Source organism: Natrix helvetica (assembly GCF_964273705.1).
Source record: "Natrix helvetica genome assembly, chromosome: Z".
NCBI classification, from domain to species: Eukaryota; Metazoa; Chordata; class Lepidosauria; order Squamata; family Natricidae; genus Natrix; species Natrix helvetica.
Window position 1 is genome coordinate 51,607,927 of NC_138554.1, and position 144,179 is coordinate 51,752,105.

At 38.9% G+C, this 144,179-nt stretch overlaps 1 protein-coding gene and 1 long non-coding RNA gene across 2 annotated transcripts; both read right to left on the reverse strand.

Moving 5' to 3' along the window:
- Nucleotides 1–2,100: 2,100 nt before the first annotated feature.
- EFCAB13 (EF-hand calcium binding domain 13) lies at nucleotides 2,101–58,975 on the reverse strand (the record flags this gene model as incomplete). Its single annotated transcript, XM_081970637.1, has 29 exons — nucleotides 2,101–2,508; nucleotides 3,613–3,711; nucleotides 3,863–4,050; nucleotides 5,644–5,831; nucleotides 11,399–11,516; nucleotides 13,526–13,597; nucleotides 16,323–16,466; nucleotides 18,168–18,244; nucleotides 18,668–18,752; nucleotides 22,267–22,344; nucleotides 26,635–26,709; nucleotides 27,397–27,459; nucleotides 29,229–29,333; nucleotides 33,600–33,668; nucleotides 34,942–35,046; nucleotides 36,123–36,203; nucleotides 37,060–37,128; nucleotides 38,605–39,315; nucleotides 39,779–39,847; nucleotides 42,017–42,121; nucleotides 47,208–47,279; nucleotides 48,789–48,893; nucleotides 51,096–51,167; nucleotides 54,258–54,362; nucleotides 54,998–55,063; nucleotides 55,482–55,595; nucleotides 57,229–57,297; nucleotides 58,072–58,176; nucleotides 58,921–58,975. 29 exons carry the CDS (start codon nucleotides 58,973–58,975, stop codon nucleotides 2,218–2,220), a joined length of 3,555 nt encoding a protein of 1,184 aa, XP_081826763.1. The 3' UTR covers nucleotides 2,101–2,217.
- Nucleotides 58,976–96,892: 37,917 nt separating this feature from the next.
- LOC309381333 lies at nucleotides 96,893–100,820 on the reverse strand. Its single transcript, XR_014173539.1, has 3 exons — nucleotides 100,688–100,820; nucleotides 99,380–99,451; nucleotides 96,893–96,911 (listed from the first exon to the last, which is right to left on the reverse strand). It is a non-coding gene; the product is annotated as an uncharacterized lncRNA (long non-coding RNA).
- Nucleotides 100,821–144,179: the final 43,359 nt, after the last annotated feature.

Consider the following 144,179-nt stretch of genomic DNA (forward strand, 5'->3'; position numbering starts at 1 on the left):
TGGTTGAATTACTGCTCTATCTCCTCCTTGTTTTAAATTAGTGGTTTTTTTCCCTAAAAGTCACAGCTATTCTGTTTCTCTTTCTCCAATTTCAGGGATGCTGTTCTATTCTGATTATAAAAGTATTTTATCAGAGAAATTAGTCCCTGGTATAAATGTCAATTTGTCCTTCAGAATTGCATCATAACTTGGATAAACTCACTCTTCATTTTATATGGATATTTCTGGAATGAAGTTTAAATATATATATCCAACTATTGAATGCTTTTTATTTACATCTTCTGTTTTGTTAAATCACCTAGATGTCCTAGAATGGAATGATGTGCCCTAATTATGCTGTTCAATAACACACTGTATTTTCAAATATGATATTCTCTATCTAGCCATAGTTAGTTCCTTGTCAGATATAATTGCATCATTACAATAGCTTTTCTCCTTATCAAAAATGGAACCTTCTTCCACTTGAACCCGTCGTCTTATTGACATCATTAATTTCTTTTTTGAGTCCTACTTCTGCCCTTCAACTTTGAAATATGAATTGTATTTTGAGGGCATAGATGCTCCATGTCTTCTTCAATATTTCTCCAGTCTGTTCCACTGTTTTTGCTATGGCCCTGTTTAATTAGCATATTGTATCCCCCCCACCCCCTTGAGGTTGAAAAACAGCCTATACATGCTTTATAGCAAAGCCTTAGATATGAACAAGTTCACACAGGCAACTACAAAAGTACTTCAGATTAAAGGTAAAGATAAAGGTTCCCTTCACACATATATGCTAGTTGCTCCAACTCTAGGGGGCAGTGCTCATCTCCGTTTCAAAGCCAAAGAGCCAGCGCTGTCTGAAGATGTCTCCGTGGTCATGTGGCAGGAATGACTAAATGCCAAAGGTGCATGGGGCGCTATTACCTTCCCACCAAAGGTGGTTCCTATTTTTCTATTTGCATTTTTACATGCTTTCGAACTACTAGGTTGGCAGAAGCTGGGACAAGTATCGGAAACTTACTCTATTATGCAGCACTAGGGATTCGAATCTTCTGATCGACAAGCTCAGCGTCTTAGCCACTGAGCCACTGTGTCCCCAGATCAGAGATGTGCAAAATATTTGTGCACAATTAGATACATAGGACAGTTGATTTGGAAGGGTGGGGGGTCCTTCTGAGACAGAAATGTGTGTTCCAGCTATTTTGATCTATGCACAGGATGAAGTAGGGCTGTTTTGTTATAGATATGGTCTGAAATGGTTTAGGGAAACCAAACATTAACAGCCCTGGTAATTGAGGGGAAGGAGGGAAGGATAGAAAAGATCTGGGAAGTCAGGATGGAGAGAGTATAATGGAACATGCCAGTTTGGGAGTCCAAACTCCCAAACATTATGATGTAGAGAACATTGAGATGTAAGACCCATTGCTGTGAGAACTAAGAATGAAGTGGTAGGAAGATAAGTGAATGAGAAAATGGACTATTGGACCTATGTCATACTGCTTTTTTGGCAGTGATGGCAGAATTGGCTGAGAAAAGACAGGGAAAAAAACTGCTGGGAAGGCTGAGGGGACCACAGCATATTTGCTTAGCCTTGCCATACTTACTTAATGAAATCCCTCCCACTGGGTTTTAACTAAAACATGGAATAATAAAAAGGTTGAGAGTTTAAAACAAATCACATTTCTCCTTTACGCCCTCCCTTGAAGGACATATTAATACATTGTTGGTTTTGCACATTGAATAAAGCCATAATACAGTTAACTTTGTAGAACTTTTTTTTTTTGTAGAACTAGTTAAATGCTTTCATGCAATGTGTAAACTGCAGTTTACCTCCCGATGGAACTCATTCCTGGAGAAACATGGTTATTGCTGTAAGTTAATTGTTAAAGTTTGAAAAAGAAAGAAAAGGATTGTCAGGGGACTAGAATGTCTTTAAATGTAGATGTTAAAGAGTTGACTGCTATCCCCAAATCTTTCTTGATTTTCAAGACTGAATATTTTTCTACCGTTTTACTGTCCTTGTGCCTATTAGTGGCACTCAGTAAAAATAAGAATACAAAGATGACAAGAGAGATGGTTTGCCTCTTGAAGCTTAATTTTTCATTGTATTAGCCAGGGTACAAAGTTGAAACCTTGCACTATGTCTCATAGAAAGTGTGACCTGCATACCAGCGTGAGACTGATAGAGGGAATGCATTCACATAAAAGGAGGAGCACTGGTTGCATCATCTGGTGTTACTTCTGACTTCTTTTTGATTTCCCACTAGTACGGATTATTTTATCTACAGGAGTGGCTGCCCGGCCAACACGGTACTGTTTTTTATCATAGGCATGAAGTTCTCGGGGTGACACCAGGTCCTGCAAAACATTCCATGACCAGCTGTATGTGGAGAAGATCTGGTAGAAGCTGGGGTTGTTTGTCTCCAGCCCAATCTCTCCACCACGTAGTCTCTTCCACAGCTTCAGCGTTTTGTTGCGTTCACGGAGAGCCATTACTTTCCGATAGGAGCCTGTCACTTTCTTGACCTGAATAGGAAAGCCAGAGAGTATGGATGGGAGATAAATCATCAGAGTAATCATGCCAAAACTTTAAAAATGATTAATTGGGAAGTGTGATTAATTAGTAAAGGTATAACTCCCAGAATAAATCAGGACATTGGCTGGTGTTATGAGAAGGAGCTTTGAGGAATTTGAGGTTGGCAAATTTCCTCCCACAGCCCTTTATTCTTTGTTTTATATTCTTATAATTAATATCTGATGCCTTTAAGAAAGATATACTGTATATTCCAAACAAAGTAAGATACAGTAAAAAATGGGCATACAAAGTAATATAGAAATGTCTTCTCAATAGTCAGTCAAAGTTAAAAATGCCTACATAGCCATTCTTAAAAGTCTGGAAAATAAAATAGCTGAAAAGAGACTACTTGAAAGTATCAAACAATAAATATCAGACAAACAAAGGCATACAGAAAAAGAAATCAAATGATTACGCCAATGGATGGATTTATTGCTGGATTTTTCCCCCATCCAGGCCCATTAATATTTTTCACCCATATTCCATTAGCACTTCAGCTGCAGGATTATATTTTACATCAGTGATTCTCAATATTGAGATTTTAAGATGGATGAACCAATTTTCAGGATTCCCCAGCCAGCATGAGCTAGTTTCTGAACTTCCCATAAAGATAGTATTATACTGCACACATGCATTATAGTAATTTAATTTAGAAGTTTCCAGGTTACTCTAGGCAACTTACAATAATAACATGGAAGAAAATGAAAGGAGTGCAAACAGAACAGAAGTAAAATAATAAAACAATGAAATAAACAACGAAAAAGAAACAAGAATGCATCAATATGATAACCAGAAAGATAGATGGGTGGAGAGAAAACAGCAAGCAATGGTTAAGTGAACTATGCTATATGTGAGTTTGATATACAAGACCAGCACAGATGGATGTGAAACTCAGAAAGAAAAACTCATACTATATTCCCATTCATATTGTCATTATAGAAAGCAATTACCCATTCCTTAAATCAAAGGTCGCTAACTGATTTTAATTTTAAAATAAGTCAAACTAATTTAATTTGGTCCAGTCCAATAAATAGAACTTGTCTCAAAGAGCTTACTTCTTGTCGGATTGCATTCACGTCGTTTATAGTCAAACGCTTCTGACTTAGCTCTGGAGAGAGAATGAGGGGTGGTGTGGAAGTCTTCATATGTTTGGGCTATGTATAAAAGAAAACAACAAAACAAAATGTATAATGAAGGTTTGTCAAATACTGAGCAGATCAGTATTATATAAATAAACATACGGAAAGGCTACCAGAAGGATTTAATCACTAGATGAAAATAGGCAGAATGGAATTGTATACTCACTATCTGCTTTATCCACCTCTTTTTATGGAGTAAATGGTCTTCAAAGGAGGAGAGGGGCTGCATTTTTCTTTCCACGTCCAGCTTCTGGACATCCTTCATTGGCTTCCCTTTCACCAAGACATCCCGATTAGGGATCAAGGGAAAGATAGGCACTTGATTATAGGGACTCTCTGAAGGGCTAACTTTTGCTAGATAAAGCAAAACACAGTCAAATGTCAGGATGCTCTTAGTGGTAGATCATCAGTACTCATCAATATCCAAACCCCACCCTAGTGAAAAGCAAAGGGAAATGAAGCAGAACACAGCAAAACACAAGAGAAGCAGATGGCCATTGCAAAAAGCCTGGAAGGAAGCAGGACAGCAAATTAGCCTTCCTCACCCACCTCGGCTAAATAGAAATGAATGCATTTCTTTTTCTTTGTGCTGTGCACACAGAATGGTAATGATATAACATATAATGGATGTGGGGTTTTTAAAATGCTTTTCTTCTATACCACGGCTCTGAAATCTTACCCAGCTCTTGTTAGCTATTGGAGGAAAAGCTTTGTAAACACAAGCACAGACATCCAGTATAAACTATGATAAGGCAAAAATGACCAAAAGTGCATTTACAATGCAAACTCAACTTTTATATTTGTGTTCAACATTGCATACAAGAAGTATATTGTTTCTGCAGATATTCTTAATTATTTTCTTTTACTAGATAGCTGAAGTCCTAGGAATTTGGAAAAACCATAGCAAATATCCCTCCAACCAGCAATGGGTGGTGGAACAAAGATGGTATTCAGCAGGTTTTGACCAGTTCTGGAGAACCGGTAGCAGAAATTTTGAGTAGTTTGGAGAACTGGTAAATGCCACCTCTGACTGGTACAAATCAGTGCAAAAGAATAAATAAATTAAATATATTTCCCACCTCCTTACTGTACACTGCAGCTGTTTACAAAAGTAGGAATTCTTTTTAGCACCGAAATAATTTTTAAGAAGTGTGCCTAAAACCTTATCCAATATCAGAATGGTTATTTTGTACTGGAATTAATTTCTTTTGTGGAAGCAGAAAATAAGAGTCTAATCAAATGCTGTGCACTTTCCTCATCCCCATTCCTTATCTGGAAAAATTTTTTCTCAGGGAATGTGGTCACCAATTGTAATATTCTGGGCAACAAAGCATTGTTTGCTTCCTTGCCACCATATGAGCAAAAATCCAACAAATTGATCTTTTACTGCTTTCCTGCTTCTGTTACACAAATGCTCACTCATTAGGATAAAAAAAGGAGAGTAGACAATCCCAGTGTGGGACTAATGCAATGCAAAATCTGTATTTAGCACAGACTGTGCTCTCAAAAGAGTCTTGAAAAGGAAAATTCTTACTCCCTTGCAATGCTATTCCATATGATGCTCAATGTGCCTAGAACTACTTAGCAAAATAGCTTCATAATACCATCTCTGCATCTTCTTTAAAAAAAATCTCTCCCACCCCCTAGTTGTCACTTTTTTCTAGAGTGCTTTTTCACTCATACATACATACATACATACATACATACATACATACATACATACATAATGGTAATAAATCAGCAAGGCATGTTTTTTGTGCAAAAACTCTGAGTTCACTAAATATGTTTAATGCATTTTCTCAATTCCATTACAAAGAAAAACCAGGGAAATTCCATGGTTTAGCTTAGAGATTTAAGGTTATCAGTTCCATTTTTCCAGTGTATGATCCACCAGGTTCTTAACAAATATAGTTCAGCTCTGAAGTTTGCTGCAGTGTGAGTGCTTACCTTGGAGATTTGCCACATATGATTCCAGTTCCTTTTCATTCATGATGCAGATGCGGGCAGCACCAGCAAAGGCAGCAATAGGGGAAGAATGGCTTCTGGGCAACCTTTCTTTATCAGATTGGTGTTGATCCTGTTTGGCCTGCGAAGCTTTCTTGCCCGTAAAGTCCAGGAACTTTTGGCGATAATAGCTAGAAAATAAGACAAGGAAAAATTAAAGTGAGCATTAAATAAACCTGAGGAAGACTTATAAGTATAAGATGGTTAAACCATTTGCTTTTTTCCTTGTTGGCAGAGTTTTCCCTGTCTTTTTAAATCTTAGCCCATCCATCATTCTCTGTAATGATATTCTGTGCAACTAACCTTTTCTCTCTTTTGAGAGAGAAAAAAACAATATTTTCCGCTCGCCATCTTTTGCAGCATTTTTAAAAATCCAGTGCCTTCATCCTGCAACCATCCTTTTTATATATCATATCAGCATGATTGCATGCATTTTACGGATAGTCCTCAACTTATGACCACAACTGAGAACAGGATTTTTATTGTTAATCAAGGAAATTGTTAAATGAGTTAGATCTAATTTATGACTTTTTTGCCATGTTGTTTTAAGCCAGGGGTGTCCAAACCTGGAAACTTTAAGACTTGTGGACTTCAATTCCCAGAATTCCCCAGCCAGCCATGCTGGCTGGGGAATTCTGGGTGTTGAAGTCCACAAGTCTTGAAGTTCCCAAGTTTGGACACCCCTGTTTTAAGCAAATCACTTGCAGTTATTAATAACATGATTGTTAAGTGAATCTGGCTTCCCCACATTGACTGCTTGTTGGAGGCCATCTGGAAAGGCTGCAAATGGCAATCACGTGATCCTGGGACATTGCAACTATTGTAAATATATATTGGTTGCCGATGTGTATGTGAATTTTGATTTGACCATGAAGATGTTGCAACGGTTGTAAGTGCAAGTACCAATTGTACGTCACTTTTTCCAGTGTTGTTGTATCTTCAAATGATTACCAAATGAATGGTTGTAAGTCAAGGGCTACCTGAATAACATAATGCCGTTCATCAGATTCATTGCTATTGTAGCATAACTTTCTTTACTTGTAAGACAAATGTTTTGCCTTGTGCTTTCTCATTAAGCTGCGGATTTAACTTATTTTATTTCATGCTTGGGAAACTTCCTTTAATAGCTATGTTTTGTTCTGCTGCCACAGAAATAAAGCAGAAGGTGGTACAGAAATAACTTTATTTATTTATTTATTTTGCTTTCAATTTCTTTGCATTAACATTTTGTAGAATATTGCTAAAATACGACCCCAAAACATGGTCCCACTAAAACCTGAGAGTCCCTTGACTTTTGCTGCTGCTCTTTTGCTCAATAGTAGGCTGGCCTGTAATAAAGCTCACTTCATCTAGGGTCAGATTGTGAATGATAAGGCTGACATAGTATACATTATCAAGACCTGGATAGGTATGTGATGAGGGTATACCCTCTCTCTCAGAAATATGCTCCCCTCCGGGTGTTGAATATGGAGTGGGAGTGGTGGTGTGGCTGCTTTTATTCAAAAGTCTCTAGTGGCCTACTACGTACATGCATAGCTGGATGTAAAGCTTTTTGTGAAGCAGGGTCATAGGGATCTTGCTGCCTATCTACTTTTCTCCCTGTGGGCCAGCTAAGCCCTGCCTGAGCTCCTAGATTCATGGAGTTGATTGTGATATTCCCCAGACTGGTGGTGCTTCAAACAGTCTTGTGAGCCCAGAAACAGAGGTGGCCTGGAAATTCATAGCTGTCATGGTGGCCCTGGATCTGGACCAACTTATTGACAGTCCAACTCATACAGGGTACAACACATTGGATCTGATGTTTGTTGCAGGCCAATGGCAAGGTGCCCATAATCCTCCTGCAGGGTGTCCGAATCAGTCGTCAAATCCACTGACACTCTGCAGTGTCAATGCACTCCACAAGACGCGCGAAAGAATACACGCGTACATCACGAGGCTGCAGAGGCCGCGAGCTCAGAAGGCGAGTAAGATGACAGTTGCCGCATGTGCAGTAGCTGCGCCCAGCCGGTGCGCAAATTCAAACCGCATCTTCCATCTTGCGCTAGCTGTGGAGAAGACCATGCAAGATTGGCTTGCCATTTCCATGACACTACCTGCCAGCGCTGCAAGTGAAAGGGGCACATCGCCAAGGTATGCCGGAGCGAACTCCATGCTATTACCTGGTAGCCAAGAAGTGCACTAAACTGCCAGGAAAGGTCCAACCAAGGGGCCTGGCAGAAGCCACCATGACACTCAGAGGGCAACACTAGAGTCACCTACCACACCTTAATCGGTCAAGACCACACCAAGAGGCCAAAAAAGCTGAAGGTCACAGTCCTCATCGAGGACTCTCAATATGAAATGGAGATCGACACCGGGTCATCACTGACCATCATGCCGTGGTTGACCCTCAAGCAGGCTATCCCTAGCCTGAAGAAACAGTATCTACGCACTCCTGACATACGCCTTCGCGATTACCAGGGGAACCGGGTCCCCATTGTGGGCCAAGGCACCTTCCGGGTGAAATTCAAGCATTTCAGCAACCAACTCCCGGTGGCGGTGGTCAGCGGCAATCTGCAAAGCTGCCTGGGGCTTGACTGGTTTGAAGCCCTAAGCTTAGAAGGGACCGGTTTCAACACCTTGAAAAACGAAGGCACCAAAGCCATCTTTAAGGAGTTCGAGGACGTCTTCAGAACCGGTTTGGGTAAGTATGTGGGGACTCCAGTCTCCTTTAATTTGGACCCCAATATAGCCCCCATAAGGCTAAAACCCAGGAGAGTACCTTTTGCTCTCGTCCCAAAAATTGATAGGGAAATTGACAAGCTCGTAGGTCAGGGAATCCTAGAGCCAGTTGATCACGCACGCTGGAAGACCCTTATAGTGACACCTGTCAAATCTGACGGGTCTGTCCGCATCTGCATGGACTACAAATGCACAATCAATAAAGCATTGCAACAAAGTGCTTACCCTGTACCCATTGTACAGCATCTACTACATTCTTTAGGCCCAGGAAATTTTTTTTGCTAAATTGGACATCGTGCAGGCATACCAACAATTGCCTGTAGATGGCGCTATGGTGGAGGCCCAAACCATTGTGACACACAGGGGTGCATTCAAATGTCACCGCCTGCAATTCAGTGTTAGTATCGCCCCAGGATTGTTCCAAAGCATCATGGAACAGCTTTTGCAGGGGATTCCAGGAGTCGTCCCCTATTTCGATGACATCTTGATATTGGCTGCAAATGAGGCACAACTTTTCAAATGTTTGTGAACAGTTTTGACTAGAATTCGAGACAAAGGCCTCCATCTCAAAAAAGAAAAATGCCAAATTAATGTGCCAAGGGTTGAATTCTTACAGTACCTAATCGACGGTTCTGGGATTCACCCAACCACCCCAAAAATTCAAGCAATCAAACCGAGTTGCAGGCATTCCTCGGGCTCCTTAATTTCTACAGTGCCACCATTGCTGAGCCTTTACACCGTCTCCTGGCAAAGAACACGAAGTGGTCCTGGGGCAGAGCTGAAGCTGCAGCATTTGCTGCAGTAAAAAGACTCCTGTCAGCAGACACTTTTCTAGTACAATACAGCCAGACCCTGCCATTGGTGCTGACCTGCGACGCTTCTCCGTTCAGCATCGGTGCCATCCTTAGCCATTGCATGCCTAGTGGAACTGAGGGTCCCATAGCCTTTTACTTTAGGACCTTGTCCGCTGCTGAGCGGAACTACAGCCAGCTGGACCATGAGTTTTTCCACCCAAACTGCACATTGCAGTATTAGAGGCTTTACACGTAGGGCATCCTGGAATTGTCAGGATCAAGTCTTTGGCTAGGAGTTACGTGTGGTGGCCCAGCATGGACAGGGAGATTGAAGAATGGGTGGCTACCTGCACAACATGTCAGGAGTCCAGACCAGCTCCCCCAGAGGCACCCGCTAAGGAGTGGGAGCGTCCTCAAGCACCGTGGTCTAGGATGCACATTGACTTTGCTGGCCCAGTTCATGGCCAGACAGTCCATAGTTGTGGACGCCTACTCGAAATGGCTAGAGGTAGTCCTGATGACCTCCACTACGGCAGAAGCGGTCATCAAGGTACTACAGAGACTTTTCTCCACGCACGGCCTGCCTGACGTCTTGGTCTCTGACAATGGGCCCTAATTCACGGCCATGCAATTTGAGACCTTCCTAGCAGCTCAGGACATCAGGCATGCCCTGTTCGCGCCTTTCCATCCGGCTTCCAATGGTCAGGCAGAGAGAATGGTGAGATCTGCAAAAGAGGCCCTCACTAAGATGGGCCTGAGAGATTGGCAAACACGGGTTGACCACTATTTACTAATTCAGCATATCACACCCAGTGCCACTACAGGGAGAAGCTCCTCCAAGCTTCTCATGGGTCAGCGGCTTAGGTCCCACTTAGACCGGCTACACCCAAACTATTCTGCCGCATCGCCCCCTGACTCCATGAGCAAAATTCAGAACTTTAGTGTAGAGTTTACGCCCACAACTACGCCGGGGGAACTCTGTGGATTCCTACTTTTGTGATGTGTGTTTTTAATGTTGTACACCGCCCTGAGTCCTTTTGGAGAAGGGCGGCATATAAATCCAAATAAACCTAAACCTAAACCTAAACCTGCCACAGTGATAGGCATCACCGGGCCTCACTCTTATCTTGTAGAGCTCGATGACGGTTGGAATTGGAGGAGGCACATTGACCAACTCCGTGGCCACCTTTCCAACTCCACTCTTAGACAACCAGAGGTAACTCCTGCATGAGTTAGCCAAAGCCCTACCCAAATGGAGCAAACACTCACTCCTTCCACAGGCAGCTCAAGCCCAAGGGTACCGGGAAACTTATCTGGTTATGTTGCAGGCCCGCAGCAAACTCTGAGCGAACCGGCTCTAGAAGCTCCAGCCGCGGCCTGTGAAAGGTTCCAAGAGCTTCCACCAAGTGGAGCTGCGGAGCAAACAGGTCCATTTGACCTGTCCAAAGAACACCCTCCGACTGAACTGCGCAGGTCTGGCAGAGCTACCCAAAAGCCCGCCTACCTGTGTGACTACATAACGAGTCAGATTATTCCATCCAAGAGGGGAGGGGTGTTAGATATTTGTTCTAACTACAGTGGTTTCCACCAAGATCCTCTTTTCCGGCGGGAACATAGGTTTAATCCTATTGGTTGAAGGGTCTGACAGCTCCCTATAAAAGGGCTCCTGTCAGACTCAACTTTCCCTGGATTGTTCTTACTTGTTGTACTTTAATAAAGAGCTGTTATTGCCTTTAGCCTTGTGTGCCTTTCCATTACCCGATCTAACAAAATCCTCCTAAATTCTTTTTTTCGTTTTTACAGTTTTTCATTAAACCTTTTCTAATAAAAAGATTGCTAGATAATTTACATTAGCTTTGATTGTAAAAAAAAAAAGATTCCCATTGAAATAGTTTTGTATAATTGAGAAGATTTCCAAATTACTGTAAGAATAAAATATGAACCAGATTCAAATCATTTTTCCATTTTTTGTCTTTGGGAGAACCCCAGTCTAAATTGTTGTTAGTAAAGATATTAATAACTAACGGATTACTCCATACCCTTAAAATTTAACAAATTTCTTTTTGAACCCTTTTGTAAGAACAAATGTGTCTCTGGGTTCATATAAACACGCAAGGAACAATATGTGAATCAGTCTATGTTTTTGTGCACATGCAGTATTCTTAGGATCTCCTCTTGCTCACCTGACAATAGCCGTAGTAGCATTTCTTGGCAATTTAGAAGATTCCACCAGCTTTGACAAGAGCTCAAAGAACAAGATTCCTCGGGCATCAACAGTCTCTTTGTCATCTTTCTTAGGGGCTGATGGGAAATAGAAGATTTATGTCAAGAAATTGCCAGAGTGGAAAAAGAGAAGGCTAAAAACATTGCAGAAGGGCTGGTGGCATAAGACTCCCCTCATCTGGGAACACAAATCTTTTCTTCAGAGAAGCATGGAAAGTCCTAATTCCTGAGTCAACTCACAATTCTTTCTAAAAGCTAAAGGGAATCTTTTTTTTAATTCATCCCTGGATAATTACTGGGAATAAAATTCAACTATGAAGCAGTTTCCGTTCAGTTAGATCTTTTAATAGATTTTTGGGGTATGTTTTTTATTTTATTTTAAAATATTTATCAACATCAATTAATGAACAGTTTGGCATCTGGGTATCATTCATTTTGATACAAATAACAATAATAACAATAATATTTATTGCATTAGTCAACTTTTGTAATCTTAGTGTTAATACATGTTTGTATGAAAATATAATCATTCATTATTCAGTTGTTCAGAATTTCAGTGTGCCATTCTAATGCCAATCACAACATTATTTCATCATACAGGTTATTACTTTTATTCTATTATATAAAAATGTATATACTAATATTCTCTCTACTTTTTATTTCTACCTCTATGCCAGCTTCTGGTTAGGCCATCTTTACTAGTCCTAGTGTTGATACACACATGTTTATATTGAAATATAGAGTTAGAATTTAAATTCTAAATTACCTTCTAAATATAGTCCTTCGTTGTTTAGTTGTTCAATGTTTCAATATGCCATTCTAGTGCCATTCACCATATTATTTAAACATACATAATAATACTATCTTTCAACCTCTAATCTTTCTGTCTAGCTATTGCTTTTATTCTATTATATAAAAATGTGCTTTCAGCTATTTATAAAAAGAAAGGTGGGGTAAAAATCTAATAAATAAATAAATATTAAGTACAAATATTTCTGACCCCCACTCTTCTGTTACTGTATTTTTTGGAGTATAAGATGCACCTTTTTCCCTCAAAAAAGAGGGTGAAAGTCTTATAAAATGAATACAGCATTTTTCGCCTCCTGAAACCCTGCATGCCCCTTTTTTGACAAAAAAAACAGGCCTATTTTTATGGTCTGCAGAGTGCTATTTTTTTTTTTAAAAAAATGCCTCTTCAAAATCTTGGCGCGTGTTATACTCCAGTGCGTCTTATACTCTGAAAAATATGGTATTTCAAGTAGAAATGTACATGTTGCTTTGGGTTGCTTAGTTAACCTCTATTATATTACCTATTTAATAATTTAATCTATTATTTTTCAAATTATCTTCTGTCCTAATACAAAATTCTGTTATTTGGTTAAACCAGTAATCAATTGAAAGCTCTGCATATTTTCCAACAGTTTGTCATGGAATTAACTTTTCTTTTTCTTTTGTAAAGGAAATATTAATTTGGTAGTCAGCAGGGAAAGTAATATTATTTTTCACTTATGCTATTTATTTGTTTTAAATTATATTACATTTCTTTAAAAAACCTGTTCCAAATATTTTTTCGCCCCTTTATATTTTCATTAATATGGACAAATATATCAATTTTGCATCTGCTTTTATTTTTGCTAACTCAAATTTAAATATCCCAATTTATGCAAATTTGTGTGGTTGCTACTGAGTTTTTAATCCGTATTTTTTAAAAATCAGAATTATATATAAAATTATACTGAAGCCTTGTTCATTACATGTATTTTTAGAGTTATTCTCTTTGTTACTCATTATATGATCAATGAATATATTAACTGGACTGAGCACTATTACTGATTCATATCAGGACCACTAAAGCTTAGTTCCTGTAATACATGCTAATGAGAGGGAGAGAGAAAGAAAGAGAGAGGGGGGGGAGTGAGGGGGGGAGAGAGGGAGAGAGATGGTAAGCTTGTCTTGCCATTGCTTAGCAACGTCATCCCGTTGTATGAAATACTACAGGCAATTTCGCATGGGAAACGCAAGATGCATAATCTATATGGGAAATAAGGGATCTGTCCTACTAATAAGAAAGTTGTTTTTCTTCTCACCTACGGCCTGGATGAATCGCTTGGTATCTGTGATGATGTTGAGGAAATCTGTGAAATTTACTTTTCCATCTCCTAAAAAACAGTTCCCACAAATGGCAGGAAAATTAAGAACAATCAGTTAGTAAGCTAGACTGAAAGGAGCTACTTCCAATTATGCCTTATTCTTACTTCAGGTGGAAACGCCACAATCTTGTTTGAACTGTAAAGGTAGCCTTTGACTTGCAATCATCCGTGCAGTGATCATTCAAAGTTACAATGGAACTGAAAATAGTGATGATTGTTGCAGTGTCCTTGAGGCCACATGATTGCTATCAATACAGTGGGCAAACCAGCTTACCCTTATGATAGTTGCAGCATCCCAGGGTCACCATGTCATCACCGATTAAGACCTTCCCAACTGGCTTTTGACAAGCAAAGTCAATGGGGACGCCGACAGGGATTGCAAGTCATGACCACCTGATGTCTTGCTTAGTGATTCATTTCATGACCATGGCAAAACCGGTCACAAAATTGGGTATGGTCACATGATGCCTTGCTTGATAACTGTACCACTTAATGACTAATTTTCCAGGCCACTTTGTGGTTATAAACCAAGGATTATCTATACACTTCTGTTCATTCATTATTCCTGTGTATACTGGAATAAGAGTTCTGATTGTAATCCAAAGATGTGCTGGGTTTGGCTCATACCAGTTTGCAAGAGCTGATTATGATTTTTGGAATTTTGCATGCTGATTAAGAGCAGAACTCGTGTGTGTCAGTCAACTGTTTGGCAGCTAGTGATACAACATGGCAGTGTCAATGAAGACATGGAAATTTTTTGGATTGGGGAGAAAGAATCAATTGTGAAGCATTTATCAATATGCCACTCTTCTAAACTGTTTTATCCACCAGAATATGAAGAGACTGAAAGTGCATTTTATCTAATGCCTTATTTTCAGTTATAGCCAGCCTGTTGCTCCTGAACAATGGTGGGATTCAGCCAGTTTGCACCTATTCGGGAGAACCGGTTGTTAACTTTCTAAGTAGTTTGGAGAACTGGTTGTTGGAAGAAATCTCATTTACAAGGCTAACCTGTAAGTAAGGCAGGAAGGAAACATTCTGGTATTGTTTCTAGCCTAATCTCTATTGCCCTGCTTACAGAAACTGCCTCACTGATTAACCCTTATTACATTGTAACAGTTAAGGCGAAGCACCCATCGACCTGAGTGACATTGAGTTGGCCATGCTTACCTAGTCACATGACCACCAAGCCCCGCCTACCCAGCTGGTCATTTGGACAGAGAACCGGTTGTTAAATTATTTGAATCCTACCACTGCTCCTGAGAAGCCAACATACAGCCTATAAGGGCAAAGAGCTTCATTTGTTATTTGTGTCCAGCAAGAAATGGGAGGTGGGGGCGAAGAGCAACTTAATAGTTGTAAAGTAGAGCAAAAAAACAGGCAGCTTTCTGCAAGGAATGTAGGGAATGATCTGACTGCATCAGCTCTAGAATGTAGTTTGGACTAGGAAATTGGCTCCATAGGAAGAAGTATAGACTTTATAAATTGTTGGAATAGGAAAAACTATAGAACTGTAGGGCTAGACTACAGAGACAGAATCTTGTAAGTCTGCTTGTGTTTCTCCTCTCCAACCTCAAAAAGTCAGGGAAGAGTCAGCCTGAATCTCTTCCTAAAACTATCTTCCTTCCCAGGACTTCAAGGCCACCTTCCTGATTCTCTATAAATAGTGAGTCTAAGGATGAGTAGAGTGGGAATATGCTTCCCAAAACCAAGATGTAAAACTACAGTAGTTGTCGAATTATGACCACAATTGAGCCCAAAATTTCTGTTGCTAAGTGAGAAATTTGCCCCATTTTACAACTTTTCTTGCCATTATTAAGCTAATTACTGTCATTCTTAATTTAGTCACATGGTTGTTAAGTGAATTGGCTTCCACATTGACTTTGCTTGACAGAAGGTTGTAAAAGGTGACTCCGGGGCACTGCGACCATCACAAGTAAGAGTCAGTTGCCAAGATACGAATTTTGATTATGTGAGGCTGCAATGTGAAAAATGGTCATAAGTCACTTTTTTCAGAGCCATTGTAGCTTCGAATGGTCACTAAATGAACTGTTGTAAGTCAAGGACTACTTGTATGTGCAAGGTGTCTGAATTTTAGCTTTGTACAAATTTTGAACTCTTACTGAGAACTGGTATTTCTCCCCAACTCACAGGCACCCGTTGTATATAAGACATTAAGCACATAAGAAAAAGGGAATTGTTACTTGTTTAGTGACTTCCTCATTCACCAACTGTTCAGTTACAATAATGCAGAAAAATGAATTTTACAACCAATGTCAGATCTTTGTAGCAGCTATTAATCACATGACTGCTGTTATAGTCAATATGTGTTATCCTGTGCCTATTTTCTCCTCCATGCAAAGCAAAAAGTTGGAAAGAGAGTGTAAGCAGGTAGATAGTAGAGAATACATTGGGCTGTTTGCATAGTGTGCTCATGCACCTCATATAATGAAATTAAATGCTATCTTCAGTGTACATTATAACTATAAAAATAAAACACACATCCTTCACATTCTATACAATTGAATTGAAAACCCCGATATTACATTAATATTGCACTATACAGTAGATTTATATAGATTTATAAATTTACACTATATAGTAAATTTTATCACTTTCAAGCCAGAAAACAGTTATGGTGATGTAATTTTCCACGTAGTAATTGTTTTGCTAAACAATGGCATTGTTGGTACTAATTATCACCACAAATTAAGGCTTATTGCTATGCACTTACCATCCGTGTCAGCATATATCAGTTCGTCAAGAACTTCCTCATCTGTTAAGTTGATTCCTAAACTATGGGCTGTGGACTCTAGGGCCGCCTGATCAATTATGCCATCAAGATCCTTTTTGAATGTATCATAAGCTGTACGGAAGGCTATGCAGAGATACAGAGTGAGAGAGAGAAAAAGTAGGAGGTGAGACTCAGGAGAAGTGGAAGCAAGAAAGATCAGGTACCTGCTCACCAGCCTTTTACTATGAATGTACCCTCTCCTTGCATTTGATTCCTGGTAAATCCCATTATTGTCTTATACTTTGGGAATTAATAGACTAAAGAGAGGATTGGCCAGCTTGATGTGTTCCCTTCCATCATGCTGGACCAGTTAACTTAATTGTCAGCCATAATTTCTGGGAACGATGGGAAATAATGATTAATGCATTTGGAGGGCATAAAATAGCACTGGATGATTTAAAATAAATATGCTTCCCTGCTTTCCACAGAATTTTAAATGTAGTTATTTTCTATATTTGTATTTCATACAACCAAATTGCATATCCTCTAACTCCAGTCCCTAATTCTGGAAACTGTTTTATGAAAAACTTGGCAGTTTCTTCTCTAAAGCTGCTACCCAATTTGATGCTTGCAACCAAAGATCAGTTCCTGTTGTTGTAAATTGGGAAGATCATTCTACTAGATCAGTGGTTCTCAACCTTTTCTTCACCACATACCCCCCCTTCTTTAAATACTTTTTATAGCCATGGAGCCATGACCATGGACTACCAAGACTTAACTCAACATTTAAATCATACATCTGATTTCAAGACGATCCCTGTGGGAACATTGTAGCCCTCCAGGAGTCGATGGACTGCAGGTTGAGAACCCCTGAATCAGAATATTAATTAATTAATTAATCAGATGTATATTGCTGCCCATCTTATGGAAGGAGACTCTGGGAAGGGTACAACAATCCAATAAAACAGTAAAATAAATAAAACAATTATAATTTTAATTATTATATAATGATTATTAGAAAAACAATAGAAACAAAAAAGTAAAAACAGATTACTTTTTAAAAAGAAGTTGTAATATTATAGCAGGTTACTGAAGGTGCTTTAGAGATCAAGGCACTTTAAAAAGTGCATGGCCAGAAAAAGCAAAAGATTTGTAACAACATAACATCATAGCACAATATGAAATATCATTATTTATATATTTTCTTATTTGGACACTGATTTCTTACAGTAGACATTAAAGTATCATCATGCATTTTTCTGAGGATTATGAAGATTGAACATAATACAATTGCAGTATAAGTTAACCACCAAAACCTTTGATAAAATCTATGAAAAACAGCAGTATTATTTTTACAATAATACAAACCTTAAATGTTTCTATTTTATGCTTGGAACCTCTAAGTAAAAACTCTTCCCCACAAAACAATTCTCATGAAGAAGGCAGATTTAAATTAAGTGTGTAAGTTAAGAGGACAAGATTAATGATAAAATTATTACATCTTTCAGACACATTCTTCACAAACCAGTGGTGGGCTGATAACAGTTCTGACTGGTCCGGGTGAATCGGTAGTTGCGATCCTTAGGTGGCCCCGCCCACCCTCACAGTGCTGTGCTGCCCTAATTAGCCATGTTTTTGAAGTTGCACGCATGCAAGAAAGGCGGTGCGTGAGTGAAATGCATGCGTGGATGGTGTGCAAGCAAAGTAAGCTTGTACATGTACGCGCTCACATTTTTAGTGCTGGGCAAACTGGTTGTTGATTTATGTGCTGCCCACCTCTGTCACAAAGTATATACAGGGCCTTGATAAGATTCAAGTTATATGATTTCTAAGCAAGATAAATACCTTCTAGCTGTTGCTTACTCAGCTTCTTTACTGCTTTGGAATTGACCTGTTCATTGAAAGTCACAGAAGGGAAAACCCTGTCCAAATAAAAAAATAAACAAACAAACAATACTGATTAATTAATAAACAATACTGATTAATTTCCAAGAACTCCACTGTTTTTATGAAAAAGGGAAAAATACTGGATGCAAAATGCAGATGTTTCTGGAAAAAAACTATTGAGTGCAGTCATTATTAGTGATCAGCAATGTAAGAAAAGCATTTGCTCAATTATGATTAAAGTTATTAAAGAAAGACTGATTCATTGAAAGTTCATTTCATAATAAAATATTAGTATGTTATCTGAATATTGATTTGCATATTCCAAAATAATATGGGAGATAAATAATATGATTAAGCAACAAATAACCTTTTTAAATTCACTCCAGCCCTGAAAACCCACTACTTAATCACCAAAGCTTCAGTGACAGAAGAAATCAGATGGATAAATCTTGCTCTACCTGTTTGGTGTTTGGAAAAATGACCTCTCCCCCATTCTGGGTAATTTGAACATCTTTGCATCTGGCATTTTATTTGGATATGTTCCTATGAAGAAAAGAGAATACATCTACTGTCAGGACCAACAATTCTCTTCTTGTTATTGAATCATTGCTAATTTCTTTGGGCTGAGTCAGTTCTTTCTACCACAATGTCATCTTTATAGATTTATTACAATTAGATGATTTTAAAAGCAGAAAAAGGCAAGAATACCAAATAATGCATATGAATTCTTATTTGAGTCTTTCTCTAGGAGACTTGAGAATTGTAATTTTGAGAATGCATCCTTTGTCAGATTACGATATTCACTATAACACCAACAGTGTACGTAAAGTAAGAAAAGTATACAGGGAAAAAGAATCCTCAAATCCAGCATTAATACAGCTATGCTAAAGATAACTATGCACCAACCTCCTACTTAAGACCATCCAGTCAACTTTATACTGAGTGCTGATCTTCATTAGTCCAGCATCATTATAAGGCTAGTTGGCAGTACAATCATCTTAGTAGACTGCTGCTCAGTTTGATATCTGCTCTACATACACTTGTATGCACAAATATAGACTGAATTTTGTCCATATTACTATTAGTGCTTGAACAAAGAAATAGACACCACATGTAACTTCTGCATGTTTTGTATGGACAGTAACTGAGAGTTTTGTTCCCTTTTTATGGGAATCATCAGTGAAGTCAAAAGTACCAAGAGCCCTTGCTTTCTTTCTGAAAAGCACCTGAAAACAGTTCCCGCCCCTAAAAATTTGGTTTCTGAAATATAAATGATAACATATCATTATCCTTAATGATCTTGTATTAAATATATATGAACCAGTTAAATTTCAAGCAGTCATGCTTGGAAATGCATATTTCATTCCCATTTAAGTTTCTCTTATGCAAAAGTGTGATGGACTGCCTTCTGTTCACATAACCATAGAAGTCAAACAATGTTGAATGGGGTAGGACTAATTTTGGAGGTTATCTCAGTCTGATGTCATTAATCACACATCCCATGAGCTTCCTGTTCTGTCCTTCCTGACTTCCCTACTAGAAGAACAACACATTCTTTAAAATTCTGAATGCCCCCTGCAGTCTTCTCCAACTTAGTTACCTCCAGATGTTTTTGAGTAAAACCCATCATACCCATCAGCACAGTAAATGATTGCAGATTAAGGATGATGGTCTCCATATTCTTAAACATCCAGACCATATCAGATTGAAGAAGAGTGTTCTGGAGGAGGCACATGACATAACTCTAAAACATTCTCTTTTCACATCACTTCTTACCTTGGGGCAGTTGTCCTTCAACTTTATAGAGATAAAAGTTGAAAAATTGCTTGTGGGTCAGGACATTATGACCTATAGCTGTCTTTCATGTACCCTGGACAACCAATAACCCTTAGTAATAATGAGGAACTTAAAAAGCATAAAATCACTAGTTGTACAGAGCTATGAACATCCAGGAGGGAGGCTGGTTCCATAAGCTGCTTGGCTTGTGAAAGGATAGCCATGACCAAGTGAGTAGATTTATGTCAATCCATAATCAAAGTTACTGACAATGAGAATAATCTTCATTTATTCCCAAGGATACTGGAGGCCATGAACAATTAAACACACATCTTTTAGAACTTGGAGTTAAGAGCTAAGAGAACCTTCATATTTTCTTTGGCCAAGATTATTCTTACTTCTCACTTCTAGGATAAAGAATGGAGAATCTTAAAGAATTGGCTCTGTATATTCTGTTCCCTCGTCATCAGTTCGTAAACTTTTGATCTGTTTAATTTCTTTATTGCATGAGTTAAGCATGGAATTTATATGGTGCAGAATGCAGTGGCAGCCCCCAGGACTCCACATTTAACACTGCTGTTGTACAAGCTACACTGATTACCAATTTGCTTCTAGGCCAATTCAAGGTGTTAGTTATTACCTTCAAAGCTCTATATAGCAAAGCAATAAGTAATCTTTTATTTGCTTTGGAGTTAAGAAACACACTTGTTTTTGCCACATGAAAGCTGACAATGTAAAGGCTTTCTCCTTGGTAGTGAAAGTAATCTGATTTGATTTACATCTACACAGGGCTACTGCAAGGACTTCAGATTTTACTAGTTTTTAAAAGAGCTTTGCTGCTTTGCTGCTTTGTTTTTGTATTTATTTTTGGTCTCTTTTTTTCCCTAAAGAGATGGGAATTCTCTCTCTTTTCCCATTTATTCTCTATCATGGGAAACATTATCTTAATTTTTCCTGAGGACATTTTGTTATACAACATCTACTTCTTTTGTTCTTGAAAGGAATTGTCTACATTTTGTTGTGAAAGTCCAGCTATAAAAGAATTTTGGACTACATTAAACAGCAATAAACGATTCCATGCAAAGGTTGACTTGAACTTGGGTCTTCTAATTTCTAGACCAATAGTAGCTACTACACACTTTCTATGAAAGTATCCTGTTGAATTTTTCCCTACTAACTTATGCTAGCAATGAATTCAGGGATGAGTTTAGGGATCAGCATCTCTGGGTATTTGTTAAGGTCCATGTTAATTTTGGCATGTTAGGCTGCATCAGAGGAAATATAATTTTGAATGATCCTTCATATAATCCAGATACATAAATGCAACTTGAAAAAGATTGATTTACTGATTGCTAAAGCTTCTTGTACTTGAGGAAAGCAATTCACCATATATCTTTCACACACTCTTTCCTATTATCTCAACAGGCAAAGCAAATTAAATACCCATTTTGGGGGGGAGCTATTCTCATAATTAATCTTGCTGAAAAAGAAAAGTATAATTTCACAAAGAAACATCACTGGAGAGCCATAACATGGCAACATAATTAATACAGAAGAAAAAAAAGACTAAATATCAATTCAAGAATGCTCAATTTTCTTGTCACAGAAGGACATTATGCCACAAGGCAAGAAAACCCCAAAGAGCTAGAAAAATACCTTCCATCAAAAGAATGGTGATAGGAAGTTTTAATACTAAGACAATTCATTTCCTTTGGATGCTGAAAGATAAGATTATTAAAATATCTGAGGAAAAAAAATCAGTGTTAATATACTCTGATATTGCTTCATGGCTCTTGTTTTCCACTAGGCTGGGTATTAGACTAATTGATTAACTTAACTCTTAAATACTAAGGAGTTTTCAATTAAATTCAGTTTAATTGCTAGCAGTATTGGAAGGAAATTCAAAAGGGAAAAAAGGACTTGTACACTAATAGATTCAGGGAAGTGAGGATAATGGCTATTTTTTATTATTTTACTGAATTGTGAACTTTATAGAAATCTAAAAGTGCAAGATATTCAAGAAAATATTTCATTCTTTTGAGATATTTTTGTTAAGGGTTTAGGAAAGTTTTGTAATAGAAGATGTAGCTAAATTTGTATGGATGCTAAATTATTACCCCCATATAGGTAATATTTGTTATTTTCCTGATTATTAGTAGAATTTGGTGGCAATGCTTAGATCACCTGATTAGTAGTAGCAACACTGTTGGGTGAGAAATTGTGCTAAGAACCTCCACTGCAACTGTTCTGCCCTATCTGCACCATCCAAAGACAAACTCACCTTGAGAAGATGAGTTAGAAAAGGTGTTACTGTCACCAGAACTCTTTGTAGAGTCTGTTAAAGTTGCAGTTACATCCTCTGAAAAATAAAAATGGCAAGTAAGAAAAACAAGAATATTCAAATGCTTATTTCAGAGAAACAAAAGAAAGCTAACTTCTAGATGAAACCCAAACATGGCTAGTAATCCATCATGAGAAGACTCTCATAGCTGTTTGTTCACCAATATATTTTTTAACCTACAGGTATGTTTCTTCAGGAAACATCATACTAATAAACAGCAATGAAAAGAAATAAATACCAGAGTATCTAAAATTCAAGTTAAAACTATAGTTTTTAGTCTAACTAGCTTTAGAGTGGATTCTGGGGTAAAGCAGCCTTTGCCAAGGTATGGAAAGAGAGAATATGATGATGATTGATCATTTGGATCTCTCACTGGCTTTGAATACCATTGATCAAGGAAGTCTTCTAGATCACCTGAAGAGTTTAGGGATAGAGGGTACTTGAATTGCAGTGGATCATTCCAAAGTCTTAAAAACTAGTATTGTATGTTTGGTTAGCTGTTGTATGAAGTTTTTCAGAGATTTGTTCTATTACCAGCATTTTCTATGATTGAGATGAAACTGCTGGGTGTGATCATCAGGAAATTTGAGATTTATGTAAATTACCACAACTTAATATTAATTAGTACTGTGTTTCCCCGAAAATAAGACAGGATCTTATTTTCTTTTGATCCCTGAATAAGTGCTTGGCCTTATTTTCGGGGAGATCTTATTATTTTTGAGGTGCAGGAGGCGGCGAGTGTGGTCACATCATGGCTGCTGCTGTGTTGCAATAATTTTGGGGAGGGCTTATTTTTAGGGGAGGGTTTATTTTAGCACATGCGTTCAAAAGCCCGATTGGGCTTATTATCTGAGGAGGTCTTATTTTCAGGGAAACAGGGTATCAAGGTACATTCATTTTTTTTTGTTCTAAGTTTTTATTTTGTTTTATAACATACAAACATTCCAACTTCAATTGAACAGTGTATTGTCTTGATACAAATCATTTTAGGAAATAATAAAGTGTTTACAACAATTAATATTAATATTAAGTGTTAATATTAATATTAACATTAACATCATCATCAACAACAATAATAATAATAGTTTCACCAAGTTAACATATCTTCCTTATTTCACTGATCCTTCCATTTATTTCCCTGTTTCTAACTATTATTTTTGTCAGCTAGCCATTGATAAAATAAGTCCCAAGTCAAAAAATATTCAGTTTGTTTCTTTTCCTTAATTGTGTTAGCTTATCCATTTCTGCACATTTTAATATTTTTCTAATCACATCCTCATCTGTTGGAATCTCTTCACTTTTCCATTGTTGTGCAAATACTATTCTCGCTGCAGTCAATACATGTCCCTTTGTTATAATTGTCTGGTAAAATGCCCAACAAAAATGTTTCTAGTTTCAAATCTATATGTTGTTTTATTATTTTTTCCAGCCACGTATGTATTTTTGTTCAATATTTTTTTGCTTTTTGACATGTCCATCACATATGAACCAGGTGTCTGAAGACATTTCCGAAATTTTGCAGATTTGTCCTTAAACATCTCTGCTAACCTTGAGGGCAGAAAATGCCATCTATAAAACATTTTATAAAGATTTCCTTTACTTACAGTAGACATTGTTAATTTATCATTTCTATTCCATAGTTTCTGCCATTTATCTAACTCAATTGAATAGCCAAAATTTTTAGCCACAACTATCATGTCTCTTTTACTTGTTCATCTTCCATCTCAATACTTCACAAATAGCTATATGTTTTCTTTTTTAATTTTTCATCTGTCCCTGTTAATATATGATCTAATTCTGTTAATTCTTTATATAAACCATACATTTTAACATCCTTCTTGTATCTAGATTGTATCTGCATATATGACCACCATGTTATCTCAATCCCTTGCTCACTCAGTTTCTGTTTAGTTTTGTTCCCCCTTTTTATTTAAAATATCTTTATATCTGGAAACATTCTCTATATCAATAACATTTGGGTAAATCAGTATTTCCATTGTGGCAAACCAGACCAGTATTTTCAAATAATGTTGTTCTTTAATTTTCTCCCATACTAATAATAATGCATTCCTAATGTAATGTCTTTGGAAATAGCTATGTATTTTGTTTCTTCCATACATAAAAAAGAATGCCAACCTAATTCAAGATCATGTCCCTCCAAAATCAATAATATTTTGTTCCTCAAGCCAATCCATTCTTTCACCCAAGTAAGCATCGAAGCCTGGTAGTACAATTCCCACCTCTATTTTTAGAATTTTGCAACATTTTCAAACTTATCCTTGCTTTTTTCAGTAGCCAAATATATTTTAATATTGTTTTATTTAATTCTTCAAAATATTCTTCCAGTTTTATTGGTATTGTTTGAAACAGTAATCTTGGCAAGATATTCATTTTTACAGTGGGTACTCTTCCTATCAATGATAATTGCAGATTTTTCCACTTCTCCAAATCTGTTTTAATTTGTTGTGACAGTTTATAATAATTATCTTCTTTAACTGTTACACACCTTGCCATTAATTAAATTCCTAAATATTTAACTTTTTAAACTATCTGTATACCTATTTTCCTCATTAGTTCTTTTTTCTGTATGTCTGTAATATTTTTAACTAATTTTTTGGGGGGTGGGGTTCTTTTATTTATTTTCAGTCCTGCCACTTCACCATATTCTTCTATTTTCCTAATTAGTTTAAGTCCATTTTCTTGTGGATCTTCCAAGATAAAGATCAAGTCATCTGCAAATACCTATAGTTTATATTGTTCCTTTTTTATTTCCATATCTTTAATTTCTATATCTTGTCTAGTATTTCTATTTAACACTTCTAATGTCAATATAAATAGTAAAATAGATAGTGAATATCCTTGTCTTGTGCCTTTTTTATATTAAAATTCTCTGTCGTATCTCCATTTACTATCACCTTTGGTGTTTGTTTGTTGCATATTGCCGTTATCATGTTAATAAATATCTCACCAAAATCCATAAATTTTAGTGGTGACAGCATAAATTGCCAATTCACATTGTCAAATGCTTTCTGCGCATCTAAAAAGATCAACACCTTTTGTTTTCCAGGATGTGCTTCATAATATTCCAATGTATTTAAAATCATTCTCATATTGCTTTTAATCTGCCTTTTAGGCAAGAAACCATTTTGGTCTGGATGTATAAATTCATTTAGAAATCTTTTTAATCGCTCTGCCATTATTGAAGCATATATTTTATAGGCAGCATTCAGTAAATTTGTTGTTGTTGTTAGTTGTGAAGTCGTGTCCAACCTATCATGACCCCATGGACAACATTCTTCCAGGCCTTCATGTCCTCTACCATCCTCTGCAGTCCAGTTAAGCTTACACTGACTGTTTTGGTTACTCCATCCAGCTACCTCATTCTCTGTTGTCCTCTTCTTTTTTTGCTTTCCTAGCTTTGAAATTTCTTCTCTTTTTAAAACATTCTCTTTTCTCTACTTCCAGTTCTATAAATAGCTTGCCTGTTTGCTTGCCGCTATTGTTGGGGGTAGAAAACAAACAATTCCACCTCCTCTTCTTTGAGTCCCACTTTTTCCCAGATTTATTTTAAAGGGGTATATTCCACAACAGAAGTTGGAAAAATCTCACCCAGGTTGATCACACTGTTCCTCACATTCTATGCTTGCTGCATCAGTCGGCTATCATAGCTTCGGTCAGGCATGCAATGGTTGTCTTTTTCTTCCTGCTGGATTGAGAGCTTCCTCCGCATCAAACAAGGTATATGTGGTCTCCTTCCGATCAGCGGAGTGTCCTCTCTGTCTTCATCACCCCTCCAGGGTGATTTGGGTCCCTCAGAACATTCTGGCAGGTCAAATTTGGCGTGATCCCATGGAGTCCCATGGAGATGCATCGTATCACTGGGATGTCAGCCCTGCCTCTCCTCAAGGCACATTCTTAAAGACTTACACTGATGAAATTAATATTAATTTCTAGAAGCTCACTAACTGTTCCATAAAGCTTCCTGAAGATCTTTTGAAAATGAGAGTCATACTGATTAGAACTTATTTATAATACGTTCACAATATTCTGCTTTGTTCAAGGTTTAGAGCAAGCACCATATTGGACCATAGATGGAATCTGAGAATGATTTGGTCTCTCAATTCCGTAAGAATGGTAAACAAATATGGCATAAAACCAAAAGCTATGAATGATTAAACATCTAGACATTTTATGCAACATATAACATTTTTTTGGAAGATGAATTTTTTAAAAATGGCAATTACATTGTCTAATGAGTTCACAACAACAAGATACTTTTACCATTAAACTTAGTCATCTTCAACATACCCTGTTCTTCTGAGGTTAGGAAGATGTCTGAACTTTCCAAGGTATATTCCGAGCTGCTAACATCCTCTAGTTCTTCTTTAGTTAAAAACAGTAATTAGTATTGATTTTTCCAGAAATAATCTATTACTTCAGAAATAATCCCAGTAGCTGTTCATTTTATCATAGCAATAATTATTATCTCAACTTTGCAGATGGAGAACTGATGTAACAACAATGCAGAAAACTGGGCAATAAGGTTATATTGAGCTAAACTTTTGACCAAGGCACTCTCTGCCTACCTATATCTAGCCAAACCTGATAAATCAGAAAAAAGAAATGTGGTGTGACGTCAACAGAGACAATAAGAAAAATCAAGGGAAATATAAATCATTACCAAGAAAAAAAAGCAAACCACTTCTGTATTTTTGCCCCAAAGCCTACATGGAAATGTTCATGAAGATTCATTCAAGGGAATCTATTTTTTTCCTTTCCTTTTTCTTTACTATCAACAGTAAATGTTGTATCTGCTAAATCAGCAGCTCAGTAGGTTTGTCCCAAGCATGTCTGCATTGTTTTTTTTTTGTCTGACTCACTTTTGGCTATCTTAAGATATCTGCAGTCCCCATAAAGTTGTTATTTCCATGTCCTTTTCTATAGTTGGGTCTTCTATCATAATCAAACAGGCTTTAGTCCTGAAGCATGTTTGATTTACAAGAACTCCAAACTTCATTTCAATATTTATTTATTGCCTTCCCATTATTTCCAGAAAGACTTAAAACTCACCTTGACTACTGAGGAGTTCATCAATAGCCCACGTGAACTCCTTCAAATTCACAGTCATATCATCTGTAATTTTTTTTTAAAAAATAAACAGTATAAATGCTCCCATGAAGATGCTTTTACATTAATAATTGATAATCATTTCAAAATTAATCTCATTTTGCTTACAGCTGCTTTCTTTTTTGGAAACTTTCATTGCTCTCTATCAATATATCAGCAGCATAAAAATACTAGAGACACAACCTTTCAGTATAGATAGTTGAGCAGCAATAAGAGTGTCTGCCGGGGTTGGTAAAATAACTCAAGATGGCAGCCACAATATTCTAATAGAAATTCCACCTGTTTTTTAAAATGTGCATTGAGCTTGTTGCTGGTGAGTGAAGCTTTTTGCCAGTTTGATTAATAGAAATAATCCACAAAAATTCTAAAGAGCTGGTATAGAAATACAGCATTAAGGTTCAAATTATATATCAAATAAAATCCATCATTTCACCCCATGTATTTATAACATTTCAGAACAATCCTGACTAGATAGTGCATCAGAGCTGTGAAAATAGTAGGTTAAAGAGTTGATTAACTTTCCCGTTTTTGTGGGTTTCTTAAAGGTTCAAGATAATTATTTGCATGCTGCTTTTCTACATGGGAGAAAAGCAGTGATGGGATTCAATCCACTTAACAACCAGTTCACTGATAATGTGAGAGTGTGTGTGTGTGCACGCACATAGCTTCTGCCCATGCGCTCATGCTTCCGCTACACGGTGAGGGTTGACCGAGCAGCCTTTTGGGGCCTGCTCCACTCCATCTATGCTCTCCAGGGCAGTGGCTGCTTCTCTCTGCTGCTGTTTCTGCTGAGAGAGAGAGCAACTCTTTGCAATTTAGCAACTGTGAGCCATTGCTTTCCTCTACCTCCCATCCAGAAATCATGCAGCACAGAGAAGCAGCAGCCATGCTGAATACTGGTTCTCTGTGCCAGAGTACTTTCCAATAGGACTTGAAGGAAAGCAGTGTCTCACAGCTGCTAAATTGCACAAGACACACTCTCTCCCAGCAAGAGAAGCAGCTGCCAACCCAGAGAGCACATGGAGTGTCTCTGCAAGCGACTGAGGCTCAGGAAGGGATGGAAAAAGCGGCTGAAAGATCTCCGCTGTGGCGTTTTCTGGGTGGGACCTCTGACAGATAAGAAGAACCATCTGGTCCATTCCCAAACCACTTCGGCCCTCCTGTGCCCATGCCCCCTGGCAGGCCTTCGGCTTAGTGCGGAAGGTCACAGGCCAAATAAATTGCTTCGGCCTGGGGAGGCGGTAGTTTGAGGCTAGAGGGAGGGCATGCAGGTGAAAGCCCAGGGGAAGGCTGGAACCGGGGAATGGTGCATTCCTTGACCCAGTTAAGGTGGGCGGTGAGTAGGTGGTGGCTCCAGGGCAAGGCTGGAGCCGGGGAATGGTGCATTCCCTGACCCAGTCGAGGTGGACGGTGAGTGGGCAGTGGCTTTGGGGCAAGGCTGGAGTTGGGGAATGACATGTCTCTGAACCCCAACTTGAGGTGAATGGTGAATGGGCAGCATGCTAACTTTTGGTGAGCAGAGCAGGTGAGGCACAGAGATTAGCTGGATAGTCTGGACCACATAGCAAAGGAAGATAATATATAGGGTGAGGTGTGTTGGGCATGGCTAGCCGATGGGCGATTTTACTGGTTCTCCAAACTGCTCAAAATCATAACCAGTTTGCCCAAACCGGTCCAAACTGGCTAAATCCCACCCCTGGAGAAAAGATAGGATGATTCTCTGGAAACCTAGATAGGGGATAAACCATTGGTTTCTCTATATGTCTGGCACTCACCGTTAAAGGTTGTCCTTTCTAGAACCTCCTTAATCTGTTCCTCTGTTAGGTAAAGGCCCATATCAGCTAGGATGAAGGCCAATGTATTGACATCTACTCGTTCGTCTGTTAGAAGAGAAATTTTTACTGTATTGACATGTATTGAATCCCAAGTAATGTCATTAATTTAATCAAACATATTCCTATAAATTTTGATTATTGTGCCATTTAAATGCAATTTCCTCTTTCTTTCTTTCTTTCTTTCTTTCTTTCTTTCTTTCTTTCTTTCTTTCTTTCTTTCTTTCTTTTTTCTTTAACTAATTAATTCAATTTAGAGGCCGTCGAAGTGATGTCCCGGTGTGTGGAAGCTGTACGGGTCTGGATGGATGACAACCGACTCAAGCTCAACCCTTCCAAGACGGAGTGGCTGTGGGTTCCGGCCCCCCGGTTCAACCAGTTAATTCCATCTCTGGCCATTGGAGGCATTCAACTCGCCCCCGTGGAGCGGGCGCGCAATTTGGGCGTCCTCCTGGATGCCAGGCTGTCCATGGATAACCATGTGACAGCCGTGGCCAGGGGGGCGTTCCACCAGGTTCGCATGGTGCGCCAATTGCGCCCCCTATTGGACCGGGACGCCCTACGCACAGTCACCCATGCACTGGTGACGTCTCGCCTGGACTACTGTAACGCTCTCTACATGGGGCTTCCCTTGAAATGCACTCGGAGACTGCAGTTGGTCCAGAATGCGGCCGCGCGGGTGATTATGGGGAGTACTAGGTACTCCCATGTGACACCTCTCCTGCGCGAGCTGCACTGGCTTCCTGTGGTCTATCGGGTGCGTTTCAAGGTCTTGATTACGATCTTTAAAGCGCTCCATGGATCAGGACCTAGTTACCTGCGGGATCGTATTCTGCCCCATACATCCCTATGACCCATCCGCTCGCACAGAGAGGGACTTCTCCAGGTGCCGTCCACCAGACAGTGCCGAGGGGCGGCGCCTAGGAGCAGAGCTTTCTCTGTGGCGGGCCCAGCCCTGTGGAATGACCTCCCTCCGGATATTAGGACCACCACTGACCTCCGCTCCTTCCGTGTAAAGCTCAAGACCCACCTATTCCAAATAGCTGGCCTGGCTCAACCATAACTTCATAACGCTCCTGACGGGTTTTTTAATTTGGTAATTTTATTCAATGGGATTTTAAATTGTGTTTTTTAATTGTCTTCACTCATTAGTCTACCTCCTCCATGCACATGTATATGTCTTTGTTTCTTATGTATGTATGTTTGTCTTTATCTGTATTTTATTTGCTTTGATTGTACGCCGCCCCGAGTCCTTCGGGAGAGGGTTGCGGCTAATCAAATAAAATAATAATAATAATAATAATAATAATAATAATAATAATAATAATAATAATAATAATTATTATTATTATTATTATTATTACTATTATTATTATTATTATTATTATTATTATTATTATTATTATTATTATTATTATTATTATTATTATTATTATTATTATTATTATTATACCAATTCTCCTAGTTTATACTGGTTGGGCAGAAACCATGAGAGACAGATAATCTCTCAAACAACTTTGTCATGTGCCATGCAATGCTATATAGATTATGTTACGTCCCAGAACTCAGATTCTGGCAAAGTTGCTCCAGCTAAACCAATGTAAGGTCAATTTCAAAAGACTCCCAAGCCAGTAATCAGGCTGATTGATCAAATAAAAGGACCATTGCTGGAGCAGTTCTTTGGTTTGTATAGTCTCCAAGCCCTTGGACTCAGTGAACTTAGCACAGAGCAGAGCAAAGATACTCAACCTTAATTTAGTTGCCTTAATTTAAGAGGCAGCCCTGATCTGTGCTTCTCAGTTGGAAACAAGTGTCTGATCTCTTGCTCTGGTAGGTCATTCCTGTGCCTTCCGCTCATGAATCTTGAAATGCAAACCTTTGGACTGGCTGACAAACCTGACTTGGCTCTCTGAACTTTGGATTAGATTTTGACTTTTTTTCCACATTAAAAAATGGTTTGTTGAAAGCAAAACTACCCAGGCAAGCTGCCATTCCCAGACACTCTGTTTTGATTTATGTTCCTTTCCTAGTCTGCCAGTTATCTACTCAGCTGTGAGTAAATTCTATTCTCACTTAGCAACTGTTTGTATATGAATCTGAAACCTGAAACAGGGTAGGAATAACCAAGACCTTGAATCACACATGGAAGTCTGCTGGTCACCAGTGGCTGCCATTACTCATGCCCATACATTCTGGTCTACATACATTGAAGCTTTCTAGTGGCCTTAAAGGGTAGATCACATTGCAATAGTGGAACTGTGCAGTGACAAGGGCATGAATGAAGCAATTCAGTCAAATCTTTGGCTTTCTGGATTGAATTGAATTGCATGCTTCCAAATTGATCTGGATAATTTTGATGACTTCCTAATTGATTTACAAACACAAATCAAACTGACCTATTTTAAAAAGTGAGCTTGACTTCCCAAATTGTATCCAATTTATTTTCTAAATCAGACCTGGACTGTTTTTCTAAATCAAATCAACTACTGAAATGAATTTTGCATTATTTGCCCAGGTCCAGATTGACTCCCACAGGAGTACTTGGCCCATATTCTTTCTCCTCTAGGAAGAGCATCAAGAATTTCCTCTTTACCTGAACCAATTCAGTTAGCTGCAATTGCAACAAGATACACACTGAAGAGACTATGATAAAGGGTAAGAAGAATCCTGTGCTTGGTGTTTTCTATCTCTTTCCCCAAAAATCCTACTAGCATGGTGGAGGCAACTTTTTATTTTTTGACTTGGAGAGTTATACATTCTAAAAAAACATACTTTGATTTAGGGGACTTGTTTGGGATGTAATTTAACAACATAGATGGATTGCTTCAATGTATTCTTCACAGAACTGCCTTTGGAGAAGATCCAGAAGCCATAGTTGGTACAAAGCAAAGGGACTGCTGAATTGGCGGCATCAGTGTGATAGCACTCATTTTACATTGGTTACCAGCAGGCTCTTGAGACCAGTTCAAAGTGCTGACCTTTAGTTTTAAAACATATATGTATAAAGGTAAAGGTATATATGTGCTAGTCATTCCCGACTCTAAGGGGTGGTGCTCATCTCTGTTTCAAAGCCGAAGAGCCAACACTGTCTGAAGACATCTCCATGGTCATATGGCCAGCATGACTCAATGCCAAAGGTGCACAGAACACTGTTACTTTCCCACCAAAGGTGGTCCCTATTTTTCTACTTGCATTTTTACATGCTTTTGAACTGCTAGGTTGGCTGGGACAAGTAATGGCAGCTTACTCTGTTATGCGGCACTAGGGATTCGAACCACCAAACTGCCAACCTTTCTGATCAACAAGCTCAGCGTCTTAGCCACTGAGCCATTGTGTCACCCTTTATACATTTATACATGTATAATACACCCACACAAACAAACAAACAAACACACACACACACCTTTATACATGTATAACACCAGGTTATTTCAGACTGGCATGCCAGAATAGAATCTGGCCACTTGATTCAGTGAATTCAAGAGATCAGTTGTGAGTCTAGGCACTCCACTTTATAAATCTCTGCCCCTCCATCTTCCTAGCTTTTCACAAGTAGATTAGAACACTTTGAAGACTTTTGCTTATCTGGACTGAGGGCATCATGATAGGCTTTAAAAGAAAATTGCAGTTTGTTCTAACTGTATTGTTTTGCTTGCAATGTTCTTTGCCCAGAGTTGTCTGGGAGAGGGCTGACTTAGAAATGTTAACAAACACAGTATTTCTGTATAGTCAATGCCAACAACTTAAAGCACCTTTGTATTTGTTGTGGGTTTTTCAGAGCTTATGGGCAAAATTTGATGCCTCTATTGCTTCTCTGAAGCACAAAACAATAATGAAACTAAAAGTTAGCTATTTTTCCAGGGGCATTATGATTGCAAGTATTTGGGAAGTTACAAAATGTAGAGGATTTTCTGATTCTTGCCAATTTCATGTTGCCTATAGTACTGGAACATACAAAGTACAGAAGCCATTCAGACACAAAGTAAACCAGCGTGGGAATACTACCTTCCCCCCTCCTTCTTTTGATTCTAATCTCAACTTCACGTAGGAAAAGAGAAATAGTAACTTTGTGGAAAATTAGAAAGTAAAATATAGTTTGGGCATAGATAACTTGTTTCCTGCTTTCAATCTTCAGCATGATCCCTAAAATTTTACACCCATATTAGCATTTATATATATATTATATATTATAATATAATAAAATATATTATAATTTGTTTTAATTGAAATGGTCACACAAATGTGAACTGTTTCAACAAAAAATCTTAATATATATGTACTGTTATGATTATTCAGTTTAATGCTTCAGCTTACCTTTTTGCTGGTTCTTCAAAATGGCATTTACACTTTCCATAAATGCTTTCTTTTCCACCATCCCATTTTCTGCAAGAAAGAAACCGAAAGAAGGGATAAAACAAAACAATCCTGGATTGAATTCTAAGATCAAAGAATCAAACGGCAAGACAAAAAACAATGGTTGGAAAGTAACCAAGGAGAGAAGCAACCTAGAACTAAGGAAGACTTTGCTGAAGGTGACAGCAATTAACCAATAGAATAAGTTGCCTTCAAAAATCGTGGGTGTTTCATCACTGAACGCTTTCAAAAGGAGACTGGACAACCCTTTATCTGAAACGATATAAGATCTACTTGAGCAGGGGATGGGACTTGAAGATCTCTGAGAGCCTTCTCAACTCTATTATTCTATGTTCTATCAACCAAGTTATCTGCAGTTTCAGGTGAGAACAATAAAATGGAGTGAAGAGGAGGAAAGAGGTGAAAGTAGACCTATGTGTTTGAGATGGAAGAGAATAAAATTTAGTTCAGCTTTAGTACAAATTGTTAAGTGTCTAAGAAGAGGATAGACAGAAACAGAAACAGCTCCTTATAGAAAAGGATCTGTGCTACTTTAGCACACAGTAAACTCTTGAGCTGAACTCAACAATATGGTAATGTAAATTGCATTCATTGTTCCCAAATAGAAATGAACAGTTGGGAATAAGTGTAACACAATAAATGTCTCTGGAGATTCTCAGTCATTCAGATCATGGTTGTCTCAAAGGTGCTTTTTCAAGAGTTTAGGGTTAGGAAGCCGAAGAAGCTTCTTGGATAAGAAGCAAAACGTCTTCAAAAAAACTCCAGAAAGTCCAGTTGCCTCTTGAAAAATGTAAGTCAATAAGTAAAAATAAGGAAACAATAATAAATACTATACCAAAAAGATCAATTCCTGAATTGAATCAATGACTCCTCTGTACTCACCTACCCTTAAATAAAATTCAAATTTAGTATGTAGTAATATTTTCATAATCCTTACTTGGAGTTTGACAGTTGTTATGCAAATAAATGTAAAATAGTCTTTCATCCTGATTTCCCCCTTAGACATAATGGACTATGGATTGATATTTTCATTTTGTCCGTTTCCATACTTCCTTTCAGAAGTCTGCCTTTGGCCCCTAAAGATAGTGGCTGAATTATATGCATTACAAATTCATTTTCTTGCAAGGATTTGGTTGTTTACTTGGGTGAGTTACAGCACAGTAACTCACCCAAGTAGTGCTCTAAAGTATTCTCTTATTGTAAAATTGTAAGAATTATTTTGTGGAATAAAAACCAAAGGTTAGATAGCAACTACTCTGTTTAAATGAACTAAGAAACCAACCATCTTTTGAAGTGTGTTTAAATGCCTCATATAGTTGTCTGTTGGTTAAACGGATTCCCATTTCTTCCAAGACTTCATCCAAGCACTCAATATCAATTTTATCTTCTGCAAAAGAAAAATATATATTAAAAAGGCAATTAAAAACTGTCTTATTATTTTTTCATTCTTTGAGACTCCTGGCCTGTACTTCTGTAAATGAGGATGCTTTTCTTTCTAGGGTGCTTACTGTAAACAAAACGTTTGCGAAGCACTGCATATGATCTATTTCTGAACAGCTTCCTATAAGGGTAGAAGAGCTCATTGTGAATCAAATTCTGATTCTGACACCAGGTTAAATTGTAGCTGCTTAGAAAATAGAATCCCTGTTCCTTAAAAGAAAAATAAACACAGCATTTCCTGATAATTACAGAAGTGAAAATTATTGAAATTCTGAAAACTTTGAACACAATCGTTCGTGTGATAGGAATAAGAATGGAAAAATTTGGAAATGAAAGTTATTTGCTTGTGTGCGCATGTATTTGCATGCAGGAGCATATTCAATCGGTGCATTATTTTAAAAGCATTATTTACTACAGAAAAAGAAATTTTGTGTTTTATTTTCAAATTCTGTTGGAATAGTAGGTCATTTCCACAGGGCTTTTTCTTTTCTTTTCAGAACGACAAGTTTTTGAGAGAAAGGATGATGTAGCTGAGGTTGGGTAATTTGAGTGATTGACAATCTTCAAGAGCAGCCCCATGTAATATAATGTTATAATATCCATGCAGGAGATGATCAGGATATGAATAACTGGGAGCAGAGTCTCATGTTCCAGATATGGGCTCAGCTAGCACACAGCATGAAGAGAATATAGTTGAAAATATCATGGATAGATAGGAAAACAAATCAATTATTGAAACAGATCAGTCCAATCAGAATCCACACAAAAATCTGTGTGGCTCCCACTTGATTATGTTAAAGACTTAAAATGTAGAATTAACGGGTAGAATTCTTGTTCTTGCTTTATTATTTATGTATTATTCTGGTTAAGGAAGCAATACTGTACTGTATGCTCCACTTTTTGATTGAGATTTACCACAAAATGATGGTTTTATATGGGTCTGAATATGTTCAAGAATGTGGAGACTCCGTATTATTTCCCTCTCTGAACTTGCCCCTTTTTAATCAGCCTCATTTTTACTACCTATTGCCGATCCATTTAGGGAGATCATTGGAACTGTTTTCTCTCTCTTTGGCTCTTCTAAGCCTTCATCCTTTTTTGCTACTGTAAGAAAGAAGGGAAACATGAGAACAGGAAAATCCAGGTCATAGAGATAGCAGGGGAGATGGCAAGAGAGAGATAGAGCGGGGGAGGGGAGAGGGAGGGAGGAAATGATTCAATGGAATGAAGATGCAGAACATTTTTTGAAGCATTTAGAATGCTAGGCAAATTTCAGAAGAAAGAAAATCACCTAGAATACATACTACTACATATTAGAAGATTAGAAAATCACATTTGCTCATACATTTATGCATGGAATAAAACATTTACTTTTCATAGCAAAAGAGTCTACAGCAAAGAGGGATGAACTCTTTTCCACCTTACCTCTTTGAGTTTTAACCCCAGGTCTAACTAGAAGTTAATAGAGTTAGGTTCAAGAACCCCAGGAATGTGCAGGAATTATGATATAAAAGGAAAAATTATAGAACTTCCCACGCACATGTCCTGTCAAAATAGTCACAAACACTATACAACATTGCAGGCACATCTATTATTATTGTCTATTGCATAATAGATATCAATCTATTATTATTGTTTTGATTCATTTTTTTCATATTCACAAAATGGCTCACATTTTATCATGCAAGTGCACATTTGGGACAGTTTACATATGCCTGTAGATTTATCCCATACATGAATTGATTTAACTGAAAAACATTGTGTACGCCTGCAATGGCTTGTCTACTTAAGCAAGTATCACTGCAGTCATTGAGCCATAAAATATTCTAGGGAGGAAAGCAATATTTGGAATGAAACGTTTATAGGCAATGTAAACTCCTTTGCTGTTTGGATCAAAGGCAATATAAAGGGTGTCTAGAAAAAAAGCATGTAGTATATTTTATGTTGTCTTTCAGCTTACCATCTGGAGGTGGCCCTTGAATCTCATGAATTGCTTTGAAAAAGTTACAGAGGTTCACTGTCCCATCAACTGTAAGGGGAAAAGAAAGAAAGAAAAGTAACAGCAGCAAAATGTTGTTCTCACAATTCTTGCAGTGATTTATAATGGCCGACAATAAAAACATTGTCTTTTTTTCCTTTCCCACAGTAAGGTAATTTGGGGGATGTTCGTAGTGGCTTCATGTTACATTGGGCATTGGTGAAGCTCTCCTCAAATTAGACAGTTTCTAGGCTACATCTCCAAATTGCTTATGATTTAATGCCTGGTGTCTCCCTTGCCTCCATAATCAGGCTTGACACAATCAGTTTTCTCCAGATTACTTCGTTTTAAAAAAAATTATAGTGATGTTTAACAATTTTATCTTTTGAAGTCTACTTCCTTCTTAAGCACATTTTTTTCATTTACAAAGGATGAGTTGTAATTCAAGGCCACACTTTTATTATATTCATTTCCACCACAATGTGAATGACTTTCAGCAGTTAACATGATATAGAAAAGTAATTCAAAACAGATTCGGTAAATTTAAATATAATCAACATAAAACCACAATAATAATAAAATGAACAACTCAGAAAACAAAAACACTCATAAATACAACTATTCGTAAATTATCCAGTCTAGTTAAAATATCTTCTGAAACAGTTTTGTCTGAATGCAATTAGGAGGTGGCCAAACTGATCTCCATATGAGATTACTATTAGTCTTCTCATCGTTCCTATCACCCATCTCCTTTCACTTATGACTGTAACTTTGTTGCTTGTATCCTTACGATTTATATTGATTGTTTTCTGATTGCTTATTTGTATCCTATGATTATCATTAATAGTTGTACCTTATGATATCTTTTTATGTACGCTGAGTGCATATGCACCAAAGGCAAATTCCTTGTGTGTCCAATCACACTTGGCCAATAAAGAATTCTGTTCTATTCTGTTCTATTTCAGAGATCCAGCACTATTATTAAAAAGTAGCGCTGCCTAGCTTCAATTCTTTTTTCTGCCTGAAAGTGGAACACCTAGGTTACCTAGGTAGAAATGGTTTCTACCTAGGTAATCTAATAAAATAGCCTGATTTTTAGGTGAAGGAAGTGGTCCTGGGTATATTTGTGTGTGTATGTGTACGCAGACAAACATACATAGCCATTTACTTATATTTTTGTGACCCCTAAGTTTCACAAGTGACATGACACTGGTGATCTGACATAATTGGAATAGAAAATTTCAGCTGTTTCCTTTTTTATTGTTTTGGATTTTTGAAGTATAAAAGCAAAAAATGGTATTACTGAAAATCAGAAATTTGCTTGCAAATTGCAATAAAGGTAGCTTTAGGAATGCTAGGATTACAAAACACTTGGGAAGGACTGTTTTTATATTTAAAGTACCCTTCCCCATCACTGAGATGATGGGAGCATAATCCAATACATTTGGGAGATTAAAAAATTGCTTTATAATTTATCTTGCTAGTCATTTGAGTACCTCTGAAACAAGTCAGAATATAAATACCAACCATTTACTTTTGCCTTTATCAAGGCTTCTTCCAGCTCTTTGTCTGTCAGAGAAATGCCCTTATTGGCTAGAATGGCACCCAGTTCTTCAACAGCAACATTTTCTTCCTGGGCAGCAATTTTCTCTTTACCTTCCTCTTCCTGAGAAGAAGCATATTTCTCTTCTTTAATAGATATCTTCTCTTCCTGAGCAGCAGTTTTTTCTTTCTCATTGGAAATCTCCTCTTCCTTAGTGGCAGCAACTTTCTCTTCCTTAACAGGAATCTTCTCTTCCTCTTCCTCAGCAGCAGCAATTTTCTCTTCCTTAACAGAAATCTTCTCTTCCTCTTCCTCAGTGGGAGCAACTTTCTCTCCCTTAACAGGAATCTGCTCTTCCTCTTCCTCAGTGGCAGCAACTTTCTTTTCCTTAACAGGAATTTGCTCTTCTTCTTCCTCAGTGGCAGCAACTTTCTCTTCCTTAATAGGAATGTCCTCTTCCTTTTCCTCAGTAACTTTCTCTTCCTTAACAGGAATCTGCTCTTCCTCCTCCTCAGCAACTTCCTCTTCCTTAACCGGAACCTCCTCTTCCTCTTCCTCAGCAACTTCATCTTCCTTAACAGAAATTTTCTCTTCCTCTTCCTCAGAGGCAGCAACTTTTTCTTCCTCAACCGGAACCTCCTCTTCCTCTTCTTGAACGATATCCTTCTCTTCTAGAAAAGCAATGGTTTCTTCTTCTAGGAAAAATAGAGATGAAATAAAAAGTAAACAATACAGCATTTTAATAACTGTGCTTTCATTTAATAGGAGAGACCCAGAATGGAGAGAATATAGAATAATATAGAATACTAGAAAGGGAGGGAAAGCTAACTATGAAACTGCTAAATTCCCATTTTACTGGCATAATGTATGTAGATACAAAATCTCTGAATTCTATTTTATTTTTAAAAATCTGTATAACTGTATAACATCTACATCTATACCTATCATACATATTAAAGCTTGTTGGACAAGCCCTGCATTCTATTTCCATATAGAAAACGATGGAGGGTTTTCTGCAGCACATTGTTTCATACATGAACCAAAGTCAATTGGATGTATAATTCAAGGTTGTCACATGTATCACCATAGCAACAAAAATACACAATTATTTTTGTGGTCTTTTACCTCGGTTCATTATTAATCAATTTATTAACTTACCAGGATGAGGATATGGCTGGACTTCCCTCACTGACTTGATAAATTCTCCTAAGTTTACTTTCCCTTCAACTAAAAAAAAAGAGGTGTTGCTTAGAGAGTCCATGACGATTTATAGCAATACACAGTTTGGGTCCTATTATTTTTATGACATAGTAGATAAAAAATAGATATATAAAAAGAAATATCTTATATTTTAATATTTTAACGAAGTTTTGAAAGCAGAAAGAATACTACTCCTCAAGTGACTTAAGTAGGCACTAGAAATTAAAAGACACATAATGCTTTTTTTCTACTCAAAAGGAATGTTCAATATAGTGCTGCCTTCTTGACCATATGTCCCATGGGATCTGTTGTGGTCCGCCGGTGGCCTGTGGAGCTGGCAGCAGAGTAGGACAGTGAGGAGGTTGTAGAGGAACAGGAACCAATCCTGAGGGCTGAGGAAAGCTCAGAAAAGGGCTCTGTGTCAGCGGCAGAGAGGGAACTAGACAGCAGAGAGGCAGAGGAACACCTGGAGCCTATTCCCAGTGTGTGCATGCGCAGAGCTGCCAGAAGACAAGAACAACTAAGAAAGCAGGGTTGACTCAAGAGTAAAGCCACATGTTAGAGGTGATTGGCCCCTCCCATAGTAAACAAAAGAGGAACAAATTGGGAGTGGGCTTTTGCAGGAAACAATTTGTTCATCGGTCTGGAAAGCTCTATTTGTGAGAAACTCTGTGCCAAGTTTTGCTTTGCTCTGTGGACACTAGCTATCTGGCAGTGCTCCTAAAGGGATAAGATGCATGTGGACAAACATTCCTCTGAAAGACTGTTTGATAAGCCTTGCTGACTGTGAATGAAAGGAATTCATAGTCATGTAAATAAAATAGGTTTTGTTGGGACTAAGACTTTGCTTTTGCTTTCTGAGGAAGCCTGGGTCAGAACAGGATCCTGATATTTCAAATTAAATCAAATTAAACCTTTATTATAGTCAAAGACCAGAATAGTTTGAAGTACCCCAGCCAACTTATTTCTGGAATGCTAATTGCTATGGGTCATGGGGCTCAAGGGCAGTGTATCCAAAGAAAGTATATCCTGAGGAAGACTTATGTACTATAGTTACAGTACACAGGCACTGGATATAGAAATGTTATGAACATCTGAAAATTGTGCATTTAAAAAAAACTGATTGAAGAATTATTTTACATCACGTTTTAGAAAAACATTCTGAAATTATAAACATTTTTCTGGTTTTCTAATAGCATGCAATACTTGTGCAATAACAAATATGAAGACAATTTGCATATTATGCTTATCATTGCAAAGTCATCACTTGCATGAGAAAAGGCCACAAATGGCAAAAGATAAAAATATTCTTCCACCAACCAATTTTCCCTTTATTCCCAGTTCCTGTTCATATATAGCCTACATGTCTTGAGGTATTCTGGGGAAAGGACCTTATTTAATTTTCATTTTGTCTGTCTTGTCCCGTTCCCCCCCCCCCCACACACACATTCTTTCTACAAGGAATACCACTTCTGTTTTTTTCCATTCCTGCTCCTCTTTGTACTGTCATCATCAACTATGACCATGTGACAAAGGGAAATAGCTTCCTGCTGGTCAGGTGAAATTTGCAGCTATGAATCAGTTTCAAGCAAAGCATTTTTCCATTCTGTCAGTCAGCTAACCGATCAGAGCCTTGCCTTTGGAGTCCACTGCCAATTGATTCACTGTCGGTGCCCCCAAATGATAGTATTGGATAGTTTGATAGTGTCTGATAGGTTCAGTTGGCCTCAAGTGGAACATAGCCACTGAGCTATCTCTACTAGTATTAAGGCAGGACTTAGTAACTGCTTTCTGGCTAAAATTCAATGGTCTCATACTGATATGCTTGAATTAGATGGAATTATAATTTTTGCATGTTCCTTTTTACATAGGGTATGTGTGTGTTGGCAGATAATTAAAATTACTTTGTTAAGTCCAGCAGAAATGTAAATACCCATTTGCTTCTTTCTTTTTTAAAAAAACTTGCACTGCTGTACTTTGATTTCCCCCCCATTATATTTCAGTGGTATAATGTTATCTGTACTAATATTTCTTGAGCTTTCAAATTGAGGGACATGCCACACAGGAGTTGAAAATAGATGCTTTAAACAAACAGAGTGTTTTTTCTCAGTAGCCTACCTACACCATCTATTTCAAATTTATGGTTCTATGATTTTGTAAGTATTTCAGCAAAGTAATGTCAAAGTAAATACTAACTATCTATTTGGGTAGTTGCCAAGGCTTCCTGGAATTCTGCTTCTGTGAGTTGAACTCCTGCAGAGGTCAGAATGTTGTTCAGATCTTGAATATCAATCTTGTCTCCTGTATGTGCAGAAAAAGGAGACCAAAGTTGGATCAGTTCCTACTTATTTCAAGCAATAAACTTGTTTTGTTTAAAATACCTGTACTTAAAGGAAATGAATATAATTTAACTATCATGACCTTGGGCAGAATACTGTTTAGTCTACTTCTATATAGCTAAATGTCTATAGAAATTCTCAGTCATCCAGGTCATGGTTCTCCCAAAAGTGCTTTTTCAAGAGGCAACTGGCCTGAAGAAGCTTCTTGAATGAGAAGCAAAATGTCTTCAAAGAAAACTCAAATAAGCAGGGGATCGTGGTCCAAAATGAAGAACTTTCTTCGGAAAGGCGAAAAGGGGAACCAGGTATCACACATCAGTCGCAGAAGAAGATCAAGGTATGTAAAAAGAGAAGTCACCTTCTGGTTGGTGATTCAATCGTAAGAGATGTTAATTTAGGAGAGGATAAGGAGGTTTTAAAAGAGGTCAGGTGTCTGCCAGGTGCTACTGCCAGCAGAGACAAGAGGCGTATTCTTAAGATAGTCAAGAATGCAAGTAAGGACTGTGACGTTGATGCTATTATACATCTTGGCACTAATGATCTATCCCAGAAAGATGTACTTTTTGTGCAGAATGATTTCCAGAACTTGGGGTATGAACTTAATAGTATAGGTTGTAGGCTTATCTTTTCAGAGGTTTTACCTGTATATAAGGAACAAAAAGGGAAGGGCCAGCGTGTAGCAGAGTTTAATGTTTGGCTAAAGGAGTGGTGTAAAAGGGAAGGCTTTGGTTTTATTAGTCATGAAGCCGGTAGCTGGTCCAATGAAAAACTGTACAAAAGAGATGGGTTGCACCCATCCAAGAAAGGAACTGAGTTACTTGGCATTAAATTCACAGATTTTCTTGATAAACATTTAAACTGAAGAGCGGGGACAGAGAATTAATAGATACAGAACATCTCTGTCCCCAGCAAACTAAAATTCATAGGGTTATAAATGCATGTAACATAGATGTGTGTGTGGGTAAGATTATCACTCCTGCTGTCAAGCAAAACCAAGCATGTAATAGTGATTGTCATACCATGTGCATGAATCACACAAGTGGCAAGAAAATAGGGGCAGTCAGGCATAATACAGGTTATGTAGACAGTAAACACAAGGTCAATCAAAATGGACTCAAATGTCTATATACCAATGCACAGAGTATGAGGAATAAACAGGGAGAATTAGAAATTCAAGTAAAAGAGGGCAGATATGATATTATTGCCATTACAGAAACTTGGTGGGATGAAACTGACAAATGGAACATACAGCTAGAAGGATTTAAATTATTTAAAAGAAATAGACCAAATAAAAGAGGAGGTGGAGTTGCACTATATATAAGAAATAACTATGTCTCTACAGAAATAGAGCACAACAATAATGAGAACTATCTTGAATGCATTTGGGTCAATATTAAAGGTTGTGGGGGAAATGACATTGCCATAGGTCTATACTACAGGCCACCCAACCAAGCAGAGGAAGAAGATGAACTTTTTGCTAGTCAGCTAACTAAGGTATGTAGGAAGCACACCACAATAGTAATGGGAGATTTTAACTACCCTGACATCAACTGGGAAACAAACTCTGCACCAAGTGGAAGATCCAACAGGTTCCTAACAAACCTAGCAGACAACTTTGTTTTCCAAAAAGTAGAGAAGGAAACAAGGGGATCAGCCATACTGGACTTAATTCTCACTAACAGAGAGGAAATGATAGAAGGTGTTGAAGCCATAGGAACCCTGGGGGCAAGTGACCATGCAATATTGGAATTCAACATTATCCAAACACAAGTAGTAGAACAAAGTCAAACTAGAGTCTTGGACTTTAAGAAAGCTAATTTCAATAAACTTAGAGAGAGCTTGGGAAAAATTCCATGGATGAGAATCCTCGAGGGGAAAACAACTCAAGAAGCTTGGGAAATTTTGAAAAATGAGATTAGAAAAGCCCAGTCTAACACAATACCAATGAAGAAGAAAAACAACAGCTCCCAAAAGAAACCAGCATGGCTGCATAAACAACTATCTGACAAACTGAAAGACAAAAAAAGTAAGTATAAAAAGTGGAAGGAGGGGGACATAACTAAGGCAGAATATCAGCAAATAGCCCGAGCCTGTAAAGATGAAGTGAGGAAAGCTAAGGCTCACAATGAAGAAAGGCTTGCCACAAAAGTAAAAATTAACAAAAAAAGCTTCTTCCAACATGTTAAAAACAAGAAAAAAGTTAAGGAAACAATTGGTCCATTGCTAGGAGAAAGTGGCAAGAAGGTGACAAGCAACAGGGAGAAAGCAGAACTATTTAACTCATGTTTTGCATCTGTCTTTACACAAAGGGATAAAACAGTCCAACCTATCAAAAGCAGCACCACAAAATTAGGAACACAAATTGAAATAGGGAAGAAAATGGTAAGTGAGCACCTGTCTACCCTAGATGAGTTCAAATCACCAGGACCGGATGGATTACACCCCAGAGTTCTGAAGGAACTAGCAGACGAGATCTCAGAACCACTGAATTATATCTTTCAGAGATCCTGGAACACCGGGGAACTACCAGAGGACTGGAAAAGAGCTGATGTGGTTCCCATCTTCAAAAAAGGGAAAAAATTAGATCCAGGAAACTACAGACCTATCAGCCTAACCTCAATACCAGGAAAGATTCTGGAAAAAATAATCAAGCAACGAATTTGCGAACACCTAGAAGCAAACAAAGTAATAGCCAAAAGCCAACATGGATTTGTCAAAAACAGATCATGCCAGACTAATCTTATTGCATTCTTTGATAATGTGACAAAATTAGTGGACCAGAGGAATGCCGTTGATATAGTTTACTTGGACTTCAGTAAGGCTTTTGATAAGGTAGACCATAACCTACTACTAGATAAAGTAGAAGAATGTGGGTTAGACAGCATCACCACCAGATGGATTGGTAACTGGCTGACCAACCGCACTCAACGTGTAGTTCTCAATGGAACTGCATCTACATGGAGGGAAGTATGCAGTGGAGTACCCCAAGGCTCTGTTTTAGGCCCAGTACTCTTCAACATCTTCATCAATGATTTGGATGAGGGAATAAATGGGGAACTCATCAAATTTGCAGATGATACCAAGCTGGCAGGAATAGCCAACACTCCAGAAGATAGGCTTAAGATACAGAAGGATCTTGACAAACTTGAACATTGGGCACTATCTAATAAAATGAAATTCAATGGTGAAAAGAGTAAGGTTCTACATTTAGGCAACAAAAACGGAATGCACAGGTACAGTATAGGTGATACCATACTCAGTAGTAGTAACTGTGAAAGGGATCTTGGAGTCCTAGTGGACAACCATTTAAATATGAGCCAGCAGTGTGCAGCAGCTGCCAAAAAAGCCAACACAGTTCTAGGCTGCATCAACAGAGGGATAGAATCAAGATCACGTGAAGTGTTAATACCACTTTATAATGCCTTGGTAAGGCCACACTTGGAATACTGCATTCAGTTCTGGTCGCCACGATGTAAAAAAGATGTGGAGACTCTAGAAAGAGTGCAGAGAAGAGCAACAAAGATGATTAGGGGACTGGAGACTAAAACATATGAAGAACGGTTGCAGGAACTGGGTATGTTTAGCTTAAGAGAAAGAAGGACTAGGGGAGACATGATAGCATTATTCCAATATCTCAGAGGTTGCCACAAAGAAGAGGGAGTCAAACTATTCTCCAAAGCACCTGAGGGTAGAACAAGAAGCAATGGGTGGAAACTAATCAAGGAGAGAAGCAATTTAGAACTGAGGAGGAATTTCCTGACAGTGAGAACAATTAATCAGTGGAACAGCTTGCCTCCAGAAGTTGTGAATGCCCCAACACTGGAAGTCTTTAAGAAGATGTTGGATAGCTATTTGTCTGAAACGGTATAGGGTTTCCTGCCTAGGCAGGGGGTTGGACTAGAAGACCTCCAAGGTCCCTTCCAACTCTACTATTGTATTGTATTGTATTATTGTATTGTATTGTATTGTATTGTATTGTATTGTATTGTATTGTATTATTGTATTGTATTGTAAAAACCAGAAAGTTTAGTTGCCTCTTGAAAAAGCACTTTTGGGTCTATTTCTATATGTTATTATGTACTCGATTCAATTCTTTATGCCTATTCCAAAGGCACTTTACAAAGGCAACTGGACTTTCCTGGCTTTTCCCCCTTGAAAATCTTTCACTTCTCATCCTAGAAACTTCTTCAGTCCATTTCAATGGGTTTTTTTTAAAAAAAGAATTTCACTACATTTATTTCATTTGTTTATTTTCTTATTCTCAAACGCAAAACAGAAAAAAAGGGGAGGAAGAAATAGATTTGCAGCAAAGCATAGGCTCTATTTCCATAACATAAACAAAATCTTAAAAAATTAGAAGATGATGTATATGTAGCCCTGGGGGTTAACTCCTAAAACAGCTGCATATAATCTTTGCAGGAGGGTGGTTATCAATTGACCTTCAGTTTCTTGACAGGGGCCATACTACAACAACGTACAATGTCAGGAACAAAGAACTATCTCTTTTAGGAGAAAAATTAAATTACTTTTAATATTATTATTCATCACTATTTGCTTCCTCGCCCATTTGTCAATTACAAATTTCCAAGATTAAAATCTAAATTTAAAATCAATTACGGTGTTTTGCATAAACTATATAAGCAGATGAAATGTATGATGTTCAGGTTTTCAAAAGTTAGGTGTATTGTTTTTTCAGGTCCAAGTTAAAACATTTTTTTAAAGGAAAATGGTCTTTTAGTTTCTAAACTTCAAAAGCTTCACATGCTTTGTCTCTACTGAGGATTGTTTTAATGCTTTTAATTTTCGCATTTTTTAATTACTAGCGTTATTGCTTTATTAAATCAAGTATTCCATGAGGCATCCAGACACTGGTTTGATAGTGAGAGTAAATATTTGGAAAGGAGCAAGGGATGGGAGGAGTTATTAAGTGATGGAATGTTTCTCCATAGTTTAAAAAGAGAAACTTTATTTTTTTTAAAAGGAAATAAGGAAATGTAAAGGAGACCAGATAGGTAAACCACGCATTCCAACCCCCTGATTCAGCTTACTTTCCAGTTTAAAAGGCCGTTTCATGAGCATAATATTCTGCAGTACATTCTTCATATCCACTTCGTCATTACCTGCACACAAAATGTAAATAGTATGAGGAGCATCAAGGAAATTGGAATAGGGGAGGAGGGAAGAAGGAGGAATGAAAAAAAACATGGGAATTTTTCTTCTACCCAGTTTCTTTAAAGACAGCCAAGCAGTTCTTCAGTTCAGTACTGACTTTAAACTTATAAGTTATTGGTTTGTTGACAGAAAGCTGGAAAGATAGGGTGGCACTAGCAGCTCCTATCTTATGAGTGGTACATTTGAATATTCATGAATTATAAATCCCAGTAGCTCACAACACTGGCCAAGTTGACTGTTGTGCTGAAAGCTGATGTTTAACAAGCTACAGCTTGCCCATCCTATAGAATGAGAACAAAGCAGGGAGGGAAGAGAAGATCTCAACAAAGAAACCATGCCCCAACTTCTGATTTCCAGCTTTGACTGAGGAAGGTAGAAAAAGTTTAGCGTAGAAGCCAAGATTGAACTGCAAAGATGGTGTCTTCTCAAGAAAAGTGTGTGTGTGTGTGTGTGTGTGTGTGTGAGAGAGAGAGAGAGAGAGAGAGAAAGAAAGAAAGAAAGAAAGGTAGGTAGGTAGGTAGGTAGGTAGATAGATAGATAGATAGATAGATAGATAGATAGATAGATAGATAGATAGATAGATAGATGATAGATAGATAGATAGATAGATAGATTGATTGATTTGGGGGCAAATTCCTTCCCCAAATGGTGTTTGCAGCCAACAATAGAAAGGAGCTGCTGAAACTTCTTTATTGCATTGATTATGCCAATAAAGATATCTCAGCAGCTTCTTCCTATTGTTGAGTTTTTGTATTGGCTCTGTAATAGCCTGGAAGCTATTATAGAAACCTGCTGCTCACTAATCAAGTAGGCAAATTGAGGGAAGCATCTCTCCAGATACAGATCTTACCTGTCTGTTCAGATGGATTCTTCCCAGAACTAATTAAGGTTACATCCCAGAGCCAGTCAGTAATTTTATAGTTTAGCTATGTCTTTTCAAGTCAATTCCAAGAATATAAAGCATATACTTATAAGTTGCTATGGGTGTTCTTTCTATCTGTTGTAAGACTGTGAGATGCCTGTTAGCAAAGTGCCAAATTATTTCCCTATCTTTGCATCTGATTTATTTCTTCAGATATCAAGAAGTTCAGGTGGGAGTTGGAAACAAACAGCAGATTAAATGTCTTGTTAGTAAGATGAGTGCTGGAAGCTTGAAAGCTGCATATTTTCCTGGCTCATTCATTAATTCAGGGGCAGCCATTTTGTTTCTGGTTTTGAAATCCTTGAAGAGCTTGGAATGGATCTACAAAGGGATGACTTTGAAAGGATCAGCTCATTTTTCTCAATATGGGAATTCCTGTTAATATATTCATTAACTGAGTAAGAACTGGGCTGCTGAATTTGGGACTAAAAAGGTTTTGAGGGGGTGGGTGGATTTTCAGGGCCAGTATCTGGAAGGTGCATACAACCTTCAAAGTGTTCATCTTTGCTATAACTGCCTTGTCTATTCCACTTACCATCAAGAGTAAGGGGCTTCAGAGCCTCTTTTGTTTCTTCTTCTGTTATATTGAGCCCCATTCTTGTCAGTCTGGAACTCAATTCACCAGTTTCAACCACTTGCCCTGATATCAATTTACAAAAACCATTAAATGTCACAATCCAAGATTTATATTTCATAAGCATCAGTACATCATTACTGTCTGGCCTGGTAGTTTCTGTCACCCTTCAACTCCCCAAGCCCACCACCATGGAATGAGAAAACAAACAACTTTACTAGCTGGTTCCCCACCTTTTAACCAAGGATTAAAATTAATAGAAGTAGATAGATGGGTGAGTATCCTTCTGCATGGAATTATTTTCAAGGTTGTGTTGCAGCTTGGAATATTGTATCAAACATGATATCCTGACTGATTGTCTAGTATATATATAACTATGTCAGTCAGAATAAAATTTAAAAAACATACTATTAATCTACACTTAGAGGTTAATATAGGATCATTAGTAATCTCACCATAATCAGAAGTATATAGCTTATTCTTCCTTCCTAAAACTAAGTTTTGGGAGGGAACAATAGGTTTCTACCTAGTGCTGTATTCAAATTCATCTCTAAAATGTCTTGATTCCTGTTCCTGCTAGTGATTGAAATCAGAAATCTTAAAATTTAGCACCACTATTTCAAGATCAGGGTGATAAAGCCTGATTTATTTATTTTTTCTAATATTCACCTGTTAAGAATTAATTTCTACATTAAAAATAATCCAGCAGCAACACTTTGAAGAAAATCCAGAAGAAAAGAAAGCAACAAGACATGACATATTACAATGATTGCAAAGAGGAGCTCAGCAAGAAGCCTAAATTGAGCAACAGGTACCCAAGGACCTGAACTGCAGGCAGCTTATCTTAACAACAGCTCTCAAGCACAAAAGAAGATAATTACTATCACCTGTTTGACCTTGTGAGCTTCCCAAATATATTTGATTGGACACAATAGAATGCTGGATTCTATAGGCTGCAGCTAGAAATCTCTGAAAGTCACTTTAGTAAAAAGCAGAGACTATTTTTATTGTGATTATTTATATTTTACTTATATTTTTATTGTATTATAAATTATTATAACCAGGATGTTTTCATGGAAAATATGCTGCATAAGGAGTTTTTAAAATAAAAAAATAAAAAAAGTTATCTCTCTAGCAATTTATGCTGTAAACCTATTCTGCAAGACCAACATTCTCTAGCAGAAGTATGAACCACTGGCCATTTTGTTATGTCCTGGCAGCCAGCAACAGCCAAGCCGCGCCTGATTGGCTAAGCGCGAGCTGTCAGGGACAGCTGATTGGTTAGCCTGCCTGACAGCTCCGTATAAATAGGTGTCAGGCAGGGAAAGTGCTGAACCTTTTACTTGTACATAGTTGGTTGTTGACGTTTAATAAAAGCAGTTGCAGTTTCCCTCAGAACGCGTCCTGCCTCCTCCTTCGACCAATATTCAACACATTTCACAGGAGCAGGAGTAGACAACATCTTCTTTATGCTGCCAGCCCACTGGGAAAGAACCACTTCCTGTCTTTTGGGGCTACTTTGGAGCAGGGTAGCTCAGAAGGGAGCAAAGGGAAGTGTGTGTTTTACCTAATGCCTCCAGAGTAGAACTTGAAAAAAGGCAAATATCCAATTCTTGCAAAAACTTTGTCACCTTAACGCAGGGGTGAGCTTCAAAAATTTCAGCAATGGGTTCTCTGCCAGGTTGCTGGACGGGCAAGGCCATTGTGGGCGTGGCCTAGTCGGCCTCCTGCACAATGGTTGGGGGGGGCGTTTTCACCTTACCCAGGTTCCGGAGGCTTTCCTCGAGCTTCTATGAGGGTGAAAACTGCCTCTCCTGGGTTCTGGAGGCTGGAAATGGCCCCGTTTCCATCCTTCTGGAACTTCCAGGGGGCCTGTTTTTGCCCCTTCCTGAGCCTCTGCACGGGTCCTGCACTTACCTCGCATCTAAAGGGGCCGCATAGAGACTCCTGGGAGGGGTTGGGTGTGGTGGGTTAGGGTCAGCCAGGGGTGGGATTTGGCGGTTCATCAAACTGGCCATAACATTAGCTATGGGTTCTCCCAAATCCGAGCGAATCCGTCGCAGCCCACCCCTGCCTTAACCACAGTTATAATACTTTTATTTCAGTCATAAATCAGAAAATAAAATAAAAGTATAAAATTTACACCACTTGCTACACCAATCAAAGCTATAAAAATATTTTATTCATTGGCTGGTGAATGTAAAAGCAATAACTCCAGACTTTCCTTCTGTATATTGTAATTTGATTTCAGATTGCCCAGAGACTTACCTCCTGCACTTAATATGAGCTTCATATTCTTTACCCCTTCCATCAAGTCATTCAGATTAACTTTTCCATCCTCTGCAAGACAAAGGAGGAAGTAATTAACCCAGCTGAACAGGAAAGCCTAACTGAGGCTGCTGTTACTTACATCTCAAGAAATATGCATAAAAACAACAAAACTATTCCGGAATCTAGAATTCTCTAGATATGTTAGAAATGCTCATTTATAGCAAATGTTAGGAATTATAGCCCTAAAACATTCTGGAAAAATGGGAATGTGCGTGGTAATGTGCATAAGACTGAATCAACGAATAATATTTTTATTTTCATTTGTATGCTCCTTTCGGTTTATTATTTACTTATTTATTTATATCATGCCTTTATTATTATTTTTTATAAATAACTCAAGGCAGTGAACATATCCGATACATTTTTTCCTCTTATTTTTCCCAGTTCACATATCTCCTTATAATCTATATCTGTTTTTGTTTATCTTCCCAGTCATTAAACTTTCTCAGTTGAAACTAATTGGATTCTAAACCTGCTGCTGACTAATATTCTTTGACCCTCTATTTTTTTCCTGAAGTAGGAATGTCCACAGGTAGGTGAAGGCAAAAAAGATGCTAGCTGCACTCCCTTTTTACGTGTTTTGCACATAAATCAGGCACTGCCCTCATCTTGACTTTTTTGATCCTCGTCACATACATCCCTGCTCCTAAGCTTTCTAACTCTCCATTCTTCTTGAATAATGGCATTTAAAAGGCCTAAAGGTCATCAGGCTGCCTCCTTCCTGCAAACGTTATCATGCATCAATTCAGCTTTTGCCAAAGAATCTTAAGAAAAATATCAACCTCCTCCCACCTCCCCAAGGAGAATATAGTGAGGGAATTCAGTGGTTACAATTAGAGGTATTAACAACTAGCATTTAAAAGAAAATCTCCAGAGTCCTTTGAACCCATTTGAAAATACAGTGGGGATTGAGCTGGATTGTTTTGATTAACTCTGGGTTTTTCACCCAAAGCTGTTTTTTAATGAGAGGGTAGAAAAAGGAGGCCCTGGGATTTAACTCTGCTAGTTGTTACCGATTATAGGGGGCAGTGCTCATCTCCATTTCATGGCCATTGAGTAAGTACTGTCGGAAGACAATTCCGTGGTCATGTGGCCAGCATACTTTCACGAAGTGTTGTCACCTTCCCAATAAAGTGGTACCTATTTATCTAGTTGCATTTACATGTATTCTAACTTCTACGTTGGCAGGAGCTAGAGCTCATCCTGTCACATGGTGCTCGGATCTCAAACTTGGGCTGCCAACTTTTCTACCCAACAAACCCAGTGCCTTAACTGCTGAGCCACCATGCCACCCCTGATGAGATGGACAGCATATAAATTTAATAAATAAATAGGAGCTCTGGTGGCGCAATGGTTAGAATGCAGTATTGCAGACTAACTCTGTCCATACCCTGACATTTGATCCTGATATGGCTCGAGGTTGAATTAAACTCCAAGATCAGTAAAATGAGAATCCAGATTGTTGGGAGCAATATGTGACATTGTAAACTGCTCAGAGAGTACTGTAAAGTTCTATGGAATGGTATATAAGCCTAAGTGCTCTTTCTAAATAAACAAACAAACAATAGTTCACATGCTTGCAGAAAACCTTAGCACTTGAAGAAAACCAAGAAGCAACCAATACTTCTAATCCCCGGGTCATGAGTGTTCTTTTAGCGCCTGTTTGAAAATACAAGTGCCCCCTATTGTTTATGAGTAAGTCCCAAAATTATGAATGTTGCAGCATCACAACAGTTGTTTGCCCTTATGAACAACTGTCTGCAAGATTCACACTATTCCCCCTGCCTGCGCTCCCCACAACTGCTCCCTCCCATCTTGCTGTGTCGGGATCATTTACCTTACAAGATCTGTGTCCTCTCTGCCGCAGTTACTTTGCTTTTGAGGGAGGGGAGAGTTGATGGAAACTCTTGGGTGCCATAATATTGTACGAGTTCAGGCATCCATCCTCTTGTGCAGAGGCTGGGTATCTGAATTCTCACAAGATCATGGACCACAGAAACTTTGATTCTGAGCATTAAAAGTGCCTGTCTCCACATATAAAATCCTGTCTCCTGTTCCTCCCCTGCAACTCCTTTCCACCATCACCAGGATACTTTTCCCTGAGATGGAGACCTGATGGAGACTGGGAGCTTCATGCCTATGAGGTCTTAGATGGGCGCCTATGAGGCATTTCAAAACGAAGCAAATCTCTCTGTTTTCAAAGGCCTCATACTGTAGATGTCTATGAGCTTGAAAATGGAGCGAATCCCTCAGTTTTCAAAGACTCCAATTGCCGCAGATGAAGCTTCCAGTTTCTGTCAGGTCTCCGTCTGGGTGAAAAGTGTCCTGGTGGTGGCGGAAAGGAATTGAGGGACTGGGGGAGGGGTAGGAGATAGGCACCACAAACACTTTTCAAACTCAGGAGCTTCCATCGACTCTTCTCTCCCTCAAAATGAAAAAAAATTGTGGAGAGAGGAGACAAGTAAGCATTTACTTTGCAAGGTAAATGAGTCTGGCACGGCAGGGAGTGGAAAGCATGAGGTATTTTAATGGGTTGGGGAGGCCTTAGAGGCTGTTCCATCACTATCCCCCCCCCCCATGGCTTTCCAAGCAAAGTCAATGGGGACATTGGATTTCTTAATGACTGAAGGACTCACTTAACACCTGCAGTGATTTCTTTAATAACTGTGGCAAAAAAGTTATAAAATTATGCACGACTCACTTAACAGGTTTTTTTTTAGTTATCTGCCATTTTTAACTTAGTCTGCATTGTTAAAACAGAAGAGTTTTCTTTGGCATGTTGAGTGACTAAAGTTAAAAAAGTTGGTTTATTTATTTATTTATAAAAATTTATATGGCTGCCCAACTCACTTTCAGTGACTAACAATAATCTGTCAATCAAATAAACTACTTGATGGGTTCTACCTCACCGGGTTCCCCAGGTCGATTGGCAAAACCAGATCTTCAGGGCTCGTGAAAGATTGTCAAAGTTGGGGAGTAAGTCTTATCTCCATGGGGATGATGTTTCATAGGGAAGGAACCACAGATTTGTCCAAATTAACAAAATCCAATCATAAATGACTCTAAATAAAACTAATACAGAGTATCTAAAAGACTCACCATTTGGAGCTGTAGCTATCAGAACTTCCTTGATTTCATCATCTGTTAGGTAAATGCCCATATTGATTAGGGCATTATCTAGATTATTGACATGAATCCAATCCACTGAGAAAAAACAATAATAATCAGCAAATATTCCCAGAACTTTGGCATTCCATATGTAGATAGCAAAACTCATAAGGTAACTTTCAAATCTTCCATACCAAAAATCAGACAAGCAACCTTTTAAAAATGGAAATCTAGATTCTATACAAGTTTTAAAAATATGCATACTTTTTCTTCATTTGATGTTATTGGTGAATTTTACTATTTTGCTTAATTTATTCAAACATTGAATGAGCAAACAACATATGTCTCACTCTTTTGCCCTATAGTTTTATAGTCAGTCCCAACCTTGATTTTTGAAAAATCAACAAAGATTAGCGAATCACTGCTGCCAATATCATCATTGTAACATGATGTTAAAAAAACCACCACCCACTCAAGAAGCTGAATTCTGTTTCCATTACAGTATTCTATATTCCCACAAAATCAAAACATTTTTGATTTTGTATACAGCCCCTAATTTCAAGCAGACTGCCTTTTGCTAAGGCCACTAATTCATGTGTTTCTGTAGTTTTATCTCCTCATCTTCTAATTACTGCCTCTTTTTTCCAACCTCACCAGGCCCAGCTGTTTTTTCTCCCAAATATTGCCAGCATGCTTGAAGAATTTTAATCCAGCCATGGAAATTCACTTACTCTCTGCTTGTCTCTGGGTCTTAACCACAATTTCAATCAGTTCATTCATCTTCACCTTTTCATTTTCTGCAGAGGCATTTAAAAGTGAGTTTACCATGTAGGCAGCAATGCAAGAGAAAGAATTGAGTGCAACATTTTGCAAATCAGTTTAATTGCATTTAAATTATTAAATGTGTATTAATAATTAAATTTCATTAAAGTGACAGATATTAATATTTTACCAGTCAAGGTAGCTATCAAAAGTAATTGAAATGTAATGCACATTTAAAATCTCAATTAAAAAAACATAACATTCTGATTTAACTCAATCAGAAGACTAAGGGCTTATTAGCAAGAGTCTGGAGAAAAGACTTTCTCCCCGTATGTCTGAAAATTGTACTGTAAATTCTCTACAGCATGTTATGGGCTAAGCAGATTCATGTAAGACATATGATATTTTGTTTTATTTTATTATTTTATTTTATGTATCTCTTTTTCCACTCACCATCCACGGTCACATTCTTCAATGCTTCTTGGAGCTGCTCTTTGGTTAACTGCACTCCCAAGTTGGAGAAAAGAGACTCTACATCTTCCAGAGCAACTTTTTCTTCTGTGTCACCTAAAGAACAAAATAAATTGGCTGAAGGACACATTTTTCAGAAAATTAATCAGCCAACATAAATATGTTTTGCCCCCCTCATCCTTCTTTAGTTCTGGAGAGGGTAGCACTTCCCCATGCAGGACCAATGAGCAATTGGGTTATTTCCAACTTCTGCTTGAAGAGCAGGTGGCATATGGCAGTTGTGGCCCAAAGGTTCTTGCACAGATGGGTCAGTTTTGCTTATTCTAGAATTGGGAGGCTGCTTTATAAACTGCATTGTTTATCAAATGACCTCAGGTAACACTTCAAGGTGTATCAAGTGTTGTGGCCCGCCAATGGCCAGCGGAGCTGGTGGCAGACTCAGACAGTGAGGAGGTTGGGGAGGAACATGGGCCAGTCCTGGAGTCTGCGGAAGACTCTGATGAGTGCTCTGCATCAGAGACAGAGATGGGGCCAAGGCTGTCCGATAGTTATCAGCTGCCTTCAGAGTTGGGGCAGACGAACAGCTGGAACCTGTTCCCAATGTGTGCATGTGCAGAGCTGCCAGGAGAATGGAAGAGTTAAGGAACAAAGGCCAACTTGGGAGTAAAGGCACAGATGGACGGTGAATGACGTCTCCCATAGGGAATACAGAAGAGTGAAAAGGGAGGGGAGTTTACAGGAGACAATTAGTTCATTAATTAGTGTTACATACTGACAATCAGTATAGTAGTTTCCACCAAGGTCCTCTATTCCGGCGGGAACAGTATTCAAATCTGATTGGTCGAAGGGTCTGACAGCTCCCTATAAAAGGGCTGCTGCCAGACAGAGTTTTTGCTGGATTGTACATAGTTGTCACTTAATAAAGAGCTGTTGTTGCTGAAGCCTGAGTCTGCCTCATCCATTCACCCAATCTAACAATTAGGGTGAAGATCCGTTCCTGACTTCTTGCCAAGTAATTGCTGCTACAGCGTGGCATTTGGAAGATATCGGCCTGGCAGCTCTCCAAGACTGATAAAAGTCTGTAGTGAAATCTCATGAAAGACTGTTTGCCAGGACTTTGCTGAAGAGGATTTCCCTTTAACTTAAATAAAAGAGGTTTTATCATGATGTGGAGTCTGCTTCATGATCTTGGGAAGCCTAGTTCACAACAGTAAGATGTGATTATCACATATAGTGGTAGTGTAAGGCCAGATTGACGATCTATCTCTAATAATTTCTACGTAGGCATGTTCCAGGCCCCATCAATTAAATAATGTCATCTATTAAAATCCCATAAACAGGACTTTTCTAGCAGAATACAATTTTTTGGAACAGACTCTCTCCAGAGATCTGTGTGGCTCCCACCCTGATTGTCTTTAAAATGTCTTTGAAAACTTGGCTTCCTTCTTAGGCATGGATTAGGATGGGCAGTAATAGAAAACCTCTTATAGGAATTTATAGGTCGCTCTGTTTTTTCCCCCTGGACTTTTATATAGGTATTTTCCTTGTCTTATTGCGTTGGCATTTTAAAATAGTGTACACCTCCCTCTGAATTTGGCAATTAAATAAACAATTCTTATATCTGTGGAGTCCTTGCTGCTCTTTGAGCTTGGTGGTTTTCTTGCAGACATTTCATTATCCAGTTAGGTAACATAATCAGTGCTAGCTTTGTATCCAAGCCACCACTCACCAATAGGTCGAGGTAACTCCTGCAACACTCTAAGATTCCTTGTGAATTCATTCAAGTTTACCATTCCATCTAATTGAAGATTACAGAAATGACAAATGAGAAGAACTGAACACCACAAATGGGAAATGCATTTTCAACATTGTTCTTACATTAACAAACACTAATATTTTAAAAAGGGACAATTAAGAAAGAGGAAACACCACTTCCAAAGCAAGGCATTATTATTATATGCAATAGTCTTGGATGATCAGAGGGGGATGCTTTGTTGCACTCTGGTCTTGGGACACAGGAAAAAGACACATGTGGAAAGAGAACCTCTATAAATATCCCTAATTAAAACTCACTAACCTACATCTGATTTAAAAAAGGTGCAACCAGATCCCCCCCCCCCATGGGTTTAACCTGTAATATCCCAAAATTTCATAGCGTATCCCCTGAGTCTTTAGGACACTGTAGTTCTAATACATTTGGAAGTCATCAGATTGGGGAAGATTATTCTGAGTTCACCTATTTCTTAGTGCTTTAAAGAACATTTGGGTATAACCTAAATAGGTTTCCAAGGTTATTCCATGAGGCAAGGTACTGAATGTGTTTTGAGAATTTGTTTTATGCCCTTTAATTTTTTTAAAAAAAGTTAATAATAATAAGGCCAGTTTTAAGGCCAAGTCTCCAAAAATGTTGTAAACACCAACAGTTCTGATGAATGTGGGAGCATTGTCTTGCCTATGAGGTATTTTGTTTTAAACTCTGGGAGTTCTTCCTGCTTAATGTTCTTGAGCTCCTGGCCTCCCTTGCTACTTTCTACTCTCTTAGCACTTAAATATACATTCTTGCAGTTCTTACCATCAACTGTAACTTGCTCAAATGCTTTCTTCATTTCCTCCTCTGTTAAACTAATCCCCATTTTTTCCAAAATGGAATTCAGGTTCTTAATAGGGACTCTATTTCCTGTAAAAGAAAGAGGAGGAGGAGGAGGAAGAGAACAGCATGTACAAAGAATATTCAGCTATGTTTAAGTATTTATATTCAAATATGTATATTCATTCATGACACTTTCATATCATCACTGTTTTTAATCCTGAAACACCCAGAAACAGAGAAATTGCTTTTATAGGTAGTCTTTCTTTAGCAACCACAATTGCCACCTCAGATGTTAAACAAAGCAGTCCCTAATTGAAACCATGGTTGTGTTTATGAGCTTACTCTGGCATTCATTTGCTTTACAGACCTGGTAAGTCATAAATGTGAGGATTGGTTGCAAAGTTTCTTTTTCATCACTGTTGTAAGTGTGAATGGTTGCTGTACAAGACAGTCACTAAACAAGGACTCCTGTCATCTTTACTTCCTGTTGACCTAAATAGCTGAGAACAAGGAGTGAAAATTACTGCCATAGGTGCAGTTCTTTCACCCTCATAGTACACAAAGGGGAAGGAAGAATGGTCACTTTCAGGGTATTTAGCCAGTCTGCTGAAGAGAAAAAAGAAATTGACAGAACGTTTCTCAATTTCTATTCTGTCTATTTAGTCTAGGCCAGGGCTCAGCAATCTTAAACACTGAAAGGGCCGACCGGAAGTCCGATTCCCCTACCATAGAGTTTCCTCCTATCATGGCATCCTTTTTCCTCTGCCAACTGGAAGTCCAATTCCCCCACCATAGAGTCTCCTCCTAGCATGGCATCATTTTTCCTTTTACCGACTGGCGATAGGAAGCCGCAGTAGAGGGATGAAAGAGCCACATGCATCTCCATAGCCACAGGTGGCTGACTTCTGGTCTAGGCTAATGAACGTTTACTGTAAAGTCATCTATCAAGCATTCTGTTTAAAAGAGCTGAACCTCAGAAGCTGGTAGTAGGAGTAATGCAAATGTTCCCTCTAAGAGGAAAAGAGGACCTTCAATATCTAGCTTTGTAATTGGGTCATTTACATTGCGGTTGTGCGGGAAATCAGGTTTCCCTACAGTAGAAGAAAGCCATATCAAAATTCTGTATTCCTACAGCAGAAGAACTGTAGGGATATAGAAGTTTGGTATGGCTTTTAGATTGATGCTACAATGCCTCATGCAAAAATGTCCTTAACATTTCTGTAATTTGCTTCATTAAGCATAAAAGGAAGAGTAACATCAAATTATTGTTTAAGTGTGTAGAATTGACAGTGTTCTTTATTGCTTTGAAATGAAAGGTCAAGATCTTATCAAACTTAGTAGAACTACATTTTTAAAAGTGTGTGTATATCCCCTCAGTTGTAACTACAGAGAAAGGATTTTCAGCATATAATCTACTTTGAGAATTTCTCCTAACTCTCAATTCTTTATCAATCTCTCCCCATCCCTAATACTATTGAGCCATGATCTAATTCCTCATTCCTATCCTCAATTACTCCCATTTTTATAGCTCAAGAATGTTTAGTATTAAAGCCATAACAACTTTCAAGTATGAAAGTAAGCTGTGTCATGAAGGCTATTTGGTTGTGTGGAGGTGATTTTGACAGAAACTACCATCATTGTGCCCTTCACATGGAATCAGCTTTTCTCCCAGAATGGGAGGGGTTACCCTGTCTTCCTCAGTGTAATTTCCTCATGTTTAGTTTGAAACCACCATCAAAGATCACACCAGCCAGATCATAGAAGATGATCCAAAGAAGTAGGGCAAGATTGGAAGATGTGGAGACACCTGGCCCATTGATTGGATAACATCATCACCCTCACCATAATCCGCTTGGAACCTGCCTGCCTTCATAACTGAAAATGTTACTAATTTGAATTCACAATTTACAAATATAGGCAGGATTTATTTGAAACGCAAAATGAACATTAAGGAAAATGTATGTAATCTTTTTCAATCAATAATTAATGAGAGCTAAAATTGTAACCAGACCCACAGCTTGTTTGAAACTTACTATCAGCTTCAGAAAATCTTTCATTGTTGGTCAATGCAAACATAAAATCTTTCATACACAATGTCCCATCAGCTGCAAAGAAGTAAACAAGTTAATGAAAATTATTCATATTTTATTGACACAGTAATATTGTACATCAATTATTAAATAGTTTAATTGTTTAAGTACATTGCAAAATAGATCATCAGTTCATTGTAAGAAAAAAGTTCATCTGAACAGTTTTTCTTCCCCTTTATTTATAATGTCACAAAAAATGGTACCACTTGATCAAAATGCTGAGTAAAAAGCTAAACAAGATTGAACTTGGATGAAGATGACCAGGGCATTTTAATGCTCAAAGTTAAACCTAGAAATAAACAAAAGACTGGAAAAAAAAGTAACTGCTTCCATCTTGTTGTAAAGAAAACTACATGGACATTTTGAGTAACCATTGGAGGTTGAATTTCATTCAAGAGAATCTTTATGTTCTTCTAGTGCTTTGAGAGTAAAATAGATTGAAACAGACACAAGAATGTTAGATATTATTTAATATGCCACAGGTTTAGTTCTTGAATCTGTTACTATATATATGTGTGTGTGTGTTGTATTTGTGCTGATACCAGGGGTTGTAACACATATATACATGTGTGTGTGTGTGTGTGTGTGTGTGTTGTGTTTGTGCTGATAAATAAATAAAGGGAGACTAGTATAGATCTATTTCAAGCTATTTAGCTCTCATCAGCTAGCCATATCCTTACTGGGATTTGAACCTGATTTGAACCAGTAAGGGTATGGCTAGCTGATGAGAGCTAAATAGCTTGAAATAGATATATATACATACATACATACATACATACATACATACATACATACATACATACATACATACACACACATACACACACACACATACACACAGTGTGTGTGTGTGAGAGAGAGAGAGAGAGAGAGAGAGGGAGGGAGGGAGGGAGGGAGGGAGGGAGAGAGGGAGAGGGAGAGGGAGAGGGAGAGGGAGAGGGAGAGGGAGAGGGAGAGGGAGAGGGAGAGGGAGAGGGAGAGAGCAATTATTCTAGAAAATTCCTACCATTCATGGTAACATAGTCCAGTGCTTTCTGGATTTCATCTTGAGATAACTGAAGGCCCAGAACATGCATGATGGAATCCAGTTCTTCATATTCTATTTTATCTTGTCTGATGTTCTTCAGTGTTTTCATTGATTTTTCCATGTCTAAGATAAGAAATACCACAATCAGGCATCCAAAGGCAACAATCTACAATGAAACATGTAAGATTGATGAAAAGGATGTTCTTGCCTACAGCTGAAGAGTATCGCTGTGTGAGAGATAACATCTTCATAAATTCTTTCAAATTCACCATCCCATTACCTGTAAGGGAAAGCAAATCTTATCAGAGAAAAGAGAAATGAAAAGTAATATATAGACATTTATACATGCACTCAATTTATATCATCACTGACCAACAAAAATATTAACAATTTCCAGCTGCCATGATTGAGAAACATGAATTTAGATAAAGTTCAGATAGGGATGGAACAAATGAGTTAACAGTATAGTTACTTAGAAGACACCTAATTACCACTGGAGCAAGATTTTATTCTAAATGCTTGCTTCCCACCATAAATATCCAGCCCATGATTCACTGCACAGCTTTGTGTCCTATTTGATTCAGGTGTAGGAAAGGTACAGGTGACCTAGAAAATTAAATTTTCAGTTGCCCAGACATTTCACAGTTACACAGAGAAGAATGATGTTTGGTTTATATTTTGAACACATAATTACTCATAGAAAGCACAGCTTGATTTGCATTATGTTTGAGCACCAGAAACATTCAGTACACTAAACAGCTGACACAAAAGTACACACATAGAAAAACTTATCAGAAACTGAAAATTACATAATTTGGTTCCTAAGAACCTAGTTTAAATGATGCCAAAAAGTATCAAACATTGTTCCATGTATTGTAGCATGGCGTATTCAGGATGCTTGAGAATATGTTGGGGAAAAAACTACCCAAAACTGTATTACTTTAAAATTTGTGTTCATAGAAATTCAAAGAGAATGGTTCTAATGGTTCGGAAAATATCAAATATGTAGAGTGCAAACATTTGAGTAGAGTAAATCCTTACAGTCTACTGTCATGTTCTTCAGTGCCTCCATCATTTGCTCCTTGGTTAAAGTGATGCCAATAGCAGCTAGCACATCTTTCATTTGAGAAATCTCAACTTTATCTCTATCCATTTTGCAGAGAATGCTATAGGCGCCATAAACTGTTGGAAATAGAAAAGTTGTTTAATTAATTTCAGAAATAGGTTAAAACTTTGTTTGCTTCTCACGTGATTTGTGCATCAATGCACTGCTGCTAATACATACTTTGCTCTCTGGTTGTGTCACACTTGTGTTGAAAGCACTGAGGTGCTGCCAGGTTGAAAGGATTAGACTGTGACATCACCATTGCCTGGGGGAGCGCCTGGTTGGGGCTTCTTTCGTGTCCTTGTTATTGTGCCTACCAAAGTGGTATCTATCTACTTTTGATTGCACTCTTTCGAACTGTTAGGTCAGGAGCTGGAGTAAATGACAGGAACTCATTCCAGTATCCCTCGGGTCTCGAACCCAGGCTTGCAAATTGTCAACCCAGCTTTCTAATTACATGAGCCACCATGCTCCTTATTTTCTGAATAGTCTGCCCTTCTCTGCTTGCAGAACCATCTATAAAATAGTTATCCTGGAAAGATACACTGCAGATTGTTAATGAGATCTGAAAAGCCAATAGAGTTTTATTGTATATTGGAAGTCATAAATGCTACTATATTTAACTGTTCAACAAGATTACACACAAGACAATTGTATGTATATTTGTTGAGTCTGTTATTTGAGAGTGCATTTCTTCCTGTTACCAAACAATCTACTTAATTTAACTTTAACTTAGCAAATGTTTTAAATTATTTCCAGCTTTGTAAACATAAAGATTGCCAATATAAGAATCTTCTATATTTCACAAACAAGGAATCTATTTTTTGCATACAAAATGGAAACAACTTTAATTTTAGCAGCAGAATTTAGGTTTTCAGAAAATGGGAAAATAAAATTATTTGTTTTCTTCTTCCTAAAAGGTTTGAAACATTGCTGGTGTAAACTAATATCACTCCTTATCTCACATGAGCAGTTCTATGATGGGAGACTCTGACTACATCTAAACAAGTGAATTGGTATACCTGATTCAAAAGCAAGGCATTTCTATCCCTTCCATCTTATTTGTCTTCCTGATTTTCAACCATGTCTAATAAGGAGTTCTAAGAACACTGAGAATAGCTTGCAACTATTATAAAACTTTAATTCTCTCTCTCCCTCTCCCTCTCTCCCTCCTCTCTTTCTCCCCCCTCTGGATTTTTTATTTCTACTCTTCACACCAACATAGTTGATTTGTTGTATTTGGGTCTTTTCCCATGTAAGATTGAGATTGTCTTGGCAATGTTTCAGCGAGGTCTCACTCACCATCTTCAGGCTGGGTTTTGGGCTTAAAGTGTGATCGGAGCTGCCGTCTTTCTATAAATCTTGGTGTGTGTGTGTGGAGTACTGGCTTTGTTTCAGTAAGTGGAATGATTGGTTGTGTGGTTGTATCATGATTGGTAGATTGGTGCTACATGATACACCCACACAACCAATCATTCCACTTACTGAAACAAAGCCAGCATTCCACACACACACACAAAGATTTATAGAAAGACGGCAGCTCTGATCACACTTTAAGCCCAAAACCCAGCCTGAAGATGGTGAGTGAGACCTCGCTGAAACGTTGCCAAGACAATCTCAATCTTACACGAGAAAAGACCCGAATACAACAAGACCAGCAAAAGACGTCTCTGTGGCCATGTGACCAGCATGACTAAATGCCGAAGGCGCACAGAACGCTGTTACCTTCCCACCAAAGGTGGTTCCTATTTTTCTACTTGCATTTTTACATGTTTTTGAACTGCTAGGTTGGCAGAAGTTGGGCCAAGTAACGGGAGCTCACTCCATTATGCAGCACTAGGGATTCGAACCGCTGAACTGCCAACCTTTCTGATCGACAAGCTTAATGTCTTAGCTGAGTGTCTTTCAACTTCCTACTGCATACATAAAGAACTATGTGATCTTTTGACAGTTCCTTTTATTGTTTGCTTGCCTGCTTTTCACTACATGTGTGCATTTGACACTTCTCACTAATTACTTGCAGAGCCCATAGTGGCTTCCACTTACGTGTGTTTTCAGAAAAGCATTCACTCGTTGTCACATTGACTAAGAAGTCCTTGAAACTGAACTTTCCAGTTCCTGAAAAAACAAGTTTTTCTATGCTTGAAAAGAGACCAACAATGCTAACCTTTTGTTGCATCCTATAATATAATCCCTGGATAATTTCTCAAACTTTTAAGAAATTGCTAATCATAATCCAGAACATGGGAGAGGCCACATACACCTTGAGATTAACAAGCAAGATTTTCTAACAGAGGATCCGAGAGGCTGGGGTTACATGCGAAATATAAACAAGAACCAACCAATCATGTTTTAGGCTAACATAGTGTGCAAATGAAGTGTGAGTGATACATTTATGAGTCAGTGTTTATATGATCCTAAAAATTTGGGTTAAATGGTGGGCATGTTTGGAAACTCTAAAGAGGTATGTTTAGAAAACACAAGCTAGTGAAAATTACCCCTTTAAACTACTGGATGGTTTATCAGAACAATATTTGGCCATCGTCTCCCTAAATGTATGTTCACCAAAAATTCTGTATCTGGACTTAAATTCCCCAAAGTCTCAGCAATGCGCATGATGTCTGGAATTTTCTGGAGTTGATTCTGACATCTGAAGAGTGCCCAGAGATCTATTTATGGACATTTTAAATTGAACGATCACAATAACTGAAATTAAATAAGGATGTCTTCTAACATTTGGAAAACTCGGCAATGTAAGGTTTTCTATGAACTTTATTCTGTGAAATGTAATATTTGCTACCTTTTGTGCCATGTGGTTTAACCTTAACTGGTGGAACCTTTTTATGGCCTACTTTCTTCTGAGTTTTTGCTTACAGGCAAGCTGTATTCAGCATTTCACAGCTCACAGCTTTGCTGAAACTGAATCAGAAGTGGGTTCCTACCGGTTTGGCCCAGTTCGGCTGAACCAGTAATGGTTTGCCACCAGCGACCCAAGCCTCCCAAGCCTCCAAACTGGTTCCCTGATTGGTGCAGCATGTTCCCGTCCCCGCATTTTTAGTGTTCTGCGCATGCGCAGACCTATTTATGGGCAGTTGTGTGTGCACTGAACCAGCAGTAATGCTGGCAGCAACCCACTCCTGAACCGAATGCTACAGAATTTTAAAGTGATTTTATTTTCTTTGCCCATTTGGGATGGTTGGAGGATATAGAATGAATGAGCAAGAAGTGCAGACTCACCAGGTATGGAAGTACCCTTTAATGCATTTTGGAACTTTGCGATGTTCAACTTAACTCCCAGAAAGTCTAAAATGGATTCCAATTCTCCAGGATCAACAGTCCCATCCTTTATCTTGCTGAAGGCCACAACAGCAGAGTAAAATGCTATCATAAGAAAGATCAAGTATAAGCTTTGAAGAAACCAAAGTACTTTGAATGATGATTGAAATGGAAATTGCACGAGGTCACAAAGGGCTCTGATTCAAACATATTTACAAATGGCAACATTCCAGTTCTACCATTCAGCTTATTACAAAGTTTGCATTTCTAAACAAACATAACATAACAAGCCTCTGTGTGCCACAACTGCCCACTTAATTACAAGGTGTACTGAATTTTAGGACATTGATGAAACAAAAAGAATAAAGCGAGGAAAGTAATACTTATAAACATCACATTGAAAATTTCTGTGTTAAAATTGTCCAGGTATAAGAGATACTTTATTACAAATATTTTACTAATGTAAGGTTTCCAGATGTAAATTTATTCTGTCCAATTTTTTTTAATGTAACCACCTTGTTTTCTATCTGAAATGTTTAATATTTTTCTGTTCAATTTTTTATAGCCCAGTGCTATTTTTTTACTAGATTCTGTTCAATGGTGCAAAAGATTATGTTTGGATGATACCCATTTTCAAAGACCTTGACAGTAGTTTTTTTTTTTAACATCCTGAGAGACAAATGTGTATCTCCTACCAAAATAATGGTTGTGTTTTTAAGAATCTTACCTAAAGAATCCCTGAAGTAAGGCATCTTAGGAAGGATCATCAGACAGTCTTTTAGATTTACAGTCCCATCAGCTGGTAGGAAAAGAAGATACATGAAGAAACCATTAAATCACAAAAATGTCTGGCCATAAAAAAATATTCTTAGATAAGGGAGTATTGGATTGTTAAAGAAGAATTGTTATGAGGCCTTGGGCAAATTTACCTTGCCCAGTTCTTCAAACTCGTAAAGGGCTTTCTATGTAATTATTTAAACGTTGTGATTAAAAATGATGGGGTATTTTTTATCACATTTGTGGCTATGCAGTTTCTTCTAGCAGGGTTTTTAAAAAAAATAAATAATACTCATAGTCAAAAGTTAACATGCTGAAGTTCTTGAAGAATATCTACAAATATAAATCTTAATTGATTTTCTGGAAAGGAATTTCAAAATATATAGTGTGATATTCTTAACTACCACCACAATTTGCTATAATATTTTTCCTAATGAACCCAGATATTAAACTTACCAAACCAAAATATGGATGTGTTTCACTTTATTAAAAACAAAACAACGTACCATCCACATCAAGAACATACAGAATTTCTTGGATATTTTCCTCTGTCAAATGAAGACCCAACTTATCTATAGTGTCCTGCAGTTCATTTGTATGTAGCTGGTCACCATGCATATTACCAACAATGGCAATGACACGCTGTAAAGCTAGAGAAAGATGAGGAAAAGAATAGTGTTTCAAGGAAATGTACCATAAAGAAGTGCTTTTTCAAAAGGCAGCTGGGTGTTCTGGTTTTTCTGTGAAGATATTTTGCTTCTCCTAAGAAACTTCTTGGGTGAGAAGCAAAATGTCTTCAAAGAAAAACCAGAAAGTCCAGTTGCCTCTTGAAAAAGTAGCTTTGGGACAACCATGATCTGGGTGATGAAGAATCTCTATAGATACCATAAAGAAGAGACCAAAATACCCTAAAGGAATTTCACCCACATTGTACCTACTCTCTTATCCCAAGAGGAAAGTAGAGAAATGATTAATTCTAAGGAATGTAGTAAAATGAACATAAAATCTGATGCTATCTTAGATCCACAGTATTTTATGGGCCTGAGTCTACTTGGTCAAAGACATGAAGAAATGACAATAACCTGACCACAACTATCTTTGTTGGACTTCCATAAAGGGAGGAAAGGAGTGATTCCAGGTTCTTAGGGCCAGATTCTTAAAGTCCTGGAATCTGAATAGTAATGAGCCCAGAATGAGGAACCAGAGTAAGGCCCAACTTTTAAAAAATGCAAATAACTAATGGAATTTTAGGAAGAAATAAGAGCATACAAATAAGGGCAAGTTGCGGAGTTAGTAACTGAGGGACTCTACATATAAACCCTAATACTTTAACTGGGCTCTGGCCTGAAGAAAAAACCTGCTAAAACTATTACAATAGTATTTATTGCACATACCTTTTAACTAAAAAACTCAGATTTATTTGAACTTACCTTCCATTTCAGTAAAATCTTTTGTTTCACCCAGTGCTAGCAAAAACTCTTTGAAATCTATTTCATCATTTTCTGAAAAAAAAAATATATATTTTAAAAAAATTAATGCACAGGACACTTCTGGGACAGAGGAAACCACACACAAGAAAGCACTCCTTATTGTTTAGTGGGAATTGGTCATACTTTAATGGCTACATAAACATGAAAGAAAACTTTAAGATGGTGCTGATATTTTTATATTCCCTTTTCTATTTGTCATATTACATATTTCTTTGTGGATTAGAAAATAATCTTACTTAGTTAAGGATGTGATTTACAATGCTTTCAACCAAACCTGTGATTGTTTCCACCCTCAACTTTTGTGCATCTTGAAGGAGACTGTTGAAATTATGCAAAATAAAGTTTACCTCTAATTCTCACTTTTTTAAAAAAAGAACAGCAAAGAGCAAGACAGAAAAGATAAGGCCACAGGGATAAATTGGAATTACTGGATAAATCTTTAAATGCTAAGATGTGTATGTGGCTTGTTGAAGTAGTAGTTGTCAACCTTGGGAGGTAGTTCAGAGAAGAAACTCTAACTTTATTGTAAGATTACATTAACATTATCTTCCAGTTTGAAAGTGCATCTCTTCGCTCTTGCCTTTACGGTCCAAGAAATTAAAAAGGGTCATTTCTGAGATGTCTGATATGCCCCAATTTCTTCTGTGAATTCAGCTGCCCACATTCTGCCCCCATTGTCTAATCAGCAGCTCTTCATGTCTTCCAAGTTCATTTCCATATACATCACATCTAACTATATAACACCAGGCTTCTTAAAATGAGAATTGAATATGTGAGGAGAAACTTAAATAGTTTAATTTTATGGAAATGGGAAACTTATAGGATGTGTAAAACAAGAACGAAATGGTAGAAACAAGAATGAAGAGTTGACAAATAAATGTGGAATGAATGAGGAAGTATGTGACCCTCACCAAAGAAGTATGTTGAAGTGATTGGGTGATAGAAAAAGAATGAATGAGGATCAAATGATAAAACATAAGGTAAGAGCAAATGAGTTAGGAGCTAGAAGACTAAGAAATTTGGTTTTGAAAGTGGTTGTTGAGATCTTTATCACAAAGATAAAGCTGAGATTTAAAAAGGCAAATATGAAATAGGATGGATATTTCAGGGCAGGAAGGTATGGAATGAATAATATTGTAAACAGCATAGATGGTCCTTGCTTAGTGACCACAACTGAGTGACTTCATTGCTAAGCACTGTAATTGTTAAGCAGAAAATCACACAAGGGCAATGGATTTATGATGTCACTTTCCATTTGGCCCTTAATCAAGAAATTACATGACCACACCTTGTGATCTTTAATTCCATGCCCTCTATTAATTATGCTCATTGGAAGCCAGTTGAAAAGCATGCAAATAGTGACCATGTGACCATAGGACACTTCAATGGTTGTAAATGTGTGGCATTTATAATATGACAATTAGGTGATTGTGTAATGTTGTGACAATTGTAAATGTGAGGTTAGGTTGCAAAATTAGGTTTTTTTTTTTACACCGTTGCAAGTTCAAATGGTCACTAAATAAGTCATTTATTAGGTGAGGTCTATCTGTATTGATATCTGTGAGATTTCATTACATTTCCTGTTCTTTGTCTGACTTGATGTTTCAATTTCTTTGGTTTATTTTTCCTTGTACTTTTTCAGCACTTTCCATAACATTCCTTTCCCCAACATATGCTGGCTATGTATTATACATGCCAATGTGTAACCTAATTCCAGTTTGTGATTTGAATAACAACACTACAACTGAGGACATCTAAAAAAATTCACATTCCTTGGTGAGGATGAGTCTTTTCATGCCCCATATGAAAAAGAAGATTGCTTTCATTGAGCAATCTTGGAGACATAGAAGCAACCTTTTTTTTCCTCAGCAGATGTAGATAGTAAAGAAGATGAAAGGAATATCAAAAACAAAATGTTTTTGTTATTATACTGTATATGTTGACAGCAGCAAGACGTATGCACAAACATGGAAGGACACTTCGATTCCTACTATGGGAAAATGGTTGCGGAAGTTGATGGGTTGGCCAAAATGACAAAATTGACCACTCTGATAAAAGAAAAGAACGTAAGTACTTTTGTTTCCACATGGACTTCTTGCTTGATGTGGAGAAGAATGAAACTCTGATTTTGGGTTTTACTGATTAGACTGATAGATCTTTATAGAAATGGCTTGTTCATATTATTATAAAAAAGCAAAAAGTTGTGATCTGATGTTAATGCCTTATTTTACTGTAATGGACAGAGTCGGAAGTCAATGTTTCTTTTTCTTTTTTTCTCTTCCCTTTCCTCATTACTCCTCCCCCTTTTTTGCCCACTGCTTTCCTATTGACTTGTACTTTGTATTTTACATTCCTTTGTAATTCAATAAAAATGTTAGTGTAATGCAAAAAAAAGTGTTATATTTATCTATTGTCGGCTCTTAAGCTAAAGCTATTTACTGAATTATGTCTTCCTTCCTTCCTTCCTTCCTTCCTTTCTTCCTTCCTTCCTCATTAATTAATTAATTAATTAATCCATCCATCCATTCATTCTGCAACTCAATGTTCAATTCTATGCAGATTTTGACTTTTTAATTTTAGCATAGCCCAGAAATAGAGAGATAAAGAGTAAGGCTTTGTCTTACCATCAGTTCTGACAGTTTGAAGTATCTGATTGAATGTTGAACTAGGTAAGTCTACTCCCATGTTCTCTAGAGCATCTTCCAGCTGTTTGGTAGTCATCTTCTCTTCTTTGAGGTTTTCAACAACCTTTGTGGCATTCTGCAATGCTGGAGAACATGAATTGTTGGAAGAAAGAGGAGGTTGCTGTAATTCTCAGATCGCCCAGTACTTTGCAGAAAGAAGAAGAGGTTGTGAAGCAGTGGGTTTGCCAAACCAGGACATAACTATGGATTAGCCAACAAGGGGAAGAGAGAAAAATTGGCCCCCGGAACTGACTCTCCTCTTTTTTATCTATTTCCATTTCATTTGGTATTTGGAGAACTTCTGCCCTCTGCCTTGCATACACAATTTGAGTTTTCTTCATTCACACTTCAATTACTTACCTCTGATGTCAGAAATGCTGGTGGCACTGGACAAAATCTTGAGGAATTCCATCCCATGCACTTTCCCTGATTCTTCAATGGTTTGAAGCAAAAAAAAGAGAGAAATGAACAAACAGGAGATCAGCAACTGGACAAAAGCTGTCTGGAAGAACAACTGGACAAAAGCTTTTGAGCTATGGTGTCTTGAAGAGGGGGTACACCACTGCCTTCCTAAAAGCCAGTGGAATCACTCCTGTCTCAAAACTAATAATGTATCCCTACCTTTGTTGCTTTAGCTAGCCAGGAGGGACATGGATCTAAAACTCAAGTGGCTGAATTAAAACATGCAAGAGCTCTGTCCACTTCCTTAGGTTCAAAGGCTAAACTCATGATGTATGTGTGTGTATACACACACACACACACACACACACACAAGACTTATCCCCCACAACTCCACAGATTTTGCCTGAAGACCAGAATCCAATGTTGAATCTCAGTATTACTCCTTCCGAGGAAGGACAAATCACCGGGAATAAATGCAATAAGGGCAGAGAAATAATTATGTTTCATTGCCCTTATCGTCATAAAGTAGGCTCTAACAGTTCAGCTCATGTTAAGTCATCTTTGTTTCTCATCCTTTGCCAGCTAAGCTCAAGGTGTTTCTTAGCTTTTTTACATTTTCTGAACTCTATTGTAAAGGACAGAGAATGTCTGGAACTATGTGCACAGAAGGATCACTCAGGCATGGGCTAATCCAAAACTGCAGCTGCTCTACTATTCCAAGTGGCCACCAAGGCTTTGGTCAGGCCAACTATCAGGCTTTCCGGAACAGTCTCAAACTCCCTCTGGAACCCAGCTGGGTCTATTAGTCAATGGGGTGGCCATTTTAATAGGCCCAATCTTTCTGTGGAAGGAAATGGTGCTAGAGAATTGGAGGCTCACACTTCGACCATGACAAGAGGGAAACCACTATCTTCCCCAAATCCAGAACACCGTGTTACTGTTCTGACAGAAAAAAAATACCGTATTTTTCGGAGTATAAGACACACCGAAGTATAAGATGCACTAAGATTTTGAAGATAAATTTTTTTAAAAAAAGTATTTCCATTCTGCAGACCATCAAAACAAAAAAAAAACAAAAAAAAACAGCCTGTTTTTTTTTTTTTTGCAAAAATGGCCCTGTTTTTTTTCCCCCAAAAAAGGGCATGCATAGCCTTTAGGAGGCTTTCAGAGTACTCCTGGGGACTTGGGGGGGGGGGGATTGAGCAAAAAACACCCTCATTTCTGCCCTCCCCAGCCCCCAGGAGCACTCTGAAAGCCACCTAAAGGCTATGCACAGTCATTTTGGTGAAGGGGGTGGGGTTTTGGGAGGCAAAAAAATGCTGTATTCAGTGTGTATAATAAGACACACCCAGGTTTTCAGCCTATTTTTAAGGGAAAAAGGTGCATCTTATACTCTGAAAAATATGGTAATTCAAGTGTATTATTACTTTATATCAGGGGTGTCCAAAGTCCACAAGTCTTAAAGTTCCCAAGTTTGGACACCCCTGCTTTATATGAAGGTCCTGGATGACTTGGGATAGACCCATAACTGCCATAGTGGACTTAAACTCTAAACCCAGACCCAGAGAAGGCAAATTAAAGTTCTGCAAGATCGTAAGCCCAGGGAACTCTACCACCATCCCAGCCAAAAAGGTTAAGCATAGAAGTTGCTGTACACCTCTTGTTATCCAACTTAATAAACAGTATCTTACACCCAAGAATTTGAAGAGCAGGGCCTCTGAATGCCTCCTAAGTGTCTCAGATTACCATTTTTTAAATTCTGGATACATATTTTTAGTTACACTAAAATCTAAGCCTCCGAGACAAGGATGAGATGGAATATTGATATATTAGATACTGGATACATATTTTTAGTTACACTAAAATCTAAGCCTCCGAGACAAGGATGAGATGGAATATTGATATATTAGAGAATGAAATAGCCAGAGAAACTGGGGCGTCTGTGGGTAAGGGAGTAAATAAACCCCTCAAGAATGCAGCTGTTATCAAGTGATGGAAGCCCTCCCCTCTTTTAGGCACATAAAAAAGGAGGCTTCAATTTCATAGATGTGGCTGCCATCTTGCATGTAGGTGTCCTTGCAAAAAACAACAACAACACCGTTGTCAGTTTTATCTTCAAAAATATTTAATGGAGGCTGTTAATAGCCTTTGAACAGAAAACAATTTTCCTTTCCATTCAAAGTTTTTCCCCAATAACCCACCAATTTATTAAAGACTTACCATCACTGGAAGCAAATTCTAGAACCTCTTGCAGATCATCAGGTGTCAGGTGGCTGCCTAAATTTTCTAGGGCATCCAGCAAATCTTCCTTTTTAATGTCCTCTTTTACAATCTTGTGGATATTACTGAAAGCTTTCTGTAAAGCTTCAGGAGACAAATTTCAAAATGAGTTCAGCCTTGCTTATTTTTAGCTTATTTTTTGACATTCCCAAATAAGATCTGAAGAAAAGTAATCTTGTGAAGCCATATTTAATATTGATAGAATGGACCCTTTCAATGAAAACCTGGAAACCTATTCTCAATTGGACGAATCAAAGATGGTAACTACTGGGGTTTATCGAATAAGGTGAAGTAATTTTGAAATGTAGGGAAGTTTTGCCTGATGGGGCAGTTGATAATAGCATTTCAAAGAGATACTTCCTATGAATAAATTAGAATGTGAGAACCAACTCCAGCCTTTTAACATATGTCAAATCATAATGTATGTTCTGATTCTCAGAGGTTATGGCCAACTCACTACTTTTGCACATTAACTCTTGAGCTAACTGTGCATTTTTCAGGGTGAATTAAGATTGTAGTTAACAGAATTCCTAGATAAAAAAAATGCATACATTTATGAATGCTCTCTTAGGGGGAGCCTGAAATCTCCACAGAGCATGTCTCTGGGTGGCTGATTGGGGGTCCTACCCAATATGGCTTTTATGCTGTAATGGTGAGTTGGAAGAATTTGACTGAAGGTGGGGACAATATTGGGGAACGGCTTCAGAAGAAAAGGAGATGGTGTGGTGGCAGCCTCTTGAACAGCATGCGTGCAGCACAGTGGTGGGATCAGCCAGGTTGCCCCTATTCGGGAGAACCAGTTGTTAACTTTATAAACAGTTCGGAGAACCAGTTGTTGGAAGAAATCTTATTTTGTTTTTCCCCACTTTACAGGGCTAATCCTGTAAGGAAGGCAGGAAGGAAACATTCTGGTGTTGTTTCTAGCCTAATATTTATTGCCCTCCTTACAGAGACTGTCTCTCCAGTTAACCCTTATTACATTGTAACAGCTAAGGCAAAGCACCTATCAACCTGAGTGACATTGAGTTGGCCATGCCCACCCAGTCACATGACCACCGAGCCCTGCCTACCCAGCTAGTCATTAGGGCAGAGAACCAGTTGTTAAATTATTTGAATCCCACCAGGCACAGCGGTGTAGAAAGCAAAGGGAAGTCTACTATACTATATATGTCCCAGGAAAATCATGTTAATGGTGGCAAAACCTAACAATGGCCCTGAGTACTGGCACCCCTTAAATGGGGCAGAGGTGCTAAGAATCTCCCAGTCTGCTAGAAGCATGATATTCCCAAAACTATGAGTTGGAACATGGGATCTGAGAAGCCTATATGAATCTGGGAAAACACACAACACTATCCAAGAAATGTCCAAATACAATATCTCTACATTGGGAGTGAATGAAGTGTGCTGGCCTGAAAATGCAATATGTAGACTATACTATCTACTATTCTGGTGAAAATAGTAAACATCATCGAAATGGAGTAGCTATAACCATAAACAATCTTGTAAATCAATCAATCAATCAATTCTTTTATTCCTATATCTGATAGAGTGATGATGATCCAAATAAGTAGAACTCCAGTAAATATGAATGTTATACAAGTTTATGCTACCATGGCTGACAGTGATGAGAAGGATTTAGAGAAGTTCTACGAAGATATAAGCAGTGTACTGAAAACCCTAAAAAGTAATGATATCACAATACCCATGAGGGATTTCAATGCAAAAGTGGGAGAAGGAAATGATGTTGCTGTAGTTGGAAATTTTGGTTTAGGAACTGGAAATGGTAGAGGTGACAGATTTGTAGACTTCTGCAAGGAGGTAACAAACTCAAAACAGAGAAACAACAATGGATGATGGATGAAATTCTTCATCTCATGGATGAAAGAAGCTCTTATAAAAATAAAAACAAAGAAAAGTACAATGAATTGCAGGAAACAATTAGAAGAAATATTCAACTGGCAAAAGAAAAATGGTTTGCAAAGATATGCAAAAAAATAAATAAACAGAAGTGACAGAAAGTATGCATGATAATTTCACCTTACACAAAAAAGTGAAAGAAGCAGCACGCTTCTACAAAAAGCAAAAAACAAAAAACCAACAACTTAGTTGACAAGGAGGGGAAATTATCTTGGATGAGGATAAAAAACTAAAAAACTATGGACGGAATATATCGAAGAACTTTTTGAGGATACTAGGGATGATATTGATATGGGAAGTATAACGACTGGACCAAACATTACTATGGAGGAGGTTGAACAATAAAAATAGTAAAAACAAGAAAAGCCACAGGAGCTGATGATATCCCAGTAGAAATTTTAAAATTGCTGGAAGACAATGGGAAGAAAGTTTTACTGCCACTATTCAATCAAATTTGTGAAACAGGAAAGAGGATTGGCTAAAGTCAACCTTTGTGACAATCCCCCAAAAAATAAATGCAAAGAAATGTACTGAATACAGAACGGTAAGCTTAATGAGTCATGCCCTGAAAATATTCCTGAGAATAATTCACACAAGAATATACAGTACAACAAAATTGAGGAGTGTCTAGGTATCACACAATTTAGTTTCAGAAACAGTATTGGTACATGAGATGCCCTATTCAGTATTCAAGTTCTTGTACAGTGTTGTAGAGATGTCAATCACAGTGTTTACATGTGCTTCATTGATTTTGAAAAAGCATTCGATAAAATAAAACACAGCAAACTATTATGAATCCTGAAACAAATGGGACTAGATGACAAAGACATCCAAATGATAAAGAATTTATATTGGCATCAGGTAGCAAATGTGAGACTAGGCCAAAAATACTCAGATGACGCAGAAATGGGACAGGGATGTATTGTGTCTCTGCTGTTGTTCAATATGTACTCTAAGTCAATCTTCAATGAAGCATTGGAAAACATCGATGGTGGCATTAAAGTAAACGGTGTTCAAATCAACAATTTAAAATATAGTAATGGTACATTTCTGCTTGCCAGTAAACACGAAGACCTTCAGTTTCTCATCAAAAGAGTCACAGAAATATCTGAAAAATATGACTTGAAGCTTACCACCCCAAAAACCAAGATCATGGTAATCAGCAAAACAACCCATTAACTTACCACTGATAACATTGGAAGGAATACCATTAGAAAAAGTTGAAAGGATCATGTACCTCAGTTCTAATTTACAAGAAAGCTGGGACATGACCATTGAAGTAAAGACAAGGATAGAGAAAGCTCGAATATCATTCTTCAGAATGAAAAAGGTCTTCTGCAGTCACAACATAAGCCTAAGATTGAAAATCAGGCTTGTCAGATGTTATATCTTTTCTATCCTGCTCTATGGAGTAGAGAGTTAGTTTCTAACTGAAAGCCACTTGAAGAGCCTAGAAACATTTGAAATGTGGATTTACAGGTGGCTGTTACGTATAAGATGGGTTGACAAAATCAGAAATGAAATGATAAGCCACCTGGGAAATCCAAAGCAAATAATCAAAACCATTAAAAAGCAAAAGTTAGAATATTTTGGAAATGTGATGCGACACCCAGAAAAATACAGCATACTTTACTTAACCCTCCAGGGAAAGATTGAAGGCAAATGAGGTCCAGGCAGAACGTCAAGGCTTCAAAATCTAAGGGACTGGTTTGGACAAAACTCAGCAGCATTTTTTCCTATGGCTATTGATAAAAATAGGATCACCAACATGATCGCCAATGTTCAATGATGGATATGGCAGAAGAAGGAGATATGAATGTTACCACCGATTTGGCATAAGGAGGCATTCAGGTTTGAACTAATTTTCCCTGCTCGCAGAAAGGAAGAAAATAGTACAAACAGAAGTGTGAGCTTTCCTCGAGAGAAAACTGATCCTACATATGCCACAAAATAATTGTAGAAATGATGTTAATGATTACTTACATTCAGTGATGGGAGTCAAATAATTTAACAACCTGTACTCTTCTCTAATGATTACTTCCAACAACCAGTTCACTTAACTGCTCAGAAGTTAACAACTGGTTCTTCCAGAGTGATGCAATTTGGCTGAATCCCACCAGTGCCTACATCCTGATGTCTAACATAGCTGACATAAATTATAGCATTCATCCTATCTGTGGAATAATGGCAAGACATGTGGCCTTCTACCCACATTAAACTTATTAGAGTTGACCTTGGAGATAGGGAAGGAATGATTTGAGCAGACAAGGGGAGAAGTAATGAATAGCTATTCAGAAATAAGTTGTAGAAAAGCTCACATGGTGCTGAGAAAGAAATGTAAAATACAGTCTCACTGCCTTTGTGATATAAAATGGGACAGACTGACTTTTTCTTTTCAATTTGTGTCCAATTCTCGGAGCAGCCTGGACAGATCCCTGCAATTTTCTTGGCAAAGTTTTTCAGAAGTTATTTGCATTGCCTCCTTCTCAAAGTTGAGGGGAAAAAAAATGACTGGCCCAAGGTCATCATCAAGCTGACTTTGTGACTAAGCCAGACTAGAGTTTATGGTCACCTCGTTTCTAGAATTTTGTTACCCTACATCAGGGGCATCAAACTCGCATCATCACAGTGGTATCATGTGACTAATTGTGACTTTCCCCCTTTGCTAAACTAGGTGTAGACAGTGTGTGATGCATCCGGCCTGCGGACTGGAAGTTTGACAGCCCTGCTTGCTCTACGTTATTACAATAAAGAACATTTCTGAAACCCATGATATGCTTCTTTTTGAACCCAGCTAATTTCAAAAGGTTGACAATGGACCCTAATGGCAGAATTCTTCTGGTTTTCATTCTGTTCAGTAGCTAAGTTTAGTACAGATCATGCTGGAGAACATCTGAAGCCAATATGAAGGCTGGTTTTTCTCTTTTGTTAATATCACTGTATTTATTAATTTTACATGCTGCATATTCTCCAAGTGATCAAATCACTATATATGAGCAATATTTCATTTTATTTCTACAGTAACCTTATGAAATAGAATGGAAACAGATAGTCATCCAGTGAGTTTGCATAGTGAAGGATGGACATGGACCCAGGTCTTCACAATTCTATCCCAATAACGTATTCACAATATCACTAGGGGTGATAAATTAGAAAAATAATGTTTGGTCAAATAGACTATAGGGCTATATATGCCTTGAAAATAACTTGTAAGAGGGGCTTTGGATTTCATATGACCATAGACTTTGAGGTGCCAAATTTGTATGAGGTCCAAAGCACTTTGAAGTATATAGAACTTTGCTTTGAATCCATTCTGATTTGACATCTGAAATGTCTTTACAGATAAGAGACATGTAACAATTTGGTAGATAAGTACTACAAAAATATGTTCAGTTTTTATTTTAGGGCAAACTTATTTAATGTTGTACTTTTGACCAATAAATCAATGGAAATTTGGTTTTATTTTAAAATACTTTTCTGAATTTTGCAATTCAATTATCCAATCAACTGATTTAACAAGCTTAGTATATTATGGGAAAGCTATGCAAAATAAAGATATAGAAGAGGAAATAATTTTAAAATATATGGTACGTTGTGGGAAATTGACTTCAAAAATTATATATGAATCTTAGGAAATGTCCCTCCAATGTATATTAATTTTCACATGTGATTAAAACAGACTGAAATTTAAGTTGGAAAATATGAAAAGTGCAAAGTTTACCAATTTATTAGTATCTATGCAAATGTTATCATATTTTCTGGTCTTACCATGAATTTCTTCAAAGGACTCTGTACCGATTATTTCTTTCATAATATCATTAAAATTCATTGCCCCATCTTCTATAAGGAACAGAATAGCAAATTGGTTGAATGGGAGAAATAATAATATATGCATGACAAATCTAGGTTCTGAAATATTTCTAGAATATTGTTTTGTTTTTTTCAAGATGAGGAAAGTTATCATGTTGTTTGATATTACAAGAAAATGGTTTGCGATCTGATAAAAAATATTTCGGCTTTATAAAATGTTTAAGATTATAATCTTAAACAAATTTACCAAGGTTCACCAATGAATATAGTTTATTTACTCTAAATAAACATGCCAACATTTATATTTTTAATACAATTAATGTATGTATACAAGATAAATAAATGTAGATTGGGTAGTAAATTTTTTTTACAATCCTTAAGAATTGTGACTAAACTGAGAACTCAAAGCCTCTTAGTAAATTTTGATGTTTTCTAGTTGTGTTGCAGTTCCCAGAACTTGCAGTCTAGTGTGAATGGTATTGTCACACTGGTGAAGAGACTAGTAGCCATTGTGTCAACAGTTTCAAAGTGCAGATTAGCCCTTATTCTAAGAAAAATAATAATAATAATAGGCTTTTCCTATCTCCCATTGAAGGAATGGGAAAGATAAAGTAAGGAAATGTTTATTGCTTTCTTTGTGTAGTTCAAATTGTTAGAATTATTGTGTTGTCTCCTTAATCTTTTATTTTAGTAAATCTTGCTCAATCAGAAGCTAGGGAGGTAAAGAAATATGTTCCTAAACATGATGAAAACAAAATGATGAAATGTGTATCATAATGACACAACATGAGCTTTGTACTTGCATTGCAACATTGCATACAAATAGGTAAGGGGCAGACTTTGTGTCATGATGTTGCAATACACATTTTGTCAATTTATCCAATCCCACCCCAACCTATCTTGATTGCTGCTACAGGGTTTTGACACCTCCAGGCCCATTTTGAACCCTATTTTGAAGTGTATTTCTAACATATCTGGGGGAATTAGTGAAGCTGATATATGTGGGTTGGTATATGGCCTCCTCTTTCACAATTCCCTCAGGGGAAAAAAACGGAGGAGGAGAAACAGTATTAAATATTCTTACATCTCTTTGCTCCCATCTAGTGGTCATCTGCAGTTGTGCAGTCTATATCACTAACACTTTAAGAAGACTTGAATTTTATTATGTTTTTCTCTCATAGCAATATAAAGGAATGTGTTTTATTATTTAAGTGATGATAAAATATATGCATGCTGGAATACTGAAATTGAAATAAGTACTAATCTCACCAGTGACTGTTATTGAGTTGCATAGTGATTGCATTTCATCTGGAGTCAAATTGATACCCATTGAGGTCAAAGTTTTTGCCAGGTCATTGACATTAATCTCATGGTCTATGATATTATGCATTGCATCAAGAGTATCCATCAGCACTGCCAAAGAAATGTTTGTATTAACATGATATTCAGTTGCACATTTATTTCACCAATTGAAATAGCAACATTATTCCTCTTAAAACAGCATTTCAAGTGCTATGTTGAACAAACTCAAATGAGGATGGGGTTAAGTTGTCATTCCATCTTTACTTAACCTCAGCTTCAGCTACAGCTACAGTTGCTTTGCATTTACAGTAAACAGAATCAAAAATCAAGATAAAGTCTTATCCATTAGCTTGTATGCAACTCCTTAAATTGCCTTGTCTTTTCTCAGGTTTGTGGCAGGAAAAGAACCAGCTATTTTAAAGAATTAAAAAGGATGTTATATATCTATCCCTACACAAAACAAAGTCCCTTTTTCTATATAAGTTTTTTTTTTTTTTTTGGATATACATACCGTAGATATTAAATACATGAACAGTGTGGCATCTATGTATCATTAGTTTTGATACATAATAGCAACAACAACAACAACAACAACATTGATCATATTTACACAATTATATAATAATATTATAAGTATTAAAATTATTAACATGTTTGTGTTTGCTCCACCCTTTAAATAATTCCTTCATCATTTAGTTTTTAAATATTTTAATACACAAAGTAATAACAATAATAAAATTGTTTAAGCATACATAATAAAATCATTTTTCAACTTCTGATCTTTACCTCTACATAGTAGTCTTAAAATGTTATATAGAAATCTGCATAATACTATTTTCCGTCTTTCTAGTTTCTACCTCAATTCTAATTCTTAATATAACAAATCTTTTATTTGAAAATATTCTATTTTTATCCATCATCTCTTGCCTGTTTTAATATTTCAATTCTTGTTGATTTTTTGGCATGTCTCCCATATTCCTTCCTTGGGATTTTGTATCTTCGTGTATCATTCATATCTGATCTAATTATTTCTTCTATCTTTACATCTACCTCTTGCTGCCAAACCTGCAATACATCTATCTTCATTTCAGGAATGTCTTTCTGTTTATCCAATTTTATTTTTTTAAAATCTCTTTTTATGTGATCTACCTGATCTATTTCATAAGTATTTATTATCTCTTTCCTCTCCTTGTCTTCTTGCATTTGATGTTTTATCTGCTGTATCCTTTCCTCTATTCTTTCTATTTTATCTGCTACTTCCTGGGTTTTTTGTTTATTTTTCTTTGTCATTTTCTGAGCATTTACTGGTCTCACAACTATGTATCAGATCCTTTATCTCCCTGTGGTTTCTTGTTATAGTTTCCTGAATATTTTGAAACTTCAATAATATTTCTCTTTGAACTATACTTATTGTTCCCTCTTGCAACATTTAATCTTATTTTAATGGATCCAAAAGTTATTCAATAAACTATCACATCCCAGTTGTCTATAACACTGAAGAGCCAATATTAAAGCAGTTTTCTCAATCCCAAAGTTATTCTTCAGGAGGCGCAATATTCATAATTCATTTTAGTCTTCAACCAGTCAGTTTACTCCTTCTAGAAAGCCTTTTTCTTTTCTTTTTTTCTTTTCTATTTTTATTTTTCTTCTTTCACCTCTTAAACAGTTATCCGCTAAGTTATGATCCTAGATGATCAATCTGATTTCCCCATGTCTTTTTAGGCCGCATAGTCCACTCTTAAATTTCAATAATAATTTCTAGTATTCGTAATTCACTCTACTTAAAGATCTTCCAGTGTCTCACAATTTGTTCCCCATCAGCCGTGAAGCAAATAAGTATAAAACAATATGCAGTAAGGCAATCTTTCAGATGTTGTTTGTCCCTGCCTTGTTTGTTCTCAAATTCTCAAGGTTATTCCTATCTTTGTAGAAATATAATGTACATTGTTTCACCAGTAGGTGGTGCCTTTGGCTTAAATTTCAACATTACAGAAAATTTAACAGCTACTGCTGTTCCAATTTTTCTTGAAACAGTTTTCTTCAAACAGTTTTCCCAATATTCAACCAAATATTTCCAGCATTTTAGAATGCCTCTTCAAAGTATTACCAATAAGATATTCAAATCCAATCTTTCTATATTTTAACAAATTTATATTCTCCCCTTAGGTTTCACTTTATTTCGGGTCTGTAATTTTTCTCTATGTGATTGTTTGCCGCTTTCACACCACTTTAGAGAGTCTTCCTTTTGGAATTTCTTTTCTTTGGGGTTAATCTGTACTCAAGAAGTTGGAAATCACCTCACCCAGCTCCAGTCTGCTTTTCACACACAACTCCAGCACATTTCTTTCTTTGGTTTTGTCCCAGCTTCATGGCAGCCATAATGGCCACCTCTCCTCCTTGCTGTTGGATCGGAGGGAGCCTCAGATCAAGCAGAAGAGCTGCCACTCTCTGTGACCTGCAAATGCTCCCCCTTTCTTTGTCACCCCTTCAGGGTGACTTTAGCCCCTTAGGGCCCTCCAACAAGGAGGATTCAGCCTAGGTTCACGGAGCCCTGCTACCTATGACAATCCCGCAGTGACATGAAACCGGAAGTCCACAAAGTACTTTTTTAAAAGAATCATATGTGAACAACAGAGCATCATTCTTGAGACTTGAGGCTCGAGACTGCAAGTAAGTTTCAATATTGAATATGTATGCTCTAAGATATGAATGGTGGCCAAAGGCCAGGATTCACTCTAAGAGTTGAACTCATAACACAAGGCAGGAGGCTGGGGAAGTAGATTCCAGAAAGACTGTAAAGAAACAGCTATAGAACAGAAAAATAAAATATTAATTGGCCTTACCGGTTGCTTCTGGAATCTCTGGCATTACAGTTAAAACCCTTATGAGTTCTTCTAAATTAACCTTGCCGTAGCCTGCAAGGCAAAATATGGGATATGCTGAAATACAGAAAATAATCACTAAACAGTAATTTCACGAATGCCGCCTCATACTAAGAATGCTTACTGTCAACTTTGGCTACATTCATTACTTCCTTCAATAATTCACTGGCCCTGAAAAGTTCCATAGAGTCTAGGCTGCACTGAAGAGTCTGCAGATCGAAGTGGTCATCTTTGAATTTGCTCAAGGCCAAGCAGATGAGCTGCAGTTCTATAAAAAACATCACTCAAAGTTAACACAACATCATCATTATCTCCATGACTAGGATATTTAAGCCATCTGCCATAGTTGTTGGCTAGGGATGATGAGAGATGTAACTTCAACATATCTGGAGCTAACTAAATTAGGAAAGATTGACTTATACCAGGAAATATATTATGAAAGAAACCAGAAGGGAAAACATTATTCAAACAATTTCCCATTTTCAGTTCACCAAGCTGGTTCCAAATCTTCCTTTTGGGTTGCTGAAATTCATGAAACCGAAATTCACTAATGGCTATTATTAGTAGTATAATAGTAATTTATACTATAATTAGTAGTATAATACTACTAATAATATTATCTGACTCTGTCAATACATATATAGGGACAGATAAATGTCAGAATATTCAGATGTGAAAATTTCTAGATCTAGACAAAAGTTAATGGAAATCTATAATAGTGAATAATGTAACTTTAAATCAAAATTATATTTTTCTTTGCTTGCTCCTCTGATGTTCCCTTTTTTCCCCTACTGTCACAAAGCTTCTTTTTCCACTCAAGAATTCCCCATTACCTGTTTATCAAGCTCTTATTCTTAGTAATTAATTGTCCCCCCTCCCCCTCCCCCAAAAGATAGTTTGTATATCTAACATTTAAAGATAGGTAAGGCCACACTTGGAATACTGCATTCAGTTCTGGTCACCACGATGTAAAAAAGATGTGGAGACTCTAGAAAGAGTGCAGAGAAGAGCAACAAAGATGATTAGGGGACTGGAGACTAAAACATATGAAGGATGCTTGCAGGAACTGGATATGTTTAGCTTAAGAGAAAGAAGGACTAGAGGAGACATGATAGCATTGTTCCAATATCTCAGGGGTTGCCACAAAGAAGAGGGAGTCAAACTATTTTCCAAGGCACCTGAGGGTAGAACAAGAAGCAGTGGGTGGAAACTAATCAAGGAGAGAAGCAACTTAGAACTGGAGAAATTTCCTGACAGTGAGAACAATTAATCAGTGGAACAGCTTGCCTCCAGAAGTTGTGAATGCCCCAACACTGGAAGTCTTTAAGAAGATGTTGGATAGCCATTTGTCTGAAACACTATAGGGTTTCCTGCCTAGGCAGAGGGTTGGATTAAAAGACCTCCAAGGTCCCTTCCAACTCTACTATTGTATTGTATTATCATAGTTTCAAATAGGTCTTCACTCACCTGGCCTTGTAACAAAACTATCAGTATAGATCACATTCCTGATGAACTCTTTTAGATTTAATGTATTATTATCTGAAAATGGAAGGGGAATGAAAAGAAGGAACAGAAAAATAAGAATAGAATAATAATCTTTGCATGAATATAATATAATATAACAGCACGGTATATAGTATATAGTACATCATACATAGTATATAGAAGGTAATATATGGTATATAATATATAGAAGTACCATATACTTCTTGGCTGAGAAGTGAAACTCTTCAATGAAAAACAACTGCTTTGAAAAAAACACCTTTGGGCCCACCATGATATGAATGAGTGAGAATTTCCATTGACATATATCCCTAAAAGCCACCGGAAAACTGATACACTGGGTTGCTACAGGTTCTCCCAGGTTTGGGAGAACCCGTAGTTAACATTATGGTCAGTTGGGAGAACCTCCAAATCCCACCTCTGGCTGGCCCTGCCCTGCCCTGCCCTGCCCTGCCCTGCCCTGCCCTGCCCTGCCCTGCCCTGCCCTGCCCTGCCCTGCCCACCCCTCCCCTCCCATGAATCTCCACGCAGCCCATTTTGGATGCAAAGTAAGTTCAGGGCCTGTGCAGAGGCTCGGGGAGGGGAAAAAACGGGCCTCCTGGAAGTTCCAGAAGGCCAGAAACAGGACCTTTTACAGCCTCCGGAGGGCCTCCAGAGCCCATGGAGGAAGCTTTTGCTCTAGGAAAGCCTCTGGAACCCGGGCAAGGTGAAAACACGCCTCCCTGCCTTAGTGCAGGAGGCCAACTATGCCATGCCCACCATGGCGCATGAGCTGCACTGGCTCCCTGTGGTCTACCGGGTGCGTTTCAAGGTGTTGATCACCATCTTTAAAGCGCTCCATGGCACAGGACCTAGTTACTTGCGGGATCGCATCCTGCCCCATACATCCCTGCGACCAATCCGCTCTCACAGAGAGGGACTCCTCCGGGTGCCGTCCACTAAGCAGTGCCAGAGGGCGGCGCCCAGGAGCAGGGCCTTCTCTGTGATGGGCCCAGCCCTCTGGAATGATCTCCGCTCCTTCCGCAAAAAACTCAAGACCCACCTGTTCCAACTAGCCCGCCTGGCTTAACTATAGCTCTATCTTCTAATCCCCCTGGCAATTTTAAATTTTAGGGTATTTTAATGTCTTTTAACTTTATTATTATTATATTATTTTTATGAATTGTAATAATTGATGTGTTTTTATACCTCCACCGTGCGATATGCGATATGTGCTATGTATTTTTATTGTACGCCGCCCCGAGTCCCTTCAAGGAGAAGGAGCGGCTTATAAGTCTAATAAATAAATAAATAAATAAATAAATAAATAAATAAATAAATAAATAAATGGCTGCACCCACCCAGCAATTGGGCAGAGAACCTGAAATTGCTGAAATTTTTGAAGCCCACCCCTGGATACACACCATCAACATTGCAAAAGGCCAGTGCCTCTGACATATCCTCTGTTGGCAAGTTGATATTGAAGCTCTGCATAAGCTTCGGCAACTCTTTCAATTCAATCCTTTCATTTTTCATTTTGGCCAGAATATTGAATCCATCTTCCAAAGCTAGAGGGGATGGAAACATAAAAAAGGAAGTGATTGGATTGTGAATCAAACATAACGATGCTGGCTATTCAGATTAGTTTAGGGGACCCATTTACAACACATCTGAGAGTTGAGGTTGTGATATATGATCTGAATTGGATAGGAGTATCCATTGCTTGCATAGGGGCAGAGGGATTTGCAGTAAATCAGCAGTGTTGTTCAAACTGATTAGGACTTCTTGCAGTCAGAGTTTTTGAATGGGACAGGGGGAAAAAATTCTAGGTACCCATTCCTTGTATTCTTTCTACTTTCTACCTATCTCCCCCTTAAGTCACACTTTTGAGCTTAGAAAAAGGGAAGAAAAGTGATAGTTGTTAATCCCTATAAATACCAACCCATTGGGCCAAACAGGAAGGGAAGGCCTCCTAGACTCCTTTGCAGTGCCTACAAAAATGTGGCTGTTCCACCATTCCTTGGGGCCATTGGAAGTCTTGTGCTGCTAGCCCAGGAGGTTAGGCTATTGCCAAGGCTGATTTAGAGCAGATCTGCACTTTATCCTGGACTCAGCATCAGAATAGGCCAGTCGCCATTCCTGAATGTAAGGATGGATAATGTTGCATTCCTTCCATGTCCAGAGCACTGCAAATGCACACCGTGTCTTCGTTTTCCAGATTAATAATGGCTGTTTTGCAACCTGAGGGATTCTTAAAGCCTTCAGAATGTAAGGCCTCTAAATGCTTCGGTTTTTTCTAGATCCAACTTTCTGTTCCATGAAAATAACATTCCTATGGGAGAGTTTCCATGGATGTGTATTTGTGTGTGCGAGAGCGGGCGGGCAAGCAGCGGATGCATGAGTGTATACCAGGGGTGGGTTCCTGTCAGGTCTAACCTCTTCTATAGAAGAGGTTCCACAAATCTACAGTGCCATTTAGAACCGGTTCCAGCTCCCTCCCCCCACCCGTCTGCACATCATCAAGATGAAGAGCGAGAGGAGGAATTCTGGGAGTCCACAAGTCTTAAAGCTGTCAAGTTTGAACACCCCTGAGGTTTTTTTTCTAAAGGTTTAGGGGTGCAAGAATCTTGTAACTTGACAGCTTTAAGACTTGCAGACTTCAATGCCAGAGTTCCTGAGCCAACATGACTGGAGGAGGAATTCTGGGAGTTGAAGTCCACAAGTCTTAAAGCTGTCAAGTTTGAACACCCCTGGTTTTTTTTTTCTAAAGGGTTAGGGGTGGAAGGGTCTTGTAACTTGCGTGCTTCAAATGCCAGAGTTTCTGAGCCAACATTTTGGTTGCTAAGCAAGAGCATTGTTAAGTGAGTTTCACCACATTTCACAAGTTGGCCACGCCCACCCAGCCACATGGCTGGCAAGCCACTCCCACTAGGTCACATGGCTGGCAAGCCACTCCCACCCAGTCACATGGCCAGCAAGTCACTCCCACAAAGCAGGCCACACCTACATAAAAGGTTCTAAAAAATTTTTGAAACCCACCACTGGTGTATACACATACACAGATAAGATATACCTCTGTACAAAATAACATTTAATTGACATATATAAAGTTAGAGCAGCCACACATACATATTTAGGAACAAGAACCAGCTTTAAAATAAAACAAGCATTCTATTCTTGCTCGCTACTTTGCACTATAATTACTTCTACACTTTCCCTTTATCATTAGTAGTCGAAAATAACATACTACATAAGACTTGTGCCAAATATGTGAAAGGAAATCTTTTTTGCTTCCAGATATTGGAAAGACAATGTAATGATGGGACTATGTTCTTCGTACTGTGTACTTTGTATTGTGTACCATATACCAAGTTCTTTGTATATTGCACTGCACTTTGCATTGTACTAGTTTTTGAAAACCCCTAAGCCAGGAAGACTACCTAGCCAAAGGAAGGAAAACAATAATTAAAACAGACATGTACATTTCTGCTAGATTTTGAAGGAGAGAGCTCTTGCATAAGAGGCAACATACTTAGTCACTGTACTGTTTTTAATACTAACGTTAAATAGGGACTCAGAGCAGGCAACTTTGTCTTGATTGCATGGTGTTCCTTCCTCTAGAAACAGTAATGAACTGTTAGGGTAAACCTTTGAGGAAATTAGGTGCACCAACAAAAATGAAGGACAGCCCTTCAGGAAAAGGATATTTTCAAACCACAAACATAACATCTGCTGGTGTTTAGATTTGCAGTGAGAAAGAAGTTAAGTGACACTGACAGTAGCATTTTCTGACCTCAAAAAAAATGGCCACTATGACATTCTAGCAACAGAGCAACTAGTCACGTTCTATTCTCAGATCCTGTTTCTGGGGCTTCTACATGCTAGTGTTGCTCTTGCTATTAAATACTCTGAACCTCCATCCCAGGTTGATCAAATACCATTGCTCATTATTTGTGGAGATCATCTGGAACCTAGAATAAAATAAAGCTGTAATGCCACTGTTTTTATTGAAGATTTGATGAATGACTAATAGCTTGTAGAAATATATTTGCTTTCATTTGCTACCACGCTTGTGAAAATAGACATTATTACACGGAGCTCACAAATTCCATGGTATCTCTTTCTCAAAGCAGTATCATTCCTATCACTCATGGAAATGGAGGATTAATAATAGTAAAAATGTAAACTTTATAAAAATGATCAGTTCTATGCTGTCTCTCAGAGCATCATATGCCTGTAAGGGACTGTCAGATCATACCTGCAGAAGTTTTAAGCTGTGGATTCTTTGTCAATATCCTCAAGAAGTTATTGAATTTTGCCTGTCCAGCTTCTGCAAGATAAGCAATTGTTACAAATTGTAAAATTCTTCCCTCCAATACTTTACAAAAGTATATACAAAAAAATATGTTACAAAAAACAAGAACATAAATTGAAATCAAATTGATCAAGGTCAAAACAAAATCTACCCTGAACAACTTTCAAATATGCTCAAAAGAGGGCTTTTCATTTAATATCCCCCCCCCTTTCCATGAATAACTATTCCTTTATTCCACTTATTTCTCTTAAAACTTTTCTCTTGAAATACCATGCCAAAATACTGTATGTTTCCAATTATCTAAAAAGTGTGGTTTCTCTGCCTAAAACTATTCTGGCATTCACATAATATGCTAACACTCTTTCCCATTAACCCAATTAAGCACATTGTTAGAAGAAGGCCGGCTTATTTATAACCTATTCTCAAACCATTAGGGATGAAGTGACATTTTTAGACAGTGTACTTTGATCAGGAAAAAATTGTAAAGTTTTGGAACAAAATTGTTGTTAACATTCTCTACAAGACTTTGAACTACTAATGGTCAAAGCCAATTGGTGGTAGATAATAGTCAATGAAATTCAAGGTGGTCTGGACTTAGATCTCTTGTGGGCACAAAAGGATTTAAGACTGATGATGCACTTGACAACTTCCTTGGACTCAGCCTGTTAACATTTTAGGACAGTTATCGTATATCTCTCTTTGTGGCTTGGCCACCTACCTGTTATGTTTGCTGATCTTATTGCTTGGCGAATCACCTGGTTAGCCATGGGTAGGTCTATTGTTCTGAGGGCTTCCGTTTCAAGTTTCAGTCGTTCTGCTTGGTATTCCTTAATCAATTTGAGAGCTAGGATGCAGTCAAGCACAGCTAGAAAGGCAAGGATCAGCAATGTTACTTATATCTATGCAGAAGAACAAGATTCTCATTTTGACTGAGCATTGCAGCCCACAGGTTTTGATAAACCTATAGGGAATTAATTCTGTTGGTTGAGTGGAAAGGATTCTTACTTCCCAAAGACTGAAGTAACTTCAAGAAACTATTCCAGTACTATTTTCTGGCAATGAACTGGACCACAGCACAAATACATGGGTGATGGTAAGGGGATGAGAATCCATTTTTCTTCACACTGTGTTCATGACATCCATAGACATCATTCATCAAAGTTAAAGCTGTTCTTTAAATAGGTGTGTAGATTACATTCATTAAAGCCAAGCTAACTTTTGCTAACCCATGATAGGAAGCAAAATAGGTCTGAGTAGTTCTAATATTAGAAGAATCACCTTGTTTCCTTTTCCAGAAACTGTATACTGTATTGCTCTAATTAAGACATTTCAATCTCTCTCTCTCTCTCTCTCTCTCTCTCTCTCTCTCTCTCTCTCTCTCTCTCTCTCTCTCTCTCTCTCTCTCTCTCTCTCCTCTCTCCCTCTCTCCTCTCTCCTCTCTCTCTCTCTCTCTCTCTCTCCCCCCCCCCCCAGGCCTAGCAACTCTTTTCCTAGATGCCTGGAAGCTGTGAGAATCTGGATGGGGGAAGAAGAGGTTTTGGTTCAATGAGTTTTAAAACCCCTGGTTCTAAAAATTTTCCAACTAACTCTTGTAGGGGTATTCTACCCCAATCAGGATTGGTGCACAGTTTGGGTGTCCTCCTGCATGAAGGGTCGCTATGGCCAGGGGAGCTTTTGCAGATGTTTTGTGTGACAGTTGTGCACACAATAGAGAGGTCCTATTCAGAGTGACTCAGACCTTAAGTACTTCTCTTATGGAAGGGAGGGAGGGAGAAAAGAAAGGGAAAATGAGGTGGTGTTACAACAGGAAGAAAGGATGTTAAATAAAGCAACCCAAATTGTATATTATAACCTATTAAATGAAATAGCAAATGTATAAGAATGATAAATGTATAGAAGAATAACAACTATGTGAATGTATACTTAAAATGCTATGTAAGAGAATAAAAAAAATAAAAAAAAATCTGGAAAAAAAATTCTCTTATGGATTATTATAATGCACTCCATATGGAGACACCCTTGAAGAGCATTCAAAAACGGTGGCTGGTCCCGAATGCAGCTATTTTGGCATTTCTCATTATACCCATGTAAAATCACTGCTCTACAAGCTGTGTTGGCTCCCAGTAAGCTTCCAGATGGTAATCACCTATAAAACCTTCATGATATGCCAGGCTACGTGTAGGACAGGAGCACCTTTCTCCCATTGTTTCTACTTGCCCCACTAGATCTAGCAAAGGCATGGTTCAGTTTCTTTCTATCAACATTTCTGGAGTCATGTTTTCTTGGTGGTCACGCCCATCCTATGGAATATCATCCCCCCTGGAGACTTGGATGGTCCGAAGCCTTTTAGACTTTTGTAGGGCATTGAAGAACTGGCTGTTTTCATAGGTATTTGGGTCAGGTTAGTTGAGTGTTGTGATTGTTGATGTATTTTTTTCTGCCTATAAGTGGGATTATTGTATTATGTCACTGGATGTCTGATACAGTGTAAGAGTTTTGTTTTTTAAAATCCTTGTATGCCACCTAGAGTCCCTTGTGCAACATGAACTACTATATACATTTAAAAAAAGGACTGACTGAGTACATATTATCAGCTGATGTGGAAAAGTTGCATATAAATCCCACAGAAAAGAGCTCACATAGAGCTACCCATGTAACACATTCCTAAAACTTTACCGGTATAATTTTTAAACCGTCTAGTTTCTTTCATAGCTGATATCAGTTCTTTAACATCCACGGTCTCGCCAGTTACTAAAAGAAGAAAAAGGAAACCATTAAATGTTATCAGACCAACCAAATGTGCTATTAATATTGTTGCAGCATAATGAATCATAGATAATAACATCACATAAAATGGAAGATTGTCTGTCATGTGTTACAGTCAGGAAATCAGCTCAGAAATACAGGAAAGACAGAAGTTTAAAAATATACAATATATGTATTATTTTCACCAGAAGTAGTTTAACAAAGGGTTAGATCAGGGGTCTCCAACCTTGATAACTTTAAGACTTGTGGACTTCAACTCCTTAGCTTTGCTGGCTGAGGAATTCTGGGAATTGAAGTCCATAAGTCTTAAAGTTGCCAAGGTTGGAGACCCCTGGGTTAGATGATAACCCATATTTCTTTGCCAGGAATTTCTAAGAAAGTATAAATGATAAATGAATGAAGCAAAGGTGAATCTAGGAAATTACAATCTGCTCCCCCTCCCACAAAAGAAAACACAGGGTATGCCCAACAGTGCAGGTGTGATGGCATTGGAAGCCTATTTCCAAATGGTAACTCAAACTCACTTGCTTATTTCCATTTCTATGCCATCAATTCCTCAGTATTCAAGTTTCAACGGCATCAAATAGTCACATGAAGGGCAGAGGAAACAGAATCAAAATGCTACAGGGAGAAAATAGCTCACTATTCCTCAGAGACTCTTCAGAACAAGAGCAACACAATTTTGAGCCACCAGACTTTTTCAAGGTTAGATCCTACAGATATCTTGGGTTTTGTTGCTATTTGTCCTTTGCTAGTTAGCATTGTACTAATGTTAAATTTATTTTATCCTCTTGTGAATTTCTTGGGGTCAGGGCAAAGGCCAAAAGGCTTTTTAGGTTGTTGGACATGCTTGGAACTTGGAGAGCATGATGAAGATAAAGGTAAAGGTTCCCTTCATACATATGTGCTAGTTGTTCCTGACTTTAGGGGGTGGTGGTTTCAAAGCCAAAGAGCCAGCGCTATCTGAAGATCTCTCCGTGGTCATGTGGCTAGCATGACTAAATGCCAAAGGCACACAGAATGCTGTTACCTTCCCACCAAAGGTGGATCCTATTTTTCTACTTGCACTTTTACATGCTTTCGAACTGCTAGGTTGGCAGAAGCTGGGACAAGTAATGGGAGCTCCCTCCATATGCGACACTAGGGATTCGAACCGCTGAACTGCCAACCTTTTTGATTGAGAAGCTTAGTCACTGAGCCACTGCATCCCATGATGCAGATACTTTCACCCAATTGATGGAGAGTGTATTGTCATTCAGAAAAAGGCCATTGTGGGAATGCCATACCCACACGAGGAGGTTTCTGCCTACCACCAGCATCTTTAGCACTGCAGGATAGGGTTAGTTTACACCAGAGGTGAAATACAATTTTTTTTACTACCGGTTCTGTGGGTGTGGCTGGTGGGCGTGGCAGGAGAAGGATACTGCAAAATCTCCAATCCCACCCCAGTCTGGGGCTAGGCAGAGGTGCTATTTGCCAGTTCTCCGAACTATTCAAAATTTCCACTACTTGTTCTCTCTGTCTCTTTCTTTGTCTCTGTCTCTTTCTCTCCTCTCTCTCTGTCTGTCTGTCTGTCTCTCTCTCTGTATGTGTAATGAGTGGCTGATCAAGAAAATGTTTATAAGCGATTAGTTGCTTTGCGAAGTGACTTGGAATTCCAGTATTAAAGAAGGGCCCAAAATATACATGACATCTACCAAGCCTATGCACAATTGATCAAATCAGTTGATCCATAATTATTTTTACATGTATTCCAACACCAACTTTTGAAAGGATTATTTCAACTCTAGTTTCCCTAGTAGACTCCTGCCAAACTCCTTCTTCTGAGCAAGATGTTGAGCAGATATTCACAAAAACAGAGCAGGAGCAAAATTCTCACCAGAATCTGACGAAGTCTCAGTGGCCTGCATTAATTCTGACTTGGTTAAATGAATTCCAATATTATTGAAGGAGTTCTCCACTTCAGAAACATTCAGCTCTATTTCCTTGAATTGGTTAATAATCTCAATGATATAATTCACAACTATGAAGAGGGCAGAGGGAGAAATAAGATTAGACTTCTTAAAAATATTTGCTTTTCTAGCTTACTGTATTTTTCCTATGGCATTGTCTCCTATCACTGTATGTATTTTACACCAACTAAAATTTAAACCCAACAATTCATATTTCACACTATGAAAAGCTGAATTGTATAACTGTAGAAAGCCAAAGAGATAATAATGTAAGAACTCTTCAGCAACAGATTTTTAGCTTGGGACATAGCAAAAATATTAAAAAGACTCTTAGACAGGCTTCTCCTTAATTCCTCTAGTTTTAAGAGGGAGGAAAGGAAAAACATATTTAGGCTTCCAAAATTCTGTTACTTCTGTTACAAGTAAAATAGGGTTTCAGTGATTTTTGAGGAGGCTGTTTTCTGACCTGGTCTATCTCAAAAGGCTGGCAATAATAATTAGGATTTATGCAGTTAAACATGTTACATGTACATGACATAAGATACTATTTGATTGAAAATTATTTTAATAATCTGTCCTAGTTTATTTGTGCCTAACACATGTCATTAAAACTTTCCTGGTTTATTTATGCTTATAACAATTAATTAAGATTCAACAATCAAGAATCCCACTTCCAAATTTGGAATTAATCTTGCCTTCTCTTGGGCATATTTCAAAGAAGTCTATGTTTTAGATTCAAAAGCAAAATCTATTTTCAGATTCCATGCTGATAATAATCATAGAGTGCAAGTTCTGCAAAAACTTCATCCAGGATCAGAGGTATAAGTGACCATGAGGCCTTATTCATTTTAAATTTTCAAACCGATAGAGGCACAATTTGGAAGAAGATATGACATTTTCAACAACTTCCAGAGAAGCAGTGGTCTTCGTATTCACTCAAAACTTTCAGAAACAAGATAACGTTGTCAATAAACTCAGACGCTAAGACTGACCACTAAAGTGTGACAGCACCATCACTTGATTTGTGTTCCTCATTAGTGTGACTCAAAAGTCTGCACACTAGTTTGTATTGTCAGAAATATATTTTGTGCCATCATGTCAATGTAACTTTTAGCAGCCATGTTGATAGATCTTCTCTAGGAAGATCTGTACAAGTTTGGTCCTTTTTGTTCTGCACGGATGCTCCCTATCACCACTGTAGTAGATTTCATCCATTTTACTAGTGATCATTCTCTTTTTTTTCCCTTCCACCATTCCCAGTATTATAGTCTTCTTAAGAATTGGTAAAATAAGAAACGGCTGTCCTTTAGGAAAGCAGTGAAAATCTAGCTGTCCCCCAAATGCTGATGAAACTGGCATAGAATTATTGGTGGGAATAACAATAATATACTTTATTCATTAAGCATGAAACTCAGTCAACTGAACATTCAAAAATGGATCGCAAATACCATTGACTGGTGCTAATGGTTGATACGGGTTGCTGCCAGCATTCTAGGTATCAACCAAGTGTTTTCTTAAAATATACAATGTTCCAAGCAGCACATTTTTTCCAGTTCCACTGATATTATTGCAGGAAGCTGCAATTTGTTGATGTATCTCCTCCTCCTCCTCCTCCTCCTCCTCCTCCTCCTCCTCCTCCTCCTCCTCCTCCTCCTCCTCCTCCTCCTCCTCCTCCTCCTCCTCCTCATTATCTCAACAAAATTCATTGTTTTAAATGGACTCTTTAGTATATTGTGCTTCTATTTTTTCACTATTCAATGTTCCCCTTCTGGGAAGCTATATAAGTAAGTTTAAAGGTGGATTACACTAGTGGTATGGCCACTCAATACCATTTTTTCCTTTGCTATTTCTATCAAAGAAATAACCTGCCCTGTTTCAACTCACCTTCAACGTCTGAAAAACGCTCTAGTTTGAAAATCTTCTCTATGACTTGCACAATGTCAACTTTTCCTTCTCCTGAAAAATGAATACAGTTAATCTAAAATTTCCCCCTCTTATTTATGAAGGGGGACTAATGAAATTCCGACAGTAGTGGAGTGGATAAAATTGTGTCAGAATTGGCAGAACTGATGAAAGTGACCAATTTGGTCAGAGAACAAACAATAGAAACTGTTTGGAAACTTTATACTGACCTTTTGCTGAAAGAAGAAAAAATGAGTTGATATTTATGGATTTGAAAACTAAGAAATATGTGGATTAAACAAAGACTAAAGAAATTTCTAAAATATTTAAGAGGGGAGATGGACAATAAGAACGTAATTATCAATTTGAAAGATGGTTGGAAGTCACTTATAGATTTTTTATTTCTTGCACTTTTCTGTTTTTCCTTTTTCTCCTTTTTCATTTGTCTTTTATGTCGAATATGAAATCCATACAATTATAAATAAAGATATTTTTCTTTATATAGCTGGTTCATAGAGGGTTATCTTATCTATATATGTGTGGTGAGATCGATATCCAGTGGCATCCGCAAGTGAGAGTCAATGGGGGTTAATGTCAGGCACAAAACACTAGGTATAAGAGGAGATTCAATTAAAGTAATTTATTGCTGAAAGGCTATGCACAGGAATCTTCTCAACTAGTGATTGGTAATTGCTTACAGTTAGATAAGGGCAAATGACTCTTAAGGTGAATTGGACAGTTTTCTGCCTCTTTTCTATACAGATTGCAATGCATATGCCTCCCCCCACCAAGGATATGCTTTTTTGCTACATTATTCTTAAATTTTATTTTTCAAACTTAGATCCCTCCACAATCTAAAAACTCTTACCAGAATAGAAGAACTATATAGCAAAAGCAGCAAATACCTCTGGATCACAGATTCTAGCCTACAGCTGTCAGATTTTCTGGTGATCTGCCATTATAGTATTAACTAAGTCCAAACATCCAAAACCTTTCTATAATGAGTCAGAAAGAGTCAACAATGCTGGAATGTTAAAAAAAAGTCCAGAAGACAATGGTGGACATTTTCTGTATGTTTATAGAAAACTATATGTATGTATCCATATAATCGTCAAGAGATTACTTGGGTTACAGAAATCTTTACCTTAAGAGAGATGCTTTTTGAAGAGATTACTGGTAGTGCTAAGAATCTGAGAAGAGTGCTTCCAGCAGTACTTACTGTCAGCTGGAATCATCTGAATTAGCTCCTCAAACTCCTGTGGGTATAAATGAATGCCCATCTTCTGAAGGGTGGTTTTGAGGTGCTTCAGAGAAACTTTCTTCTCTTTAATATTGTTGAGTGCTTGAATGGTATCTTTCATCACTGAGGGGTAAGACAAATTTACATTTTATTTTAGGGAGTTATCAGTAAATATACCTACTGTATTCTTTTGGATGACACACTACAAACTGAATTCTGGACTCAATCAGAATTCAGGACCTTCCATATAATGAGTTAGAATACTTATATAATTCACCAGATCCTGATTTGCATGCAGAGCAAATTGGTTTAGAATAAGGGAACCAATAGTACTGCATTTATTAGAAATGAAGGGGACGCTTAGAAGACCCCCCCCCCCCAAATAATAACTAGTACAATAAGCAACACAGGAAGAATATTGTCATTTTTTGAATTTTGGTGTTGAAGAAGCATCGTGAGATACAAACAAATAGATCATTAAACAAATGAACTCATAATTTTCACTTAAAGCATAAATGACCAAGTTCAAATTATCCCATTTTTGACACAATATGTGAAGATCTAGCTCTCTGGAGAAGACTCTAATCCTGGGAAAGATGGAAGAATGTTTTGCTAAATATCATTTATATCAATATTGGAATAGTAGTATGAGGTTTAGAAATAAATAGAAGAAGATCAGAAAACTATCACCTGCAAATAGAACCAGTTAATGCTCAACTAATGGTCAACTACATACTACTCTGTAAATCTCCCCATGTTGTCTAATAATAGAAGCCAAGGGTTCCATACAAACATTAAAAGCAACATTGAAGCAGTGACGTGCGGTGAGGGTTATGCCTGGTGAGGCTGGTGACGTCATCAGGAAGGCGGGGAATGGGACCACGTGTGCAGGAGGCTGAGGCAGCCTCAGCCTCCAGCACACGTGGTCCCATTCTCCGCCTTCGTGAGTGAACATTAAGGGGACCGTGGAGTGCACTGATCCGCGTAGCATTGCTTCCTCCACCGGCACCAGTCCCTTCCCCCCCACTCCTTCAAGGTCTCCCACCAACCCAAAGCCCGATCCCCAGCTCCCTCGGTCAAGGCTTGAGAAGGGTGAATGGGAAAGCAACGAAAGGGGCTGCGCTTTCACCCCGCTCAAGCCTTGCCGCCTGCAGCCACCACCCACCCTCGCTGCCCCTTTTGTTGCTTTCCCGCCCGCCCTCGCTGCCCCTTTCGTTACTTTCCCATTCAGGCGGCTGCGCTTCCCATTCCCATTTCCCATTCAGGCGGCTTCCCATGCAGGTGGCAAGGCTTGAGCGGGGTAAAAGTGCAGCCTCCGCCCTCCGCAGCTCCTGGGTGCGCCCGGACGGAGGTAGCCAGAATGGCACCGAGGCAGTCCGGCGGGCGAGCGACCGAGGATCAGGCTGCCTCGCTCGCTCTTTCGTCCGCCTGGACTTCCTCGGCGTCGCTGTAGCTACATCCGTCCAGCCGGATGGAAGAGTGAGCGAGGCAGCCTGATCCTCGGTCGCTCGCCCGCCAGACTGCCTCGGCGCCATTCTGGCTACCTCCGTCCGGGCGCGCCCGGGAGCTGCGGAGGGCGGAGGCAGAAATGTTGTTGGCGCTTCCGGATGACGAAGGCATGAAAGCGACTGTCGCTTTCGTGCCTTCGTCATCCGGAGGCGCCGACATTTCTGCCTCCTCAGTTCCAGGGCGCGGACGGACGGATGTATATAATAATAATAATAATAATATAATAATAATATAATAATAATAATAATAATAATAATAATAATAATAATAATAATTATATATATATATGTATTTGTGTTATTTACTTTATTTATTTATCAGTACAATTACAACACAAATAGTATATAATATTATATACTATTATTTCATGAATAGAGGTGAGGCCCTGCCTCCCCTGCCTCCCCTGACCGCACGTCCCTGCATTGAAGTAGATATCCATGTACAATTCTGCTAAATAATGAGGAAGTAGCAGAAAATGTTTAGTTTAGATGTGGGGAATTCATAACATTTTGATCTACTAGTTCGGCCAAAGTGATAGTGGTGTGGCAGGGTGGGTCACTGGAACCGGCAAAAGTTTTACATGTACTGAACCGGCAGTAATGCTTCGAACAACCCACCCCTGATGCACTGCCTATATTTTTTTTCAAAGGATTTTTCAGTGTCTAACAACAAGGTTACAAATTGGTCTTCATTTTTATACAAGGCTATTACATCTATAACTAACCTATTGTCTGTTGCTCGTCTAGTTTTTACAAACCCTACTTGATCATTTTTAATAACAGTAGCACTTGCTGTATACCTTTTTCTAGAACTGTCCCTAAGAGCTTTGTATCAACATTAATCAGTCAAATCGGACCATAATTAGCACATTGGATATGATCTTTATCTGATTTTCATATAACTGTATTATAAGCTTGATTAAATGCCTCTGGGGATATTAAGTATCATCATACAACTGTAGGGGATACATACAATGTAAGGTCCATGCAGTGCAAGAAATTTATTAAAATGATTGCGTAGGAAGGCTGAAAGTCTCAGCTACATCTCTATCCCTCTCTTTCTCAAAGATCAGTCTAACTTACCAGACAGTTCTTTAAATTGGGGACTGCGGGTAAGAATTTCAATGAAGTCTTTCACAATGATTTTTCCTTTACCTGCAAGCCAAGAGTAGGATAGATGAAAGACTGATAGGCACGTAGACAGATGATAGCTCCATAAATAGATAAGGTATACTTTTGAAAATAAAGGGCAAGGAGAAGGGAGGCCAATGGAAGAAATATAGGCCTTTTACACTTGAGATCTCTGGCATTAATTTAGGAGAAAAGACTTTTCTTGGACCCTAATGGAACAGGATACTTTGCCAATGTAGTAGATTGTCATGCAGTAATAAACCAGACAAATAAAAAAACCCACTGAATGTTTCTTTGTGGCATTTTTCAATGCCTGCAGATTTTACAAGGGCACTTAATCTTAAGTATTCTTAGCAGGGCTTTGTTGTCTTTTACTATATATGAATCAGTGGAGGAGGAGGAGGAGTGAAGTGGAGAATAGGAACAAATTTAATATTTTTACCATGTCAGTTGATTCTTGGAAATAGAAGCATAAGAAGTAGAAATAGAAAAGAACTGTTATTGAGCACACAAAGTTGTGCAAAAGTTAATAGTGCAAGGAAACCATAAATTCATTAGGCTTTGGTTTCACCTATGAAAAGGACTACCCTTCAGGAAGGAAGACACATTCTCAACACACGTGAAGCTTTGAAGCATTTATCCGTGAAATTAATAATAGTATAGGGAAAATACCCAGGCCCACCCTCTAAATTTTTAACAATGTAATAGGAAAAGCCTTAATCATTAATATTAGAATGGGTTGAGGGCTACTTTCTGGGATGCCGACACTTGGGATTGTGTCATTGTCACCTCAGACGCTTGTGTAGAACAATTCAATAGTTCTTTGTTACAGGTAAACTTTGTTTAAGGACTGCTCCGTTTAGTATTTGTTCAAAGTTTACAATGGTATTGAAAAAAATAACTTTATGACCAGCCCTTGCACTGACAACTGTCACAGTGTCCCTGTAGTCATATAATTAAAATTTGAACATTTAAGAACCATAGGATATTTAAAACCATTGCAATGTCCCACAGGCATGTGATTGACATTTGTGTACTTCATAGCTGGTTTCCAACTAGAAGCCAGTAATAAAATCACACATGAGGTCTGACCTAATGAACGTGGCAGAGGTCAGCCCACTGCAATCATATAATGTCATGCTTAATGATTTTAGTGATGGAGTTGCCAATATCAACTATGGTAGTTAAAAGAGGATTATCTATACAACATCTGCTGGGTATTCTGGTGATATGGATGAAAATACTTTATTTTGTACTCACTGTCAATAGCAACCTGTTTTAAGGCTTCTTCTAATGCATTTTCCTTTAGCTGGATACTCATATTTCTAATAAAGGAAGGAAGATCATGCAGAACCATCTTGTTTTCTTCTATCTTGTCGATGGCTCGAATGGTGTGGTTCAAAACTGCAAAATTGCAAACATGTCCAACATCTTGTCACTAAATGCTATCTATGCTGCCACCAAAGATGAAGAATGAAAATTGAAGAGAACATAAACAATTGATAAAAATCTTTCGGTTTTGCTGGCTAAGAATCAGAGGAGCAATTTTTTTTTGGTGAAGTGAGCCATTCCTCAGTTTATGTTGTCCCAGATCCATCAAGATGTACAATTCAGTTGCTATATTCTGTCTTATCTGAAATGTGAGTTTCCAGCCCTTTCTCATCCTGAGAAAATGTTACTTTTTTTTCTTCTCTCAAGGAGTGTCCTTTATAGAAATTTCACTCTGATAGTTGCACCCTACACTCGAGGTGGATGATGGGTGGGTAAGAGAAAGGACCCCACTACTCTGCTGTCTGACTCCAAGTTTTTGGTCTTCATTTAATTCTTACTAATTTCACTCTTTTATATTTATCTTTTTTCATTTTGTAAGCCACCCGGAGCTGTTTCAACAGTGAGATGGGTGGCATATAAATTAAATAAATAAATGAATAAAGTTCTGCAGACATTCCCTTTTTCTCATTTTTGGCAGCTGCTACTATCTCCTACCTTCATGCTTGCTTTGGAATGAGGGTACAAAGATATAATTTTAAAAATTAATCCTATAAAAAATCAAGATGAAAGTGGCTGCTACTAATGACAATCGCCATTGATAAATTGTTGGAAAATCTCCCAGCAGAAATGTGAGTTAAAAACATTGTGTTCTAACAATTTGTGGAATTTTAAGAGGCACGAAGCTCTTGTGCTTTTGATAAGTGAGAAGTTTTGTGTTATATTGATTTAAAAATACCTTTTTGCCCTGGAAATTCTTTTCTCAATTTAGAATTCTAATGTGATGGGGACTCCCAACCCTTGGAGCTGAAACATAACTTTTTTAGATCAAGAGCATTTAAATTATTTGATGACACATCATTGTGGTGGATTGAAAAAGTCAAGAGGCTGCAACTGTTCACTCACTGCCACTCACCTTTATGGGTGTCACATGGAGTAGGTTTCAATCACATGGTCATAGCCACTATCTTGACTTTTGTCACCCTGCCTTGCGGATGCACTAGAGCAGGATAAAATTCTACCTGGTCTGGTTTTAGGTTTAAGCGAGTACAAAAATGGAGACTGAATTGAAAATCTACCATATCCCTCCCCAGGCCTGAAAACAGTGTTTTGGTTTACTCACTTGCAAATTCACTCAAGAAATACATTTTCTCCATTTCGGATATGAAGCTGTTAAAATTCACTGTCCCGTCTTCTGCAATGCCAATTTGCAAACATGTTACAAGTACTCATTTACTGGGGTTTATACATAATACGATTGATCTTTAGAGGAGGTTGAAGGAAATGTGGGTCTTCAAGTGATTACTAGATTCTAAACTGTATCAATCTAAGCCAATATGAAAACAAGTCATAAACTTTGGGAACTGCAGTTCAATGTTATCTGGGAAGTAAAGTTTCCTAACTCTATATTGGTCAAGGGTTTTTATAACCACATGTAAAAGTTTAGCCCCAACCTCTGTCCTGACAAATTCTATACATCAATGAATCTGGAAATAAACTGATATATGGGCTCAATATGGGCTATATGTTAAATATAATATTGTTGTGCAAATTTGATTGTACTTTACCATATAAGAGCAGTTCTTTACTGATTCAAAATAAGGAGTATTCACTTTTATGCTTAATATTTGTAACAACTTCTTTGGTAGAAATTATAGCTTTCAATCAATTTTCTGTAGTTCTTCTATTCTTGCTTTGGATTGTCCCCCCCCCCCTTTTTTTTTTCTTGTGGAACTTTTCTTGCTAAGAAATATTTTTATGTCTCCATGCATGGTCATATTTGAGATCTCCCTAGATATTTTTTTTAATAATATAAAAGTTTGGGAACTGAAAAGATCCTATTAAGAAATAAACCAATTTCTTTCCTGTAAGTTCTTTGTGGCTGATTTGGTCAGATCGTTTTGTTGAAATATCCAGTTTCTTTCTATCTTCAGTTTCTTCAGCAACAGTAAACATTAACTTCTATGATATGTCAATATTTAGTTGAATCCATTATTATTTTTATGCCTGTACATTATTGGTTGTACTGTTGGCTCTTGACACCTCCAAAGTATGATAAAACCACTTTATATTTTACAGTTGTCAAGATATCCCCTTTCTGCAAATGCTTCACTTTTATTTCTCCAAATACATCTTGTGTAATTGTGGTCAAATAGTTCAGTTTTGTTATATCATTCCAAAAACACTTTGTCTCAAAACACTTTGAGCTTATCAAGGTTTCCTTTTCCATACGCTACACAATGGCTTTTGGAGTCAGGTTGGCAAAAATGTTCTAATAACTCTCTGACACAAATTATTATTGTATAAGCAATATTATATTGTGAAGCTATGGAAATCTTGTCAGTATCACATACATTTTTCAATTGGTCATTTGCAATGATCTCTGGGTCCCGTTTTGCAGCTATGACAATGTGGAGATGAAATTCTGGCAGAAATGTTCTTGGTCTTTCAGATGGAGCCTTTTCATCAATTGTTTCTTGTAACTTCATTTTTATTATTATTTTTATTATTTTTATATTATTGTTGTTGTTACTGTTGATGTTGTTGTTATTATTATTATTATTATTATTATTATTATTATTATTATTATTATTATTATTATTATTATTATTATTATTATTATCATTTATTCATTAAACATGAAACCCAGTCAACTGAACATTCAAAAATGCAACACAAATACCATTGACTGGTGCTATTGGTTGATACGGGTTGCTGCCAGCATCCTAGGTATCAACCAAGTATCTTCTTAAAATATAAGATGTTCTGAGTAGCGCAGTTTTTTGCACTTCCACTGGTGTTATTACAGGAAGCAGCAATTTGTTGATATTTCTTCTTCTTCTTCTTCTTCTTCTTCTTCTTCTTCTTCTTCTTCTTCTTCTTCTTCTTCTTCTTCTTCTTATTATTATTATTATTATTATTATTATTATTATTATTATTATTATTATCATCATCATCATCATCATCATCATCATCATCATCATCTTTGGTGAGATTCACAGCCTTTGGGGCTAGTTGGTAGCCTAACAACTTGAGTCCTAACCAAGGACTTAGGAACTGTTAAGGTAACGTCGGAGGATATAAGTTGTTCCAAGTAGGGTGGTTTTTTGTAAAGTCAGAATGTTCAAGTCAGGTAAATTTAGAATTTTCAAAAAGCGAGGTAGCCTTTTAGGTATTGCTCCAAGGGCTCCAATTAGAATTGGGACAACACATGATTTCTTTTTCCACAGCCGCTCAACCTCAATTTGCAAGTCCCGGTATTTTGTGATTTTTTCTTGCTGTTTATTTTCAATTCGTGAATCACCAGGTATTGCAATGTCAATGAACCATACTTTTTTTCTTTTCAATTATTGTTATGTCAGGTGTGTTGTATGCCAAGTGCCTGTCAGTCTGGATTCTGAAGTCCCACAAGATTTTGCCTTTCTCATACTCTAAAACCTTCTCAACCTGATGGTCCCAGTGGTTTTTGCTGTACTCAAATCCAAACTTTTGGCACAATTTCCAGTGAATAATCTTAGCAACGCAGTCATGGCATTGTAGGTAGTCAGTTTGTGAAATTTTGCTGCACCCGCTGATCAAGTGGTCGACTGTCTCATCTTTCTCATTACAGAGGCGGCATTTGCTATTGGTGGTAACATGTTGAATTTTTGCCTTCGTGCAGTTTGTGGCTAAGGCTTGTTCTTGAGCTGCCAAAATAAAGCCTTCTGTTTCTTTTTTTCAGTACTCCTGATCTTAACCAGTTCCAAGTTAGTTTTTGGTCAGCTTTGCCTTCAATACTTTTCAAGTATTGGCCATGCATAGCTTTGCTTTTCCAAATTTCAGCTCGCTTCTCAATTACTTCTTTCTTATATTCAGCTTTTAACTTAGTTGTCTTCAAAAGGCCTCCTTTATTTACTTCCTTAATCATTGGTTCTTCACTTTTCTGGATGTAATCATTCAAGCTGTGTCTTTCTTCTTCCACAGTCTGCTTTACATGTAGGAGTCCTCAACCACCCTCTGCTCTTGGTAGATACAATCGGTCAACATCACTTTTAGGGTGCAAAGCATGATTCATTGTCATAAGCGTCCTTGTTTTTCTGTCCAAATTGTCCAACTCCATCTGGGTCCAGTCAATTATTCCTGCAGAGTATCGAATTACAGTATAGACCAAGTATTTATGGCTTTTATGATGTTTCCTCCACTCAGTTTGGACTTTAATATCTTGCGAATTCGTCAAATGTACTTGGCTGAGGTTAATTCCTTGTCTTTATTATGCATTAAGTCAGAGGCCTCTAAAATCCCCAAGTACTTGTAGCCTTCTTCTGGTTTTACTGCCTTTATCATTTCTTCATTCTCAAGTTGTATTCCATCATCTTCTAGGACCTTGCCTGCCTTGGTTGACATTGTTGCACATTTGTCAATTCCAAACTGCATACCAATGTCTTGGCTAAATTCTTTTTTGCTTTCAATTAATAAATTCAGTTCAGCTTTTGTTTTACCAAACAGCTTCAAATCATCCATGTACACCAAGTGGGAAATTTTCAGTCCTTTCTTCATTATTGTTATTGTTATTGTTATTGTTGTTGTTGTTGTTATTGTTGTTGTTGTTATTGTTGTTGTTATTGTTGTTGTTATTGTTATTGTTGTTATTGTTGTTATTGTTGTTATTGTTGTTATTGTTGTTATTGTTGTTATTGTTGTTATTGTTAATAATAATAATAATTCATTAAACATGAAACTTAGTCAACTGAACATTTAAAAATGTATCACAAGTATAATTGACTGGTACATTTTTAAATGTTCAGTTGACTGAGTGTCATGTTTAATGAATAAAATTTTATAATAATATTTTAAAAATTGAAATTGTTCTTGTTACTACTACTACTACTACTACTACTACTACTACTACTACTACTGTTATATACTCAGAGCGTCCACCAGCAGGTGGCGCTAGAGAAGCCTTGCCAACGCTCGCTCAGGATTGGACAATCCAAACAGTTTACAGGGCGGCACGAGCTACAAGCTCCTATTGGTTACCGGCTTGACAGCTGGAGAATATAAATAGCTGTCAACCGGCTTGTTCTCAGTTCAGTTACTAACGTTAAATAAACCAGTTAACTGTTGCTGTGGTCTGTCCAGTTATTACCTGATATTTAATAACTACTACTACTACTAGCTGGAAGTTTGTAGATTTTTTAAGCTTTATTTTTATTTCAAATGAACTGTGAATTATTATCAAATGCTCAGGAAACTGCTCAGAATACAATACAATACAATACAATACAATAGCAGGGTTGGAAGGGACCTTGGAGGCCTTCTAGTCCAACCTCCTGCCTAGGCAGGGAAACCTATATCATTTCAGACAAATGGCTATCCAACATCTTCTTAAAGACTTCCAGTGTTGGGGCATTCACAACTTCTGGAGGCAAGCTGTTCCACTGATTAACCGTTAATTAACCATTCTAACTGTCAAAGAGAGCCATGGTACGTGGAAATAGACCCAACAACAACCACAACATAAAATATTAGATTGGGTATGTTAGATTGGGTAAAGGAAAGGCACATTCAGGCTTAGGCAGCAACAGCTCTTTATTAACTCTGAAACAACTATGTACAATCCAGCGAAGGTTCAGTCTGACAGCAGCCCTTTTATAGGGAGCTGTCAGACCCTTCGACCAATCAGGTTGAATCTCTGTTCCTGCCAGAACAGAGGACCTTGGTGTAGACCATTGTAACTGATTCTGGTATCTAACAGGGTATACTGGTTTATCTGTGGAATGGCTTCATCTGCCTAAATATAGGTTATTTGGGGGTCACCTTTACAACTTTGCAATAAAAAGGGTAGCACTAAAATTTACTGGTTATTATGGTATGGTATAATTCAGCAGTGAGATTCAATTTTTTTTACTACCGGTTCTGTGGGCGTGACTTGGTGGGCATGGCAGGGGAAGGATACTGTCAAATTCCATTCCCTCCCCACTCCAGGAGAAGGTTACTACAAAATCCCCATTCCTTCCTGATCAGCTGGGACTTGGGAGGCAGAGAATAGATGGGGGTGAGGCCAGTCAGCGGTGGTATTTAGTGGTTCTCCAACTACTCAAAGTTTCCATTACCGGTTCTCCAGAATTGGTCAGAACCTGCTGTATACCACCTCTGGTATGATTCTGATGCTAGAAGAGTAGCTTCTTTAGTTAAAAATATAGCCTTTTCTTTGTACAAATTCACACAAAAGCAATTATTATATAAGGCTTCTGCTGTTACTCTTGGGCCAGATCAGAATAAAGATGTAACTCCAAAAGAACCGAAGAGTCTCACCTGCCACATGTACATTCTGTAGCATTTCCTGGAATTCTGTTTCACTCATGCCGATTCCCAGTTTGTTCAGGATGGAGTACAGATCATGACTTTCGATGCTATCTTCCGTAAGCGTTTGGATGACATCGAAGATACTCTGAAAGGCTGAAAAGACATGCCAGTTTGGGGCAAAATACATGTTACATAGAGATGTGTATTGAAACAATCGGAAATTTCTGATGTATCATATTAACTCTCTTATATTGGTGCTTTCTGACTCTGTAGTTGGAAGCTGAACCTTAGAGAGAGATAAAGGAACGGAGGGTCCATGACTTGGGTGGAAGATGCAGGCAACTAACCAACAAGACAATGCTGATGTCAACTACTTTAGTAAAACAGATGGAGAAAACTTAAAGACATGGATTAATTCTTATAGTCATTTCAGCAGAAAGCACTCAGAAACAGATTTAACTGCAATTGCTCAGGCTGACTAGGATGTATGGAACCTCATTGCTGCTAACTATTCTTGTTATTGCTTCATATATTACAACAAAAGTCTAGTGCACAGAAAAGAAGCAATTAGACATCCCCCTTCAATTGATAATATCTAGTACAGTGGTGTCAAACCTGCAGCCCACAGGCCGGATGCGTCACACGCTGGCCACGCCCACCCCCATTTTGCCGAAGGGGGAGAAAGTCACAATATGTCATGTGATGACAATGTGACAATGCAAGTTTGACACTCCTGATCTAGTAGACTTTGCTTTTTAAATTATTATTTAAAAACAAGAGAACAAGTGAAAAAAGTGGGAATTCACATCTGGTAGCCTGCAAATTACACACCTATCAATTTGTTTCAGGCTGCCACAACCAATGCTTCATGGGCCATTAGGATGACAAGGTAAAAAGTCATCTGGTCTCATTTTTTTCAGTAGCAGCTGACTTACTAAACTTAGATCGGCATAGGAACTTAAGCAGCAGGGACTCATTGGAAACAATGACCATCATGCATTAAATTCAAAAATCAGACATTAGTGGCTTTTTCAAATAGTCCTCTCTCCCAATGTCTGTTCAAAGGCCATGATGACAATCTCCAGGATGATTATGGATGCATATATCTTTATGACTTTCTCCTATCACTTCATATAAAGCAAAAGTAGACCTTACGTTTGAATATGTTTTACTCCGCTGATTCGGTATATGGCCAACTTTTTCTCTCTGATGGAAAAAGATGTGTGTGTGTGTGTGTGTGTCTGTGTGTGTTTGTGTTTGTGTGTGTGTGTTAAGAGCGGCATTTCCCAGCCTTGGCAATCTTAAGATAGGTGTACTTGATGCTAGCTGGAGAATTCTGGGAATTGAAATCCATACATCTTAGATTGCCAAGGATGGAAAACACTGGGTTGTTTTTTAAAAAATAATAATGCTGAAAACCAACTAAGCAAGATGTTATAAACAAGCCAGATTTGTTGTTTGGCATGGTAGCTGAGCCAGCCAGTATCAAATCTGGATGTTAGACATCTTTCTGTTCTCTGGCTCATGGTTTGAAAATAGAAAGTTTCAACTTAGAAAGGCCTCCTTTCTTCTGCTTTGACAAACTTTCCAATAACCTGACCAAACAAAAACATATCTGACATGAAAGAAAAATACTCATTCCTAAATACATGTTTAGCCTCTGGTTCATCCTACTAGGGAGCTGGTTTCACTGTTGATTTCTTAGTCTTTCTCTTAAGCATAATAAAAGCTGGTCATTTGCCCCAAGCCTATTGAGAGCACCAATTATGTCGGGATATGAAGAATCTAGCAAAGTACTTTGGGCAAGTTTGTGTTTTCTATGTGAGATAAGCAGCATTCCACACAACCGATGCTCACTTTGCTGCCATCATAGTGACTGCTTACCATCCGAATGCTTGGTCATGTCCTACTCACTGTCATTAAAAGGCAGTGAGGCTGATGATAAAGGATCGTGTGGCTCCAGTTCAATCCCTTCACAGGAAAGAAATCAAACAAAAAGTCTGCAGAATTGCTATCTGAAGAGCTTTCCCATTTGGGCTTTCTTAAACGACTCACTAGAAATCCGAGAAAGTACAAATAATCCTCAACTTACAACCATTCGTTTAGTGACCATTTGAAGTTACAACAGCACTGGAAAAAGTGACTCACGATCATTTTTCACACTTACAACCATTGCAGCATTCCCATGGTCACTTGATCAACTTTTGGATGCTGGGCAACTGCTTCATATTTATGATGGTTGCAGTGCCCCAGGGCCATGCAATCACCTTTTGCGATCTTCTGACAAGCAAAGTCAATGGGGAAAACAGATTCACTTAACCACCAAATTACTAAGTTAAGAACTGCAGTGGTTCACTTAACGGTGGCAAGAAAGATTGTAAAGTAGGGAAAAACTCAGTCCACAACTGTCTCATTTGGCAACAGAAATTTTGGGCTCAACTGTGGTTGTAAGTTGAGGACTACCTGTATCGGAGGCCAATTAACAAGACAAGAATATAGCACAGTATGAAATCAGCTAGCTAGGAGGAGGCAGATAAATTTTGTTAAAAAATGTTTGGAACTTTAAAAGGGTTTTGCTCATGCATTCATGAATTGTTCTAAGGAAGCTTTTGCCAATGTGTTTTGGCTCAGATTCCATGATTGGAAATGTCGGATGTTGCAGTCCCAAAACATCTGAAAGATGCAAGTTGAGGAAGATTGATTTAGAGGCATCTACTTTGTTGGTCTTCATGATGGGTCATGTAGAATGTAGCCATGATAATCAAAAGCATACACTAGTTTGCACATTATGAATGACTCAAGGTTGACTCAGCCTTCCATTTTTCCGAGGCAGGTAAAATGAGGACCAGATTGATGGGAGCAATATGCTGCCTCTAAACCACTTATAGAGGGCTGTAAAGCACTATGAAGCAGTATATGTCTACGTGCTATTGCTAAATTTCAGTGCTTATCCAACAAGACAATCATCAGAATTTCTTAATGTTCAGAAGAGTGTAGAACATACCAATGCCATTGATCCTTTGGTTTGATGAAACAAATAAAACTGAATGGACTCATTATCCACATGAATAATCTAATACCATTATTCTTTAGTCCTCTACATCTTATGAGTAACACTATCCAAGGTCTGGTCCTATCTAACATTTGGGAATGATTGCTCAAAGGAGAAAATCGTATAAATCATCCTGCATAAGACTTCTCATTGAAAAGCCTGAATATCAGAGATAAGAATATACTGTAGAAGACAAAAATGGAATATTGAATAAGTGGCCATGGTTTTAGAGAATGACAGGGGTTGTAGTTCAATACGTTTGAAGCTCATTTAGAAGACTATATAGGGTAGACCAGAGTAAAAAGCAAGCTGATATATGCAGCATAGTCAGGAGAACCATTGATTTGTCAAGGATAAAGCAATGCAAAATCCTGGTAGATAATTCTAGCTCTGCAATCTTAAATAGGTCTCCATAAAACCTCTGACTTCAGCTGGCCCTTATGTTATCTAAATGCATTAGGCTCACCTTTCCTCTCCCTGCCAAATCCCTAGTCGTCAAGCAGAGGAGATGCTACGTCAGATACTAGCAGTGGTGGGATTCAAATAATTTAACAAAAGGTGCTCTGCCCTAATGACTAGCTGGGTAGGTGGGGATCGGTGGTCATGTGACTGGGTGGGCGTGGTCAACTCAACATCACTCATGTCAATGGGTGTTTCACCTAGCTGTTACAATGTAATCAGGGTTAATCGGAGAGACAGTTTCTGTAAGCAGGGCAATAAAGATTAGGCTGCCTTCCTTACAGGATTAGTCTGTAAAGTGGGGAAAAACAAAATGAGATTTTTTTTTCTAACAACTGAAATGCTTAGAAAGTTAACAACTGGTTCTCTTGAATAGGTGCAAACTAGCTGAATCCCACTGGATACTAGCTGCTTTTGGAGATGGGTCCCTGGCATTTATTAGAAGATAGATAGCTATCTGACTTATTCACCACATTTCATTCATCCAAAACATGGAAGTTCAAATGTATATTACATTAAATATACAACATTTCAAAACCCACCTTCCGGAAATGATAGCTCTTCTGAATATTCCGTATCTTCACTTTCAGCTTTCATAGCATCGGTTTCCTGTTTGTCTTCATCAAGATCATGTTTAGTTGGGAGGTCTTCTTGGAAGGAAAGCTTCTTCTTTTTCTTCTTCTTTTTCTGCCTCAGGCTTTCACTGCTAATGGCATGAGGAACTAAAGAAAGATCAGGTAGTGCTGGGGGCTTTTTCAATTGCCCTCTTAACCTTGACTGCGGGGTCATAATTTTACTTTCTCCAAGTGGGAGAGTGCAACTTAATGGAAAGAGTGTGTCACGACTTGTATAGCCATATTTTGATCTAACTTTGGGCCATTCTGTGCCTTGGTCTTTTTTGTCCTTTTCATCCACAGAAACTGTGTCCGCTGTTTTATTGGTTTGTTTTAGCCCAACAGGTTTCTGAAATTTATTTGCTTTTTTCTCTAGGCTTTCAATAGTGATCTCTTCACCCGGTTCATATAATCCAATCAAGTGAGCATAGCCAAGTGGTATCCCCTTATCAAGCAAAATATTTCTTCTCCATTCAACTTCAGAATCGTCCATAGTAGGAAAGTCTTGACAAGAGCCTCTATCCAAAATACCATACTCATCTATTAGTAATATGCAGAAAAAAAGAGAGATTTGCATCTGAAGGCAAAATAAGAAACCTCTATAAAAGTGCTATCTGCACTCTTACTGTGATAACAATATTTTACACAATGATTCCCAGAATTATTGTTAGCAGGATAGTAAAAAGAAAATTACAATTTTATTGTGAATCCAAAGTACCCATCATTCTTCACGCAGGAACAATTTAAGTGACTTATCTCCAAGAAGTACCAAATATATATCTCCCGATTTTGTCTAAGAATCTTTGCTCTTCTTTTAGCCAATTATCTCCTTCCCAATCAATGATTCATAAATAAAACATGAATCCTAAAGATAGGACATTCTAAGAACCATCAAATAAACTAAAAAAAGTAAAGTGCGCCTTCTATTTTAGCTCAGAAAATAAGTATACCACAATTTTTTGAATTTTAGAAATAATACAAATAGAATTCTTTTTCATAGTACATCAACCTTTTTCATACTAGTTTAATATAGCACCCACTGTAAATACTTAAACAACCCAAAAGTAATTTGCAAGGACCAGACAGAACAGGATAGACCAGGGGTTCCTAAGTCCCGGGCCATGAACTAGTACCAGTCTGTGGTCTGTTAGAAACTGTGCTGCGCAAGAGGTGGGCGAGGAAGCAAAGCTTCATCTGCACACGTGCAGTATCTAAATTGCTACTCCCTCTCCCCCTTTCTCATCTGCGGACGACAATTTTTCTTCCAAAACTGGTCCCTAGTGTCAGAAAGGTTGGAGGTCCCTGGGCTAGGACAACATCCTACTATGAACCTAATTCATGAGCTGTGGGCACTTACGCATATGTTGACTTAATAATCCTTTCACAGCAGTCAGAAATTCTGAGATGTTCAATTTTCCGTCCTCTGTCAAAACAAAAAGGGGGACTTCAGGCATGTACTGTATAAATGAACCTCTTTCCCCACATTTACTGTACAACTGTATGCTTATGGTTTCCTATTAGGCAGCTCATGCTTAATTATTGATAAACTGTATCTTGGCTATCCTGAAGAATGAACATTACAATGGAGTTCACCAAGGTCAAACTTTATTGGTTTATTGAATCAAAGTGTGTAGTCTTGGCACAATTGGTTTAATTGGGTTTTCATTAGTTGATACGTATTTGGACTTTGTAGGAATGGATATTCATTTCAGTCAAACACATATGTATCTGTTGTTACTGTGACAGAAAATATGATGTCATTTTGAACAACTGATGTAAAACATTACGTGAAAATCTCAAAACTTCTCTCCCTACTCTTCGCCACAGCTAATTTTCATCTCAATTTATAGTAAAAGCTTCTATCTTCATGATAAATGTAATAGAATGATAAAGTAAGGAAACTGGCAATGTCTCTAGTGTAGTGTTTCCCAACCTTGGCAATTTTAAACTGGAAAGACTACATTCTCAGAATCCTTCAGAGAGCAACATGCTGGAGGATTCTGGGAATTAAAGTCCACACAAATTAAGGTTGCAAAGTTGAGAAACACTGCTGTAGCAGTAGTGGGTTCTGGATCCCATTGCAATTGGTACGCTGCGATGGGGCCAGGTGTGCTCGTCGGGCACGTGCACTGTGCATGCATGCGCACACCACCGCCCAGCAACACTCAGCTGCTCGGTGGAGGTTGCGCGAAGCCGCACGCTGTGCTCATGCGCACAATTGGCCCATTTCCCCCAAAAAGAGATAAGGAATGCGTGCGGGCGGGTGAGCCTAACGAGCCACCGTTCCAGTACGGTAGCCGCTGCTCCCACCTACCACTAGTATGCCTGTACCGGAGCATACCACCCGGAACCCACCACTGTGCTGTAGTGTTTAATTTTGATGCATACTGAAAAAGAACTTGGAACTACAGATCACACTTCCTTTGAGATGAACTTGGATGAGCTCAGATTTTCTTTTCTATCTCTAATAATAATCTGGTTCTTCTGTTGAAATAAAAAAACCAAAGAAACTTGACAACAACCTTGAGTTTAATATCAGATTTTATAATATTTTTAATGGTACCATCTCTTCCAAACCAGCATGCCCTGAAATAGGCAGATACTTACTGGTAATTGTAGTGCGTTGTACTGTCTGCTCTATAATTAGGGGACTGAGGCTGACCCCCAAGCATGCTAAAGTTGACTCCAGTTCTCCAATGGCTATCATATCTTTTTTAATGGTTCGGAAAATGGACTGAACATTTTCGAAAGCTGCAGAACATGCAAGAGAATGAAAATAGGACAATTAAAAAGCCCAAATTGATAATCACCTTAATAATTTCTGAATATTTCAATAGAGACCCACTTTTGCCTTAATTTGTCTGTAAAGTGATGGGTGGAAAATAGTGCACAAAGTTATATAGAGACACAGTCTATAGATTATATTGTAGCTGTCGGTTTACATTATGGGTGTAATGTACATGACACTCACTGAACAATAGTTCAAAATTACAATGGTACTGAACTGTCACTGTACTTACAGTCCTTTCAGCATTCCTGTGGTCATGTGATTGTAATCTGCATACTTTCCTGACAGTTTCTAAGAAGAAAGTCAATAGGGAACCCAGCAGGAAATCGCAGTCACGTGAAATCCTTGCTCAACAGCCCATACAATTCTCACTTAATGATGGCAGCTGGGATTGACAGAACTGCTGCTGTTACGTTGTATGGATGTTTTAACTCAAGGACAACATTTCTGGTCCCAATTAGTGAGGACTACCTGTATTATGGTCACAAGCTTTGGCCAAACTAATATGGTATAACAGAATGTTCATGAAAATTTCAGTAGCATGGGAATAAAACCAAGAAGAAATACTATGTCAGTAAAACATTTTTGGCCCAAACTTTTCACCGAATTCACAAGGGTTCTGGTAGTGACTTGACACCAATGATTAAGTTTCAGAACTAACCTGTGGCTAAAAGTTCACAAAAAATTACCTTAGTAGTGACCTCAAACAATTGTCAAGTTTTTGTAAATTCACATAAAATAGTCACTTCTAATTTTTGAAGTCCTCCAGTTCATTTTAAAAGGCCAGTGACTTGATAGGTATTGATCAGGTTTAGAAAAGTCCTCAAACATTATGGTTATCTGAGGCAAAGGACAGAATAGTGCCTTCCTTCTTGCTCAAGTTGTCTGTTGAATTTTATTTCAGCATTAGTGACTGAGAGCAGCAAGGAAACTTAAAATAGCATGAACAAATGTAGATTTGACTCAGAGAAGGAGGAAGGACCTGAGCCATTACAAAAAAGATACATGAACCTCGAGAACATGGAAAATGTGAAAAAGAAATTCAAAATAACTTTATATTGACCGTAACTCAATGAGGAATGTTCCTTAGTAAGTACAAATGACATCAGTTTCCTCTACATACCCTCAAGATCAATGTAGAGCAAGGTGTTACGTGCAACATCCAAAAAGTCATAAAAATCCAGACTGCCATATGCTATATGAAAAAGAAAGGCAAGACAAGATGGTAAGTAATGTGAGGCAACTACAGTGAGTTTATTATAAATGAACCAAATGCGCGCACACACACTTACAAGCATGCACACAAGGATTACTTGATTACTTGTTTCAATTTCTTAGTTTATGAAATTATTAGACTCAAGAATGAGAAATAGCACACACCATCCATAGGGATAAACTGGAGAGCTTGACACATCTGATCTTTGGACATTAGGATCCCCAACGTGTGTAAGGTAAGCAGGAGATAGTTGATGTGAATTCTTCCCCTTCTGATGGCACTAAAAATGGTGCAAGCCCTGGAGAGTCCTGGAAAATTAAACATAATATTCTGAATCTGCTAAAAGACCCTAAAAGCAGATTATATTATTGATTTATTTCACCCAAAGAAATTACCGTAGATATCCTCAGTCTGGAATCTATTTCAGATCTTTTCATCAGATTATTCCACAAAAGCTTACAGGAGTCTAGCAATTTGAACAACTTGGTTGATTAAAGCAAAAACATACTTCTTTTATCTGGAATCTACATAGAGTCACTTGGTGGAGAGATCGGCAGCATACCAAATTAATAAATAAACAAAATCTGGTAATAATTTCAATAGCAAAGAAAATGCAACCATATTCTTTCTTTCTTACCTTTTGTTCCATGGAGAATACATGGGTCAAAGTATTTTCCCTCATCGCAGAATGTTGTGTAGAGATTGTACATAGCTTTACTTTGCCTGCCAAGACACAAACACTAACAGCTGACAAATACAATCATTTTCAGTTATGTCTTTCTTGCATTCAGAACTCAACTTCTTCCAGTCTAGTGGCAGCGCCTTGATGAATGGCAACAGGCCGCCATTCCAACTCCTTTAAAAACTTATACTACAAAATCATGAATTGAAGGAGAAACCAGCTTATTCTTTAGAGAAGGAACAAAAAGCAGATACAGGCATTCATTCCAAAAGCTGCAATATGGTAAATCAGCATAGCATTAAAAAAGATTGAGTTTCCAATCACATAGAATTTTTTTTCTGTGTCTACAGTCATTAGATACAGCGGTTCTCCCGCTCTTCCACCCCATTTGATAAAGGTGTGGAGATAAAATTTGATTTTCTCACAAGTTTGAATCTCTGAAAAGTGAGCTTTATTTTAGGGAGTAATAATGTACAGTAAATATTAGGATTTCTGCCAGATATAGATCTTACAAAAGACAGACTTTATGTCTTTGAAACCATAGACAGCACAATGCAAGAGTGGGTTTCTGCCGGCATTACTGCCAGTTTGGTGCATGCGCGATTTTGCTCTGCGCACATGTGCAGTTGCTTGTAAATAGATCTGTACATGCACAGAACATTTTAAAAGGTCAAAAAAAGATGTCGTGGCAACCAGGGAACTGATTCAGGGGTGTGGTGAGCATGCTGACCCTACCAGTTCGGTGACCCAGTCATCATTTCCACTAGCGGTTCCACCAAATCGATGTGAACCAGTAGGAACCCACCTGTGGTACAATGTCTACTACTACCTATTCAATTGGTGTAAGTTTGCCACAGTTGATTTCAATCCAGATCAGAGGTGAGCTGCATGGGTTCGGGCGATCCTCTAGCTAGAATTCTGCCCAGTTCGGTGAACCCCCAAATGCCACCTCTGGCATGCTTCAATTTTTGAAGCCCAGTCCCCGAACCAAATCCAGAGTTAAGTCCATTAACTGTTAGAGATGCAGCCAGTTTAAAATCACCTGTAGCTTATTGCAATTTTGTGGGTTTAATGATAGCAATCAGAATAAATTTATGTTATAAAAGAAGATACTGGGGTGAAACATAGAGTTTTTCCTGCTTTTCAAGATGGTTGAGAATTATGATACCAAAAGTGGATTGGCACTATCTGTAGCTAATTGATGTACAGTTCTGAACAGAGAATAATATGGTTAGTAAGGAAGACCTAATACTCAGGATTGTGCTTCTGGCACCCATGATTTTTTTTTCTCCTTGCACAAGATGTGTAGCATTAATATATATATATTGTGTATGTATGTATGTATGCATGTATGTATGTATGTATGTATGTATGTATGTATGTATGTATGGCTGCTCCTCTTGCCATTGTAACTCTGAGCAGCAAACCAAGTTTAAACAGAAATGACAATATAAAATGTTAAAGCATGCAATGCTAAATATGCAAATCAAAACAAAAATGGCAGTTGAAAAAAAATGATGTCAGCTAATATCAGTTCACCAAGCCTCGCTGATTCCACAAGCCACCATGGTTTCAACAACTTCCAGACCACATTCTGGCTTAGTATAATATGATTAGTACATTGCAGTGACGTGCGGTGGGGATTATGGCTGGTGAGGCTGGTGACGTCACCAGCGCGAGCGGCGGTCCCCTTCATGTTGACTCAGGAAGGTGGGGAATGGGACCACGTGTGCAGGAGGCTGAAGCTGCCTCAGTCTCCTGCACACATGGTCCCATTTCCCTCCTTCCTGACTCCTGAGTCAACATGAAGGGGACCACGGAGCATGCTCCACGGGACCGCGGCTCACGCTCCGCGGTCCCCTTCATGTTGACTCAGGAAGGCGGGGAATGGGACCACGTGTGCAGGAGGGAGGCTGAGGCTAGAGGAGCCTCCTGCACACGTGGTCCCATTCCCGGCCCACATGTGCAGAAGGCTCCTCAGCACCTTTTCACTGTTCCCTTTTTTTTTTATTTTCATGATGAGAGCGGTGAGGCTCTGCCTCCCCTGCCTCCCCTGACCGCACGTCTCTGGTACATTGTGATTATATGATGGCATGATAATGTATTTTCTCTCTTTTAAAGCCACTGGAAGGTTTGGAGGCCGAATGACCGCCAGTGTTTCTCATAGTGCACTTCTGTCTCTTATGTTCATTTGGAGTGTGTGTGTGTGTGTGTGTGTGTGTGTGTGTGTGTGTATTGAAGTCAATGGCCCCATAAATACACAATTTTGAATATTCTTAAATGTATGAATTCCATCTGGTAATTTTAAACACTGAACTATTTTGAATACTTTCAGGCTAGTTGGCAATCTCATGCCAAGTGTAGAAAATTCCTACAGCTAGCCCTTTACTTGTGACCACAACGGAGCCCAACATTTCTGTTTCTAAGTGAGATATTTGTTAAGTTAGGGTTGTCCCACTTTATGACCAAATTTGTTTTAAATTAGTAAAATGGTTGTTAAGTGAATCTGGCTTCCCCATTCACATTGCTTGTCAGAAGGTTGCAAACGTTTGTCACTTGATCGCAAGACACTTCAACCATCGTAAATGTGACTCAGTTGCCAACCATCTGAACTTTGGACGCTGCAATGGTTGTAAGTCTGAAAAACGGTCATAACTCACTTTTTTCAGTGATGATGTAACTTTGATCACTAAATAAACTTTTGTAACTTGAGGTCTATCTGTATTTTAGTAGTGTCTTCTAGAGGCATGAAATTTTTGCAACTTATATTAGAGCAGAAGTACCCCAAAGTAGCCTCCAAAACATATTTTTAGTCATCTGGGAAGTAGGGTCATTTTCTAAAATTAATAACTCTTATCTCTCTCTTCTGTTTACTTTTTAAAAATATATTCTTTCCTATAGGATAATGGGATAATGTCACCCCTATCCCTGATGCCTTTAATAGACAGTTCTACTCTTTTCAGTTCTGCTCTACGAAAGACTGTTTTAACATTAAGCTGCAGATCTCAAATAGATATTTAATGTCTACAAATGGAAGAAAACATTTGCTTTCTAATATAAAAAGGGTTTATCTTGCCCATTATTCATTGTTGATGTTCCCCTTATTAAATCATGTATTCTAAGTTGCCCAAATACCTGGTGCTTCCTTTGGAGGAGAGCATCTTAAGCATCTGAGGTTTGGTAAATGCCTTGTGGTCTTTCTTCCTTTTCACAGACTTGAAAAGCCTTTTCTCTGGAGAACAGATCTAATGGGGAGGATGAAATGACAAGATGCACTCAACTACACTTTTCATCATTTTCTGGCAGGAAGAAATATACAGAAACATCTTACTCCTGTACAGTTTTGAGTTATTATTAAGGGGGGGGGGGGCATGGGAAGGAAGGAATCCATTCCTGTCTCCAAACTTACTTTGGACCAGATAAAGGTAGAGGGGTGTGTGAAGTAAAGGTTAGAGCAACTTAACAGATTTCCTGGCACAAATCTTTATTTCAGTCTAATTATTTAGGCAATAATTAAAGATGAGGGATGAACAAGGAAGAAGCACAAATGTGATGATAAAAAGTGAAAGGAAAACCTGTGCCAAACTTGAAGCTTCCTCGATCCCAATGTTGACATACAGTAATGCTATGTTAACATGTAAGGCAAGGTGACATCATCATCATCGTTATCGTTATTATAATCATTTATTCATTAAACATGAAACTCAGTTAACTGGACATTCAAAAATGCATCACAAATACCATTGACTGGTGTTTACCAATTATGGTTAATACGGGTTGTTGCCAGCGTCCTAAGTATCAACAAAGTACCTTCTTAAAAAATAAGATGTTCCGAGTAGCACAGTTTTTTGCAGTTCCGCTGGTGTTATTGCAGGAAGCTGCAATTTGTTGATGTATCTTATAAAATTCTTGGACATGGTACCAAGTGCCCCAATGACAATGGATATCACTGTTGTTGTTGTTGTTATGGCTAATCTTTGGTGAGATTCACAGCCTTTGGGGCTGGTTGGTAGCTCAACAGCTCGAGTCCTAACCAAGGACCTAGGAACTGTTAAGGTAACGTCGGAGGATATAAACTGCTCCAAGTCTGGTACTTTTTTGAATAATAATAATAATAATAATAATAATAATAATAATAATAATAATAACAACAACAACAACAACAACAACAACAACAACAATCAATCAATACCTAAAGGGCTACCTCGCTCTTTGGAAATTCTAAATTCATCGGACTTGAACATTCTGACTCTACCAAAAACCACCCTACTTGGAATAGCTTAGATCCTCCAACATTACCTCAATGGTTCCTAGGTCCTTGTTTAGGACTTGAGTTTTTGAGCTACCAACCAGCCCCAAAGGCTGTGAATCTCAGCAAAGATTAACATGATGATGATGATGATGATGATGATGATGATGATGATCATCATCATCATCATCATCATCATCATCATCATCATCATCATCATCATCATCCTTCCAAAGATCTTTACCTTGTCATGGTGGAGGGGCTTGCATGCTCTAGTGATCCTAAGGGCCATGTTGAACAGAAAGAGAAAGCAACTAATGGTCTGAGTACACTAACAAAGAAGAGTAACATCAAGAATGATTTGCAGATTCAAAAGCAAACTGAGTAAGAAAGGGAGGAAGAGGCTGCTGAAATGGATGAAGATAAAGAACAAGGAAGCACTGAAGAGCAAACACCAACAAATAGCGCTCAATTAGCTGAGAAAATAAAGCATCAAATGGAAGATGCTGAAAGAACACATTTGCCAAAGCTGAACCAAGTGAACCGGAAAGAATTGAGAAATATACTAAAAAAGGTCAATGAGGCTGTGCAAACCATTCAAACCACTACATTAGCTGAAACAAACTAGCTGATGTATGCAGCAGCCTTCATAACCACCAAAGAATTGAGTTTGAAAATACAAAGGAACCAAAGAGGTAAGGAGGGGAAGCCTAAGTGGAAAATTCAGTTGGAACTGAAGATCAAAAAGTTTCGTGGAGACTTGAGCAACTTGATGACAAGGTCAGCTAAAGAACAAGCAGATCAAAAGCAGCCTGGAAGCAAGATACGATTCGGAGAATAAGGAGATTGCGGTAGTAATTGAAGAGCTGAAGCAGAGGGTTGTTACCATTGTTGAAAAGATTAAACGTTATGAAAATCAAGTAACTCAGTCCAAGGAAAACTCACAGTTCAGAGCAAATCAACACCAGTTTTATAAGAGCTTAGAAAGTGGAGATGGAGTAACAACAAATGAAAAGCCTGATAAAGAGAAAGCTCTGAAATTCTGGAAGAATTTGTGGGAAAACAATAAGAAGCACAACAGAAATGCAACATGGATCAAGCAGATTGAGGATTCTATTAAAGTGCATAAAATGGAAGATGTGAAAATAACAAAAGAAATGGTGCAAAGGCAGTCAAGAAAAGTGAAAAATTGGAGTGCACCTGGACCAGATGAGCTACATGGTTTCTGGCTAAAGGCACTTACAAGTATGCACGAAAGATTGGCAGCCCAAATGAACCAGATCTTAAAAACACCTGACAATGATGAATGGATGACAACTGGAAGGACATTTTTGATCCAAAAAGATAAAGACAAAGGAATGGACCCTGGAAACTATAGGCCAATCACCTGTTTGCCAACAACATACAAACTTCTTACTGATATCATTGCAAATCAAATTTATGGATACTTGGAAAGAAATGACTTGCTTCCTTAGAACAGAAAGGATGCTACAAAAATTCAAGAGGAACAAAGGACCAATTGCTGATTGACAAGCTAATCCTAAAGAATTCAAAGAAAAGACGAACCAAGCTGTTCATGGCTTGGATAGACTATAAGAAAGCATTTGATTCAGTTCCCCACAGCTGGATCAAGAAATGCCTGAAAATCTTTGGCATCAGCAGCAACATACAAAAATTCATGAATATTTCAATGAACCTCTGGAAAACCAAGCTTATGGCTAATGGAGAAGAACTGGGTGAAGTTGAAATTAAACGAGGCATTTTCCAGGATGATTCCCTTTCACCCCTACTTTTTATACTCTCAATGCTACCACTGACAACCATTTTGAAGAAGGTGAACTGTGGATACAAACTTGCAAAGAAAGAAAGGACTGAAAATTTCCCACTTGGTATACATGGATGATTTGAAGCTGTTTGGTAAAACAAAAGCTGAACTAAATTTATTAATTGAAAGCAGAAAAAAGAATTTAGCCGAGACATTGGTATGCAGTTTGGAATTGACAAATGTGCAACAATGTCAACCAAGCCAGGCAAGGTCCTAGAAGATGATGGAATACAACTTGAGAATGAAGAAATGATAAAGGCAGTAAAACCAGAAGAAGGCTACAAGTACTTGGGGATTTTAGAGGCCTCTGACTTAATGCATAATAAAGACAAGGAATTAACCTCAGCCAAGTACATTTGACGAATTCGCAAGATATTAAAGTCCAAACTGAGTGGAGGAAACATCATAAAAGCCATAAATACTTGGGCTATACCTGTAATTCGATACTCTGCAGGAATAATTGACTGGACCCAGATGGAGTTGGACAATTTGGACAGAAAAACAAGGACGCTTATGACAATGAATCATGCTTTGCACCCTAAAAGTGTTGTTGACCGATTGTATCTACCAAGAGTAGAGGGTGGTCGAGGACTCCTACAAGTAAAGCAGACTCTGGAAGAAGAAAGACACAGCTTGAATGATTACATCCAGAAAAGTGAAGAACCAATGATTAAGGAAATAAATAAAGGAGGCCTTTTGAAGGCAACTAAGTTAAAAACTGATTATAAGAAAGAGGTAATTGAGAAGCGAGCTGAAATTTGGAAAAGCAAAGCTATGCATGGCCAATACTTGAAAATATTGAAGGCAAAGCTGACCAAAAACTAACTTGGAACTGGTTAAGATCAAGAGTACTGAAAAAGAAAACAGAAGGCTTTATTTTGGCAGCTCAAGAACAAGCCTTAACCACAAACTGCATGAAGGCAAAAATTCAACATGTTACCACCAACAGCAAATGTTGCCTCTGTAATGAGAAAGATGAGACAATGGACCCCTTGATCAGCGGGTACAGCAAAATTTCACAAACTGACTACCTACAATGCCAAATTGCTAAGATTATTCACTGGAAATTGTGCCAAAAATTTGGATTTGAGTACAGCAAAAACCACTGGGACCATCAGGTTGAGAAGGTTTTAGAGAATGAGAAAGGCAAAATCTTGTGGGACTTCAGAATCCAGACTGACAAGCACTTGGCCTACAACACACCTGCCATAACAATAATTGAAAAGAAAAAAGTATAGTTCATTGACATTGCAATACCTGGTGATTCACGAATTGAAAATAAACAGCAAGAAAAAATCACAAAATACCGGGACTTGCAAATTGAGGTTGAGTGGTTGTGGAAAAAGAAATCATGTGTTGTCCCAATTCTAATTGGAGCCCTTGGAGCAATACCTAAAGGGCTACCTCACTATTTGAAAATTCTAAATTTACTGACTTGAACATTCTGACTCTACAAAAAAACCACCCTACTTGGAACAACTTATATCCTCCGACATTACCTTAACAGTTCCTAGGTCCTTGGTTAGGACTTGAGCTGTTGATACCAACAAGCCCCAAAGGCTGTGTATCTCACCAAAGACTAACCAAATAATAATAATAAAATGAAGCCTACAAATACTTAGGCATTCTGCAGTTGGATAACATCAAACATGGAGAAGTAAAAACTATTGACAGGAGAGAGTACACCAACAGAGTTAAGAAAATTTTGAAATCTAAATTAAATGGTGGAAATACAATCAAGGCCATAAATACCTGGGCAATACCAGTTATAAGATACACAGCTGGTATAGTTAACTGGACACAAGCTGATTTGGACATTTTGGACCGAAAAACCAGGAAACGAATGACAATGCACTACAGTTTACATCCACGCGGTGACAGACTATACCTGTCCCGAAAATCAGGTGGCAGAGGATTATTACAAGTGAAGCAAATAGTTGAAGAAGAAAAACATGCACTGGCTGATTATTTAAAAGAAAGTCAAGAACATCTATTAATCGAAGTAAAGAACAAAAATCTACTGAAGGCCCAACAGACGAAACAAGAATACAGAAAAGATGTGATAAAATCAAGAATGGAGAATTGGCAGAACAAAGCATTGTATGGTCAATTTCTGGAAAAAATAAAAGATAAAGTGGACAGTGAAAAAACGTGGTTATTGTTAACAACAGGTACATTAAAGAAAGAAACAGAGTCACTAATCCTGGCTGCGCAAGAGCAAGCTATCCGAACAAATGCCATTAAGGCCAAAATCGAAAAATCCTCTGATGATGCCAAATGCAGACTCTGCAAAGAAGTTGATGAAACTGTTGACCACATACTCAGCTGCTGTAAAAAATTCACGCAGACTGATTATAAATTGTGGCACAACTCAGTAGCACAAATGATCTACTGGAATTTGTGCAAAAATTATATTAAAACAACAACAAACTGGTGGGAACATAGGTCAGAAAAACTAACCGAAAATCAGATGGTCAAGATCCTATGGGATTTTTGTATACAGACAAAATACTGGCGCATAACACACCAGACATCACACTGGTTGAGAAAAATAAGGTTACAATAATAGACATCGCAATATCAGGAGATAGCAGGGTCGACGAAAAGGAACATGAAAAAATCACGAAATACCAGGACCTAAAAATTGAAATTCAACGATTATGGCACAAACCAGCAGTGGTAATTCCAGTGGTAATCGGCACCCTGGGTGCTATTCCAAAAGCACTGGAATTACATTTAAAACAGTTAAAACTTGACAAAATCACCATCAGTCAAATGCAAAAAGCTGCACTGCTTGGATCTGCATGTATATTACCAAAATATGTTATGACGTCCTAGGCCCCTGGGTGGGGCCCAACTAGTAATCAATGCCAAATCTGGTGAAACAACTGGCCGCTGTGATACAATTGAATAATAATAATAATTTGAACAGATAGCCACCTAGTAATTTGAACTCAGAGCAAAAGAATCCTTCTCAATTACTTCAACAGGATAGTTGGGATTCTTGTACATAATGACTACTTCAGCTTCAACTGCAATAATACACAGGTGAACAATAGATACAAACTCAAGGTAAACCGCTCCAAACTCCAAACGGTTGTAGAGGGCCGAAGTGTACAGTTTATTGATATCGCTGTTCCTGGAGATGCCAGAGTTGAAGAAAAAGAACTAGAAAAATTAATGAAATATTTTGACCTGACCATCGAAACTACACGGCTATGGATGAAGCATGTAACAGTGATACCCATTGTCATCGGGGCACTTGGCATTCACGATCAAATTTTAGAGGGGGAGCCGGACCTCGCGGGAATAACAGAGACCTGGTTGGGCCACGAGGGAGGTCTTCCCCTCGTGGAAATGTGCCCACCAGGCTACCGAGCATTTCACCAGCCCCGGGCCCAGGGAAGGGGCGGTGGGGTGGCAGTAATTATTTGGGAGGACTTAGAGCCGAGGGAGTCTACTGTGCCACAGACGTCCGGATGTGAATCCCTTGTTGTGAAATGGGGCCCTGGGAGACAGTTGGGCCTGCTGATAGTATACCTGGCTCCTCGCTATACATCAGCGGCCCTGCCTGAACTCCTCGAGCTGATCGCATCGGTGGCGGCCGAGACCCCCAAACTTTTAGTGATGGGGGATTTTAACCTGCCATCGATGGGAGAAGCATCAGAGGGGGTTCGGGAGTTCATGGCTTCCATGACAGCCATGGACCTGACTCAAATGATTCAGGGCCCGACACACGAGGGAGGACACACTCTGGACCTCGTTTTTGTCTCTGGCCAGTGGTTGAGTGATCTGGGAGGAGGGGACTTAACCATCACTCCCCTGTCATGGTCAGATCACTCACTCCTTTGTCTTGACTTCCCTGGTGCTACCTCCCGCTGCGGGGAGGCGGAACCGGAAAGCACTAGATGGTTCCACCCCAGGCGCCTGATGGAACCAGATAGGTTCCAGACGGAGCTTGGGCCACCTCCTGTAACCTTGACCCGCCCCCGGGTAGAGGACCTGGTGGTCGCGTGGAATAATGCAACTACCGGGGCCTTGAACCGGGTGGCGCCTTTGCGGCCTCTCCGGCGGCAACGATCCACCCTGGCCCCTTGGTTTACCGAGGAGCTGAGGGTGATGAAATGCCGCAAGAGACGTCTAGAGAGTTGTTGGAGATCCTCTCATTCCGGCGGCAACGATCCACCCTGGCCCCTTGGTTTACCGAGGAGCTGAGGGTGATGAAATGCCGCAAGAGACGTCTAGAGAGTCGTTGGAGATCCTCTCATTCCGAACTTGATCGAACACAGGCATGAGCCCATTTAAGGACGTACCTTGTGGCATTGAGAGTGGCCAAACGCCAATATTGTGCCACTCTCATTGCATCCGCAGAGAACCGCCCTGCCGCCCAGTTTCGGGTGTCCCGCTCCCTCTTGTTTCAGAGGCCGCGGGAGGCCCCTCTACAGGGCAGAGCAGAGGAATTTGGGAAATATCTGCAGGATAAAATCGCTCAAATCCGGAAGGATTGGGCCCCTGTTAGTGGTCCAATGGAGACGTCCGTGGCGAGTCTTGAGGAATTGACCTGGGAGGAGTTTGACTTGGTTGCCATCGAGGATTTGGACAGAATGCGTGGATGACTGCGACCCACCACATGTTTATTGGACCCGTGCCCCTCCTGGCTTGTACTGGCATCCTGGGAGGTTACACGAGACTGGCTCCTGGACCTAGTGAACGCTTCACTGAGCGAGGGGTCTCTCCCGGCCGCCTTGAAAGAGGCAGTGGTGAGACCCTTGCTCAAGAAGCCTTCCCTGGATCCTTTGGAGCTGGCCAATTATCGTCCTGTCTCCAACCTTCCCTTTTTGGCGAAGGTTGTAGAGAGTGTGGTGGCCTACCAGTTTCCACGGCATCTGGAGGAAAATGATTATCTAGACCCGCGCCAGTCCGGCTTCCGCCCCGGTCACAGCACGGAGACGGCCTTGGTCGCGTTGGTGGATGATCTCTGGAGGGCCAGAGATAGAGGTTGTTCCTCTATCCTGGTCCTATTAGACCTCTCGGCGGCTTTTGATACCATTGACCATGGTATCCTGTTGCGCCGGCTGGAGGGGTTGGGGGTCCGGGGCACCGTTTTGCAGTGGTTCGGCTCCTACCTTTCTGGCCGGATGCAGCGTGTGTTGGCAGGGGAGGAGAGGTCGACCCTACGCCCCCTTACTTGTGGGGTGCCACAGGGGTCGGTCCTCTCGCCACTCCTGTTCAACACATATATGAAGCCGCTGGGTGAGATCATCCGTGGTTTCGGGGTGGGATACCATCTGTACGCTGATGATACTCAGCTGTACTTTTCCACCCCAAACCACCCCAACGAGGCCATCGAAGTGATGTCCCGGTGTGTGGAAGCCGTACGGATCTGGATGGATGACAACCGACTCAAACTCAACCCTTCCAAGACGGAGTGGCTGTGGGTACCAGCTCCCCGGTTCAGCCAATTAATTCCATCATTGGCCATCGGGGGCATTCAACTTGCCCCCGTGGAGCGGGCGCGCAATTTGGGCGTCCTCCTGGATGCCCGGCTGTCCATGGATGACCATGTGACAGCCGTGGCAAGGGGGGCGTTCCACCAGGTTCGCCTGGTGCGCCAATTGCGCCCCCTACTGGACCGGGACGCCTTACACACAGTCACTCATGCGCTGGTGACGTCTCGCTTGGACTACTGTAACGCTCTCTACATGGGGCTTCCCTTGAAATGCACCCGGAGGCTACAGTTGGTCCAGAACGCAGCCGCGTGGGTAATTATGGGGAGTACTAGGTACTCCCATGTGACACCGTTCCTGCGCGAGCTGCACTGGCTTCCTGTGGTCTATCGGGTGCGTTTCAAGGTTTTGATAACAATCTTTAAAGCGCTCCATGGCTCAGGACCTAGTTACTTGCGGGATCGTATTCTGCCCCATACATCCCTGCGACCAATCCGCTCGCACAGAGAGGGCCTCCTCCAGGTGCCGTCCACCAGACAGTGTCGAGGGGCGGCGCCTAGGAGTAGAGCCTTCTCTGTGGCGGGCCCAGCCCTGTGGAATGACCTCCCTCCGGATATTAGGAATACCTCTGACCTCCGCTCCTTTCGTGTAAAGCTCAAGACCCACCTTTTTCAAGTTGCTGGCCTGGCTCAACTTTGATCCAACTATATCGCTCCTGACGGGTTTTTTTATTTGGGGTATTTTAATTGCATTCAATTTATTTAGGGGTTTTTAAACATTGTGTTTTTACTTGTTTTTATCTATCACTTCACCTCCTCCTTGTATATGTCGTGTATATGTCTTGGTATATGTTTTGTTATATGTATGTCGATATATTTATTTCCTATGTTTTGTTGTACGCCGCCCCGAGTCCTTCGGGAGAGGGTGCGGCTAAGAAATAAATATTTATTATTATTATTATTATTATTATTATTATTATTATTATTATTATTATTATTATTATTATTATTATTATTATTATTATTATTATTATTATGTCCAAGAATTTTGTAAGATACATCAACAAATTGCAGCTTCCTGCAATAACACTAGCGGAACTGCAAAAAAACTGTGCTACGCAGTATTGAATTCTGGGTTGACAGATGAGGCACGGACAGCTGAGGTAACTAGAACAGTGATTTATTAACAGGAACAAGGTAAACACAACTATGTACAATTCAGCACCATGCCCTGCTTGACAGCTATTTATACAGGAGCTGTCAAGCAGGGCAGCCAATATCAATACAGTAGGAAGCGTACTTCCAGCCTGGCGGGTCTTAGCCAATGGGCGCGAGCCCTTGGTTGCCAGGCTGTCATTCATAAGTTGAGGACTTGTGGCCAGTCGTAAGTCAAGGACCTAAGACCAGTCGCAAGTCGAAGACACAACACTCCTTCCCCCTCAGCAAGGACACATGCATGGTGGTGGCTCATGCGTACACACTTAAATAGGCGGGGCGGTGCCGGACCCACCCAGAACACCTCAGTTGAGGCTCGGCAGGCAGAGAGGTAGGTCATCCCTGTGGTAGCTCCTCCCCAATGGTAGTGGAGCTCTGGGTGATGTCACCACGGTCTACCCATGCAGGCTGGCTCTGTTTTTCAGGTAAGTCTTGGCACGCCGGTATGGCGGGTTGAGGAGGGGTGTAGTCAAGCTGCCAGAAGGCAGTAGCATTGTAGGGAAGTTCTGACTGGGGGAAGCCCTTAGTAGGTAGGTGGCACCTCAGTTGATCTACATGGCACCGCCACTCTCTCCCATCCGGAAATCCGACCCTGTAAGAACAGGGGCCAGTTACTTGGGTGATTGTGGCAGGCACCCACCTTGGGTCCCCTGTGAAATTCCTGGCATAGACCAGGTTCCCCCTCCCCAAATTGGTATGGAGGAGTCCCCAGGTTTCCAAGCTGCGAGGTGCTGTAAAGTGGATGCAGTCTGTCTAAAGTGGTTCTCAGGTGCCAGCCCATAGCAGCTCCACAGGGCTTTCATTTGTCAGGGGATTTGGGGTGGAGTGCTGACTGAGGAGGTAAGCCACCACCTTGTCCGGCCAGCCTCCTCAGTCCATTTGCCCCAGCGCTTCTTTGGCCGAGCGGACACCGTGTTCTGCTCTGCCATTACACGCAGGGTGATAGGGGGTGGTGAGAGCATGGTGGATCCCTAAGCTGGCCAGAGATTCCTGGAAGGCTGCGTCGGTAAACTGGGTGCCGTTGTTGGACACTAAGGTGTCCGGCAGCCCATGGGTGGTGAAAATGTGCAGCATCCCCCAGATGGTTGCCTCAGTGGTGGTGGGCAGAAGCTCTACTCACTTGGAGTAGGCATTCACAACCACCAGGAAATTCTGGCCGTGGAAAGGACCAGCGAAGTCTGTGTGGACCTGAACCATGGCCCCCAGGGCAACTCCCAGTCTCTTACTAGTGCAGCTGGAGGGGCCATCTGGGACTCCTGGAAAGGAGAATAGAGGCTGACCCAGGTTGCAGTGGCCTCATCCATCCTGTGTCACCAGACATAGCTGCGGGCGAAAGCCTTGATGCGAGCTATGCCAGGGTGGTCCAGATGGAAGTGGTCCAGACCCTGGGTGCATAAGGAGGGGGGAATGACCACCCGGTCCCCCCAGAGCAAGCACCCCCCTGGGAGGGAGAGCTCCATTTGGCGGGTGTTAAAGGGGCGGAATTCCTCGGCCACTTTGCCCAAAGGCCACCCCCTTCACACCCAAGTGAAAACTTGGGAGAGAGTGGGGTCTGCCAACGAGTGAGTTGCCACGTCTGAGGACAAGAGGGGCAGGTCCATGATGTTGATGGACAGGACTGAAGAAATTGGGGCGGGGTCAGGGCCAGTGACAGGGAGAGGGCAGTGGCTTAGGGCATCAGCATGCCCCATCTGCTTGCCTGGATGGTAGTGCAGCATATAGGAATACGCTGCGAAGAACTCCATCCATCGAGACATGTGTGGAGACAGAATGGGCGGGGTAGAATGGTCACTGGCCAGAAGGCCAAGGAGAGGCTTGTGGTTGGTGAGTAAAGTAAAATGCCATCCATAGATATAATTGTGAAACTTTTTAATCCCGGACACCGCAGCCAGAGCCTCCTTTTTTTTTTTTTTCAAAAAATTTTATTGGTTTTTTAAAACATTTATGAGGAAAAGGGTAAGTGGAATGGTTACAAATTTTGGCAGTTGCAAGTGTGGCAGACGCCCCCTCCCTCCAAACTCATAAGATACATCTAAGTGTAAAACATTAATACATAATCATAAAAAATCAGCATATTAATTCTAGAAAAAAGAGTTTTCAATCAATTTATATAGATATGATATATAGTCTAGATATAATTTCATTATTACTTTCGGTCTGTTTATAACATTGTGGTTTTCTTATTCATTTTTGTGATCTGAGCTTTCTTGGTGTTGCCCCTTCACCCCCCGCTGGCAGAGCTCCGGCCCCTCCCGTGTCCTGTATGACCGTTGTAGCGTCTTCTGTTTTTTCTAGGTTCGCTTTATTTTTTTCCATAAAGGCCTGTGCCTCTATGGGTGTATTGATTCTGATTCTTGTCTCCTCCCAGAATATCAGCATACCTTCAGGCATCAACCATCTAAACCACACCCCCTTCTGGTATAGTTTATTCGCCAATTGCGAATAGTTTTTCCTCTTCTCCCTAATTTTTTGGGGGATCTGTTTCAGGATGGTTATCTCCCTGTCATGATATGTCAATGCTTGCCCCCTTTGTACACCCAGAATTTCATCTCTTGTGCTTTTCCTAAGGAATTTAATATGAACCTCCCTGGGTACATTGTGTGTTCTGGCATATGCTGAATTCACTCTATAGACCAGATCTATCTCCCATTCCATCAGCTGTTTATCTTTGTGTATGTATTCAGCTAAAATATTAGTCATAATGTCCCTTATATTTTCCCCATCTGCTTCTATTACATTTTGAAATCTAAGATAAAAGGACATTCTCTCAAACTCTGTTTGTTGGATATCGAGTTCTTTGTTTCCCTTCTGTAAAGCCTCTACCCCCCCTCTCGCATCTGCCACCCCACCCTCCACAAGGTCCAGTCTCTGTGAGTTCTTATAAATTTGGACTTGGTTCTCTTTAATTTCTTCCTTCATTTCTTTTAATTGTTTCTTAATTTCTTCCTGGTCCTGTATGAGTTGCTGGAGCATTTGTTGCAAATCCATCTCTGTACTCTTAGGTTGCATCAGTTCTGTGATCTTTGACTGTGTGGCAGGACTGGATGTTGCAGATGTCGGTGCAGAAGTAGCAAAGCCAGGTTTTCCAGGGGGTGGTCTTTTTGGAGACATGGTTTATAAAACAAAGAGATCAGACAGTGTAGAGACTGGGCAGCTGGAGAAGTAGAGCAGGCAGATGAGTCCAGGAGGCAGAAGATCCAAACAGGTGGGAGTTTCTTTAATCAGTCTAGCAATAGATGAAAGTTTTTTCTCCAAAGAGTTCAGGAAATAACAATCCACAAGAGATTCCTCTGGGTGACACGGAGACAAAGACCGGAAGCCTGAATTTTAAAGGTGGAGTCAGGTTTCACAGTTCATGAAGACAACGGAAGTGTGCCATCTTGCCCACAGCCAGAGCCTCCTTGTTGATCTGGCTGTAGTTCCTCTCAGCGGAGGAGAGTGTCTGGGAATAAAAAGCTATGGGGCTTCTGAGCCCTTGGGAAGGACATGGCTCAGGACCACCCCCACACCGAAAGGGGAAGCATCACATGCTAACGTCAGCGGCAACCTGTCACTATACTGGACTAGGACAGCTGCTGATGTAAGCATGGATTTGACAGCCGTGAACGCATGCGTTCATAGCTGCCCCAGTGCCAGGCCCCCGATCAGTTGAGCAACAGATGAAGCAGCTTGGCTAGTGAGGCCTTGTGAGGTAAAAATGGCATTCAGAATGCCGAGGAACGCCTGCAATTCCACTTTGGAGATAGGAGTGGGGGCTTTCCTGATGGCTTCAAGTTTGGAAAGGGTGGGGTGGATGCCCTTGGCATCTACAAGGAAGCCCAGGAACTCCACCTGGGGCACAGCATAGGAGCATTTGCTGTGTTTTAATTTCAAACCCGTGCCCCTAAAAGGGTTGAGAACCTTCCTAAGGACTTTGATGAGTTCTGATTGACTGCGGGCAGCGATCAGGACATCATTGAAGTAGGGAACAATGCTAGGGAGCCCATGGAGCAAACACTCCATGAGGCTCTGGAAGATTCCTGGGGCAACGGAGACTCCAAATTACAAGCAGCGGCAGCGGAAAGCCCCTCGGTGGGTGACGATAGTCTGGGCGGCTGCAGCCTCGTCATCCACCAGGAGCTGCTGGTAGGCCTGAGCCATATCCAGTTTCGCAAAGATGCAGCCTGCCCCAAGGAATGGAGCAGGTGTTGCACCACAGGAACTGGATATGGGCTTGCCTGGAGGCCCTTGTTGATCGTTGACTTATAGTCGGCACAGATTCTGATGGACCCGCTGGCCTTAATGGGGCCCACAATGGTGGTCTTCCATTTGGAGTGGTCAACGGGCTCCAGGATGCCCTGTGCCAAGAGCTGGTTGAGCTCCACATCAACTTTGGCCCTCAAGGCAAATGGCACCCAGCGGGCCTTAAATCTGATAGGGGCAACCTGGGGGTCTAAGTTCAGGGAAATGGGGGATCCCTTATATTTACCAAGTGTTCCATCGAAGACATCAGTTAACTCAGTGATGACGTCTTTGATAGAGTCAGATTTTGAGGAAGTCTGGTGGACAGCCAGAAGTGACAGCCCAGGGAAGGGAACCAATCAAGGCCCAAGAGGGCTGGCAGAGGCTTCCCCACAACTAAGATCGGAAGCCTGCCATGGAATTGGCCATAGTCCACCGAGACAGTCATGCTACCCAAAGTAGGGATTTCAGTCCCCTGGTAGTCTTTGAGGGTGGTGTCCACCGGGGTCAGTTGGTCACGGGTCACAGCTGGGCATAGAGCAGATCAGGGTGCTCCATGAGAGAAGGGATCTGGAGGAGCCAGAGTCCACCTTCATTGTGCAGGGAGCCTCTTCAAAGAGGAGGGAGACGATGATTTTCTTAGCATCAGCCGATGCCTTGTTGACCAATGCTGTGGGGAGGTCTTGCTTCCAAGAGACAGCGAAGCAATCATCCCTGGAAGGTTGAGAGTGGCATTGTTGGTGGCTCCCAATCAGGTGATAGTCAGTTGCAGCCGGTGGTAGCAAGGTGGCCCTTTTTATGGCAGCGGCGGCAAACTGCTGCTTTAAGAGGGCAGGTGACTAGAGCATGGTTGCCGCTTCAACCCACGCATTGGCCAGCCTGAGGTCTTGCAGGAGCAGGGGTGGCCATCCGTCTGGGCTGCACCCTGAGGTGATTGACCTGGTCCTCCTCGAGGTCATCTAGAGGGGCCAGTTCATCGATGAGGCAGGTTCGTGGCGGTGGGATGACTAGCTGCTGGCATCTTTGTATTTCGGCTGTGGAGCGGTTAGAGAGCTCCGAAGCCCTGGCTTCATCCACAGCGATCTGCAAGGTAATGTCAGAATGGGCCAGCAACCTCTGCTTGAGGCAGATGTCGCGAACCCCACAGACAAATTGTTCCACAAGCGAGTCATCTAGGTCAGTGAACTCACATTGGATGGCCGCCATGCGAAGCAATTGCAGGAATTGGCTGACAGTTTCTGTGTCCTTTTGGATACATTGGCGAAAGGCAGAGCGGAGAGCAATGCATGATGGGGTTGGCGCGTAGTGATTTTTAACCTTGGCAATCAAGGTGTCTCACAATACGGCGTGGACTGCTAGTGGCAAAGCAAGAGATCTTGCGGTGTTGAACATCTCCGGCAACGCAAGAGCTGAGGAAAAAACTGCACTTTCTCTCCTCCAGAAGCTAGTGGCAGTTGTTGGCTATCAGGAAACATTCGAAGCATTCGAGAAACCTGGACCATGACTCTTTGGCAGAGCCGAACGGTGCAAAGTGAAGGAGCAAAGCCATAACCAAAATAACGAGCTGAGGAGAGAATTTTAAAAGAAGAGAGAATTTCCCCCCCTTCTTCTTCTGTAGCTGTTTGAGTGGGTCGTCTCTCAGAATCCCATCCTCGTCGCCAGCATTTAATTCTGGGTTGGCAGATGAGGCATGGATAGCTGAGGTAACTAGAACAGCGACTTATTAACAGGAACAAGGTAAATGCAACTATATACAATTCAGCACCATGCCCTGCTTGACAGCTACTTATACAGGAGCTGTCAAGCAGGGCAGCCAATAGCAATACAGCAGAAAGCCCACTTCCAGCTTGGTGCATCTTAGCCAATAGGCGCGAGCCCTTAGTTGCTGGAATGTCATTCGTAAGTCAAAGACTTGCGGCTGGTCATAAGTTGACGACCTGGGACCGGTCGCAAGTTCAGGACACAACACTTGGAACATCTTATATTTTAAGAAGGTACTTGGTTGCTGGCAGCAAACCATATCAACCATTAGCACCAGTCAATGGTATTTGTAATGCATTTTTGAACGTTCAGTTGGCTGAGTTTCATGTTTAATGAATAAAGTGTATAATTAATAATAGTAATAGTAATAATAATAACTTGAACAAATAGTCACCTAGTAATTTGAACTCAGAGCAAAAGAATCCTTCTTCTCAATTCAACAATTATATAGTTGGGATTCCTTTACATAATGACTACTTCAGCTTCAACTGCAATATACACCAGCAAACAATAGATACAAACTCAAGGTAAACCACTCCAAACTCGATTGCAGAAAATACAACTTCAGCAACAGAGTGGTTAATGCCTGGAATGCTCTACTTGACTCTGTTGTTAAATCCTCAAACTTCCATAACTTTAACCTTAAACTGTCTAGCATAGACCCTAAGAGGTCTGTAAGTTTACAGACCTCCGGCGTACAATAAAATATGTTTTATTGTACGCCGCCCCGAGTCCTTTTTGGAGAGGGAGCGGCTAATAAATTAAAAATTATTATTATTATTATTATTATTAAGGGGGCATGCCTACCATCCCTGTCCTATTGTTCCCATTTATTTGTACCCATTTCCTGTGTTCATGTCCATGTTCATACTTATACCTGTCATCTCGTACATGTTTGACAAGCTAAATAAATAAATAAAATAAACAAACAATTGTAGGTTTCTACATTATAAATTTATAAGTAAATAGATAAGAATTTATCCAAGACAAAAGTCTCCAACATGCTTATGTTGCTAATAAAAGTTTTTTGTTCTCCCTCTGCTCTTTTCCCCCCCTGTTATACTGCCTTTGTTTAGTGTTTTTTACATTATAATATTTATGTAGCTACACAATACACTGGAAATTACATAGGCTGTAAAGGCAGACAGACAACAAGCGATTTATTTAATGATTACCCAGTGTATATACTTCAACAAAATATGATTTTTGTATCCATCCTGATTATCAGGAGATTCCAATAAAGGAGAATATTTGTAGCTCAGAGTTGAAATGAAGGATCCTCGAGACTCACTGAGACATTTCATTACCCAAACTAAGCAACATTATTAGTGCTAGGATGGATAGATGATGTTACCTAGTTTGTGTAATAAAATGTCTTTAAGAACACAATCGGGCTCATAGAGCACCAAAGACCACTCATATCAGGAGATTGTTCCATTGTGATTTACAAGAGCCTCTAAATAATAGAAATATAAGGCTGTAAGGCTTTGTATAGTCCAACTCATATCTAAGAAAATAATGGTCTCAAAGTGTGATACCTTTCTGTAATTCTTAGTGATTATCTTCTCTGCCACTTTCAATGGCATTAAACTGCCACAAACATCTCGTGTTGGGATTAGTTCCAGAAGACATAAAAAAGATGTGGCCATAGCCCTGCCCTTATAATTGTTGCAACATCCCACCTCAATTAGTTGATTGAATATAATGTAGTTATAATAAAGATGGAATGGGAAAATAGCTTGGAAAAAGGCTATGAGAAGCCAATTCCATACTACTAAAGAAACACTGCATGATTCCGTAATTCAAATAATATTTTTCCTTCATTGCACAAGGGGCAATCACTTACAGCACTCCTGCCAATAGCCCCCCCCAACCCTGTTTCCTTTCAATTTGGGACAATAAAGAGTACAAGTCTGACTTTTCCTACAAATGTTACATAGTTCCACAGTGTTCTGACCGAGGCTTCCCAAGAGCATGAAGCAAACTCCTTGTCCCAACAAAAACCTCTTTTATTAATTTACTGTGAATTCTGCTCATTCACATCCAGCAAAGTCGTTAAAGAAAGGATTTACAGTCACAGACCTTATCTGGCTTGGAAAGCTGATGGGCCAATATCTGCAAAACATGGCAAGGAATCTTGGAGCGTCACGAACCAATTAAGCGAACTAATTGTCTCCTGCAAACTCCACTCCCCTTTCACTCCTCTTTTATTTGCTCTGAGAGGGGTCATTCATCATCCACCTGTGGCCTTACTGCCAAGTTGACCTCTTTTCTTTAGCTGTTCCCTTCATCTGGCAACTCTGGCTTGTGCACACTGGAAACAGGCTCCAGCTGTTTGTCTGCCTCACTGATGTCTGACTCTGAAGGTAGCTGATAACTGGCATACGGCTCTGGCTCCCTCTCTGTCTCTGACACAGAATCCTCATCAGAGCCTTCCCCAGACTCCAGGACTGGCCCATGTTCCTCCCCAACTTCCTCACTGTCTGAATCTGCTGCCAGCTCTCCTGACCACTGGTGGGCCACAACAGACAGATTGGCCTCTTTGCTCAAAAGGTTCAGTGTGATCTCCAATTATGAAAAGGTTGGCTTAAGGATGGTTTAAGCATTTTTGTCTTAAGGATGGCTTTCATTAGAAGCCAATTCAGAAATTCAGGGTTTCTCAATCTCAGCTACTTTAAGACATGGGGACTTCGATTCCAAGAATTCCCCAGCCAGCCATGCTGACTGTGGAATTCTGAGAGTTGAAATCCACTCATCTTAAAGTTGCCGAGGTTGAAGAACACTGTTCTAAATTTGGGGGGGTCTTGTAACAGAAACATGCATTTCATATAGGGATGCTTTTATCTCCCATTTCTGTGGCTTTGTTTGAGCTGAGAGTATGAGGAAGGATGCTTAATGCTTCATGAGGTCAGCAGAAGTTCAGTGTTGAGATAATGGAAAAACTGTCTTTCAGAGTACACTACTATTTCTCATTTCCATGGATGATTTTCCTGGGAAACTCCAATATTTTAAGACTAACATCTTAATACAGTCCCGAACTCTTGTTCTCACCTCACGTCCTCTGAATAGTGGTCTTTGATGTTTCCAAATAATGTTTTTGTGAAACGGTGCTTTGGGAAGATGCAATGGGCTGTGCTTGATCAATTGTCTATGAGATAGGTAAAAGGAAAGATTAGCATATTGGGAAAGTGACTGAAATATATTCCCTGAATTTCATTTTAAATTGCTTTAAAACAAAGTGAAACTGACAGCACAGAATATAGTCCAAGATTTTAATCAGGTTAGGATAAAGGATTTACAGTGATGAAAGCCAACATGCTTGTTCAAAAGAAAATAACTTTAGGTCATCAAAAAAAATTGTGATTTGATTAGAAAAATTGGAAGACTTTGAATATGAAACAATAAGAATGGTTTCTAAGACCTCATAATATTTGAAGTTGCTTGTAATCAGTCTGATGAGCAAACTGCATCTGCATAGCCGACCTATCTCCCACCTATCCCAATTTAAATTCCACATTAGCCTAGCTACTTTATGCATTTGATGAAGTGAACTGCAGATTACAATTGCCTCATAATAAAACTGGTTAGTTAGAAAAGGTACTATCGAATTACTTCTGATTGTTTTAAAATTAATGGCTTCATACAATTGTGTAGGCAGAATAATCCCACCATTCTTTGGCATGGAAATGTTGGCCCTTCAAAGATTTAAGACAGCTACAAGCATTCAGGGAAATATTTCAGTGACCAAAATTTTTCCCATCTAGTACTTTTCATAAATTCCATCCTGTTGCTTTCTTGAACATCTTGAACACCAGCTTCTTCTACCTCAAGATCACCTGAAATGTACCCCACCACAGTACAAAACACAGTACAAGGATGGAACAATGAAAAGAATGTAACATGCAGAATGCCCAAAGCCCATCATCACTTGATATCATAGCTTACTCAGTTGTACTGCAGCCACAGCGGTTATGGAAGGAAGGCTTGCGTGCTGGGATAGAAAAATGGCGTTCTTCTTCCTTCCATTCTGTAGGCTTCTTGTGCCATAAGCATACAGGAACAGACTGAGACTGCGATTCTGGAGTCACCAATTGGGATTCAATCCAAGTTGCCGTCTTTAGATCGTCAGTTTCAGTACTAGGAAGAGAAAAATAAACTCAAGACCAGGAACAGATGACAACTCTCTCTACGACTGGGTTCACCCGAAACACCTTTTGCTTCTGAGTTAACCCTTTTTGGGTGATTGCAAAATGCATTGCGTTATTAATTTTAAAAAATGGTTGAATTTGCTAAACACGTATAGGCTACGTAAATCCCTAATTTCAAATCAGAGTTAAAACCTTAGCATGTTGTGCAAAGACAATATAGTGAAATTGCTCAATGACAACATGAAAAAAAACATGTCCTGTATCTTAATATTGTAAAAAGTTAGCATGTGAAGTTTAAGATCCATGAGATAAGTACTATATAGTACAGGACAGAGGTGGGTTGCTGCCGGTTCAGCCCAGTTCGGCCAAACCAGTAGTGGGGTCACAGAACCGGCAGCAACCCAGGCCTGCCGCGCCCTGGAATTGGTTTCCTTGTTGTTGCTGGGCTGCCGCCATTTTGGATTTTAGTGATTGTGCACATGCAGTTCACTGCAAATTGTTCTGTGCATGTGCGCAGAACAGTTTACATTGAAGAGTGCACTCATGTGCGTGTGTGTTGTGTGCAGGTTGCAAACCGGTAGTAAACTTGGCAGCAACCCACCCCTGATACAGGATTTCCCTTTCATGCAATAGTTTAAGCAATTGAAAGTTGTTACAAAGACAGTGAAAAGGTTGGATTAAGTCAAACAGAGTATAATTGAGGCCCCTTTGGAATATCTGCTAAATCGCAGGATCAAAAAATCCTGATAATCTTATCTTCTGCTACTCTGACTTACTGTTCTGTAATGAGGGAGGAAATATTAGTTGTGCTTTGCTCAGGAGTAAGAAAGCTAGATAGATCATCCTTCCAATCCGATGTTTCTTTTCCCCACGAACTAGAGGAAGTTAACGTTGTAAATTCTTTTTCTTCCTGCAGTTCTGATGTTTTTAAGGATTGCTTGGTGTCATCCTTGTTCTGTTTCTTTAAGTGTTTAGATTTGTCCTCTTCAACCTGCTCACTGGGAGATTTCTTGTCATCTTTATCCTTCTCATTTGGGTGATTGGATTTGTTCTCCTCAGCTTCTGCATTTGAGTCCTGGGGTTGACCATCCATTTTGATGTTCTCAGTTAGGTCTTGGGATTTGCTGTGAAGGAAGAAAAACAACACATTCATTTACCAAGATGACTCTGGCTTTGGTTCTCTCTAGTTACTCTCCACAAAGTTCTAGCACTTTGCAATGTTTTGGTGGTATAGAAGCATAGCGACACCTGTAGCATGCCATATGTTACCTTTCCATAGGTTACTCCAAAGGAAGATACCAAGCACAGAAAACCATTTAGCGACTGCTTTGGATAGCAACTATTTACAATTATGACAATTATGCACATTTAAGACCTTTGCAATGTCTCTCTTAGACACATAGTCCCCATTGTAGCCAGTCAGTACCCTTTCTGTGACTGATACATTTTTTTCCTCTCTTGCCCCAAAAGCAGAGATTGCCTAAACAAATTATTTTTTCCTGAGCTGTTTTTTCCTGCAGCACATGTGCCCCTAAAAAGTGCTAACTGCAAGCTAATAAGTTCAACTGTAACCTTAATACATTTATTAGAAGGCATTTACAGAATAGCAACAGCACTCAGACTTGTATCTCACTTCATAGTGCTTTCAAATAAAACAAAGAAAATGTTTAAAAGTTATATTTATGTAGTTACTTACCAAGCACATTAAATTATATTAAAGTACCCAAAATATATTTACAACCCCCAAGGCATATTACAAATTTTGAGTACTCCTTAAAGCTCAAAGTCTCCTGGTTTCTAGATTAGCACTTTAATTACTAAACCAAACTTTGCTTTTGCTACTTATTTTGTTATTGCATATATCATTGTTCAGTTTGAACCTGGGCCAAGAGTTTTATATTTGGGGTGGATGTATGCAGTACAATGCAGTGAGACATGTGCAGATTTGTACATTGGAGAAACAAAACAACCAATTCATAAATGCATGGCACAACATAGGAGAACAAACCCAGCAGGACAAGATTCAGCAGTTCATCATTTGAAATAGAGGATCACTGGTTTGAAAGCCCATTTACATTAAGATTGAACAACTCTCTCTCAACAGAGGGCAAGGAATACAACATCACCTATCTCTTGTTTACAACACAGTCCTTTCAGCAGTTCCAAGAAGGTTCCACACCCATTTGCACTATTCAGGTGACCCTGAGGGCACAGACAAACCTCCAAGTGGCCTCAACAACTCCTAACCTTCCATTCTTCATATTCAGTCAGAACTGAAGAAGCTTTTTGAATAAGAAGCAAAACATCTTCCAGGAAAACAAAGCAAGTCCAGTTGTCTTTTGAAAAATCACTTTTGGGAGAACCGTGACTTTGATGACTGAGATTCTCCATAGACAAAAGCTACCCATGTTAGAAAGGTAAGAACTTAAACAGATTCTTTTCTAGTGATTTATCAAGATGGTAGCTTTTCAGGGAAGGTAACAAAAAGCCAAGATAGTAAATTTGACTTTCTTAAACCTCTATCCTGCCTCATATCAAGATGAATGGGTGAAAGTAGCTCACACAGGTTTTAGCCTGAAATATCTACAACCCAACCAGATCGGAATTAATCCTGGTACCATCTGCATCAAAATAGAAGCTCTTCTACCAAGCCTAAAATTACTCATCTTCATGGAAGATTTATTGTCAAATCTAAATTCTTAAAACGGATAGTGGCCTTCTCTGAAGATGGGAGGTATTTCAGATATCTTTGGTAACGATAAATCTTTTGAAATGTAAGAATGAAAGTAAGGCTTCACTCTCTGCAGTTTGGGCAAACTGCTTAAGTGTAAATCAACATATTACTTTTTTCAATAAATGCTCTCAGACTCAAAATATGAAATAAAAAATTGAAAAAAAATCTTGTTTTAGGAATGCAACTTTTATTCATGTTCCAGTTCATGAGAAAAGTTCCCAAGTATGAACCTGTCAACTCTCTGTCAAGTATGAATCCTGAGGAAATGAAACACCTGTTTATTTTTATTTATTGTATCTAATTTGTAGGCTGTCTTACTCCATGGTCACTCTGGGTAGCTTACAAATAAAAGAAAAGCAATACACACACACACACACACACACACACACACACACACACACACCATAGCTGACTGAAAAATAAACACTGAAGTTTAAATCATACAAAACTAAATAAAGGTCTTCGGAACCACCCAATCCCAAGAAAACTTGTTTTTTGGTAGTTCCCAAACTATCATAAAGGTGGGTGCCACATTATTTTCTTGGGGCAGGAGGAATATCAGAAGAAAGCCACTGCCACAGAATAGCCATAATTCTTGGATCCCATAAAATAATGGGACTTAAAGTGCACATTGATTAAAACCAAGGCTCCGTTCCCACTAATGCTGTCCCACCCACTCCTTCAGATCCAGCCTATTTCAATGCTGGGCAATGAATATGCTAGAATAAAACCTGAGGTCTCTGATTACTTGTGGCTCATTGAAAGTCTCCGAAACACATTCCTAGTAACACAATCCCAGTTGTAGTATTTTTTAAAAAAGGATATTTTTTTTGATACAGGAGCAGAATCAATGTACCAATTCAAATAATACATTTAGAAAATAAAAACGTGCCATATATGTTGCACGTGTGTATGCAATTTTAAAACTCAAGATAATTATACTTGTTAAAGCATAATTTTGTTTTGCATAATAAAGTAGCTGAATTTTTTTTACAGATACAAAATTATTAACCTTCCATCTTTGTTGAGTGGGGTGTCCATTCTTCTGAAAAAAGTTTTGTTACTTCCTCATCAGTAGTGATGTCCAATAAATTCTTCAAAAACCAAGTCCCAATGAAAACATCTTAGCTGGAGTGTAACAGAAACTACTATCCATTTCTGACAGCAAACTTTCAGCCAGAAATGGCAAGCGCAAACATAAATACTTACAGCAAAATACTGTAATAGTTGCCACAGTTCTCTTGGCAAAAAGTTTCTGGGATTAGCAAGTTTGCTGGCAATATCCAAAAGGTTAGAAATTGAAATATGACAGTGTTGAACAGCTAGGACAATCAACAAGAATGTAGAAAGTTTTAAGATTTCTGATCTTCCCCTGGCAACATAAAAGAGGTCTTATGCTTCGTGCCAAATAGTTAATAGGAGGGTCCAAGAGAGTTTGATGGAATTTGCTCTCTGGAGATGGATATGCAGCCCTCCATCACACTAGGTTCTCCCCCACTGCCTTGATCTCAATAGTTGTGTGGAGAAGTTCCAATCTAATGATGTCATAGAATAGGGCATGACCTATGTGATATAAATATCTCTCTAGTTGGTGGAGAAGGAAAAAAAGTCTCTTAATCATTCATTAACATTAAAGGTCCCAAGCTGTGGAATAATGAATAGATTCAGAAGGATGGATTAGATTTATTTCAACCCTACTAACAACCAAGACACCAACAATTTCCTGTTTTAAATTCTGTTTGAGAGCCTCCAGGAAGTAAATATTCATTTGTAGAGAAAGTGATCTGTCTCATTATTCAAGTATTGTTCATATTAGAGGCAATCTTTTTGATATTTAGAAACACAACCACATTTTATCTCTGAATGTTGCTCCCCCCACCTCCACAATAGAAGGCATGGATATGAAACCATATGTATGAATCTACTTGTCCTAAAGCAATCGGAAATTATAATTCTGTAATGGCAAAATAAGTAAGTACATATTACATTTCTCTTTTACGTTTTTCTTTTACTAGTAACTTATGATATACAGGCCTTACTTTTTGGTACCTGAACAAGGATACAATAGTAACAGAGAAAACAGGGTTTGATAGAAACATGACAAAAAAGGAATAATAAATTGGCAGAAAATATACACGGGCATAATGTTTATTTATAGTATTTATCTACCACTTCATTCCAACCAGCTCCAAATGATGTGCATTGACAGCAGAACTAAAATAGCAAAACCCAGATCACAATATTGCAATAGAGTAATGGTCCCATAGGAGCAGGGCAAAACGTAACATTCTGCAACCTTGTATTTACATCCCTGTAGTATCCACTGGCACCGCTGGAATTATTAAGGGGTATTATGAAGTTATTGTAAAAGCAGACACAATATTCTCAGCCCTCACTCAGGCAAACTACTCTTGGAGATCCTGCACCATATATTAGCAAGTTAGATTGAGGCTCTTTTGATAGATTCACAGCTGGTTGGGCAGCTATATTGGCCAAAGCTTTCAGCACCATGGAAAGGTCTCAATCTTCTACAGGCTGGATGTATAGTATTTAATTCTCAGAACATTCC